The sequence below is a fragment of the Xenopus laevis genome, chromosome 1L (assembly GCF_017654675.1).
Source record: "Xenopus laevis strain J_2021 chromosome 1L, Xenopus_laevis_v10.1, whole genome shotgun sequence".
NCBI classification, from domain to species: domain Eukaryota; kingdom Metazoa; phylum Chordata; class Amphibia; order Anura; family Pipidae; genus Xenopus; species Xenopus laevis.
The window spans coordinates 14,408,154-14,510,011 of NC_054371.1; the positions used below are offsets into that span (position 1 = coordinate 14,408,154).

The following is a 101,858-nucleotide window of genomic DNA, read 5'->3' on the forward strand; positions in this document are numbered from 1 at the left end:
TTTCTGGTTCCTCGGGTTCTATATTATACATGGCAATACTTATTCCCTGCAGGATCAAACCACCAGTCACCACAGCAACCAGGCTTATTCCTTTTACAGTCACATTATTGAGTTCTCATGTTTCCTCTGCTGTAAATTCTTCATAATTCCTAATGCGCTCACAATGCTCTCAAAATCTCCCTTTTTAAATCAAATGATGAAATTTAAAAAAGCGGGGGCTATAACATCACCCTTCTCAAAGTGCCAAGTCCCTTCCTACTTTTAGCCATAAAGTCCTTTGTGGTAGAAAAGGCAAGACTATCTCTATTCTAATCACCCCTCCCTCAATCCTTCCTAAGTCAATTAAACTTGATAAAAGTATTGCATAGTTTTACACACTTACTGGGGTGGCCTATTTTCTATGGATACACCGAATCCATGATTCGGCCAGGATTCAGCCTTTTTCAACAGGATTCGGATTCAGCCAAAGTCTTCTGCCGGCCAAATAGAATCCTAATTCTCATATGCGAATTAGAGGCGGGGAGGGAAATCATGTGACTTAGTGTCACAAAACTGAATGTTTGCCAGCGAGACCCCTATCTGAACCACATTTAGAGCAAGGTCTTGGTTGACCCACATAAAAATGCTGTTCTGTCTTATAAAAAGGAATTTGGCAAGTGCTTGGGTACATGATGATCATGAAGTAATCTGACTTGTGTCTTCCAACCCCCTATCTTAAACCTGCAGGCCAGGCCAGTTAGAGTGGGATATAAGTTACTGTCTGTTTTGTATCCAAACAAAACATTCATAAAAATCTAAGCCTTAAAGTCAAATAGGAGTAAGATTTGGGGGTCCTAGATATAGTAAGTACCATAGCAAGATGGGCTAAAATGAGAATCACTTTGTAGGTGTTCAGAAGGTATTCATTCTGTTCCACTCCCTGTCCAGCCACCCTCTTGAAGACTGGACTCCCATATGGTGACCTGTCTAATGGGAAAGGCATTATGTTGTGTCACTGGTGGGGAATGATATGATTGGCAAGGAGATGGGACAGCCTAGTGGATGCTGAAGATCTAAGATAATGTAAAAGAAAAAGAGAGGATCTGGGAGAGTCTGTATTTAGCACCAAGCATGATGGCAACATAACCATAAACCACAAGCAACAGTAGAAGATGAAAGTGACTGCCCAGGAGAGCCGGGAGGGAGTGTTGCTGTTGAACTTTGCCAAAAAAATTGGGATGCACCGAATCCACTATTTTGGATTCGGCCAAACCCCCGTATCCTCCGCAAAAGATTCGGCTGAATACCGAACCGAATCCAAATACTAATTTGCATATGCAAATTAGGGGTGGGAAGGGGGAAACATTTTTACTTTTTGTATTGTGACAAAAAGTCACGCGATTTCCCTCCCTGCCTCTAATTTGCATATGCAAATTAGCATTCAGATTACGTTTGGCCGAATCCCGAACCGAATCCTGAATTCAGTGCATCCCTAAGAAAAAGAGACTTGGAGCTCCAGTGTCACACACTGAGACTGACCCACTGCCTGGCCGTTAGGTGGAGGCATCAGTTTCCCATTATCTCCCACAAATACTGCAAAGGGTTTCCAAATATGCCTAATCACCAGCATTGCCATGTGTATAATGGAGTGTAACCCTGACTAATAGACAGTGCCAGGAAAGGTTCCATTTTCATAATTCCTAATCATCTTTTGATGTCATTGACAACCCTGAACAAGTGTTTGATCCCAAAAAGAGTCTTGAACCCAAATACATCTGCCTTAGACTATAAAGAATGTGAGTTCTGAGAATGTTCCTTCTCTTTATATTTCCATTCATACCATATTGCAGGTTATATGTTAAAATTATCAACATCAACAGCAAATTGCATCCCTAGCACTCTTACATAGAAGCATTAGTCACGGAATGATATTCATTATGGCTTTTTGTGGTGAGTGACAATTATTTACCTGAATTTCAAGTGATATCAGATTTATTTTTTAATTTAACACACACATTTGTCCTGCTTCAGTCACAAACATGAAATCAGAATGCACGGCCTGATGTGTAATAAATATGGAGAGGAATAAAGGAGAGGAGGCTCTTGGCTGTTCCTGGAGTCAATATGGAGGCCACCTGTTCATTGAATGGAGGAGGAAGGCGCTGGCAGGCAGACTGCAGGTAAACTGATGGCACAGGGAAGAGCATCTGCTTCTCTGCACCTGAGTAACTTGGAAGTATCGGGATCTCACGCTTCCCTACAGAGGATTAACTTCCACTCCAACACATTTGTACAAGTCCTTTCAGGTTGTTGGATTTTTTCAGTTCAAATTACCCTTTCAGGTCGGGGCTCACCACGTTCATAAGAAGGTTACAGATCAAATAATATTTATGGCAGCAGATAAGTTGGTCCCCCAAATTCACTCCCTAAAATGTTCTACTTAATTCACCTACAATCGTAGCTTTAAGGTATATCTAGAATAGCAAAGACATTCACCCCAAATATTTCCTTAACTGACATTTAGGCTGAGCACCTCCCCCCAACTGCTTCAAGGTTCTCCAGGGGGTCAGACTCACATTCTGGGAACTTTGCTGTAGATGCCACACTGCAACAAAAAACATGGATTGTGAGTTTAGACTTTTTAGTGGCACAGCCACATAGACATCAGCATTAAAAATAGTAAACTCCCCCCCCCCCACAAGTTAGAAAAAAAACATTGGCGGCCAGGGTCCCACCTATAAGTTTGTAAAAAAATCATTGGAGGTCATGCTTCCCCTGTACAAGTTAAAAAGAATCATTGGTGGTCAGGGGCACCATAGAATATTGAACATTGTTGGCCTTGGGCTTATGTAGTATTAAAATAATGCATTGAAAAAAAACACATATTGGTGTTCAGTGGAACTTACTGTAGGCTCCTTTTGTGGCTTCAGTGCTTCAATTTCAGCTCCTTTCGTTTAGGCTTTAGATCTTTTCATGGCTTTGGGACTTCGTCTCTTCTTGACATCGGCTTTTCTTGACTTCGGCTCTTAGGGACTTCTGCTATTTGGAGGTTCGGCACATTAATCAGCGATGTCAAGGGGGACCTGGCTAATTCAAAAAGTGCAGCACAGCCCCCTTTAGGCCTGGGCCTGCTACAACTGTACCCCCTGTGCCCCCCTGATGGTGGCCCTGAGTGCAACAATGGCCACCTTTACCATATGAACAAACACAAAGGCTTATTTAAGAAGTTAGTGCAAAATCACCATGATTTGACAATGTCGTTTTTTTCACTCCAGAATTTTCAGTTTAAAGGGATACTGTCATGGGAAAAATTTTTTCAAAATGAATCAGTTAATAGTGCTGCTCCAGCAGAATTCTGCACTGAAATCCATTTCTCGAAAGAGCAAATAGATTTTTTATATTCAATTTTGAAATCTGACATGGGGCTAGACATTTTGTCAATTTCCCAGCTGCCCCTGGTCATGTGACTTGTGCCTGCACTTTAGGAGAGAAATGCTTTCTGGCAGGCTGCTGTTTTTCCTTCTCAATGTAAATGAATGTGTCTCAGTGAGACATGGGTTTTTACTATTGAGTGTTGTTCTTAGATCTACCAGGCAGCTGCTATCTGGTTACCTTCCCATTGTTCTTTTGCTTGGCTGCTGGGGGAGGGAAAGGGAGGGGGTGATATCACTCCAACTTGCAGTACAGCAGTAAAGAGTGATTGAAGTTTATCAGAGCACAAGTCACATGACTGGGGGCACCTGGGAAATTGACAATATGTCTAGCCCCATGTCAGATTTCAAAATTGAATATAAAAAATCTGTTTGCTCTTTCGAGAAATGGATTTCAGTGCAGAATTCTGCTGGAGCAGCACTATTAACTGATTCATTTTGAACATTTTTTTTATTCCCATGACAGTATCCCTTTAAGTTTTACATTACATTTGTGCGCAAATGGAGTCACTTCAGGCACATGGCATCAAGTTTCATGCCACTAATAAGGGAACCTTGGAATTACCGGTAGATCAAGGCTGGTGTTATTTAACAGCTCCTTTGCCTCCATGGTGAGATTCATCTGTATATAATATCTGGCTATTCGGCCTATGAGCTCACAGGGGTAATGACTCCAAAATTGCTTTTGTGCTGCTGAATAACTTTACCCAACTCACCTAGAGACAAAAGCTCATAATGAAGAGGAGTGCTGTCACCTATATGTACCGGAGCTCTTCTGCTGGCAAGAATGACCACAAGTAGACCTAGAGATTCCCGTAAATCTATCTGTGGAGTGATACAACCTGAAGGAATTCTAATAGATGCATTAATGTGTGACAACCTTAATCAATTCACCTTAAAACCCTCATCTGCCAAGGCCGTCTCTTGGGGCCACGTTGGGTTATTGCTACAGAGAATATTTGTTTGAAGAGCTGATGGATTAGGCTGTGGATATTTACTATCAGCTCCTGCAGCCAATAGCTGAGCGGAGAGACAAATGCGCCCCTGCATGCATCAGCCGCCAGTATTGAAATGTCAATATCTGTTCTAATGTTCAGACTCTGGGGATCGTCACCAATAATGCCAAGACAGATGTGAGACCAGAAAGTGACAGTAGCTGCTTTGATATGGCTTATGTTTCAGCACCTTCACTGAAAAAGGCTGATTTATCAGCAATTATGCCCATGTAATAGACTATCGTGTTGTTATTTCTCCATCAAGTATAACTAGAACTAAATTAGTGTTGGCCAGTTAGAAAAGTCCAGACTGGCTGAATGTTCACCTGCAGTATATTGTATGAAATTCAAGGTATCCTCAATCATTTGGCCTGTCAACATGCATTACGTTTTGATAACCAGATGTTCTTTTTATGGTTGTCTGACCAGTTTAGCTCCTCTATGGTGACCTTAAAATGCCTGGGACTATTGCAGAAATAAATAATTTCTGCATTTACCAATTCAGGACTTGGAGGAGAAGGGCCATGCTGAATAAACCTGGAATGTAAGTTAAGCTAAACAGGAGTTCTCTATTAAATAGTTCCAGGGGTACCAAGGGCACAAATAAGCACTCACCCTAAATCTGACCTTCAGGCTGGGCCCCCTTAGCTCATAACAAGGTTACAGATATATAGAAACATTGGGGTAACAGTCACCCTGTTATAGTTCCAGGGGTACCCAGGGTACAAATAAACACTCACCCCAAATCTCCCCCTAACTGACCTTCAGGCTGGGCCCCCTTAGCTCATAACAAGGTTACAGATATATAGAAACATTGGGGTAGCACTCACCCTGCTATAGTTCCAGGGGTACCCAGGGCACAAATAAGCACTCACCCCAAATCTCCCCCTAACTGACCTTCAGACTGGGCCCCCTTAGCTCATAACAAGGTTACAGATATATAAAAACATTGGGGTAACAGTCATCCTGCTATAGTTCCAGGGGTACCCAGGGCACAAATAAGCATTCACCACAAATCTCCCCTCAACTGGCCTTCAGGCTGGGCCCCCCTTAGCTCATAACAAGGTTACAGATATATAGAAACATTGGGGTAACAGTGACCCTGCTATAGTTCCAGGGGTACCCAGGGTACAAATAAACACTCACCCCAAATCTCCCCCTAACTGACTTCAGGCTGGGCCCCCTTAGCTCATAACAAGGTTACAGATATATAGAAACATTGGGGTAACAGTGACCCTGCTATAGTTCCAGGGGTACCCAGGGTACAAATAAACACTCACCCCAAATCTCCCCCTAACTGACTTCAGGCTGGGCCCCCTTACCTCATAACAAGGATACAGATATATAGAAATATTGGGGTAACAGTCACCCTGCTATAGTTCCAGGGGTACCCAGGGCACAAATAAACACTCACCCCAAATCTCCCCCTAACTGACTTCAGGCTGGGCCCCCCTTAGCTCATAACAAGGTTACAGATAGATGGAAACATTGGGGTAACAGTCACCCTGCTATAGTTCCAGGGGTACCCAGGGTATAAATAAACACTCGCTCCAAATCTCCCACTAACTGACCTTCAGGCTGGGCCCCCTTAGCTCATAACAAGGTTACAGATATATAGAAACATTGGGGTAACAGTCACCCTGCTATAGTTCCAGGGGTACCCAGGGTATAAATAAACACTCACCCCAAATCTCCCCCTGACCTTCAGACTGGGCCCCCTTAGCTCATAACAAGGTTACAGATATATAGAAACATTGGGGTAACAGTGACCCTGCTATAGTTCCACGGGTACCCAGGGCACAAATAAGCACTCGCTCCAAATCTCCCACTAACTGACCTTCAGGCTGGGCCAACTTAGTTCATAACAAGGTTACAGATATATAGAAACATTGGGGTAACAGTCACCCTGTTATAGTTCCAGGGGTACCCAGGGTACAAATAAACACTCACCCCAAATCTCCCCCTAACTGACCTTCAGGCTGGGCCCCCTTAGCTCATAACAAGGTTACAGATATATAGAAACATTGGGGTAACAGTCACCCTGCTATAGTTCCAGGGGTACCCAGGGCACAAATAAGCACTCACCCCAAATCTCCCCCTAACTGACCTTCAGACTGGGCCCCCTTAGCTCATAACAAGGTTACAGATATATAAAAACATTGGGGTAACAGTCATCCTGCTATAGTTCCAGGGGTACCCAGGGCACAAATAAGCATTCACCACAAATCTCCCCTCAACTGGCCTTCAGGCTGGGCCCCCCTTAGCTCATAACAAGGTTACAGATATATAGAAACATTGGGGTAACAGTGACCCTGCTATAGTTCCAGGGGTACCCAGGGTACAAATAAACACTCACCCCAAATCTCCCCCTAACTGACCTTCAGACTGGGCCCCCTTAGCTCATAACAAGGTTACAGATATATAGAAACATTGGGTTAACAGTCACCCTGCTATAGTTCCAGGGGTACCCAGGGTACAAATAAACACTCACCCCAAATCTCTCCCTAACTGGCCTTCAGACTGGGCCCCCTTTCCTCATAACAAGGTTACAGATATATAGAAACATTGGGGTAACAGTCACCCTGCTATAGTTCCAGGGGTACCCAGGGCACAAATAAACACTCACTCCAAATCTCCCCCTAACTGACCTTCAGGCTGGGCCCCCTTAGCTCATAACAAGGTTACAGATATATAGAAACATTGGGGTAACAGTCACCCTGCTATGGTTCCAGGGGTACCCAGGGCACAAATAAGCACTCACCCCAAATCTCCCCCTAACTGACCTTCAGACTGGGCCCCCTTAGCTCATAACAAGGTTACAGATATATAGAAACATTGGGGTGTCACCCTGCTATAGTTCCAGGGGTACCCAGGGTACAAATAAACACTCACTCCAAATCTCCCCCTAACTGACCTTCAGGCTGGGCCCCCTTAGCTCATAACAAGGTTACAGATATATAGAAACATTGGGGTAACAGTCACCCTGCTATAGTTCCAGGGGTACCCAGGGCACAAATAAGCACTCACCCCAAATCTCCCCCTAACTGACCTTCAGACTGGGCCCCCTTAGCTCATAACAAGGTTACAGATATATAAAAACATTGGGGTAACAGTCATCCTGCTATAGTTCCAGGGGTACCCAGGGCACAAATAAGCATTCACCACAAATCTCCCCTCAACTGGCCTTCAGGCTGGGCCCCCCTTAGCTCATAACAAGGTTACAGATATATAGAAACATTGGGGTAACAGTGACCCTGCTATAGTTCCAGGGGTACCCAGGGTACAAATAAACACTCACCCCAAATCTCCCCCTAACTGACCTTCAGACTGGGCCCCCTTAGCTCATAACAAGGTTACAGATATATAGAAACATTGGGTTAACAGTCACCCTGCTATAGTTCCAGGGGTACCCAGGGTACAAATAAACACTCACCCCAAATCTCTCCCTAACTGGCCTTCAGACTAGGCCCCCTTTCCTCATAACAAGGTTACAGATATATAGAAACATTGGGGTAACAGTCACCCTGCTATAGTTCCAGGGGTACCCAGGGTACAAATAAGCATTCACCCCAAATCTCCTCTTAACTGGCCTTCAGTCTGGGCCCCCTTAGCTCATAACTTAGCCCTAACTACTCCTGCAACTGTAGGGATATATCATTGAATTGTTATCATATTTGTAACCAAAGGAGCAAAAGAGGACAACAAATTTTGGGCTACAAGGAGGAGCTTTAACCCATGAAGTTAGAAATTACTGGCAGGATTAGACAGGGCAGTGGATTATGGGGGAATCCTGAATTCACCATCTATCTAACAACCATTATTTGAAATCCCTTCAGCAAGCTCCCTGGAGAGAGAGAGGTCACCAATTAAAAGTTTTTCCCTGGATTTCTGACTTTGGAAATCTGTCAGATTTGTAGTGGGACAGCCCGTGTGAAAACCAAGCGCATCCTCCACCTACAGTTGGGTGTCTAACCAGGGTGACCATATGGACAAGGGCTTAAAAATATTCAGATTTGTAGCAATATGCTCGTATGGTCCATGCAGTTTCTTACCATGAAAGATTAAAAAACAACATAAACAAAAAAAAAAAACAAGGATTCTTTTTGAATGAGCACATTTATTTCAGGATAAAACATACAGCTTGGCCAATGCCCCTTCAATCAGGAATTGGTCAAACCTATTTACAATGTTAATAGCCTGTACTGATGTTAGAATTAATGAACAAAAGAATCCCGTATACTTGAAACCATTAAAGAGAAGAGCCACAATGTAAAACCCAACTCACATAAAAAGAGGGTTTCTCTGCAATCCTCATTTCCAATAAAATAATGCAACTTTATTACAAAAAAGCAAAACCATTTGGTGCATTTTCAGTTGATCTTTGAATGATGTTCCTATGGATAATTAGGTACACGTTCGGGCATCCAGAAGACTACTCCAAATAACTTTCCAAAACCGTCCATGCTTAAGAAATTACAAATGAAATTCATGCTAAAATATTCATAACGAGGGAAGAAGAACATCGAAATTGACCATACCCATCAAACAGGATCTGATCTGTAGGACATGTATTGTGAAGGTATTAACTCACTTCCTAAAGTGATGATGTCGGAGATATGGTTGGAGAGCCATTTAGGACCTCCACATTGACATGGTCCATTGCAAATCAAGAACTTCTGCCAAAAGTACCAAGGTTTCCTATGGGCAATGGCTGCCTAGCTTATATCATAACATTTGTGGACATCTTCGAGGGCAGAGGCTTCCAGACTGTAATACATACAGTGAAGAATTGGGGTGTATATGCTTAGTAGTGGTCCAGCATACTCCTCAAGCAACAACAAATCATGCTATAGTATTTTCATGTTATCTGTAGCTCTGTTATGAAGTGGAGTTTTGACCAAATGGCTCCAAACTGGATCCTAGATGTCTGAAAACCTTTGTTCTTGAGTGATATAAGCTAGCATACGTTTGGTCCACAAAAAGAACCATGCTTTAGCACAGGACATAATGGTAGTGGTCGTGATGGCTAAAAGGAATATAATAAATACATTATATCTCTATCAACATATTCAACATTGAGGTTTTTGCTTTGCAGCAAATTTGCATATCACAAATTTGAGTTTCCAGAGCTGAAATTTGCAAGATGTATTAAGCACAAAAACTTTTAAAAAATTAAAAAAATTGGAATCTAAAAGCGGATAAGTTCACATAGAAGTCAAGTTGAGTTTTAGAGACCACTGCCGAATTTGGCGTAATGTTTGAAAATGGCGGGTAGAATGTGGTTGTCTTCCTTTATGAGTTTTTTGAATTAAAGAAAAACCTGAAAATTTGAATTTTGAAAATATGCCTCTAAGTACACAGATCTATTTCAGCTTGACACACTGGTTATGTCACTAAATGAAAAATTAAGATGCACCAATCCACAATTTTAGGATTCAGCTGAAGACAAATTCCACCAGAAAAATTTTGCTCAATCCCAAACTAAATCCAAACCTTATTTTACACTATTATATAGTAGAATCACAGAAGACGTAAAAAAAACTACGTATAATGAAAAAAAAAATTTTCACCTTCTGGTCTAAAGTTAAATTATAATTAAAAAAATTAATGTGATTTTTGGATTCAGTTCAGAATGGATTTGGCAGAATTCTGATTCCAAGATTCAGTGCATCTCTAATGTAAACCATAAAAAAATTGCATTTATATACTTTATATAGAATTACCAAAAATAATTCCCCCCTCTTTTTTTTTCATTTGAAAAGTAAAATAGGCAGTTATCTTGCATATCACAGAAAATGTATTGGACACACTGAAGATATTAAGGAATATTAAAGCTGCTACAAATAGTGATGGGCGAATTTGTCCCATTTTGCTGAAAAATTTGCTTATTTCCTGCGAAATTCGCGATACGTCAAAAATTTGCGAAACGCATTGAAGTCAATGGGCTTTAAAATTATTTTGACGTGCATCAATTTCGACGCCCGCGTCAATTTTTATACGCGCGCCTATTTTGTCCAAATGCATTAAAGTCAATGGGCATCCGAATAAATTTGCCGTGCCAGAATTTATATGCAGGTGACTATTTTTCGCCGCTGAATTTTCACGAATTTATTCGCCGGCGGTGAAACTCTGAAATTCGACGCAAATGTATTCGCCCATCACTAGTGACAACTATAGAGAAGTTGAGGCACAACTGAATGTACAAAAAAAGCCATTTGCATGTGTAGATATGTATAAAATCTCCAGTCCATATCTTCACTGTTGGTTTACAGAAAAAGACTAAAAGCTACAGTTTTCGGCAGAAATGCAAAAAAAATTTAAAAAAAAGAATGGTGAGTGGCTACATTTTCAGTTATAAGTTCATCACTTTTACTGCAAGATATAAAAAGACTCAAGCACAACATATAAACATATTTTACAACTTGAAACAATTGAAAAAAAAATTACACAAATTCTTTTTAAAAAATGAAAGCATCTGCAAAATACAATTGCATCAGAATATTGTTTTTTGTAATACTGTAGTTTTTGGTTTGGTGTATTATAAAAAGATCATACATGGCACAGAGCATTTTAACACAGACTATGGAGACACATATGTTGATGTGTAGACTAAGGAGAACTTTGTCGTGTTTTGGACTACAGATGCCATCATGCGCCTGCCAACAATAAGGCATGGTAGGAGTTGAAGCTTTGTAACTTATGGCATACTAAAGGCTGCCCATCTGAGTCCTAGTCTATCTAATGGTCTTCGTTGGCGGTTATTGACCACGGAAGAAGAACCTTGTAGAAGGTCGGTTTCTTCAACGTTAACTATGGAGAACTTAAGGATTGTTATTACTCAACTGAGGGTTTTGAAACCTCTACGCAAATTCTATGGGATGTTCAGAGAAGCAAGAAAATATCCAAATAACCCTTCACACTTCCCACAACTCAAAGAGAAGCACAAGATGGAGGTTTCTGCCAGGCTTTAGCGCTAACTTTCCTCAATATAAAATATTTTACTTTATATTAAACTAAAGGGTCTTCCTGTTGTTTGGTTTATTTGTTACTACCATGACGCCACTCTCAGAGGTCTTCTACCACAGGTCCCCTTGATAAAAGATAAGGATTTTGTCCCATACAGACATTGACCACAGACAAATTGGTCAACCAAAATCAGGGAAGATTAAAACATTTTCATAAAATGCAGATTTTTCACAGTGTTCAACTGCATCAGCCGCTAGAGAAGATGCTCTTAGCCAGTGATCCCCAACCAGTAGCTCGTGAGCAACATGTTGCTCTCCAACCCCTTGGATGTTGCTCCCAGTGGCCTCAAAGTAGGAGCTTATTTTTGAATTCCAGGCTTAGAGACAAGTTTTGGTTGTATAAAAACCAGGTGTACTGCCAAACAGAGCCTCAACGTAGGTTGACAATCCTCATAGGGGCTACCAAATGGCCAATCACAGCATTTATTTGGCACCCCAGGAACATTTTTCATGCTAGTGTTGCTCCCCAACTCCTTTTACTTCTGAATGTTGCTCACGGGTTCAAAAGGTTGGGGATCCCTGCTCTTAGCCCTTTAGTAAATAACCATGATCAAAATGGGGCAACTAGATGTATAAAAAATATAATGTAATGAGTAATATTCAAACTGATCCTTAATTTTTATTATTTTTTCTTGATAAAAGTGCACAAAACATCATTAGGCTGCCAATCCGTGGCAATTAAATGAGATTCCATGACTCACTAAGAACGGGAAGGATTGCCGCATAGCTTTGCACAAGTCCACCCTCCTTCCGAAGCCCATATGTCCACCTTTGTTTGCCGATGATGAGCCGTTAAGCTGAGCGCTAAGATCATGGATTCCTTGAGACGAGTTGTCAATACAAAACTCTTTGCGGTGCAACAGTTCTCTTGTCAAGAGATGTTTACATCAATTATGACCTGTAGCCACCCTCAAGAAATTGATGCAACAAATGTGAGGTCAGGCTGACCGAGGGCTTGACCTTGGGATCTACGCATCAATACCAATTGACAGTGACTCCAGAATAGTGGGTAGAAGAAGAGAAAGAAAGATGTCTTATGTGTAGGTGGTGTAGAATACTTCTGCTTGAATTTATACTTGGGGTGTTGAATTACTATTATTTTATAAATATCATGACTATAGGGCATGACCCACCAGGAGACAAATAGGACTTTAGGAGCCACTTCCTAATCTCAATTAAGGGAGTTAAAGCCCTAAAGGAAGGGCATTATTCTTCTTTTCTCGTTGGGCAATTTATTGCTTACCAACTTACCCTGATGGAGTCATATAGTGTGATTTGGTCATCAAAGTCAGGGCTATTACTTAAACTGTACAGGTATGGGACATGGGGTTTTACAGATAATGGATCTTTCTGTAATTTGGATCTTCATACCTAAATTCTACTAAAAAATCATTCGAACATTAAATAAACCCAATAGGCTGGTTTTGTTCCAATAAGGATTAATTATATATCTTAGTTGGGATCAAGTACAAGCTACAGTTTTATTATTACACAGAAAAAGGAAATCATTTTTAAAAATTCAGATTTGGAAAATTTTTATTTGAATAAAATGGAGTCTATGGGGCAAATTTACTAAAGGACTAAGTGACTAACGTGGGCGAAAATCCGCCAGCGTGACGTCATTTCGCTACTTCGCCGATTTACTAACGGTTGCCGGCATAACATCGCTAGGGAAGGAGGTAGACTCTATCGGTACTTCACTCCCCAACGCCTGGCGAATTTGCGCTCTGGCGAATGGACGTAACCACACAAATTCACTAAGATGCGGATATTACTGAACGTTACCTCTTGCGTCAGACTTGCCTTCTCCACCTCAGACCAGGCGAAGTGCAATAGAGTAGATAGGACTTCCTCAAAAAATAGTTGAAAATTTTTCTAAGTCCTAAAAAACGCTAGCGTCTTTTCCTTTTTCAGGGTGATAGGCTGAAAAAGAGCGTAAATTGTTGTTGGGGTAACCGGCTCCCCCCTACATTTCCTAACATATGACACATAAACTATACAGTGGGCTCATGTGTAGGGCAATATAACAACTTTATTTTATTTTATTAAGGTTCCCTGGGCTTGTGTAATGTAATGTATTTGCTGCAACATATATACGTCCATTCAACTTTAACTTCCCGCCATATGCAAATTAGTCAACACTAGAGCAACGTCGCTATGTGCAGTAACGCTAGCGCAACTTTGCCAGTGTTCGGCGCCCTGGATGCAACTTCGGATTTTAGTGAATTATTGTTGTCCTGGCAAATCTACGCCCGGCGAAGTGTTGCTCTGTGAGTGAAGCCGTCACTGTCGAATTTTCAGAATTCGTAAATTTGCCCCTATGGGAGATGTCCTGTCTGGATGACGGTTTTCCGGATACCTGAACAAATGTGGGAGCAACTTATGGTTCCACCACAGAGGAAACCAAACCTAACGGTTGACAATATGAAGGACTCTTCATAATGGCGAGTGATGAACTCTTCCTTTAATGGACCCTGGGGATTCAATTTGGGTTCAAAACAGCCCAGACTGCAGAAGATGAGAAGTGTGGATATAGACATCTGACCTTCCTAAGTTGCTAAAAGGCCAGTTATGGTCTAAACATCCCGAGGAGCTAATGTCCTAATGAAGAGCATATGAAAGAGACAAACCACTTGAGGTTCTACAGCATTTTTCAGTCTTTCAGTTCCAACACACAGGGCATTGTTATTTCTAAAATACTATAAAAACCAGCAATGGCTATACAGGACTGGAATTAGTAAAGGGTTGGGGGGTTCCATTTATCTTGGTTGTCCAACCACTGAACTGATTAAAGAAGTTTCTCCATGGATAAGTCCATTATACTGGACAGACACGTCACTGTTGCATAAGACTGAAGATCAGGTCCATCAGGAGGCTCATGGCAGATGGAAATTGAAACAGTGGGTCGACTGGAATGTACAAAGATTCTTATCACTATATAAAACACATAGCAGCAAAGATGGGCTCACGCAGGAACGGAGCAATTCTATATCAAAACACTTTAGCCGACCACTTCCCTACTAGACACACTTTATCAGCTCAGCTCCAGGGGTCAAACCAGCTTAGTGGCTCGTAGCAATAACCGCAAGACTAATATATATTTTTATACAAAAAAAATCTATGCTATATTTTTTTTCTATTTATATATTTATTTACAGGATAAAATCACTTGAAGCAACTCAACGGCGGCAAAAGTGACAGTTATACTGCGCTCATGTGCTCTTGCGGAAATATCGAGAAGGGCCTCAGTCTTACAAATGAAAATGAGGACTTTTGGGAGAAAAAAAAAATTAAAAAAAAAAAAAAAAGGGGAGGGAGATGAATTGAAACAATTAATCCAAACATCAAGCTATTGCATCCAACTTAAAAAAAAATATATTGAGCTACCGGCACTAATCACTTTGCTACATATATAAAATCTCCAGCTAATATAAAGCACATTGTACCAATCCTCTAAAACGGTTAAGATATATACAATGGTCTACATATATTAACAAATAGAATATTACAAAATATTAAAGAAGGCCACGCTCTGGGTCCCCCTCCTCGGAAATTCATTTGAAGTTGGCGTAATCCGAAAATGCGTCGATGTATTCCTGCACCACCCTGTAGCAGAACTCGTACTGCTCCTAAATGTGGAGAAAGCAGAAAGGAATTCCATGACGTTATTCCAAAAATAAGATTTATTTTGTTAAAGGTGCACGTGGCCTTGTCTCTGCTTGATCCTACCACTGGTTTATCTTCTAAAATTATAAAATTATCCCTAAAATAAACAAAAATATCAGATACTCAACAATTTAAAGATTATCAACCAAGAGAGACGTTGGTCTCAAATCCTCTTTGGGCTCAAGTGCAACCATGGGTATAAATACTGAACACAACTTGGAGCCACATTTATTAAAGTTCAAATTTATGTGAGTTTTTTTAAACTCCATAAAATTCGATTTTACTCGAAATTAGAATGGTTGGTTTTTCCATTAAAAAAATTGAATATCTAAAACTTGAATCGATTCCGACCAAACTCAATTCAAGTTTTTTCTCCAAATGTCAGGAAGGCTACTAACATCTTCAAATTGCTCACTGGATTATACATTAATCTGGCAGGTTTTAGGTGGCAAATAGTTGAATTCGAATTCTTAAAGGGCCAGAGCTTGAGAAGTCTTGAAAATCAAATTCTAATTTTTTTAAAAAAAAAATTGAATTGAGTTTGGATAATTCACTAGACGAATTTGACAGTTTTGAACATAAAAAAATTTAAAAATTCGAATTTTCAATTTGACCCTTAATAAATCTGCCCCTTGGTGTTTCGTTACCCTGGAAACTTTTTTTTTTCAGTAACCAATCAGCAGTTTTTACTGGCCTAATGCATTAACAATGGTAAACTTCTGATTGGTTCATATGACTTGCTAGACTTCACCCATGTAAAACTGTGACCAATACCCCAACCAAGTCTATACCCCAACATGAAAACAGAGGCAAATCTGCACCTTATATTACATAACCTCCAAAATGTCTAGACTGTCCCTATTAGTGGAGTGTACCGTGCCACCATGCAACAGTCTATAATAACTAATTGATAATATTTTGGAAATGAAGATATTTGAGGAACTTTGGGTTCTGTGGGAGGAAGCCATATTTGCCTGAGCACTGGAATTCTTGCTTGCAAGTATATAGGAGTAAAGAGGAAATCTATGAGATGATGCACCCCAGGAAGAGCACAGTGGTCTCTGAGCAGGAATGCTGCATTTTGATTGGACAGAATGCTTACCATATCTCTAACATGAAGCAAACAGATTTCTAAAGTTACGGTATTGGGACATGATGGGTGAAGACCATCCTTAGAGGGCCTCTTGCAGCCACCTGGTCATTATATTTAACCCTATGTCAAGTAAAACACTTGTGATTGAAATACAAGAACTGTAATTCATGTTGTTTGGAACACTGCTGGAAACTGGAGGCTTGGGAACCTGAAACAGGATGTTGGTGAGACATTATACATACCAGTGTTTGGACCATATGTGGCCTCTGTAACCTCAAGCTTTTCACTGTTTGAAAGACGTCAAGGATGCCTTCTGCTTTTACCCTCTCCAGTACCGTGCTTAGAGCACAAAAAGTCCCCGTCCTCCCCGCTCCAGCACTAAGGGGGGAAACACAAGTGTTAGGGGCAAGTCTTGGTCACAGAACTCCAGGCCATTCATGAGGCCAGTTGGTTGATGTACAAAGTCTCATCCAATAAGACCTTCTATAAATGAGAACTCAAGCTTTTGTTCTCCAATAATTTCTATGAACTAGACCTGTCCAACCTATGGATACAGCTGTTGATTAACTGCTTAACTACCATCATCCCCACATCCAAAGGCTGTCAGCATGGGAACTGTACTTCAACATGTGATGAATCAAGAACAGGCAACACAGATAAAGAGAGATGAATGCTTCCACAATTTAACTGTGCGCCCATAGTGCGTTTAGAACCAGTCCCAGTGATCAATGAGTAAGAGCACGGACCAAGGCCAAGACTCGGAACCAAATCTGCATGGAGCGGTCTAGTTGGGACACAGTTAAGTTAGGGCAGATGTCAATGATGGGTTCAAGAGAAGGCCAAGGTTCCTGTCATTGGGCTAAAAGGAAAATATCCCAGGGAGGTCTAATAATTGTTGCAGCATAAACCAGATACCTGGGGCAGTCATGGGAGAGGCTGTGCAAGTTTATGGTGCAGGTGACCCAATTGTGCTGTGTTGGCAATGTATTCAGCACCTCTACTTCCAGCCTTCCAGCACTCGTGTGAGTTTTAAGGTGGGACTTGAAAAACTCACATTTTTATTTTCCAGCTCAGCAATAATGGCTGGGCGAAGCTATTACCTGCAGTGCACGGTGATTGGGTGATTCCCAGACTGTTGTTGCTGCTTCTGTACAGCGGCAATAATATTGATCATTCCTTTCCCATCTGTTGGGATCCCGACTTCCGGCCAACCATGAAAATGGAATTGCCTAATCTGACGGGACTTGTTTTCCTGCATGAGAGAGCAGTACATTTACCTTCAAGCAATGTTCTCAATAAGTCCCAAAACAAACCAGCTCCAGTAGGCCTGTCCTCATAATACACAAGGTCGGCAGCAAGGAGAACTCACCCTAGTGTTGGTCACAAACAGATCCCGTACAGTGTAACTTTCACTCTCCTCCTCCTTCTTCAGTTCTATGGTGATGTCCCCAAATGATATGGTACCTTCTGAAGGCCAGTACTGGGAACACTTTTCCTGAATAACAACAAAAATATTGGGATTAAGCAACTTCACCTCGTCATACAGTAGCTCAGAATGTGTTTGAGTTGCATCCCCTGGTGCATTATGGGAAATGCAATTAAGTGATCGAATAAAGCTATAATTGGTCCAATTAACATCTCTGCTGCACAAGGCAAATGTGTAAATGAATAATTGGCAATTACCATAAGCAATCAAGTAAGTCATCACACGAGGGTTCAATTGGCTTCCAAAATATGACAAAGGAAAGAAGCATTGGCTTCAGCACAGGCAGTTGCACTCTTACCTGCCCTCTTTCCTCCAGCTCTGTCAGCATGACGATGGAGCACGACTTCCACTCCCAAATCATCCTCCAGAAATCCTCTAATGAATGCCGTAAGGGGCCCTGGCTGGCGATGTACGAGTCCTTTTGCCGATAACCCTAGAACAACAAATATTAAGAAGACTAGATATAAAAACCCAGGCCCAGGATGAATCAAAGCCGAAGAGCCGAAGAAGAACTAATGCCAGGAAATAAGGTGGTTATAATTAAGGGATGACATCATGGAGCAGTGGGTCCTCATAGAAGTTTGCATCACTGGGTAATCTCCAATTCCCTTGAGTCTCGGGCTCATCAAGCTGGATTAACATGATAAACATCCCCAATGAGATCTTATCGGAGGGACATTGTGATCACTCATTGAGCAAATATCTACCAGACCCCGTGTTGTGTTTCCCTTCACTCACTAAAGGTCAGTTTTCGTGCAATGTATTCATGTGTAGGGAGAGTCAAAGGCCAGCAACACTAACTGAGTGTCCTAAATTTTCTTAGATCATGGATGTCCCTCCTTAAAGTGATCCTGTCATCGGAAAACATGTTTTTTTTTTTCAATACGCATCAGTTAATAGTGCTACTCCAGCAGAATTCTGCACTGAAATCCATTTCTCAAAAGAGCAAACAGATTTTTTTATATTCAATTTTGAAATCTGACATGGGGCTAGACATTTTGTCAATTTCCCAGCTGCCCCCAGTCATGTGACTTGTGCCTGCACTTTATGAAAGAAATGATTTCTGGCAGGCTGCTGTTTTTCCTTCTCAATGTAACTGAATGTGTCTCAGTGAGACATGGGTTTTTACTATTGAGTGTTGTTCTTAGATCTACCAGGCAGCTGTTATCTTGCGTTAGGGAGCAGATATCTGGTTACCTTCCTATTGTTCTTTTGTTTGGCTGCTGGGGGGGGGTGGTACAGCAGTAAAGAGTGATTGAAGTTTATCAGAGCACAAGGCACAAGACTTGGGGCAGCTGGGAAATTGACAATATGTCTAGCCCCATGTCAGATTTCAAAATTGAATATAAAAAAATCTGTTTGCTCTTTTGAGAAATGGATTTCAGTGCAGAATTCTGCTGGAGCAGCACTATTAACTGATTCATTTTGAAAAACATTTTTTTCCCATGACAGTATCCCTTTAAAGTGATTTCTAAATGACACTGCTTACACTGCAAATAATTTACTCTATAATATAAAATTTGATTCCTGAACCAGCAAGTGTATTAAGTTGTAATATTGGTGTGTAGGTGCATCTCAGGTCATTTTGCCTGGTCATGTGCTTTCAGAAAGAGTCAGCACTTTAGGAACTGCTTTCTGGCAGGCTGTTGTTTCTCCTACTCAATGTAACTGAATGAGTCTCAGTGGGACCTGGATTTTACTATTGAGTGTTGTTCTTAGATCTACCAGGCAGCTGTTATCTTGTGTTAGGGAGCTGCTATCTGGTTACCTTCCCATTGTTCTGTTGTTAGGCTGCTGGGGGGGGGGGTGATATCACTCCAACTTGCAGTACAGCAGTAAAGAGTGACTGAAGTTTATCAGAGCACAAGTCAAATGACTGACAATATGTCTAGCCCCATGTCAGATTTCAAAATTAAATATAAAAAAATCTGTTTTCTCTTTTGAGAAATGGATTTCAGTGCAGAATTGTGCTGGAGCAGCACTATTAACTGATGTGTTTTGAAAACTTTTTCCCATGACAGGATCCCTTTAAAGTGACTCCGCTTGTTTCTGTCCTTGCAAAGCCATTTCTGCTTCCATCAATTCGCAACCTCCCCAGCCCTTCCCGTTGGAGACTGCTGCAAATACAGGTCGCTAATTTAGCCTGGTTTCCAGCTAGAAAGCTAAAAGGCCGGTGCCATTAGGAGATAAAACAACCATAAAGTGGCAGTTGTGGGTAATAAGTCGGTAATGGCCACAAGAGGGGGAACTCACCATGGGATCCCCCGGCTCAATGAGGCAAAATGAGAGGCTGAGGTGCAAGAACACATGAAGAATAAAACGTGACCCCCCTGACTCTCACTTACATCAATGAAAGAGGCATTGACATAGTCCGTATTTTCTTCGCCCCTCTTCACTGGAATGATCACCCTGTTAAACTCATCTGCAGAGGGGACAGAAGATAAAATAGACTTAGAAACTGTGATAAATAATTACTGAGCACTGTATTGTGATGCCCCCAGAGACCCTCATTAGAGGTCACACGTATGTCCCCGTGTTGCACAAATATAACTTTTCTATAGACAATTCCATGCTTCCAGAGATCCATAATGTGCTATTGGCAAAACTACAACTCCCTGCTACCCTCCTGCAGGAGTCCTGTTATCCTTCACTGCAGAAGCAGAGCCAGGCACTTCCTATAGTTCATTATGACTTACATGGAATTATCTGGAGGACCCGGTTTTTCTTCATGTTGGCCGGCAAGTTGCCCGTTCTCATCTTATCGTTCTGGATTTTAATGGAGGTCAGTTTCTGCCAAAAGCCAAGAAGAATAAGATCAGGCTCAAAAGGGACATTTATTATAAAAAAAATTGTGATCCAGGGGCCTAGGAATAACCCCAGCCAGGGCCACGGAATTCATATGGATTTTGTGGAAATTGTGAATTATATACAACAGGGGGCGGATGGACGGTACCTTGAACTCCTCCTCGAGGCCGGTGCTTATGGTCCCAAGCATTTTACTGTACAATTTCTGTAGGTGGGTCTCTAGTGAAGTCACCTCCAGCTCCGTGTCCCCATAGAGATAATGTTCCAGCAGCGCTTGGTAAATGAACACGTACTGCATCTAAAGAACACAATGAGGGTTCTAGGGTTCTGTAGGGCCACCTTAAAGGGGTGGTTCACCATTAAGTTAACTTTTAGTATGTTATATAATGGCCAATTCGAAGCAACTTAGTTTTGTTTTTTGTTTTTTTATAGTTTTTGAACTATTTGCCTTCTTCTTCTGACTCTTTCCAGCTTTCAAATGGGGGTCACTGACCCCATCTGAAAAACAAATGCTCTGTAAGGCTACAAATTCATAGTTATTGCTACTTTTTATTACTTATCTTTCTATTCAGGCCTCTCCTATTCATATTCCAGTCTCTTATTCAAATCAATGCATGGTTGAGTAATTTGGACCCTAGCAACCAGGTTGAGGAAATTGCAAACTGAAGAGCTGCTGAATAAAAAGCTAAATAACTCAAAAACCACAAATAGTAAAAAATGAAAACCAATAGCAAATGGTCTCAGAATATCATTCTCTACATCATACTAAGAGTTAAAGGTGAACAACCCCCTTTAAAGCTATGTAGAGCAAGTGTTTGCACTGGGTCTAGTAACTCATACTTACGTCTGTCTGTACCATCTGACATCGCTGCGCCCGGATCCGGCTAACGAAACCAAAAACGTCAACTTTCTTTTCAGAGTTCATCATATCCAACATGGCGTCTATGACGACGAAGGTTCCTGTGCGTCCCACCCCCGCGCTGGAGGCAGATGTACAACATTATGCCCTGGACAATATATATATTATATATATATATATGTATATATATATATATATATATACAGTCATAATGAAAAAGTTTGGGAACCCCTCTTAATTCTTTGGAGTTTTGTTTATCATTGGCTGAGCTTTCAAAGTAGCAACTTCCTTTTAATATATACCATGCCTTATGGAAACAGTATTATTTCAGCAGTGACAAAGTTTATTGGATTAACAGAAAATATACAATATGCATCATAACTAAATTAGACAGGTGCATAAATGTGGGCACCCAACAGAGATATTCCATCAATACTTAGTTGTAACAGCCTCTAGACGCCTCCTATAGCCTTTGATGAGTGTCTGGATTCTAGATGTGGCTATTTATGACCATTCGTCCATACAAAATCTCTTCAGTTCAGTTAAATTTGATGGCTGCCGAGCAGGGACAGTCTGCTTCAAATCAGCCCATAGATTTTCCATGATATTCAAGTCGGGGGACTCCAGAATATTGTACTTGTCCCTCTGCATAAATGTCTTTGTAGATTTCCAAGTGTGTTTAAGGTCATTGTCTTGTTGGAATATCCAACCCCTGCAGCTTAACTTCAACTTTGTGACTGATGCTTGAACATTATCCTGATGAATTTGTTGATATTGGGTTGAATTCATCCGACCCTCGACTTTAACAAGGGCCCCAGTAGTCCCTGAACTGACCACACAGCCCCACAGCATGATGGGACCTCCACCAAATGGGACAGTCGGTAGCAGGTGTTTTTCTTGGAATGCCGTGTTCTTCTTCCGCCATGCAAAGTCCTTTTTGTTATGAGCAAATAACTCAATTTTAGTCTCATCAGTCCAAAGCACTTTATTCCAAAATGACTGTGTCTTGTCTAAATGAGCTTTTCCATACAACAAGTGACTCTGTTTGTGTTTGTGTAAGTGCAGAAAGGGCTTCTTTCTCATCCCCCTGCCATACACATGTTCTTTGTGCAAATTGTGCTGAATTGTAGAACGATGTACAGATACACCATCTGCAGCAAGATGTTCTGCAGGTCTTTGGAGATGATCTTTGGGTTGTCTGTAACCATTCTCACAATCCTCCGCATATGCCGCTCCTGTATTTTTCTTGGCCTGCCAGACCTGGGCTTTACAGCAACTGTGCCTGTGGCCTTCCATTTCCTGATTACATTCCTTACAGTTGAACTGACAGTTTAAACCTCTGAGATAGCTTTTTGTGGCCTTCCCCTAAACCCTGATACTGAACAATCTTTGTTTTCAGATCTTTTGAGAGTTGCTTTGAGGATCCCATGCTGTCACTCTTCAGAGGAGAGTCAAACAGAAGCTTGCAACTTGCAATTGGTCACCTTAAATACCTTTTCTCATGATTGGACACACCTGCCTATGAAGTTCAAGGTTTAATGAGCTAATCCAACCAATTTGGTGTTGCCAATAATCAGTATTGAGCAGTTACGTGCATTCAAATTAGCAAAATTACACCTACATTTTTGCACAGCCAGTTTTTCACATTTTATTTCATTTCATACAACTGAATACTGCTGCACTAAAAATCTTTGTTCAGAAAACACCTCAGTACTCAGATGTTCCTGGGAAATGAAAGCCATACCACTGTTGTCTTTTTTTGTTTAAAGAGGAGTAAATTATTACGCAGGCTGAGAGAGGTTCTCAAACTTTTTCATATGTATATATCTATATATAAAGATTACACAGTTCCCCGCAGGCTCCCGCTGCACACACACACACACACCGCTCACTCACCTGCAGTGTACAACAATGGCGCCCGCATACTGTGGGTTGCAGTTCTTTACTTTCTTCAGGAACTTGAGCATCCCAATGGGAGTAAACGGCACCCCGAAATCAGGCCAGCTAGTGAAGTGGAACTGAGTGATGAGCCGCTGCGGCTTCTTGTTGGTGACGTCCCCAACCTACACAGAAACAACAATCGTGCCTCTTTATATTATCTGTATAATCAGTTATTTTCTATTCTCTTTCCCCTCTTCCTCTCAACCAATACCTTCCTCTTCTACCCACTGTCCCCCCTGCCTTCTACTGTCTCCTTTGGGGAAAAAGGGAATGAGGGCAATTCTGCCAGTGGCCGATTGTTCCCTGAACCTTCCCCAAAATGCCAATATTCGCATCAGAGCTGCTTTTCAAGAAAGCCAAATAGCAGCAAATGCCCACAACAGTTTATGTAGGTTTGGCTGGAGATGACAGTTTGGAATCAGGCCAAACTGGCGGCAGCAACACTTCTATTTCATTTCCAAACGGCACCATGATAGTCTTATGTAGCACCATATATACGTTAGCCTCCAGCGCCCTCTAGTGTTCACCCATGGGAGTTGCTTGTTCTTCATCTGCAGCTCAGTCATAAAGACCCACCTCCTCAGGGTCCTAAAAGCACTTATATCATAAATCAAAACATAAAAGGAAACAATACTGAATAATGAGACTTTTCCAACAATGGGAATGGTTGTGGTACCTGCTGGATGCAGAATTTGCGCACAGTGTAATCTACCAAGACCGTCATATCTTCCACGGACACGCGGATATTCCCGTAGGTCCAGCAGCCCTGGTCCGGCCAGTACTGAGCACATTTGCACTGCGGGCAACAAAGAAGAACAGTCAGTGATGGAGTTGGTCATGTGATTTCTTAAGCTTTAGCACTGGCACCAAAAGCAATATGTCCGAGGGTCCAGTATCCAGCGCCTGGTTCTGCTAAAAAAATAAATAATTATCAAAGCACTCCCACTTGCCTCTTTTCTTTCCTTCAGATTCGTTACCATGACGATGGTGGCTGTGTTTTGCTCCCAGATCATCCTCCAGAAATCATTCACCGTCTCCTCTTTGGGGCCTTTCGATAGCGAGAGAATGCAAAGCATTATGGATCCGGACAGGTCAAGAATCACCATTAAGTATATTCCTTAAAGGGGAGCTTCCCCTTTAATGAACTTTTACTATGTTATAGAATGGATAATTCTAAGCAACTTTTCAATTGGCCTTAAAGGGGGTTGTTTTAGTATGATGTAGAGAATGATATTCTAAGACAATTTGCAATTGGTTTTTGAGTTATTTATCTTTTTATTCAGCAGCTCTCCAGTTTGTAGAATCAGAAATCTGGGTGCTAGGGTCCAAATTACCCTAGCAACCATGCATTAAAAATTTGAAAGAGAGGCTGGAATATAATTAGGTGAGGTTCTGAATAGAAAGATGAGTTATAAAAAGCCATGATAAGAATACATTTGTAGCTTTACAGACCATTTGTTAGATGAAGGCAGATAAACAACTATAAAAAAAAAAATAATGAAGACCAATTGAAAAGTTGATTAGCATTGACCATTCTATAACATACTAAAACTTAACTTAAAGGTGAACCACCTCTTTAATTTTTTTTATAGTTTAGAATTATTTGCCTTCTTCTGACTATTTCCATCTTTCAAATGGGGGGTCACTGACCCCATCTAAAAACAAATGCTCTGTAAGGCTACAAATGTGTTATTATTGTTACTTTTTATTAATCCTCTTTCTATTCAGGCCTCTCCTATTCATATTCAAATCAGTGCATGGTTGCTGGGGTCAATATGAAACTGCAAACTGGAGAGCAGCTGAATAAAAAGCTAAAGAACTCAAAAACCACAAAAAAATATCCTAAAAGGGAATTTAAAGGTGAACACAAATATTTTCATTGTCTCTAAAGTGATTTGTACATTGAACTGATCTTGAAAGTCCTATCTGGCTGGCTGGCATTGCAGCTCTGCACTGCTGGTTCTGACTCTCTGTAACAATGTAGCAGAAGCTAGAACTAGAGAGAATACGACAACGTTCCTGATTAGAGGAAAGTTACCTTGAGCAGCAATGAACTTGTTCTTCTCTTGATATCCCTGCAAAGGAACGAGCAATTAATTGCTAAATCAGATGCACATAGACAGGTATAAGCTGCAGCAACTCCCAGTGCTCCCCAGTAGCCAAGTTCTCTGCTTACAATGAGCTATATACCCTGACGTACTGAAGGGAAACCCTGGAAACAGACATATATAATAACAGTGTAGAAGGCTGGCAGTGCTTACGTTGATAAAGGAGGAATTTATGTAGTCGGAATCGGGGACGCCTTCAATTGGGGACAAGTGAACTCTTGAATGATCATCTAAAAGAGAAGAAGGGTAGAAACAGTTACCAGCTGAACCCCCACCTCCCTGTGAACCCCAAGCTATAGGGGCGCATTTATCAGATATCACTGGACAGCAGGTGGAACTGTACCCCATGTACCCGAGTGCTGATTCCATCATCCCCAGGTAATAACATGGAAGCGCATTTCTCTTTCTATTAAAGGGGTTGTTCATCTTCAAATAACCAATTGCTTTCAGATAGATCACCAGAAATAATGACTTTTCCAATGACTTTCTATTTTCTATGTGTCACCGTTTTTGTAATATTGAAATGTAAAGTGTAATTTTTCACTTTCTAAAGCAGCTCTGGGAAGGGGGTCGCCGACCCTGTAAAACTGTTCTAAATTGATACATTTAGCTGATACATTTCTTATCTTTGTCCCTGCTGAGCAGAACCACTGAGTTTCATTACAGGCAGCTGTTAGAATTGATACAATAGTTGCTGACAAATGTATCAACTAAATGTTGCAAAATTGTGACAGTTTGGGACGTTCAACATAAGATTTTGGAAAAACAGTAAAAAATAAATAGTGGAAAGTAATTGAAAAACGTCTTTATTTCTGGGGAACAATCTGAAAACAACTGAACTGAAAAAAAGTGTTTAGAAGGTGAACATGTCCTTTAATGACTACGGAAAAGGAAAGAAGGAAATTAACCTAGAAAGCAGTCGGGATCGGGATGAAAATCTAATTTTTCTCTCTCGTCTCCCTAAAGGCGGACAATGCAATTAGGTATGTAGGTCATGTATTTTATTAAAGGTGAAGTTAAAGGAGAAGCTGTTTCCTCCATTTGATATGGGACTGTCCCAAAGTAGTAGTATACTGGGTAGGAGTAATCCGCGACATCAATTTATTCCAATCCATTCCAGGAATCAAGTCCCCAGAGACCTGCTTATTGGGTATTATAGAAGAGGTAATGCCCCTACAAAAATCCAGAACACTTCTAAGGTCTATTTTATGCAAAAAAGCCAGTAATAACTAAATAGATGAGCCCCAGCTCTCCTACACGACAGCAATGGATTGAATTAATAAATAGTACATTGTCCTTAATTTAACTGACTTACAATGCCGAGGGAACACCTCGGAAATTTGAGAAAATATGGGAACCCTGGTTAAATGTGAACCCTCATCAGATGCCTGATCTATAGATCTGAACCGATATATATGCGATGTTACTAAATGTGTTACATGCCTAGGTATGCTTTGAAACTGATACAAAAGAAATAATTGTAAATAATAGTCACGTAAGTGTCAAGACTGTTGGTTTTGTTAATTAAAAAAAAAAAAGGTGAAGTTAAACTTCCGAGTGACGGCAAAGATAAAGACGGAGGTAAAACGGGGATGAATAAGTCGGATGCTGCACACTGGACGTCTCTGATTTTGTGAAACCGTTTTGCCGATATCCATTGGATCTGGGATACATTAGCTGAATACAATTGATACATTCTGTATAGTTATAATGAAATTGCTAGAACTCCATTGGGCCCTCTGTTGCTGTAGCTGCTGGGTGACGGTCTCATCCTCCTTTTATTATGCCCTTGACGGGTTCTATATTAGCAGCTATCTAACTGGGGGTTACCCCTCTCTTCTCTATTGGAATAATGAATATTTTAACACCCAGATGAGCACCCAGTGTCCCCCTACAGCCCCACTCAGCTCACACCGAGGTCAGACAAACCGGACAGCAATAGGTGCTCAAGCTAAAGGCAGACGATACACCCATAGAGAGGTCTATTCTCATTAAATACACAGGGTGGGGAAGGTAATAATGAAGAGCAGGAAGGGTAAATAAATACACACAAGGTAGAATATTGATGTATCTGTTCTTCTCCTTATTTTCTTCTTTGGATGCAGCTTCACATGTGGCCTGGATGGGACACGCCGGGAGGGCCTGGAAGATAATAAAGGCAGTACCATGAGATCACAAAGGGGAAACTGCAACAAACTAAACAACCACATTCACTCTCCTCTATAAACAGAGCCCTGTGCATTTCAATGCCACCAGATGGCAGTATAACCCAAGGGAAAAAGGAGCTGGAAGCAATCACGGCATTTGATAGGCCAGGAAATGATTTATTAAAGGATAAGTACACCTTTAAAATAAGTGAACGTAAAATTCATGAGAGTGCTATTCTAAGCAGTTTTGTAATTTACAGTCATTATTTATTTTGCTTTAATTCCAAGATATTAAGGGATACATGTACTGTTAATATGAATGAATTTTGTTACAACAGCCCCACCTGCTGGTCATTTTCCCACCAGTCTGACCACTAAGTAGTCAAGGAAGTTGTCAGGAGAAAGAAAGAGGCTGCTCTGATGTTCTTCTGTTTAGAAATAAAACATCAGAGCAGCCTCTTTCTTTCTCCTGACAACCGCCTTGACTACTTGGTGGTCAGGCTGGTGGGAAAATGGCCAGCAGATGGCGCTGTTGTAACAAAATTCATTCATATTAACAGTACATGTATCCCTTAATATCTTGGTATTAAAGCAAAATAAATGATGACTGTAAATTACAAAACTGCTTAGAATAGCACTCTCATCAATTTTACATTCACTTATTTTCAAGGTTTACTTATCCTTTAACCAACTGGGATATCGGAGAAATCCTTTCTTACACAAAGAGAATGCCCAGCAGCCAAGCAACTGCATCAGAGGGTACAATAAAGCCCCCCTCCCCACATAATGAGGCTTTGTTCATTGGGTGTCGTCATAAAAAAAGCCCCAATATAGCTACGTGGCCCCTAAACATAACTCCTGCCTCTGAATTAATTGGAAATTATTACACATGGCTCCAAATGTACTTGCTTCTGATTGGCTCCCGCTGCAAGGAATAGATAGAACCGATTGGCTGTCAGATACGGATGGGTAAACAGGGGCTTATGAATAACTTGCTGAATTTGAAGTGCATTGTTACCATATAAGGTTTTTGGAAAAAAAAAAACCTGTGAAAGGAATATAATAGGCCTGACCTTGCCCATGAGCTTACAGTCTAATGCTCTACCCTAAACTTTGTATATTGCAAATAATCACACTACTGATCAGTTTCACATTGATCTTGTACAAGAGCTCCCTCTAGTGGACCAGTAGTGAATATACTCACATTGAACTCTTCCCTAAAGAGCTTATTGTCGTCCGCCATCCTCCTGTTTATCTCTTCCTCCAGCTTGTCCACCAGAAGGGGCGGGTACTTCCTGTTGGTGCTGGGCGATCGGGCCAATAAAGGCATGCTCTGCGGCTCTGCAACATAACCAGTAACTGCTCTTAGATTTCATTCTCCGCACAAGGTCTAGTAACCTGTAGCAACCAAGAGGCTGTTCCATTTTAAACAGGTAACTACTGGTTGCTATGGGGGGGGGGATCTGGAAAAGGGGGTCTAGTAACCCATAGCAACCAGTAGTTGCCTGTTTAAAATTGCATTGCACCGAATCCACTATTTTGGATTCAGCAAAAGATTCGACCGCATACCAGACCAAATACCAAACTGAAACAGAATCGTAATTTGTGGTGGAAAAATTTTGTAACAAAAAGTCACGCAATTTCCCTCTCTACCTATAATTTGCATATGCAAATTAGGATTCGGATTCAGTTCGGCCGAGCAGAAGGATTCAGCCGAATCCGAAACCGAAAAAAGGCTGAAACCTGGATTCGGTGCATCCCTAGTTTAAAATGGAGCAGCCTCTTGGTTGCTACGGGTTACTAGACCCCCTTTTCCAGATTCCCATCACCAAAAGCACTGATGGGCCAACATAGACTCCCACCTTGGAAATAGACACCCACCTGTATCGTCTACTCGGCCATTGGCGAGTCGGAAGGAATTGGAGTGACTCCCGGCCTGTTTGTACTTTTTAAACCTATGGAGAAGCACAGATCAGAGTAGAACACGCGCATTAAACATTCGGCCCTACGGCTGTATCCAGAATCTCCCAGCATTCCCACCTCCAGTCTGCATCCTCAAGGGTTGGATCTGGCCCCTACTTGAGCAGATGGCACATATGAGGTGGGCATACGGAGGCCTACATAAAGCTTAGATTTTTGCACCCTTTATGCACCTTCTGAATCTGACAGTTAAGTTTCCCTTTAAATTAAAAAAAAAAATGGTTTTCTAAACAGTGTATAACTTTCCCTTTAAACCCAGAGGAAGAATCTTACCGTAACATGTAGAGCACAATGATGATGAACACAATCACCAGCAGAGAGGACAGGGCCACCATGACTGCAATTATGGGGGTCTCATCTGTAATCATAGAAAACAAGGGGCACCCGATTAGGGAGAGTCGCATTGTTATACTCCCACCACTTGCACAAGGGAGAATAGGGTTTATTTTTCACCGACCCCTTTAATTGTCCTCACACAAAAGAATTTGAATATCAAAGCAAATTAACAACAGATTTTATATCTATTTCTGCTATTGCTTAAAGGGACAGTGTCACCATTCATTGAAAGTACAGAGGCAAAACGACCATCTCTAATAACTGGTTTAGAGAGGAAAAAGACCGCAGTGTAAATGCACGAGATTACCCATCTCAATAGAATAGAAAAGCTATGGTAAAGCTATGGTAAGGCAGAATTGGGTATCATAGCTGGAGGCCAATGCCATCAGCCTGGCAAGTGGTTGGACCAATCAGCAGCTCCAGTGGGCTCAGTGAATGGGGTGCTGGGGTGGGAAGTGCCCTTTACTATTTCTATTATACAAATTCATAGAAAAAATCAAACATGAATGTATACTGGCCCTTTAAATCCTGCTTAGACCCACAGGTATCAGAATAAAGAATAGGAGAGCTGGTATGCATCAAGCAGTATGGCATCTCTTACCTCTTCGCTCTTCAGAACCGTTGTTCCCTGTAGCACAAAACAGAAGGGTTACAATATAAGTATTAATGTGTTTATTGTAGCACGGTCACATAAACGGAGAGTAAAGGGGACCAGGAGTGATCAGCCACCAATAGGCCGTACATATATGGATGGTTGGACAGAATGGTTGAAATCGGACCAAATCCGGGCCTGTATGTATGTATGCAGGGCTGCCATCAGAAATCGCAGGGCCACATATGACAAAATTTCCTGGGCCACCTGGGCTGCGCCCACTACAAGTCCACCCTCTCCACTGCACATGTCCACCCCCCACCACACAGAAAAAAACCCCCGAAAAAAACATTGGTGGTTAGGGTTCCCACATGTTAATAAAAAAAAAAAAAATTCTTGTGGCCAGGGCCCCCCTTAAATGGATTATGAAAAAAAAAACTTGCCCCCCCAGAAGTTAAAAAAAAAATTGTTGCCCAGGTCCCCACCACACAACAGGGACCACAAAGGGTTACCTTTAGGGGGGCCCTGCCATGTTACTCTTACTTCATTAGTGGGGCCCACCTGCCGTCAGTGAGCTGCCAACTACAGAAGGGAGGAAGGGAGCACAGGTGGCTGCATCTTCTTCCAGTGACAGCATTTTCTTCCCTTATTGGTCACAGAATTTCAAGCCCCGGTAAAGCTGCATGGTGATTGGATGAGCTGGAGGGGAAGTTTAAACCTCAGCTATCCAATCCCTGAGCAGCTCAACTGGGACTTAAACTCTGTGACCAATAAGGGAAAGGAATGGACAGAAGATACCTCCCCTTATGCTCCCATCCTGCCTTCCCAAAGTCAGCAGCTCTCAGAAAGCAGGGGGGCCTGGCTAATCAAGTAAGTGCGGCATGGCCAGGCCCCCCTTACCCTCGGGCCCCCTACAACTCTCCCCCCTGTCCCCCCCTGATGGCCACTCTGAATGTATGTAGATATGTATGTGTGTAGGTAGGTATGTATGTATGTATGTGTGTAGGTAGTTATGTATCTACCCTGAGTGAGTGGGAGCAGCAGCAGCAGTAAGCATGGACCCAAGGCAGGGATATCACTTACTGCTGCCATGTGGATTGACTGAAGATTCTTGGCAGTTTCGGGTTTGTTGCTAGGATACCGTGAGACAGCGATGTGCAGAGGACATCAGTTGATTAACATTCAGCGTGTGTTGGAGAGAAGCTAATGTAAGGCTAAAAGTAGTAATAGTATTTTCTCAGGGTAAAAATGGGAAAAAAGGAGAAAGCCCCGGGGATTGGTTGGGAAATTCTTAGACGTTTCTTTTGCCTATTGTGGTTAGAAAACACTAGGTTCTGCTCCTGTGGGATCCAGTTCCCCCCCCCAGTGGGATCCAGTATTCCCCCATCCCCCAGTGGGATCCAGTATTCCCCCATCCCCCAGTGGGATCCAGTATTACCCCATCCCCCAGTGGGATCCAGTATTCCCCCATCCCCCAGTGGGATCCAGTATTCTCCCATCTCCCAGTGGGATCCAGTATTCCCCCATCCCCCAGTGGGATCCAGTATTCTCCCATCTCCCGGTGGGATCCAGTATTCCCCCATCCCTCAGTTGGATCCAGTATTCTCCCGTCTCCCGGTGGGATCCAGTATTCCCCCACCTGGGGGTTTCCCTAAAAGCAGATCCTGAGGCTGCAGCAGACACTCCAGGTGCCACTGACACATTCATACAGGGGGTCAGTTAGACTATGGTCTGATGTTTCACAAAGTTCTCCTCTTTATAAAAAGACTGTTTAGTTGTTTTACTACATTATTTCTGCGGTAGCGATGCACAGTGTCACCTCCTGCCCCACAAACTACTACTGATTATCTGTATAAATATCCCTGCTCCACTCCTCTACACCCTACTACCCCCACCCAACCTCCTCATCCCCCCTGCTCCACTCCTCTACATCCTACTACTCCCACCCAACCTCCTCATCCCCCTGCTCAACTCCTCTACATCCTACTACTCCCACCCAACCTCCTCATCCCCCTGCTCCACTCCTCTACACCCTACTACTCCCACCCAACCTCCTCATCCCCTGCTCAACTCCTCTACATCCTACTACTCCCACCCAACCTCCTCATCCCCCTGCTCAACTCCTCTACATCCTACTACTCTCACCCAACCTCCTCATCCCCCTGCTCCACTCCTCTACACCCTACTACTCCCACCCAACCTCCTCATCCCCTGCTCAACTCCTCTACATCCTACTACTCCCACCCAACCTCCTTATCCCCCTGCTCAACTCCTCTACATCCTACTACTCCCACCCAACCTCCTCATCCCCCTGCTCCACTCCTCTACACCCTACTACTCCCACCCAACCTCCTCATCCCCTGCTCAACTCCTCTACATCCTACTACTCCCACCCAACCTCCTTATCCCCCTGCTCAACTCCTCTACATCCTACTACTCCCACCCAACCTCCTCATCCCCCTGCTCCACTGCTGTATCTCTACACAAGAACAAGTTTCTATCTATGTAAAAAAAGAAAGGCAGATTTTTACCTGGATTTTCTGTTGTTGTATCTACAAAGAGAAAGAGAGAGAGCGTGTTAATAAATGATAAATAAATTCAGGAGGAACAGATGTATAATTTAAACGCTTTAGGTTACATCTGGCTCATTCTATTCACAGGAACTGCAAAATGATTCAGTTATAAAGTTCTACCCTTCCCCTAGTACAGTTCCTGTTGACCAGAGAAAGGTTAAAAAAAAATTAATAAATACTAATTGGAGTGGTCTCAACTTCAGTATTGTACCAGTAGTGTACCAGTAGTGTACCAGTATTGTACCAGTATTGTACCAGTATTGTACCAGTATTTTACAAGTATTGTATCATTGTTGTACCAGTGTTGTACCAGTGTTGTACCAGTGTTGTACCAGTGTTGTACCAGTGTTGTACCAGTGTTGTACCAGTGTTGTACCAGTATTGTACCAGTATTGTACCAGTATTGTACCAGTATTGTACCAGTATTGTACCAGTGTTGTATTTCACTTGCTAATAAGGTATCCAGCCCTTTCTTGGATGTGTCCAGTGTATCCACCAGTACAACTGTTCCTGGTAGATAAATTATTATTATTATTATTATTATTCAGAGTGAGAAGGTCAGACAATACCTGCAGGAAAGAAATCATCAGTGGGGAGGGTGGGCAGTGTTGAGGAAAGCACATTAATGATCCCACGTGTTGTCTCCACGTTTATGTTGGGTGCAATAGGGGTGGACGTCCCACCGACCATTTCAACAGTAGTGGTCGCTGTGGAGCTGTTAGTGGCCTCAGTCTGGTTATTGGCATCTGAATCATTGCCAGCGGGGGGGTACAGGGAGTCCGTAACATTGGGGGCGAGGATCACAGGGGGTTTGGTGGTCGTAACTGGTGCAGTCGTCTGGGATTCTGAATCTATAGAGCTGGCAGATGTCTCATTCGTCGGCTCTGGGGGCGGGTCCTGTTGTGCTGGGCTGGTTGTAAAGTTAAGCGCTGGTGTGGGAGTAACTGGGTGAAAAAAAAATTAGATGATTGAACTATATGCAAAAGTACTCTACACAACCTTGTATCCCGTAGCAACCAAACAGCAGACCTAAACACTACCTACTGACTGGTTGCTATGGGTTGCTAGGCCTAAAGCAAATATGGTTACTGTTATTACAATAAAAATGCTGCTTACCCGTGGTGGCATTTTCTGCTGCAAAGCATGGTAGGATGGTGGCCAGCAGGGCAATCAGGAGCCAAGAATCCATGGCACTAAAATATATAAGCAAATAAGGCGGAGATTTACTAAAAGGATCAGCGGTTTTCCCTAAAGTAACATCGTCATCAGAAATAATGATTTCATGGTATTCATGTGACTATCCTGACTTCCTCTCTCGGGAAAAGCGGCAGTCCTGTCTTGCTTTATGGCAGGGAATCAGAATCAGTGCAATTGATGCAATTGACTTAAAACAAGGATCCATTACCCAGATCCGCACTCTCAGGTCTTAAAAAATTATAAAAGGTTTTATTGTTTAAATGCCAGACTAACGTTTCCGGTTCTCGGAGGAGGCAGGAACGTTAGTCTCCCATTTAAACAATAAAACCTTTTTATGATTTTTTAAGACCTGAGGGTGCGGATCTGTCTTAGTGGATTTGAATTGAAATTATTGATACTGCACCCAGGCAATTTTAATAATTAATGGAGAGTGCTGGCTACCTCGTCGACTATATATATGCGGCCCAGTGAGGTCTGTGACTGAGCTGGGAGAAGGAAAGCTACCAAGGCAGTTTATTACCAATGGATAAGTCACAAGCTAGAACTCCATTTTTATTCTTTACAATGCTTTTCCATAAACGAAGTAAAACGCTCTAGAAGCTCCCTCTGTTTGTTTAGGATAGCAGCTGCCATATTAGCTTGGTGTGACATCACTTCCTGCCCGAGTCTTTCCCTGCTCACTCATAGCTCTGGGCTCAGATTACAGCAGGGAGGGGGAGAGGAGCAAACTGAGCATGCTCAAGCCCTAGCCCTGGAGGTTTAAGCTGAAAACAGGAAGTCTGATACAGAAGCCCATGAGTACACAATAGAAGGAAAGAAATGTGCTGTTTCTTTTGACAGAGGACTCAGAGCAGCATTACTTTGAGGGTTTACTGGTTTTACTGGTGTATTTATATAGACATTTCTGATAAAACTTACTTAGTTTTAACATTTCCTACTTCTTTAAAAGGATAAGAAAGCTTCGCCAAGGCAGAACACCACCAGTAGAAATCTAAACCTGGTTTCAGCTCAAGTAGATAAGCAAATGGGATCCTGATGTACTAATGGGATGATGATTTCCAACAACCCCTACACTAAGCTTCCAACAGCTGGTCACTGAGCATGTGCAGTGCCACAGACTCTCAAAAGACGGCCCGACGATCCAAAATGGGGAGCTCCCCAGAAAGTTTGAATCATTACTGCAGAAACTCTGGGTCAGTATAGTAACACTTTACTTTTTTGTTGGTGTTACTGGTCCTTTAAGAAGATGGCATCCAGCAGCACAAGGACCTGGGCTGCAGCTCTCTCCCAGTCACCCACAAGAACCGACAAGTAACCGCTGTTTATCCAAAAACACAAATAATGGACAGTGTTGTTCAGGGGATAAAGGGGAAGTTACCCAACCACAACACCACAATGTCAAGTGAAACAAGAGACACACACACACACTATAGTTGTATCTTTATGGCATCTGTACACTGCGCTGCTTAGCTGCACACAGGCAACTTCTAGTGCGGTCACCGTGGTTACAAAAGCTCAGTTAGAATGATAAAATTTGGTAAAAAAAAAGTTGTTTGTGTTTAAAGGGGAACTAGAACGAAAATGAAAATTTAATATAAGCTTCATCATACTGAAAAAATAAATACAATCAATTAAATATTCTGCATTGTTTCTGAAATAATCAAGTTTATCTTCACTATCCCTCTCTCAGCATCAGTTTCTCTTCATTCTCACTTCATGCAGCAGTTGGGTGTCAGATATTCACTGACAGTTAGATCCAATATATCTTATAGAGGGGCTCCTTTCCTAGCAGATGAATTAGAGATCACTCAAATAACTGATTCCAATACAAACAAAATCTAACAAAATAACTGCCTTTTGCACAAATTCTGCATGTAGAGAGACATGATGTCTGGTGAGTTTAATAAAGTGAGCTCTAATACATCTTCTAGGCAAAAGGAGTCCCCCTATAAGATATATTGGATCTAACTGTCAATGAATATCTGACACCCAACTGCTGCATGAAGAGAGAATGAAGAGAAGGGAGAGGGACAGTGAACATAAACTTGATTATTTCAGAAACAGTACAGAATATTTAATTGATTGTATTCAGAAAACTCCTTGTTTCTTTCTTATACTAAATGTTCATTTTTGCTATAGTTCCCCTTTAAAAGTGCCACTGTATAATTTATACTAGACAGTGGCACTTTAGAGCACCACTTTAGGGTGCCCAAAATATCCACAGGAGACCCGATTTAGCAATGTATATTGAAATTGCTCATTAATTAAGGCCTCATGGGGCCTCTACAGCCACAGGGTCTGCTTTCTTTGTAGTTACACCCCCTGCCCATACCTTCTTTAGGCCAGGTGGAGTGATATGTATATAAGCTCCAGAGGGCGCTCTTATCACCGTATAGAAAGTGCCTGCCCTTTTAAGAACTAGCAGTATGGAAGTTCTCACGTATAGGTATAGATGCAAATAAGCGGACACTGCATATTCTATGGCTTTTTATTGTTCTTCTACTGTTTGGGGTCTACCCTGGAAAGCAATTGTATCCCCTGGCTACTGCTCCTTTTGTCAGAAGTCAGAGCCAGCAGTGCATGAAATATAAACAGCCAGACACTGCTTTCAGCTGCAGTTACATTTATAACTTTAAATGCTAAATGTGCGATGAATGTATATTGGAAAAAGTTGCTTAGAACGGGTTTTCCTTTCATTGTGCATAAAAGGGGTTTTGGGTGGATTTCCCCTTTAAACTGCAGGGATGTATGTTGCTAGGTGGGTGGTGGAGCGAGGGAGAGAGAGAGAGACAGAGAGATAGAAAAACAGAGAGAGATAGAGAAAGACAGAGAGACAGAGAAAGATAGAGAGACAGAGAGATATAGACAGAGAGATACTCTATAAAGAGAGAGAGATAGAGACAGAGAGAGAGTGAGATAGAGAGACAGAGAGAGATACTGTATTAAAGAGAGACAGGGAGGAATAGAGAGAGACACAGATGGAGAGTGATAGAGAGAGATATAAAGAGAGATAGAGAGAGACAGACAGAGAGGGATAGAGACAGAGTGAAAGTGACAGAGAGATAGAGAGACAGAGAGAGATAGAGATACTGTATTAAAGAGAGACAGAGAGAGAGAGATAGAGAGACAGAGAGAGATAGAGAGACAGAGACTGACACAGAGAGATAGAAAGAGAGGGATAGAGAAAGAGAGAGACAGAGAGAGATGAAAGGCTGCTGCCTGCATTTAATCATCACGGGTACAGGTATGGGACCTGTTATCCAGAATGCTCTGGACCTTCGGTTTTCCGGATAACAGATCTTTCTGTTATTTGGATCTTCCTACCTTAAGTCTACTTAAACATGAAATAAACCCAATAGGCTGGTTTTGCTTCCAATAAGGATTAATTATATCTTAGTTGGGATCAAGTACAAGCGACTGTTTTATTATTACACAGAAAAAGGAAATCATTTTTAAAAACTTGGATTATTTGGATAAAATGGAGTCTATGGGAGACGGCATTTCCGTAATTCTGAGTTTTCTGGATAATGGGTTTCCAGATAGCGGATCCCATACCTGTTTGGGGTTACTCAGATGAATGCCTCCTGTACCCCATTTACAAGCAAAGGGAAACCCCTCCAATCACCAGCCTTTATTTTCATTATTGTATCTAAGTAACACAAAGAACCTTCCTTTCTCCTGCAACTCCAGTTCCACCCCCCACTTCTGCTTTATATTTTGGGGTTAAAAACTGGGGGAAAAGAAAATGCTGAGCCGCAGTCAGTGGTGCAAGAAGTCAATTATTTTATTTGATTACATCTGCATAATTCCATTCCCCCGTCCTCGTTCCGCGCGGCCTCACTCCAAATGGATTTCACAGCTCCGCCTCGCAGAATGTGCCAAAAGGTATTAAACTGTATTAAAGGGCAAGCAAACCCAAAAATCAGGAAATGTCATGCCGAACAACGTTTCAATGGTTCAGAAATGCAAAAAGCAGTATCTGTATCTCTTGTTCTGCACTCCTGGTTGTGACTTATCGAGACAAGTGTTTTATCGAGACCGAGTGTTTCAAAAGTCATAACCAGCAGTGCAGAGAACATAAAAAGACAGATACCACTCTCAGTGTAATTCTATTTACGAATAACCACTGAAGCATATTAAAAGGCGTGTATTAGGGGCTTCTGAGATTGTATTTGGCAAAATTTAATTGTAGGGTTTACTTTACCTTTTACATCAATACACAAAGTAGTACGTTCGCTAAACGGCCGATATCTGTAAATAAGGATAGCGTGGGGGGGGTGTAGAAACAAGTAAATTGTCAGAAATGACAGGCAATTTCAGTAATGATCGTTAATGCAATTAGCTCTCGCAGGCGCCTTTTGTTGTACGTGTCGTGGAAACGGCGTTCAGGAATTCAAAGCGGCGGCTCATTTGCATACGATTATCTCCCGGCGAGATTGCTGCTTATTTCTACGCATAAAGGGCTCCAACCATCTGGAGCAAATTTCCCATGAGCCAACAATCACTTGCATATTCACTGGCCCCAGGTATGGGATCCATTGTCCGGAAACCTGCTATCCAGTAAGCTCTGAATTACAGCAAAGCCATCTCCCATAGACACCATTACGATCCAATAATTCTAAATCTTTTCCTGTAATAATAAACCAGTACCTTATACTTGAACCCACAGCCAGAGGGGTGGTTGATCTAGAAAACAAAGAGACCTGTATCCCACATAATGGAATAGGCACAAGTATCCCTTTTTTTGGTTTTTAGCCATGATGATGTCCTGGTGGAGAATGTACAGTGGATTTTCTTTCATTATTATTACAAGGTGTCTCACTGGAAAAGGAAATACCCTATTGGCTACATTTATAAAATAATTCTTCCCCTTTAAATCGCTCACTAGTTGCCGTGTGCGTGTGTTTGTGCAACATGTCAGGAAACAGAGGGTTGTACCTCAGCAAGTATTTCAGTGAATCTGCCCCGACTTGTCCCCAATGAACTCTAAAGGGCACAATAATATAAACTTGCTATTTACGGTGAGACAGATCAGGCAACAAACACCCTTCTGTGAACTGCAGTAACCCACAACTGTCAGAGCCGTGCCAAATACATCCTTCCACTTGCCCTGTCCTGCCCGCAGAGTGGAGACCACCAAAGTGTCTACTAAGAAATATTTACTAAACTTATTAATGCCTACTCGAGTAGGCTAGATACAGATCCTATCTGATTGTAAGCAGCAGTCCTGTCCTGCTTTATGGCAGCTGAGATTCTAGCTATCTGTATAACAGAACATTCTGTCCCAGTGGCTGCACAGATCCTATCTGATCCCCATTGTAAGCAGCAGTCCTGTCCTGCTTTATGGCAGCTGAGATTCTAGCTATCTGTATAACAGAACATTCTGTCCCAGTGGCTGCACAGATCCTATCTCATCCCCATTGTAAGCAGCAGTTTAAAATCCATGCATTCTCTGGAAATATATATATATATATACATATATATATATATATATATATATATATATATATATATATATATATAGCAACAGGGTACGGGTAAAGGAGAAATAGGGCACTGAGAAATCTTGAGGGAAAATGATGTGGTTTCCCATTGTACTGACGATGAATCCATCCTCCACCCTCCTTATTAATTTTCCCTTTTACTGAGCACCAGTAGGATCCATTAAGGTTGAAAGGCCTTTAGAGTGATGGCATTCGGGAGCCCGTTTGTCAGTATTAAAGAGTTTGGAGAGGAAAGGGTCAGTGCTCAGGGAACAGAAGGAAAGGGTTATCAGCAGGAATCAATAGGCTACACACAAGCTAATAGACATTTCCTGCAATAATGAGCGAGCACTCAGTGAGGATGACTTGTGGTGAGTGGGCTCCACATCTGGGAGAGATCATCTAAGGGATGTCCGTTCCCTGAACTCTATACTCACTGTCCCCTGAGTAAAGGGCACCAGAGCATGTTGGGGTTTGTAGACGCTACAGACCAGCACAGATGTTATAATGTAACCATTACTAAAAATGTGTATATGTCTGTCCCTTGCTATTTACTATAATTAAATGTACTGCTGGTTCTGACAACTGAATCAAAGTAGCAAAACCCAGCACTCCTCCACTCACGCATTCCCATAATGCCCCACATGCTTCTTCATTGTTCTATTAATCAGTTGCCTACTGCTACATTGTTTTAGGAGTCAGAAACAGCAGTGCAGAAAACGCTGCTTTCAATAATAATTGTATTTCCAAACTCAACCATTAAAAATAAATAACAGCCAATCAGCATCTGACAGATCCAGTTAAAGCCATTTAGTGCAAAAGTGGTTATGAATCAGCTCCTTTTCACAGACTTATTGATGAATAGAAGAGGCAGAGGAGCTGCCAGGCACGGAGAGAGTTGACATTGGGAGAATTCATAAATAAATACAGGGTTGTGCCCTCAGCCTTATGAATGAGGTGATTTCACTTCACTGCACAACGAGGGAACTGGAACAAAAGCAGCCATGTATGGGCAAGGAAGAGATGCTCCGTAACAAGGGCAACCGCATCCTAGTTGCTATGGCAACTCTGCCAAGGTACACAGGATGTTTTACATTCTTTGATTTTGTTTTGTTTTTAAAGATGTGCCATTCTACTGATTATACAAGTGTAAGGAGCGTCCGACGGCATGGGCAAGATGGCGGCGCCCACGGGAAGCCACGTGGCCGCCGGACGCCAGCGCGTACCGTCCGCGCCCAGTGATGACGCTGGCGCCGACGCAGCGTATTGACGCTCGGCGTCTGACGCAATCCTGCGCATCTTGGCGCGAAGATGTGACTATTTAAGGGCGCTGCAGGATTCAGCCTATGCCCGTTTATAGGTTCCTTCTTGTCAAGTTCCTGGGTGCTATATTGATATTCTGACTTCTGGTTACGACTCCTGCCTTGATTTTGACTACGCTTGTCTGCCGCCTGAACCGACCTCTGCCTGGATTACGACTTTGCCTGTTTGCTGCCTGAACCGACCTCTGCCTGTCTTCGACCATTCTCCTGCCACTCCCTCCTGTACCACGAACTGTACCTTCCTCCTTGGTCCTCACCTAAACTGCGCCTACGGGCCTGACAACAAGGCAGGGTGAATGACTATGGCTGTGGGATAGCAGGTATAGTAGGGAGAGATGGTGTCTATAGTAACAGTGGATAATAGTCTCTGGGAAGGGAGTGTGACTGTGGGATAGCAGGTATAGTAGGGAGAGATGGTGCCTATAGTAACAGTGGATAATAGTCTCTGGGAAGGGAGTGTGACTGTGGGATAGCAGGTATAGTAGGGAGAGATGGTGCCTATAGTAACAGTGGATAATAGTCTCTGGGAAGTGACTGTGGGATAGCAGGTATAGTAGGGAGAGATGGTGCCTATAGTAACAGTGGATAATAGTCTCTGGGAAGGGAGTGTGACTGTGGGGATAGCAGGTATAGTAGGGAGAGATGGTGCCTATAGTAACAGTGGGATAATAGTCTCTGGGAAGGGAGTGTGACTGTGGGATAGCAGGTTATAGTAGGGAGAGATGGTGTCTATAGTAACAGTGGGATAATAGTCTCTGGGAAGGGAGTGTGACTGTGGATAGCAGGTATAGTAAGGAGAGATGGTGCCTATAGTAACAGTGGGATAATAGTCTCTGGGAAGGGAGTGTGACTGTGGGATAGCAGGTATAGTAGGGAGAGATGGTGCCTATAGTAACAGTGGGATAATAGTCTCTGGGAAGGGAGTGTGACTGTGGGATAGCAGGTATAGTAGGGAGAGATGTGGTGCCTATAGTAACAGTGGATAATAGTCTCTGGGAAGGGAGTGTGACTGTGGGATAGCAGGTATAGTAGGGAGAGATGGTGCCTATAGTAACAGTGGATAATAGTCTCTGGGAAGGGAGTGTGACTGTGGGATAGCAGGTATAGTAGGGAGAGATGGTGCCTATAGTAACAGTGGGATAATAGTATCTGGTAGGTGACTAGCTATAGGATAGCAGGTGCAAGAGGGTGAGTGGGACATATGGAAAACAAATAGGCTTCTCAATTACAAAAAGAAAAAAGAAAGACCCTTGAAGGAAGCCAACTCAGAGTCTTAACTCTTGCCCTGATCGTACTGCTGGGTTTACACACTTACAAAGATATATATGACTTTATGACAAGGCAGTGCATTGAGTAGATTACAGTAATATGTAACAGACAGAGCTAATGATCCATGAGAAGATTCAGCTACAGAAAGAGATGGGCTGTCGTCATAAATAAATGAGGTTTCCTATACAACGTTATTGAGCATCAGTACACTGAATGGGATAATATGGCTAAAGACAGTCACAGGATAACATGTTAAAGTACAGAAGGCATATTGTTACATATACACATGTTTATGTTGTTGTACAGCTACAACTGCCATCTCTGCCTGACAGCTGGAGAGCCTGAATGAATTAAAGCAATAAAAAAAAAGCCGGAAATTTTAACTTAATGATTGATTTCAACTGACTGGGGTTGTGTGAATTCAGCCAGTATGGCAGCAAGGAGTTACTACATACCAACTCCACTGAGGCAAGTTACCCTTTAAAAAATGGCAGATTGGTGGGTATCACTTGTTCCTTGTGGCCCTGGGCTCTTGAGTTAAAAGGTGGATTTGTTTTATATACATATTTAGTATGTAATAGAATAGATAATTCAAAGCAACTTTTCAATTGGCCTTCATTTTTTCAAGTTTTTGAATTATTTTCCTTCTTCTAACTCTTTCCAGCTTTCAAATGGGGGTCACTGACCCCATGTAAAAACAAATGTTCTGTAAGGCTACAAATGTATTCTTATTGGTGCTTTTTTTAACTCATCTTTCTATGCAGGCCTCTCGTATTCATATTCCAGTCTCTTATTCAAATCAATGCACGGTTGCTAGGGTAAATCAGACCCTGGTAACCAGATGGCTGAAATTGCAAACTGGGGAGTTGCTGAATAAAAAGCGAAATAACTCAAAAACCACAAATAATAAAAAATTAAAACAAATTGCAAATTGGCTCAGAATATCACTCTTTATATCATACTAAAAGTTAATTTAAAGGTGAACAACCCCTTAATAATCAATAGATTATTTCCATTTTCGGGGCAGCCTTGCTGGCAGGCACAAAGCTCAGACAGGCAGCTATGTCATTATAGGGAATTAGATGCCATTATGGCTTCCGGTTCTTTAATGTTTTCCATGTAAACAAACCAAAAAAGAGAAATAGCTACTGCCAAGTTGACCCACATAGTTGTGGATCAGTTTCCGACCATTCTGACCACCAAGTAGTCAAGGAAGAGGCCTGGTCTGATGTTCTTCTGCTTAGAAAAACAATTATAAATCTCACATTTTTACTAAGGGTCAGGTCACATAGGCAGATTCGGGGAGATTAGTCGCCCGGCGACAAATCTCTTCTTCGGGGCGACTAATATCCCTGAACTGCCTCCCCTGCCTTCCACCGGCTAGAATAGAAATCGCTGGCGAGTAGGCACCTGGTAGTTCGGGGAGATTAGTCGCCCCGAAGAAGAGGAGGTTTGTTGCCGGGCGACTAATATCCCTGACTTTGCCTGTGTGTCTCTGCCCTAAGCAGAAGAACATCAGAGCAGCCTCTTTCTTTCTCCTGACAACTTCTTTGACTACTTGGTGGTCAGACTGGTAAGAAACTGACCAGCAGGTGGCGCTGTTGTAACAAAATTCATTCATATTAACAGTACATGTATCCCTTAATATCTTGGAATTAAAAATAAATAAATAATGAATTCACATTGCAAAAGTGTTTAGAATAGAACCCTCGTCAATTTTACACACTTATTTTAAAGATTTACTTATCCTTTAAAGTCTGTAACCTAAGTTTTCCCATGTCTCCCCCCCCCCCCAAGACCAAGATATTCCCGAATAGAATCAGCCGGTCCCCCTGGTATAGAGAGAGATGAACGAGGGGCATCACAAAGCTGCCGCTGACATAGTTTCTGCTTATAAATGAGCCCATTATGTGCAACCTTAATGTCTTTCATATGAGGCGGAAAGGCTGGAAAGCAAAGAGAAAAAGCAGCACCCGGGTGATATATTACCTCATTAATCCTTACTGTTTGTATCTGATAGATGAAGGGGTGAAGGCATTTTTTTCCTGGAAATCACAGTTCTCCCTAACTCGGCTATCTCGGGCTTCCATTCCCAACGCCCTTTGTCATGCTCTAATAGGCCTTATTCTTATAAAGGGATTAATTAATCTAGCGTTGACGGTAATTGCGAGAGCTGAGCGTTTAAGAAGCTCTTCGGAGATGTCAGGGAGGAGGGATTGCTACACTGCCCCACAGGATTATCTGCGTATGTAATGTCATCTCCAACTCAGTCACGCCACCAATTAATAGTTCTATTTTGTATCCACTAAAACACTCTACGTCTGCATTATAATAAAGGGACACTAACGATTATGGGAGAACTTGTATTGCAAAAACTGTCCAATCAGAGATGCCTATAGAGGAGCTTCTAAAAGAACATAATTTGTATTTATACACAAGGCACGGAGCTGCCATAATGTTTCTCTTAGACAGTACAGTGTAAAGGTTTAGCTTTTTATTTGCCCAAACATGTGCAATTCAATATAAATACAGAGAGGGGATCAGATAAGATCTGTGCAGCCACAGGGACAGAATGCTCTGTTATACAGATAGCTAGAATCTCAGCTGCCATAAAGCAGGACAGGACTGCTGCTTACAATGGGGATCAGATAGGATCTGTGCAGTCACTGGGACAGAATGTTCTGTTATACAGATAGCTAGAATCTCAGCTGCCATAAAGCAGGGCAGGACTGCTGCTTACAATGGGGATCAGATAGGATCTGTGCAGTCACTGGGACAGAATGTTCTGTTATACAGATAGCTAGAATCTCAGCTGCCATAAAGCAGGGCAGGACTGCTGCTTACAATGGGGATCAGATAGGATCTGTGCAGCCACTGGGACAGAATGCTGTTATACAGATAGCTAGAATCTCAGCTGCCATAAAGCAGGACAGGACTGCTGATCAGAGTGACAGTGTCCCTATAATCCATGGTTTCAGCAGAATATAGTAGATGTTCTCCTGATTGTCCCAGATAATCGCATCCTACACAGAGTTGTTATACACAGGGAAGATAATAGAGATGCCAATACCCTACAGAAGCTGCTCTCTAATTGGACAACTGAATCATCATACTCACATCCTCGCCGGCCCCTCTTATCTCAGTGACATATCGGTGCAATAACAAATATAATAGGGGATCGGCTTTGGCAGAGAAGCTTAACGTCACACGCTGAACCCAAATTAAATTCCCACAATCGGATCAGGCTGAGGGGCTTATCCCAGCAGATGCAAATATGTATTTCATAATAAATCAGCGCACGTATGTATCACATGAATTAACAACTAGGGGTCTATAGAGGCGAGACGACTGTCTGGGAGGATTTAGCTGGGATTCGGGTTTTCCATCAGCGTTGCTACGGGACTAAGGAGATGTTTTGCTCCGAGAGATTTGCCTCGCAAGAGATTTTCATTTTAGTCAACTGAGCCAAATTGCTGTGTAGGACTGGTTGCCATGGAGACCCACAAAGCTGAACAAGGGAAAATAACAATAAAATGAAAGAAAAAAAAAAAAGGGGGGGGGGAGAATCCAGGCCGAAATGACAAAGACTCAAAAAACCTGTTAAATCCTTTTGTTCCACGCGGAAACACGTCCCATAGATACAATGATAATTCCTCTGCTAAAGGGGCAAGTAAAAATAAAAAAATTAACTGAATTAGGCCGAAAACTAATTTGCATATGTAAATTAGGGCTGGGAAAGGAAATCAAGTGACTTTTTGTCACAAAACAAGGAAGTAAAAATATTTTTTCCCCACTTTTTCCTTTCCCGCCCCTTATTTGCATATGAAAATTAGGATTCGGTTCGGTGCAGTATTCTGCCGAATCTTTCACAAAGGTTTTGGGGATTCGGCCGAATCCCAAATAGTGGTTTCGGTACATCCCTAGTATTTTCTATATAGGCCCAAAGTCTAGGGGATTGGCTTCCCAAGAGCAGCTAATGGGTGCCTATATATTAGGGATGCAACGAATTGACAGTTTTGGATTCGGCAGAACCCACAAATCCTTCGCGAAAGATCCGGTCAAATACCAAATCCGAATTTGCATGCTGCTTACAATGGGGATCAGATAGGATCTGTGCAGCCACTGGGACAGAATGTTCTGTTATACAGATAGCTAGAATCTCAGCTGCCATAAAGCAGGACAGGACTGCTGCTTACAATGGGGATCAGATAGGATCTGTGCAGCCACTGGGACAGAATGCTCTGTTATACAGATAGCTAGAATCTCAGCTGCCATAAAGCAGGACAGGACTGCTGCTTACAATGGGGATCAGATAGGATCTGTGCAGCCACTGGGACAGAATGTTCTGTTATACAGATAGCTAGAATCTCAGCTGCCATAAAGCAGGACAGGACTGCTGCTTACAATGGGGATCAGATAGGATCTGTGCAGCCACTGGGACAGAATGCTTTGTTATACAGATAGCTAGAATCTCAGCTGCCATAAAGCAGGGCAGGACTGCTGCTTACAATGGGGATCAGATAGGATCTGTGCAGCCACTGGGACAGAATGCTCTGTTATACAGATAGCTAGAATCTCAGCTGCCATAAAGCAGGGCAGGACTGCTGCTCCTAATTTGTATATGCAAATTAGGGATGGGAAGGGGGGAAACATTTTTTACTTCCTTGTTTTGTGACAAAAACTCACATGATTTCCCTTCCCGCCCCTAATTTGCATATTCAAATTAGGATTTGGATTTGGTTCATCCGGGCAGAAGGATTCCCGAATCCTGCTAAAAAAAGGCAGAATCCTGGCCGAATTCCGAGACGAATCCTGGATTCGGTGCATCCCTACTAAATATTAAAAAGAAAAAAAAGGAAATTTTTATATTTTATAATCCCCAAGCCCACTGCCAGGCAACTGCCCAGTGCAATCCAGTCTGCAGTTCTCTGTTGCTTTAACAGTCATATTATAATCAGCAGTGACAAATCCCATAGAATGTCCCTGAATGTCTTTATTCTGGGTGCAATTCCTGTGCTTATTTATGTGCAACCCAGAGACAGACGAATCTTATAGTGACCCATATAAAATAATAAATAAGGAGGCAAAAATGAGATTCTAATTACAAACGACTGTCAGACTAATTGCTCGAGTCCCACAGGGCAGCGGATGAATGTAGGGCGGTGGGATAAGGCCTAATCCGCTTCCCTTCTACACGAATGAATCACAGGAATTAAAAGTACAACTTTGGGGTAATTAACTCAAAAGAAGTTGCAGGAAATCTTCAATGTAACAGACACAGAGGAAGTAGATCCCGGGCTGCTGTATAATGTGCCAGGGAACAGTAGTTACTGTATATCACTAACATGATTTATTCTGTATTAGACACACATAGTGACCACTTGTTGCTCCATTAATACTGTTGTTCCCAAACAGCAATAGCGCATGTTTACAGATGGGTGAAAGGTGAGGGAACATTTAATATGATGCTCCTGCTGATGGTTCAGACCCACTGCACAAAACAACCACAAGGTGGGGTGGGGGCTGCAGTGTTCCACTAGTTGTTAGCACAGGGTTTGTGGCACTCAAGGTGATAGTAGCTGCTACAGATAGCTAGAAACTCAGCTGCCATAAAGCAAGACAGGACTGCTGCTTACAATGGGGATCAGATAGGATCTGTGCAGCCACTGGGACAGAATGTTCTGTTATACAGATAGCTAGAATCTCAGCTGCCATAAAGCAGGACAGGACTGCTGCTTACAATGGGGATCAGATAGGATCTGTGCAGCCACTGGGACAGAATGTTCTGTTATACATTTTAGAGGTGAACTTCTCCTTGGTACAGCATAAGGTTAATCACAGGAGTATCTATTTTAAGCAGTGATATTCTGTTCCTAATGCAGACAGAAAGGTAGAGGTGAAATTACAGAGTTGGCATCAGAGGAGGGAGAATGTCAGCTCTTAGGCTGCGCTTCTCCAGGACCTGCTTAAATAACAGTGACAGGGAGCGAGTGGAAAGGTGAAGCAGAGCCCAGGGCGGCAGTGAGTGCACAGGCTGACATTTACTTGCTGAAGGAATGAGGGGGGAAATAGATATTTTCTATGTGAAATCATTGTTCCAACAACAGCTCAGAGACTTCTAAAGCAGAGGAAGGTTTTCCAGCTCTTACTTACTACAATACCCAGCATCCTCCGGGAAGCACAGGTTCATGTTTTACAAATCGGCCCATCGAATACTACAAAGTCCATTTGTGAATACAAGCAAGTGACAATACGGCAGCTTCTGCCATCCTAAAGCCAATCAGAGCACAGCAGTATTCATATTATGAACATACAGTAAGTAAATGAATGCGGGAATGCAGCTCTATATGAAATGAAGTTCATACATGAGACGTGTTCCGACAAGCTGTGGGGAAGTATTTGGCTACGCACCCCTTCCTTCCCAGCCAGGAAATCATCAGCAGCTGATGATTGGACCAAGTATAAATTCCTTTGAAGAGCCAACGTAGAGGGGAAAGACATATGGCAGCTCCAGTTGTACTACTAGTGATACAAGTTACGGATACATTAAAAAAATTGCCAAAGGAAGTTACAAAACACAGTGACTCTCCTTCTGACTTGGTAAAGTCTATACATGATTATAATAATCTGATTTTAGCAGAGAGTTGGATTCAACAGTTGAAACTAGTCCATCTCGGCTATGGGAAACTCTTTATAAAAGATAATTGTAGCAGACCTCAGTCTTATTGCCCCAAGTGTGACGAGACTGATGTAAGTTTGTTTCACTATCGATGGTCTTGTCCTAAGGGTCAGGGCACACAGGCAGATTCGGGAAATTCTATTCTTCTTAGGGGCGACTAATCTCACCGAACTGCTTTCCCACATGCTAAAATGTAAATCGCTGGCGGGGTGGCACTCTGAGCAATTCGTTCTCCTAAGTCGACCCGAAGTTTCCTCGTGAGGCAAATTCGCAAAATAAACCGAGTGCAATCTCACCAGCGATTTACATTTTAGTGGGAAAAAGCCAGGGGAGACAGTTCGGGGACATTAGTCGCCCAAAGGAGAGGAGATTTGACGCCAGGTGACTAAGCTCAACGAATCTGCCTGTGTGCCCTGACCCTTAGGGTAGGACTACATGGACGTTATTGGCGCAATCCGACGCGCTGCAACAAAAAGAATACGACAAAAATAAGGTAAGTGAATGCATTGTTGCAGCGTTGATCCGACTGACAAGTCGTGTCGGATCAACGCTGCGACACCATGCGACAGTGCATTCATTTACCTTATTTTTATCGCATGCGTTTTGTCGCAGCAAATTGATAGCGCCGAAAACTTCCATGTAGTCCTACCCTTGAGGTTAGTCTTTCTCGAAGAGAAGTCACTCGTTACTTAAAAATTAGATTAAAAATAAACATAAAATTATTCCCTTGTTTTGTTCTATTGCACTTAGATTGCTATTTTCGACACCTGAACTGAAATCCGTCTCCCAAGAAACTAAAGGCCCCCATACACAGGCCAATAAAAGCTGCCGACAGACCGAGTCAACAGCTTATTGGCCCATGTGTGGGATCATCTGACGGGCTTCCCCGATCGATATCTGGCTGAAAGTCGGATCAAGGTCGCATCTGTTCGTTTATGCGGCCCCACGATCCGACTACCCGTATCGGATGCATTATGATCCAATCGTTGGGCCCTACGGTCCACAATCGGATCAGCCCGATATCGCCAACCTCAATGTGGGCATATCGGGGAGAGATCCAATCATTTGGCGACATCTCTATGTCTATGGCCACCTTAAAGGGGAAGGAAACCTAGTCGGCACAAACCCCCACCCCCCCTCCCGTTTGTTGCCCACCCTCCCTCCTCCCCCCTGGCCTACCCGTCCCGCTGGGTAAATGCCCCAAACTTGTTACTTACCCTTCTGCGCAGGTCCAGTCCAGGGAGTTCACAGACGACATCTTCTTCCACGTGATCTTCTTCCTGCTGTGAACGAAGTTTTGGCGCATGCGCAGTAGGAGCATTTCACCGGTACGGATCTACTGCGCAAGCGCCAAAAGTCACGCGCATGCGCAGTAGATTGTACCGGCGAAATGATCCTACTGCGCATGCGCCGTTCACAGCAGGAAGAAGATCGCGTGGAAGAAGATGTCGTCTGTGAACTCCCTGGACTGGACCTGCGCAGAAGGGTAAGTAACAAGTTAGGGGCATTTGCCCAGCGGGACGGGTAGGCCAGGGGGGAGGAGGGAAGGGTGGGCAACAAACGGGAGGGGGGGGAGGTTTTTGCGCCGACTAGGTTTCCTTCCCCTTTAAGCTATTGATTACTTTGATAATGGCCGCCTCGAAGAAAGCATTATTTAATGCTTGGCTAAAAAAGGAATCTCCTTCAACAACAGTATCACTTCATACATTAACTAACTTAGTTGGCAAGAAGCTCAGAAAGCTAAATCGGAGGAAAATAGATTTAGAGAGTCATTCAAGCTTTAATTGTTTGCGATTCCAGAAATAGGGATCTCTGTATTTAGTACATTAGTCTGGGAATCCAGTTTTTCCAATGGTTTTCTCTGTCTTCCACTAGATTATGTATTTATTTATTTATGTATTTTATTATTTGGCTATATATTCACTTTGTTGCTATTCTGTTTGATAACCAGATGAAAATGTGTTGATTATTCGCACATTTTTCATTTTATTTATTTGTTAATTTTTTGAACGATCACACTTGTGTAATACTTGTAATATGATTTCAAGACTGCAGGATAGTAGCGGTCATGTTGGGATCTACTTGCTGTTCATTTTAAATAGTCCAATAAAATATTTGAACACAAAAAACAGTTACATGGAGCACAACTAGAAAACCTTATGTACATCCAGCAGAATCAAAGCAAGAGGAATAAATACTACTGTATATATATGTACTTCTCCCCCTAAAAAAATGACATTGCAATTTCCCAGGCCAGTACCTGTGAGCACATAATGTGTTACCAATTAGCAGCCCGGCCGCTGGGAATCCCATAATCCCTTTATCTGCAGGAAACCAGGCCTCGTGTTACATGGACCAGAAATAGGGTTTATTATTGTGCTCTTCCATAATGGCAAGTGAAAAAGTCCCTAGAGGTGCCGGGGTCTCTCCTGTCCTGTAACCCCCAGCACTCAGCCGACATCAAATGTATCAACATGAAACACACAAAACCTCATCTCAAGTCTCTGAAGGCTTTTGTACTGTAAATCATAAAGATATTAGAAGTCACTGAGGGGTTCTGTGATCATATAAAGGCACAAGGCTGCAGGCTGAGTTATACAGGGAACTCTGAGTATCACTCATGTAGTATAAGGGATAATGTACCCCCTACTGTAAATGATAAGGATATTAGAAGTCACTGAGGGGTTGTTCTGTGACCATATAAAGGCACAAGGCTGCAGGCTGAGTTATACAGAGAACTCTGAGTATCACTCATGTATTATAAGGGATAATGTACCCCCTACTGTAAATGATAAGGATATTAGAAGTCACTGAGGGGTTGTTCTGTGACCATATAAAGGCACAAGGCTGCAGGCTGAGTTATACAGAGAACTCTGAGTATCACTCATGTATTATAAGGGATAATGTACCCCCTACTGTAAATGATAAGGATATTAGAAGTCACTGAGGGGTTGTTCTGTGACCATATAAAGGCACAAGGCTGCAGGCTGAGTTATACAGGCAACTCTGAGTATCACTCATGTATTATAAGGGATAATGTACCCCCTACTGTAAATGATAAGGATATTAGAAGTCACTGAGGGGTTCTGTGACCATATAAAGGCACAAGGCTGCAGGCTGAGTTATACAGGGAACTCTGAGTATCACTCATGTATTATAAGGGATAGTGTACCCCTACTTTAAATGATAAGGATATTAGAAGTCACTGAGGGGTTGTTCTGTGACCATATAAAGACACAAGGCTACAGGCTGAGTTATACAGGGAACTCTGAGTATCACTCATGTATTATAAGGGATAATGTACCCCCTACTGTAAATGATAAGGATATTAGAAGTCACTGAGGGGTTGTTCTGTGACCATATAAAGACACAAGGCTGCAGGCTGAGTTATACAGGGAACTCTGAGTATCACTCATGTATTATAAGGGATATTGTACCCCCTACTGTAAATGATAAGGATATTAGAAGTCACTGAGGGGTTGTTCTGTGACCATATAAAGGCACAAGGCTACAGGCTGAGTTATACAGGGAACTCTGAGTATCACTCATGTATTATAAGGGATAATGTACCCCCTACTGTAAATGATAAGGATATTAGAAGTCACTGAGGGGTTGTTCTGTGACCATATAAAGGCACAAGGCTGCAGGCTGAGTTATACAGGGAACTCTGAGTAACACTCATGTATTATAAGGGATAATGTACCCCCTACTGTAAATAAGGATATTAGAAGGCACCAATGAATAAGTCTGTGCTCCAGAAATGGGCTGGATAACGTCAACCAATGAATTCCTACCTTAGGTTATCACGGAGCTGTCAGTCCTCAAGATTTTTGGATTCCATCCAGAACCATCTGCCACCCCCAGGTTCTTCTCACCTGCAGGAAACAAGAACCACAGAAATATTAGAAGTGACCCAGTACCAATATATTTTACTATCTTGTTCTTTTCATTTGTGCAGCCCATTTGTACATGTAACCACCTCTTCCTAGAGGCTCTTGCTTTTTAGGACTCCTATCCTTCTATATTTACTGTGCAACTTAAATATAAAAATTAAAATGTAAAAAGAATTGGGGAGAAACACAAGCATGAAAAAGTCCATTGGGGTGCCAGATACAGGCTATGATTGGCCATTTGGTAGCCCCTATGTGGACTGTCAGCCTACAAGAGGCTCTAATTGGCACTATACTTAGTTTTTATGCAATTTTAACTTTTCAAGCTTGAAATTCAAAAATAATGCACGTGCTTTGAGGACCCTGAGATCAACATCCAAGGGGTTGGAGAGCAACATGTTGCTCACGAGCTACTGGTTGGGGATCACTGTCTTAGACCTTAGACCTTCAGGCAGGACTATGTAACCCCAAGTCCCCCAGAGTATATAAAGGGCTGGGTGGGTGTTCAAGGGCTTTCTCCTCAATCCACCTATTTATCCTAGTATGATTTCTTTCACGTCCTTTCAGTGGGCAGGAATAGAAAACTCTGATGGCAGTTTCCATGGGGAGGGGTTATGGATTCAAGCAGTGGGTTGGGACTAAAACACTCTGATGGCAGTTTCCATGGGGAGGGGCAGGGGGGCTAATAAAGGTATATCAAGGTTATTTTAAAGCTTTATTATATTTACTCTATGCTTCTTGATCACCTTTAAAATTACTATTATCAACAAGGAAGGGGGACAAGTTCAAACATCTTCCATGAAGAAAACCGTGCATGAAAGCATTGGATGGTGACAGCAAAGCAGGATAATGGCAATAAAAATGCTGAAATCTCAGCTTCCTCGCCGACCTCTTGTAACTAGGGTAGCCACCTGGCCGGTATTTTAACGGCCTGGCTTGTAAAAATGATGGTTGATCCCAATGTTATTAATAGGGAAAAAAGATAAATATACAGAAAGGCCAGGATTTTTTCCTGGCCTGGCAACACTACTTGCAATCCCTGAACATTCAGCCCAGGATTGAGAAACAGTATAAAACTGGCATTCAAAATAGTTCCTGGCATTTCAAGTACACAGAGGCCCAAACAGCCCATCACCAGCGCTTTAAAAGGATTCTGTCTAGGTTTTTATGATGTCGTGTTTTTTTTTTATTTCTAAATGACACTGTTTACACTGCAAATAATTCACTCTACAATATAAATGTCATTCCTGAACCAACAAGTGTATTTAGTTGTAATATTGGTGTGTAGGTGCATCTCAGCTCATTTTGCCTGGTCATGTGATTTCAGAAGAGCACTTTAGGATGGAACTGCTTTCTGACAGGCTGTTGTTTCTCCTACTCAATGTAACTGAATGTGTCTCAGTGGGACCTGGATTTTACTATTGAGTGTTCTTAGATCTACCAGGCAGTTGTTATCTTGTGTTAGGGAGCTGCTATCCGGTTACCTTCCCATTGTTCTATTGTTAGGCTGCTGGGGGGGGGGAAGGGAGGGGGTGATTTCACTCCAACTTGCAGTACAGCAGTAAAGAGTGACTGAAGTTTATCAGAGCAAAAGTCACATGACCGGGGGCAGCTGGGAAACTGACAATATGTCTAGCCCCATCAGATTTCAATATAAAAAAATCCATTTGCTCTTTTGAGAAACAGATTTCAGAGCAAAATTCTGCTGGAGCAGCACTATTAACTGATGAAAACATTTTTCCCATGACAGCATCCCTTTAAATAGTGACCGTCTATTATGGCATCTTACAGCAGCCCCTCTGGTATATCCAGAATCCACAGACTGTCAGTCAGGGCCTGGTCCTCAGGCAGAGACGGGAGGAATGAGAGGGAGCCGCATAAACATGACCTGATGCCACATTATCTTCACTTGTCACATACTCTCACACGGAACGACACACGCAGAGAAAATTAACATGACGGAAGCTCCAGTTGAGTTGAGTTCTTGATGTTTTCTCGTAAATTAATTCAAAAACATTTTTGGCACAGCATTTTGAATGGACTTCCCGGGACTAAGGGAAAGGAGAGCAGGCTGCTCATGATGTGAGTCCGGGTTATAAATAGACAGATACGTTTGTTAGGAAAAGGGCGGAATTCCTGTTCGGAAAACCATTCTTGCCATGACATGACACAGACATCTCCATACGCATACGTCTGGGGAACACTGCTCAATATATCCCACTCCTCTTTCCAATTAAATTATTAACTGTCCATGTTATTATTCTGTGTATTATTCTCCAGGTTGAATTCCTAATGTTGGCCTTGTTACCAGGCTCAGAGATCTTAGCAACCTGATTGCAGGTTAAATGTGATACAGAGTAAAAGAAAATAAACAATTTTATTGGTGTATTATGTGACTGTAATTCTAATTAATTCCACAGGTTGGGAAGGAGTCCCCTAAACTGGAGATAAGGTCAATTTGGAGGACAAACCAGAGTTCACACCAGGTCTGGTTACCCACAGCAACCAATCAAAAGTGACCAGTAAATGCTACTTGCTGGTTGCTATTGGTTATTGGACCTGCAAACTATACAGGTATGGGACCAATTATCCAGAATGCTTGGGACCTGGGTTTCCAGATAACAGATCCCATACCTGTACAGTATCCCATTTATTCACAAACTAAAGAGAAGCTGAATAGCTCAAAACCTCCAATTATTAACATTTAAAGGGGCAACTGCATCTTGGATTATCATTGCCTACATCATACTAAAAGTTATTTTCAAGGTCAACTGCTCCTGTACCCTGGGCAGAGCTCCTAATATAATTTATTTAAACGTTACACAGAGTAGTGATGGAGTCGAGCAGCATATTGGTGCTAAGGTGCAATGGATGCTGCTCAGTGTGCAATGGATGGTGCATTGTATTCAGTTCTATTAGGAGGGTTAACTGGTGGCCAGGCCACAGCATTGGTCCTTTGACTACCCCCAGGTTCCATTGGCCTTTAAGGAACAGTTCAGTGTGAAAATAAAATCTGCATAAAATAATATTTCAAATATATACAAAAATGTAATGTATAAAGGCTGGAGTGACCGGGTGTGTAACATAATAGCCAGAACACTACTTCCTGCTTTTCAGCTCTCTAACTCTGAGTTAGTCAGTGACTTTAAGGGAGGCCACATGGGACATAACTGTTCAGTGAGTTTGTAATTGATCCTCAGCATTCAGCTCAGATTCAAAAGCAACAATTAGGACCCATGTGCCCCCCCTCAAGACCCCCATTGGTTACTACCTGGTAACCAGGGTAAACCAAGTGTAAGTGTAAACCAAGAGAGCTGAAAAACAGGAAGTAGCGTTCTGGCTATTATGTTACACATCCAGTCACTCCAGCCTTTATACATTACATTTTTGGCTAACTAACTATATTAGATACATTTTTATTTTGCACATACTATCTCTTTACCAGTTTTTCGTTTTACACTGAACAATACCTTTAACTACAAGCACAGCTAGATTGCTGCAGGGATTTCTGGGACACGCCGCAGGGATTTCTGGGACACGCCGCAGTGATTTCTGGGACACACAGCAGTGATTTCTGGGACACGCCGCAGTGATTTCTGGGACACACCACAGGGAATCCGGGATACGCCGCAGGGATTTCCGGAACTCGCCGCAGGGTTTTCTGGGACACGCCGCAGGGATTTCCGGGACACACCACAGGGAAATCCGGGATACACCGCAGGGATTTCCGGGACACGCCGCAGGGTTTTCCGGGACACACCGCAGGGATTTCCGGGACACAGCGCAGGGATTTCCGGGACACGCATCATACGCCATATGTACATCATACATAGGGTCACTATCTTAAAGGCCCAACCAATCAAAACTCTACTGAATGGCAATAGTACGTGTCCCCTAATCACCTACCTGCAAGTCTGATTCCCCAAAACAATCAGGGGGGGTTGAAGAGTCGGTGGTTCTAGGCCTAGTGTCCCCCAATGTGACGGTTCTGCTTCCCGACGTGCTTATCCCAGATCTGTTTGTGAGCAGCAGACGGACATTCTTGATAGAATTCTGCTAATAACATGAGTCACATTTCCATGACAAACAGCAGAGCTGCAAGGCTTGCGGGGCCCTTACGTCACCTAAACTCTACGCCTGCTGCTGTTGCTGCTTCATTTCTGCACAAGGAAACAGACAATGTGCAACATAAAAGCAACTTACAGTAACTTACAGTAACAAATATACTCCAATGCCCACGAGGGGACCGGCCCTTGGCACTGCCCACATCCTACAATATATCAGGATAGAATTCAAGACTGTGTTTCTTTCATCTGCCCGATTGCTCAAGTTCCAAATAAATCCCCATTGTCTGTGGAGTTCATGTTTATTATAATGCCAACCTATGCCATGGCGTCATACCACAGAAGGGCAAATACATCAAACACAGACTGCTGCTGCATTTTAGACCATTCTATTCCTATACTGATCCCTAGAGATACTCTACAACGGCACAGGTACATTAAAGGGCAAGTAAACTGGAATGTTTATTACGCACGGAGCAATGTGCGACACTAAGCATCAGCACTGATACAATTTCAGACAAAATAGGTAGCAGATTTCCCAGAATGCATTCATTACAAACTGTCAGTGTAATTGCTCTAGAATTCATTATTAGTCTGTCCCTTCCTGTTCTCTGGTTCTGACTATTGAAAAAATGTAGCAGAAATCAGTTCACCTCCAGTAAACACCTCCCAACTGCCACATTGTTTCAGGAGCCTGTGTTTGCCCATTAGAAGTCTTACAAGCAGAAGAGACTGGCAATCCAATTCCCGGAATAATAGTTGATGTGTATTACTGTACAGATATCAGGGATAGGATGATGCTCTTTGCCAGAGCCCAGCTAACTTATCTGTAGGAGACCAGCAATTAATCATATTAAGCACAGAGGAAACTGCCACGTTCCGGAAGGTTTTGCTTTCAATCTGCAGTAAAAGGTTACAACAAAGGAAGCCCACGCAGAATACTGTTGGATAGACAGAAACCCGAGAAAAGGTGATCATACATGGTATTGTATCAGAACCATAAGCCCAGAGCCAGAGGCTGAACAGATGGATCCAATGCACATTTTGAATTATTTTCCTTCTTCAGACTCTTTTTTTAGACCCCATCTAAAAAACAAATGCTCTGTAACGCTACAAATGTATTGTTACATTTTATTACTCCTCTTCTATTCATAATCCAGTCTCTTACGCAAATTAATCCATGGTTGCTAGGCTTCAGACCCTGGCAACCAGATTACTGAATAAAACTTGAAAACCTCAAATAATAAAAAACTGAAAACCAATTGCAAATTGTCTCAAAATATCACTCGCAGTTTTTCTTTGGTCTTCAATTTTTACAGTTTTTCAATTATTTGCCTTTTTCTTCTGACTCTTTCCAGCGTTCAAATGGGGAGGGGGTCACTGACCCCATCTAAAAACAAATGCTCTGTAAGGTTACACATCAATAGTTATTGCTACTTTTTATCACTCCTCTTTCTATTTAGGCCTCTCCTATTCATATTCCAGTCTCTTATTAAAATCAGTGTATGGTTGCTAGGGGAATTTGTACCCTAGCAACCAGATTGCTGAAATTACAAACTGGAGAGCTGCTGAATCGGAAGCTAAATAACAAAAAACACAAATAATAAAAAGTAAAAGCCAATTAAAAAGTATATCAAAATATCATACTCTACATCATACTAAAAGTTAACTCAAAGGTAAACAACCCCTTTAAATACTTGTAAATTGGCACAATAATCAATACAATTCTCAGCAGGCTTAGTGATACCTCAGCAACTACTAATTGTTAGGGCAGAGACATAAGCTAAGATTTGGGGAGATTTAGTCGCCCGACGACAAATCGCCTCTTCTTCAGAGGACTTATCTCCACGAAAAGCCTTCCCACTGGCTAGAATCGGAATCGCCGGCGGGATGGCACTTGGAGTAATTTGTTTTCCGTAGTCGCCCAAAATCGGGTGAGTCGCCCGAAGAAGAGGCTATTTAAATTCTAGCCTGCGGGAAGGCTTTTCAGGGAGTTTACACCGAAGAAGAGACTATTTCGATTCTAGCCAGCGGGAAGGCTTTTCGGGGAGATTAGTAGCCTGCCTGAAGAAGAGGCAATTAGTCACCTGAAGAAGAGGCGATTAGTCGACCAAAGAAGAGGCGATTTTGATTCTAGGTTCTAGGTTCGAGGTTAGTCGACTGAAGAAGAGGCAATTTAGATTCTAGCCGGCAGGAAGGCTTTTCGGGGAGATTAGTCGCCTGAAGAAGAGATTAGTCCACCGAAGAAGAGGCGATTCCGATTCTAGCCGGTGGGAAGGCTTTTCATGGAGATTAGTCGTCTGAAGAAGAGGGGACTAATCGACCGAAGAAGAGGCGACTAGTCGACTAAAGAAGAGGCAATTTCGATTCTAGCCAGCGGGAAAGCTTTTCGGGGAGATTAGTCGTCTGAAGAAGAGGCGATTAGTCACCTGAAAAAGAGGCGATTAGTCGACCGAAGAAGAGGCGATTATTCATTGGGTGTCTAAATCTCCCTGAATCTTTGTGTCTGTCTCTGCCCTAATAGTTACCCAGGGTCAGACGTTAGTAAAGCTCAGGGAGCATGCCCAGTAGGGACCCAAAGCTGATAAATGTAGCAAATTGTAACAGAACCCATCTTGCAAAAATATAAAACCTATTATACAATAAATTGTCCAAAAAATGCAACAACTTGACCTTTAGGAATTCTGCCCCATAGAGTGTAACATATTCCAGTCTCTCAGCCCCATATCAGCACTAATAGGATCCGGCATTGTGTAAGTAACTCTATTATAAGGGCACCCCTTGGAAAGGAAGGTACAAGTCGGGGTCATGAGATCAGCGGCTCAGCGGGATTAACCCAGACAGATCTGTCACCTCTTCTCATGTCAGGAAATCCTAAATCCCTTAAAGGGATACCATCAACACCCCAGTCCCTATGCAGCTTGCAATGAATAAACACAACCAAACAGGTAATTGTTTATATACAAATCAAGGTTGGCCAGCAGACATTGCTGAACTACAACAGATCACACTGGGTGCTGGGAGTTTAGGTTTTAGTAACATCTGATGCAAATTGGATAGTACTGACCAACAGTCCATATGTAAATCCTTCAACTCTACTGGTCTCATAGGAAGATCAAGAAGTGGATATAGAACATTGCCACTATAAGATTATGCCAATAAAGCTCAGGAATTTGAAATACATTGTGGTGGCCACACCAAATAGAACACAGCCAGCTGTCATGTAGACCTATGAGCCCCCAAATGAAGCATAGGGGGATAATAAACAATATAAATAGTGTATGCTAACTAGTGCTGGGGTAGAACATGGCTAATATATCAGCCTGGCAGTACCCTCTCCTCCCCAAAAAGTCTGACAACCCAACCTCCTATTCCCCATAACTAAAAGAAATAAAATGGCACCCATAATAATCCTTAAGTTTTACCACCAGGGTGTTTAACAGCTCCAAAGGCAACAATAGCCATGTAATCAATCCCTATGAATTTACTATCCACTGCTACTAAAGGCACCATCTCTCCCTACTATACCTGCTATCCCACAGTCACACTCCCTTCCCAGAGACTATTATCCCACTGTTACTATAGACACCATCTCTCCCTACTATACCTGCTATCCTACAGTCACACTCCCTTCCCAGAGACTATTATCCACTGTTACTATAGGCACCATCTCTCCCTACTATACCTGCTATCCCACAGTCACACTCCCTTCCCAGAGACTATTATCCCACTGTTACTATAGACACCATCTCTCCCTACTATACCTGCTATCCCACAGTCACGCTCCCTTCCCAGAGACTATTATCCACTGTTACTATAGACACCATCTCTCCCTACTATACCTGCTATCCCACAGTCACACTCCCTTCCCAGAGACTATTATCCACTGTTACTATTGACACCATCTCTCCCTACTATACCTGCTATCCCACAGTCACACTGCCTTCCCAGAGACTATTATCCACTGTTACTATAGGCACCGTCTCTCCCTACTATACCTTCTATCCCACAGTCACACTCCCTTCCCAGAGACTATTATCCACTGTTACTATAGGCACCATCTCTCCCTACTATACCTGCTATCCCACAGTCACACTCCCTTCCCAGAGACTATTATCCACTGTTACTATAGACACCATCTCTCCCTACTATACCTGCTATCCCACAGTCACACTCCCTTCCCAGAGACTATTATCCACTGTTACTATAGGCACCGTATCTCCCTACTATACCTTCTATCCCACAGTCACACTCCCTTCCCAGATACTATTATCCCACTGTTACTATAGGCATCATCTCTCCCTACTATACCTGCTATCCCACAGTCACACTCGCTTCCCAGAGACTATTATCCCACTGTTACTATAGGCACCATCTCTCCCTACTATACCTGCTATCCCACAGTCACACTCCCTTCCCAGAGACTATTATCCACTGTTACTATAGACACCATCTCTCCCTACTATACCTGCTATCCCACAGTCACACTCCCTTCCCAGAGACTATTATCCACTGTTACTATAGACACCATTTCTCCCTACTATACCTGCTATCCCACAGTCACACTCCCTTCCCAGAGACTATTATCCACTGTTACTATAGGCACCATCTCTCCCTACTATACCTGCTATCCCACAGTCACACTCACTTCCCAGAGACTATTATCCACTGTTACTATAGACACCATCTCTCCCTACTATACCTGCTATCCCACAGTCACACTCCCTTCCCAGAGACTATTATCCCACTGTTACTATAGACACCATCTCTCCCTACTATACCTGCTATCCCACAGTCACACTCCCTTCCCAGAGACTTTTATCCACTGTTACTATAGGCATCATCTCTCCCTACTATACCTGCTATCCCACAGTCACACTCCCTTCCCAGAGACTATTATCCCACTGTTACTATAGGCACCATCTCTCCCTACTATACCCCACAATAGGCACCATCTCTTCCCTACATACCCCACTATAGCCCACATGGATCTTTATTATGTTCAGATTACTGCTGACAAAAAAAAATGCTGACTTGTTTGTGCTCAAACTCAATAGTCACATTGCACTGTTTATACAAAGTGCAGAAAGCCATTCTCCTATAGCTCAAATGAAAAACTACAAGTAATATTACTTCCCCTTTAAAAGTCAGTACAAATCCTTCCGCCCCGGGGGATTAAGGAAATGTGTGAATTGTATCATGTGACGTTTAGTGAACACAATGTAACCCTCTCGTATGATTTAATCATTAGTGGCTGGTGGTTTCAGTAGTCTCAGGCTCTTAATGTTTCCGTTCCTCAAACCCAGATAGGAGAAATTGCTGGAAAGCACTCGGCCATCGATCACTCAGAACTCAGCATTCCCCAGCATAAAAAGGATATATATATCTATAGGAATTCTTAATGAGCCCATACATGGGACCATTACCCTTGTTTAACCCCAGAAGACCGACCAGTTGAGGCAGATCTAATTATTTTGGCCCCATGGCCAACTATGATCCCAGACAGGGGCCCTATAGAGGGGGGCAGCCATAGCACCATGCATTTCTCACTAAAGAGGAAGCCGCTTGGGGTATAGGAAAACGTTTTTAGGGGCAATAAATCCGAATGAATAATATTGATTTCCAACAAATGGCACAAAAAGAAATGTGGAGGCCGGAACCGTTAAAGCTCAGGGCAGAAGGGCACTCCCTTTGGATCCAGTCCAAAAACATGGCAGCTCCACTCACAATCAACTCATAATCTCAGCTCAGCACATCAGAGCCAGGGAGAAGGAAAGAGATAGGGGTGGGAGGAATCCCCACATCACTGGGAAATAGCTGACACAGGCTCAGCTGGTTTCTGCTCCTGCTGCGAGTACACAAGGACGGACGTCTTGGCTGAGGCCAATTGACTAGGAGCTGCTTTCAACAAGGTAACCATTCCAAAAGCCAGATAACCTAGTCCCATCAGGAATTAAAGGGGTTGTTCACCTTTAAATGAACTGTTAGTATGATGTAAAGAGATATTCTGAGACAAACTGCAATTGGTTTTCATTTTTTATTAATTGTGGTTTTTGAGTTATTTAACTTTTTATTCTGCAGCTCTCAAGTTTGCAGTGTCAGCCATCTGGTTGGTAAGGTCCAAATGACCCTAGCAACCATGCACAGATTTAAATAAGAGACTGGAATATGAATAGGAGAGGCCTGAAGAGTAAGATAAGTAATAAAAAAGTAGCAATAACAATACATTTGCAGCCTTACAGCATTTTTTGACGGGGTCAGTGACCCCCATTTGAAAGATGGAAAGAGTCATAAGAAGCAGACAATTCAAAAACTATAATAAATAAATAATGAAGATCAATTGAAAAGTTGCTGAGATTTGGTCATTCTATAACATAACAATAGTTAACTAAAAGGTGAACCTCCCCTTAAAGGGCACTTATGTTTATTATATCTTATAAGTAGGGATGCACCGAATTCATGATATGGTTCGGGATTCTGCCTTTTTCAGCAGGATTCGACTGAATCCTTCTGCCTGGCCGAACTGAATCAGAATCCTAATTTGCATATGCAAATTAGAGGCGGGGAGGGAAATTGTGTGACTTTTTTGTCACAAAAGAAGGAAGTAAATGTTTTCCCCTTCCCACTCTTAATTTGCATATGCAAATTATGATTCGGTTCTGTATTCGGCCGAATCTTTTGCGAAGGATTCAGGGGTTCGGCCGAATCCAAAATAGTGGATTCAGTGCATCCCTTATGATAAGTTTGATTTATACCCCCCAACTATGATCATATGGGAAATAGGTGGGTGTAACTGTACTTTGACTCTCTCTGTAGTAAAGGGCTTGTTCCCCATTAAATTAACTTTTAGAAAGATGTAGAGAGGGATATTTAGACAGAATTTGCAACTGGACTTCATTTTTTATTCCCAGTTTGGAATTTCAGCAGCTATCTGGTTGCTAAGCTCCAAATTTCCCTGGCAACCATGCATCGATTTGAACAACAGCCTGGAATATGAATAGGACAGGGCCTGAATAGAAAAAAATAAATAAGATTGGCTTTAAAAAAAAAAGCAAATAAACCCAAGTATAACAAATGAAGACCAATTGAAAAGCTGCTAAAAATTGGCCATTCTATAATAAACCAAATGTTTACTATTCCTTTAAGTACATGCATTCATATCTACAGAGTATATGGTCTTTATAAAAGGCACGGCCAAATAAAACAAATCACTTGTGAACTTGCTCATTTTATTTAAAGCATGTCCTCCAAATTTAGAGCAAGGTTACTACTTGCACAAAGGTTATTGTGTCTCAGGGAGCTCAGTGACTGCAATACAAGTCCCAAAACAAAAGAACTGTGACCTCCTACGGTACAAATACCCCAATGCAGATATGTCATCCGTTATCCGGAAACATCACTAGTGCAAATAATTCACTCTACAAAATAAAATTTCATTCCTGAACCAGCAAGTGTATTTAGTTGTAATATTGGTGTGTAGGTGCATCTCAGGTCATTTTGCCTGGTCATGTGCTTTCAGAAAGAGCCAGCACTTTAGGATGGAACTGCTTTCTGGCAGGCTGTTGTTTCTCCTACTCAATGTAACTGAATGTGTCTCAGTGGGACCTGGATTTTACTATTGAGTGCTGTTCTTAGATCTACCAGGCAGTTGTTATCTTGTGTTAGGGAGCTGTTATCTGGTTACCTTCCCATTGTTCTGTTGTTAGGCTGCTGGAGGGGGGGGGGGTTGATATACCTCCAACTTGCAGTACAGCAGTAAAGAGTGACTGAAGTTTATCAGAGCACAAGTCACATGACTGGGGGCAGCTGGGAAACTGACAATATGTCTAGCCCCATTTCAGATTTCAAAATTAAACATAAAAAAAAAAATCGGTTCTCTTTTTTTTTTTAGGGATGCATTGAATCCAGGATTTGGTTCGGGATATGCCCAGTATTCTGCCTTTTTAAGCATGATTCAGATTTAGCAGAATCCTTCTGCCTGGCCGAACCGAATCCAAATCCTAACCCTAATGTGCACGAGAGAAATTGTGTGACTTTTTGTCACAAAACAAGGTAGTAAAAATGTTTTCCCCTTCCCACCCCTAATTTGCATATGCGAATTAGGATTCAGATTCGGCCAAATCTTTAGCAAAGGTTTCAGCCGGATCCAAAATAGGGGATTCGGTGCATCCCTAGTTTTTTTTTTTTTAACTGATGCATTTTGAAGAAAAAAATTTTTCCCAATGACAGTATCCCTTTTCAGGTGTGACGATCCGAATTCAGAAAGATCCATTATCCGGAAAACCCCATGTCCCGAGCATTCTGGGTAACAAGTCCCATAGCTGTATTTCAAGCGTCCCCACCAGCATTTCATGGCACAGTGTCTGCATCAACTCTCCAATACGGGGGCACAGAATGATTTGATCATTTTAAAAACCAAAGCAGATAAAAGAAAATTTGATATCACCAGTACGGCTCCTGCTTGACAATTTAAAAAAAAAAAATGAAGCTATTGAGGATCATTGATATTTCAACTAATGGGCTAATCACAAGTAGAAATAATGGGGTGGAAATAGAGCGAGTCCCACAGAAAGGAATTCATCCAGGAACACTGGCAAACTGTGCAGCAAAAGCATCATCCCTCTCAGCTGCCGTCCTCCTACAGACCACCTGTATGTGACAGACCAGCAGCAACGTCACATAAATGTGGCTAAAAATGCCATATTTTATATAGTGAACTTATTGCACGAGGCTAAAGTTTGAGCTTGTCAATAGCAGCAATGATCCAGGACTTCAAACTTGTCACAGGGGGTCACCATCTTGGAAAGTGTCTGTGACACTCACATGCTCAGTGGGCTCTGATTGGCTGTTGAGAAGCTAAGCTTAGGGCTCGTCACTAATTATCCAGCAGAAAATGAGCTTCCCTGGCTGTAATATAAGCTGATGCTACAGGTTTGCTGATTATTAAATTCTGATGCTAATTGCACTGGTTTCTGTGCTGCCATGTAGTAATTATCTGTATTAATTACTAATCAGCCTTATATTGTGACATTTCTATTCTATGTGTACTGTATATTGTGAGTGGCTCCCTAAGCTCAGTAAGTGACAGCAGCACAGAGCATGTGCAGTGAATCAGCAGAAAAGAAGATGGGGAGCTACTGGGGCATCTTTGGAGACACAGATCTTTACTGCTAAAGGGCTGTGGTTGCCTTGGGCTGGTACAGAAGCCCAAAACATCATGTACAACATTTCTAGCTAATTCTTTAGTTAGGCTTTAGTTCTCCTTTAAAAGAAGCAGTCATCACCTATATTACAGTTGTTAAGTATAGGGAGTAAAACATTCCACGATAACAATGCAAGAAGAGAACAAGTTGCAAGACCTGTATTAGATAAGAGTGTGGGGTGATGAATAAATCATGTCATAGATTCGGCTTCTTTGAGGCACAAGAACTGCATTTAAAGTGAACCTGTCACCCAGACATAAAAAGCTGTATAATAAAAGTCCTTTTCAAATTAAACATGAAATCCAAATTACTTTTGTTATTAAAGCGTTCATAGCTGTTGTAAGCTCATTTCAAAATCACAACTGTCAATCAAAAATTGCCTTCAGCATAGAGGCGGGGCAGGAAATTACTTTCACTTTCCATTCAGCACTTCCTACATGTCACTGCTCTCCCCATATTCCCCTGTTCTCTTAACCATTTAATTGTGTTTTCTTTGGTCCAACACTGGTTCAGGACCTGCCTTTAGGTCATAAAAAAGTTGTTAATATTTGTGTTCTAAACTTGCACCCTGCTATTGTATTAATGGGGTGGTTCACCTTTAAATTAACTGTTAGTATGATGTAGAGAGGGATATTCTGAGATAATTTGCAATTGGTTTTCATTTTTTATTATTTGTGGTTTTTGAGTTATTTAGCTTTTTATTCAGCAGCTCTCCAGTTTGCAATTTCAGCAATCTGGTTGCTAGGGTCTAAATTGGCCTAGCAACCATGCATTGATTTGAATAAGAGACTGGAATATGAATAGGAGAGGCCTACATAGAAAGAGGAGTCATAAAATAAATGTAGCAATAACAAATACAGATGTAGCCTTACAGAGCATTTGTTTTTTCAGATGGGGTCAGTGACCCCCATTTGAAAGCTGGAAAGCGTCAGAAGAAAAATCTGAAAAAACAATTAAGGCCAATTGAAAAGTTGGATATTCTATAACATACTAAAAGTTAACTTAAAGGGGAACCACCCCTTTAAAGAATGATCAAAGCAATATTACCCATAATCTATGGGACTGTGAGAGGCAACAGAGCTAGTCATTAGTTCTTCTGAATTTTTTTAAAAAAGGTTATTAAAGCCAAAAATTTAATTATAGTGCTTCAGCTATGATATGTTATTAATTGATGTGGGAATTAAGATTTCCTTTAGAGGTACTATATATAGTAATGTCCCTATGAGACATGGAAGTGCAGCCAAAGTACTGGCATGGGAGTAGCACGACTCTGGGCCACAGAATGAGAGACACGTGGAGTGGAAGTCGTTTCGATGTCACTATTAGAGCAGAAAAGAATTTGCTGAACTCGGCAAAGGCTATAGAGCCCAGAGAATGGGCCTCTCCATTTAAATCCAACACCGGGGGGGCCCATGAATCCCTGTCATAGTGACCTGGGGCCCAATGATTGGATCAACCTAATATTGGGAAAATAGTGGGGCTGCAAATGCAGCTCTGTCCTAGCGGCTGCTTTAACAGTTAAAGGGATACTGTCATGGGAAAACATGTTTTTTTCAAAACACATCAGTTAATAGTGCTGCTCCAGCAGAATTCTGCAATGAATCCGTTTCTCAAAAAAGCAAACAGATTTTTTATATTTAATTTTGATATCTGACATGGGGCTAGACATATTGTCAATTTCCCAGGTGCCCTCAGTCATGCGACTTGCACTTGATAAACTTCAGTCACTCTTTACTGCTGTACTGCAAGTTGGAGTAATATCATCTATGGGCACTCAACCTATAAGTAAGTGCCTCAGCAGGCACAAAACGCATTAGGTCTTGCTCTGATGTCCTAATAAATTTTTCAATTTTTTTATTAATTGATTGATTATTTCTGGGGATACTCACATTTTCCTTTTTTGAAATGTTGACTTGGACCTACACCCTAGGACTGGGGTGAATTGTGAGTATATTCTCCATGATTAACTTTAATAATATTTGATTTTGAACTATTAATTAGTTTTGTAGTAGTACCTATACATTAACATATTTCTTTGGCACCAACATAAATTATATTATAATATCACTCCCCCCCCCAGCAGCCTAACAACAGAACAATGGGAAGGTAACCAGATAGCAGCTCCCTAACACAAGATAACAGCTGCCTGGTAGATCTAAGAACAGCACTCAATAGTAAAATCCAGGTCCCACTGAGACACATTCAGTTACATTGAGTAGGAGAAATAACAGCCTGCCAGAAAGCAGTTCCATCCTAAAGTGCTGGCTCTTTCTGAAATCACATAACCAGGCAAAATGACCTGAGATGCACCTACACACCAATATTACAACTAAATACACTTGCTGGTTCAGGAATGACATTTTATATTGTATAGTGAATTATTTGCAGTGTAAACAGTGTAATTTAGAAATAAAAACGACATAATCAGGACAGAAAAGTAAAGGGTATTTCAGTGCAATGTCACAGCAGGAGTATTTGGTCTCAGGAGACTCTAAATACCAAAGCTCTTAAGAAAGGTGGGGAACTCAGGCTGCTCCGACCCTCCCAAGATGAGCAGATGTTACGGTTGCTAGGGGTCAGGAGTGGACTCAGCTGTGAGTTGCAGCCGGCCAACATTTCATCAAGGGCTGTACCAACACTTCTGGAGGAACAGGGGAGGTCCCAGCCATTAAAGGGGGGCTCCAATAAACATTCCTTATAGAGGGACTTCATTCAAGTTCCAGCGCTGTAATTTAGTGTATACGAGTGAGTGGGAGATGCCACACTAAAAAGCTGCAGGTAATATTCACATCAAGGTTAGAAACTGGGTGTAATTTCCCCTTTAAGGTTGAAGCTATTTCAGAGAGTAGGTAAGGACTACTAAGCAGCAGTTAACAGGCAGAGGATATATTAAAAAAAAAAAAAAAAGACAGCAGGGCTTTCTGATTTCCGTCTTAGCCAACAACTTTTCAGAATAAATCCACTGCTGATTTTTGTTACAAGCCCCCCCCCCACTCTGCACATGTGGCGTCTCCCATGAGTCACTGTGGATCCTGAGCTGTTTCCAATTAACCCCTTGTATGGTTTCTCTTCGCTGTGCCTCTATCTGTATTTTATCTCTTCTGGGAAAAAGCTGATTTGATCATTTTGGCAAGTTCTTCAGATTCTAGATGCAGGTTACAGCCAACCCCGGTGGCCCTGGGGGAAACTGCCTGTGACCTCCCTATACTGTAACACCAGCTGAGAGAGAGCGTGAGTGTGTGTGTGTGAGTGTGAGAGAGAAAGTGAGTGTGTGTGTGTGAGTGAGAGAAAGTGAGTGTGTGAAAGAGTGTGTGTGTGTGAGCGAGTTAGTGTGAGAAAGAGTGAGAGAGTGAGTGTGTGAGAAAGATTGAGAGAATGAGTGTGAGTGTGTGTGAGTGTGAGAGAGAGAGTGTGTGAGAAAGATTGAGTGTGTGTGAGAGAGTGAGTGTGTGTGAGAGAGTGAGTGTGTGTGAGAGAGAGAGAGAGAGAGAGAGAGAGAGAGAGAGAGAGAGAGAGAGAGAGATTGTGTGTAAGAGACAGAGTGAGAGAGAGTGTGTGTGAGAGAGATTGTGTGTGTGAGAGAGAGAGAGAGAGAGAGAGAGAGAGAGTGAGTGTGCGAGAAAGGGTGCGAGTGTGTAAGAGAGAGTGAGAGAGAGTGGTGTGAGAAAGAGAGACAGAGACAAACGGACAATGCGAGAAGCGTGAGCTCCTGAGACCTCTCCACTGTCATACGAGAACACAGCCCCCACCCTCTCTCTGTGGTACATTCCATGAGTGTATTGTCATGTCAGACTCCAGGCCTGTTGGGCCCAGGTAGGTACTTGTAAATGTAAAAAAACAACAATATATACAGTACATTTTTTTTTTTTTTTTGCTGGAGGAATTACAAATACTGATCTCCCTTCCCCGAGTAATTGATTTCACTGGGACCTTAAAGTAAAGTAGATGGGGCTGTCAGTGGATTCCCAGTAACTGTCCATTCTCCCCTAATATACATGCGTATATATCTATATCTATATCTATATATATCACTGGGTCTATTTTCAAGTGCTTTCTCTTTTAACATTATGGGGCTGATTCACTAAGGGTCGAATATCGAGGGTTAATTAACCCTCGATATTCAACTGGGAATTGAAATCCTTCAACTACGAATATCAAAGTCGAAGGATTTAGCGCAGATAGTACGATCGTACGATCGAAGGATTTAAATCCAACGATCGAAGGAATATCCTTCGATCAAAAAAAGTTAGCCAAGCCTATGGGGAGCTTCCCCATAGGCTAACATTGACTTCGGTAGCTTTTAGATGGCGAACTAGGGGGTCGAAGGTTTTTTTTAAAGAGACAGTACTTCGACTATCGAATGGTCGAATAGTCGAACGATTTTTACTTCGAATCCTTCGATTCAAAGTCGTAGTCGAAGGTCGAAGTAGCCCATTCGATGGTCGAAGTAGCCAAAAAAAACCTTCGAAATTCGAAGTTTTTTTACTTAGAATCCTTCACTCGAAGTTAGTGAATCGGCCCCTATGTGTGTGCATACACCGCTTGTTTTTTAAAAACATCACTATATTCCCTCTCTACATATCTTCATACGTCAAGACAAATGTTTTTTAAAAAGAATTCTACGATATTTAAACTTATTACAAATTGTGAGGTACTGTCTCTTTAAGGACTTTTTGTTCTATTTTTTCTGTATTTTTTTTGATTGGTTGTTTTCTGTATAAATGCTCATATCCTGTGAAGATCATTAGAGCCCATGACTAAGCGCCCTGAATGGGTGCGAAACGCGTAGGGTGGATGGAGATGTAGACATATACTTTTAAACTTTGTATAAATAAAATGATTCTTTTAATCTAATTTTTTTGTTCCTGTGGATCAGTTGAGTGCTGGTCGGCCCTGCTTTTCTCTTTGCTAATGGATGTCACAATGTAAAGCCCACAGTCCCCCAATATACTGAGTGTGCCAATGGGCAAGTGACGTGTGTTTCCTCTCTGTATTGTCACTGGGCTGCGGCCTCTCCAATCTCTCTCTTTATACACAAAAGGATTCATGTATTTCTTCCTGTAACGCTTTTAGCCGTAAGGCGTATCCAAGGCGTTGTGAAGATAAAAGACAATTCTTTGAGACTGGGGGGTGTTGGGATGTGGGACGCTCAGTTTGGCTAAAACACAGAATATGGCAGTGGGTGAACCTTCTAATAATCACTTACAGAACGATGTGATGTTGTATCAGCCTGGAACTGGACATTACTCAAGAGCTAACACTCTGTTCTATTGGCCATATACAGTATGTACAGTGCAGAGGCATAAAGTCAATGCTGGTTACAGAACCAACTATAATGGAAAGATTTCTGCTTACAGTAGCTGCACAGATCCCATCTGATCCCCATTGTAAGCAGCAGTCCTGTCCTGCTTTATGGCAGCTGAGATTCTAGCTATCTGTATAACAGAACATTCTGTCCCAGTGGCTGCACAGATCCTATCTGATCCCCATTGTAAGCAGCAGTCCTGTCCTGCTTTATGGCAGCTGAGATTCTAGCTATCTGTATAACAGAGCATTCTGTCCCAGTGGCTGCACAGATCCTATCTGATCCCCATTGTAAGCAGCAGTCCTGCCCTGCTTTATGGCAGCTGAGATTCTAGCTATCTGTATAACAGAACATTCGGTCCCAGTGGCTGCACAGATCCTATTATAAAAATATCCAAACCATTAAGCAAGAGAGGAATGCTACTTATAATGGGTTTCAGATTTATTTTAAAACTAAAATTGACCATGTCAATATCCTTTTCTCTGCCATTTAAATCACAACCTTGTTGCTATGGTAAAGTAGAATCTTAGCAACCCAGACAGAAGCTTAAACTGCAGAAAAAGAAATGTGATGCGGTCAGTTCAATTTCTCCAATCAAGCATCTAACTGCCAACTAGCTGCAAGGGTTACTGGCATTGTTGCATAGGTGTGTTGAAAAGCAATTCAGTAAGTTATTAACTAAAAGTTTATGGGAAATAGGAGAGTTTCCCCTTTAGTAAGCATTCCACAGGTAAGCTGAATTCTTTAGTGGTGGGTAATGGTAGTGACAGCTGACTGATAGCTCTGCTACTGCTTTACATTGCAAGGATACGCAGCTCTCTACCCCAGGCATCACTACTACTGAGTGACATTATTTCAAAAATTAACCCCTCGCTAATCATTCTGCTTGTGTTCTGTAAAGGCAAACGTGCCCCTTTAGCCATTCCTACCCCCCCCCCAACATGGCTGCCAGGGGCAAAATGACTTTCATAGAGTAGAACCTAAGTCTTTCCCTCCTCACCGGATACAAGAATGCTGATCAATATGTATCAGTTGACCAGTTAAAGGAGAACTAAAGCCTAACTAAAGAAATGTTGTACATGATGTTTTGTGCTTCTGTACCAGCCCAAGGCAACCACAGCCCTTTAGCAGTAAAGATCTGTGTCTCCAAAGATGCCCCAGTAGCTCCCCATCTTCTTTTCTGCTGATTCACTGCACATGCTCTGTGCTGCTGTCACTTACTGAGCTTAGGGAGCCACTCACAATATACAGTACACATAGAATAGAAATGTCACAATATAAGTCTGATTAGTAATTAATACAGATAATTACTACATGGCAGCACAGAAACCAGTGCAATTAGCATCAGAATTTAATAATCAGCAAACCTGTAGCATCAGCTTATATTACAGCCAGGGAAGCTCATTTTCTGCTGGATAATTAGCGACGACCCCTAAGCTTAGCTTCTCAACAGCCAATCAGAGCCCACTGAGCATGTGAGTGTCACAGACACTTTCCAAGATGGTGACCCCCTGTGACAAGTTTGAAGTCCTGGATCATTGCTGCTATTGACAAGCTCAAACTTTAGCCTCGTGCAATAAGTTCAATCAGGGCCGCCATTAGAAATTACGGGGCCCCGCACAACAAAGTTTTTGGGGCCCCCTACAAGTTAAAAAAAATAATTGGCGCCAGGGCCCCCATAAAAAATCTTTTTTAAGAAAAAAAACATTGGACACCCCATAAAGCCCCTTGCACAGCCCATGCAGCCCCCTGGCAGCCCTGCACACCCCATATAGCCCCTGCACATCGCTGTCATGCTTACACAAATCTGCCTGACAACTTTAGGACCCAGAGTGTCTCTCACCAGCAGGAAGAAGCAGCCGTCCCCGGGGACCACTCAGGCAGCGGGACAGCCCCCACATCCTACCAATGTAGGGCTGACACACAAACTAACAGCCTTCGCCAAACCCTGGTGCTGGAATTCAAGCCACGCCAATGCTCCACTTCCAGCTGCCGGAGGCCGTGATCAGTCCCAGGGCCGCATCTTGTTGCTATGGAAACCACTTGTAGCGTTCCGTGATGAAGTTCGCGCGAGAACGTTGCGCGCAGTGTGTAGTTTTGAGGAGTCGCTGCAGGGTGTGTGAAGTGACAGAATTGTCTTTGGGTGCAGACCTCACCCACAGAACAATGCCAGACATAAAGTGGCAGCCTGCGAATAAATCTTGCAAGTTAGTGTTCCCACACTTACTGCTTCCTTCTGATTAGGTTACTCGGAAGGGGGGCCCGGCTCTTTTGAAAAGTGCAGCACTTCCGGGCCCCCTTTCAGGCCCGGGCCCGGTACACTTGTACCCCCTGTGCCCCCCTGATGGCGGCCCTGAGTTCAATATATAAATTATGGCATTTCTAGCCACATTAATTTTTATGGTTTAGTCCTCCTTTAAAGGTAAATGATCCATCAAATATCTGCTAAGCCACAACGTTTGCCCATGCACAGACACTCTGATAAACAACTGCCCAGAACAGAGATTTATTAAAGATAAAACAAAAGCCAAAAATAATATTCAGACTAATGAAAATGTAATGAAATGTAAGTATAACATATACATTCACTTTGGTGTATCAGAACCAGTATCTGTCGGCTCCTTTTTGCACTGCTGGTTCAGACTCTTGCACCAATGTATCAGAAGTCAGCTTTGCAAGCTTCTCAGCGGGTGGTCTGCTGATCAAGCAAGTTATCTGCCATTTCTCTCATATTACGCCACTAGTGGGGGCTGATTCATTGAAGTCTATGGGTGAGATTTTATTTCCCAACAGCACAGACGAATAAAGTGAAGGGTAACACACAAGGCTTGTTGTGTTTAAAGCTGCACTACACCTGATCGTAAGAGTATTTATTTATTTTAAAATTAATTTCAGGAAGTCCTTCCCACTGCCTAAACTGAAGGAAAGTCAGGGATACCGAGGTTATTATGTAACGCCAGGGCGTAAAGTCTGGAATGATCACAATCTGCGTCAGGATAATGCAGCCGCTGTTCCTCCTCGGCATTCAGAGGAAATACCTGAGCACTGCTATACATTTCTGTATCAGCTGCCCCCGAAATACACAGGACCTGTGTTCTGCTCCAGCATCTGCTCTACTGCCTCTCAATATTCCCTACCAGCTCTTAAAGGGATAGTACAACCATCTCTACTGCCATAGTTTTATGGGATCTCTCTGTACAGACTATGAGCAAACTTAGGGACTGTTCCTGCTGAATTGTGCTTAGTACAGGGGAATACCTATGCAGCCATAGTTTTATGGGATCTCTCTGTACAGACTATGAGCAAACTTAGGGGCTGTTCCTGCTGAATTGTGCTTGGTACAGAGGAATACCTATGCTGTCATAGTTTTATGGGATCTCTCTGTACAGACTATGAGCAAACTTAGGGACTGTTCCTGCTGAATTGTGCTTAGTACAGGGAATACCTATGCTGCCATAGTTTTATGGGATCTCTCTGTACAGACTATGAGCAAACTTAGGGACTGTTCCTGCTGAATTGTGCTTAGTACAGAGGATACCTATGCTGCCATAGTTTTATGGGATCTCTCTGTACAGACTATGAGCAAACTTAGGGACTGATCCTGCTGAATTGTGCTTAGTACAGGGAATACCTATGCTGCCATAGTTTTATGGGATCTCTCTGTACAGACTATGAGCAAACTTAGGGGACTGTTCCTGCTGAATTGTGCTTAGTACAGGGAATACCTATGCTGCCATAGTTTTATGGAATCTCTCTGTACAGACTATGAGCAAACTTAGGGGACTGTTCCTGCTGAATTGTGCTTAGTACAAGGGAATATTTGTTATAAAAATCCTCACCCCACCAAGAGATTCTCCAATCAGCACACAGCCACTAATACAACAAAGACAGACATTACATTATATATTTATTATAAAGTGGTTCTGTTGTGCTTTTCCCCGGGCCATTAGTGAATTTCCATCCCATGAGGGTATACAATACCAAATGTGAGTTGTAGTTCAATATCAGGGGGGGCCCACGCAAGTACACAGGTGAAAAATTTGTAAATAGGGTGAGTTTGTACCATGATAAGTGTCTTTAACCTACTTATTCTATAAATAGGCAACATTGCAGGTGCAAAAAAGGGGTGCATGCTGGGCTGTGCCTCTGCACCCTGCAGTTCAGTCTAATGGGTGCAATTTAGGGCACAAGCATGATGACTTGGCGCAGGGAATCTTTGAACATTTATAAAAGTGTCCTGTTTAATCGTGGGTGCTGCCAACTGGTTGAGGATTCTGGGTAATGTAGTTCTGAAGGCCCTGCCAAATGCCACAGTCCAGCCTTAAATACTAGAGCTGCTGAAGAGCAGTGAGAAACCGCCATTGTATTGGTGCAAAACTTTGTATCAGTGCCAAACTTATAACTTCTGATCTGCCAGAACAGCGCAAGGAGATCTTATGTCATTAGTGGCCAACGGCACGGCCCAGGGCTACAGGAGCTGCAGTCTCACGGCACATTTAACTCCTTCATGTACAGCCACATTTATAATAAAAGTCCAGAAAGTACCTGCACTCTATCCCTTCAGGTTTGTGGTGGGTGCTGGGTCAAAGTTATGACATATAATCTTCAAAAATGGATCCGCACTCCAAACAATTCAATCAAAGTGATTTTTATTAAATTATCACTCACGTGTCCCAACGTTTCGGCCCTAACGTGGGATAATTTAATAAAAATCACTTTGATTGAATTGTTTGGAGTGCGGATCCATTTTTGAAGATAATATATATATATATATTATTATATATATATATATATATATATATATTACGGTCTGGAAGCCGGCACAACTCATCAATCGGTCACAGTTGCCTGGGTGCAATAAGCCCAAGAAGAATGAAGAAGCGACTTATATGACATATGCAAATTGGGACTTGGATTCGGTATTCATCAAAATCCTTCATGAAGGATTCAGCCAAATCCCAAGTAATGGATTTGGTGCATATATAATATATATATTTATTATTCTTTAAAGGGATTGTTCCCCTGCCAACACTTTTGGTGTTTCAGATTATTCACCAGAAATAAAGGCTTTTTTCAATTACCTCCCATTTTTTTTCTAATAATGAATTTTAAAGGTTAATTGTTCACCTTCTAAAATAGCAGTGAGGGGGGTCGCTGACCCTGTAAACTGTTCTAAATTGATACATTTAGTTGATACATTTCTTATCTTTGTCCCTGCTGAGCAGAATCTCTGGGTTTCAGGCAGCTGTTAGACTTGATACAATAGTTGCTAATACTCCACATAGAAATGTATTAATTAAAACATATCAAATTATAAGAATTGTTACAATTAAGTGTAACAGTTCAGAATCTACACCTGAATTACTGAGCTGCCAGACTGAAACACCAGAGACAGAAACATTCTATTTTACACTTCAATTTTGTAAAAAATAAATAAAAAGTAATTAAAAGTAATTATTTCGGGTGAATAATCTGAAAACAACTGAACGGAAAAATGTTTTTGAAAGGTAAACAACCCCTTTAATAATAAAATCAATGTCCCCATATAAACCCCTCAATCATTACTTGTAAACTGCAGCTGAAAGCATTACTTATTTCTCTGTTCTCTGGTTCCGACTCCTGAAACAATGTAGCAGTTTGGTGTTATGAGCCCGGCTTTTGCTCTAGTGTTTCCAGAGTCGGAACGGGTAGTGCAGAAAGAAAAAGGCAAATACATTTATGAATAAATGTTAAATCCTCAACTGTGTTTATGGAATTATAAGGGAAAGTTGCTGAAAATGAATGTGGGGGGCGGGGGGGACAAGCGGTTTGGGTCACATTTAGAATAATATAGAGGTGAAACCTAGGTAACCATTGGAGCTCTCTCTCCCCTCCTTCACCAAAAGACAAGAGAGAGAGGAAAGAGTCAGTGTCCAGTGTGAGTCCTGGGCAGGAAGCAGTTAAGGTTCTTGCTGAGTCAATAGGCCAGTTGGTTGGGTGACTCAGTGGGACAGGATCTCATCATTTGCTCATCAGTCATGTACAGCCTCATGATAACTCTCTCCCAGGGACAGGCAGCGACCCCACAGCACGGGAAATATCAGCTGACTCCACACTGACAAACCACAAGCCCTTCTGCTGTTGCTGAATTACAACTCCCAAAATGCAGCTGAGAGGCCAGGTGCTGGGAGTTGTCATCCCATCATCCCCGGAAGACCCTTCACTGATATCTATTTACTGATTATTACACAAAGTACAGGGGCCTGCAGCAGGGAATGTCAGTTGTACTAAAATTAATTCGACTTTATTAAGCCATAGGACTCGGCTCCAGTCTCTCCCAAAAAACACATCTTACAACTTCTGGGTGCCACTGAACTACAACTCTCTTGTGTTAGCTTTTTTTTCTTGCTTGCTCTATTAACCCATATCCTTGCACAGTTATTCAGGGACAATAACTTTCTGCCCCATTGAGCTTACACTCTAAGGGGTATATTTATTAAAAAGTGAAGTTAGAGATCAGAGCTGGGCCAGACCTGACCGGCGCCCTAGGCAACTTTGCCGGCGGGTGAGTGCGCGCACTGGTACTTCTGCGCGCATGCGCGAGTTGACACTGGCGTGCATCAATGTGCGCGAATGCGCAGAAGAGCAAGTCGCCATGCACGCATGCGCAGAGGCGCATTTACACGGGAAAAGATGCGACCGGACAATGGGGTAGGTGACAGAGCAGGTACGTGCCTCGTGCCCCCCCCAGCTTTGCGCCCTAGGCACGTGCCTACTCTGCCTTCCCCTTGGCCCGGCCCTGTTAGAGATCACCACAGTCCTCCCGAGTGAAATTCCGCTACTCCCCATTCATTTCTATGGGATTTTGAAAGGTGTATTTATCAAAGAATGAACTTAAACCCATTGATAAATACTCTTTTAAAAATCCCATAGAAATGAATGGAGAGTGGCGGAATTTCACTCGGGAGGACTGTGGTGATCTTAAACTTCACTCATTGATAAATATAACCCTATGTTTGATGCCATAAACACAGTGAGGTTATAAGGGTTGTTCACCTTTCAGTTAACTTTTAGTATGATGTAGAGAGGGATATTCTGAGCCAAATTAGCCTGGACTGGAATATGAATAGGAGAAGGGCTGAATAGGAAGATTAGTAATAAAGTAGCAATAACAATACATTTGTAGCTTAACGGAACATTTGTAATTTAGATGGGGTCAGTGACCCCCATTTGAAAGCTGGAAAGTCAGAAGAAGAAGGAAAATCATTAAAAAACTATTTAAAAAAATGCAGACCAATTGAAAAGTTGATTACAATTGGCCATTCTATGACATACTAAAATTTAACTTGAAAGTGAACAACCCCTTTAAGCAAATTCCCCAAAACACACCCTGATCCACTTAAAGGAAAACTATACCCCCCAAACAATGTAGGTCTCTATTAAAAGATACTGAGTAAAACAGCTCATGTGTTAAACCCTGCTTCATGTAAATGAACCATTATCATAATAATATACTTTTTTAGTAGTATGTGCCATTGGGTAATCATAAAATAGAAAATTGCCATTTTAAAAAATAAGGGCCACCCCCTGGGATCGTAAGATTCACTGTGCACACATACAAACCACATGTAAGGTCACATGAGCCAATTAACAGACAGAGTTCTGCCTTTTGCTTCCTCACTTCTTCCTGTTACAGTTAGTGTTGTAGTATTTCTGGTCAGGTGATCTCTGAGGCAGCACAGATAGAGTCACGAAATGGTGGTTCAAGGCAAGAGATGTAAAAGGGCAATATTTATGTAAATTTATATTCCAGTTTGGTAAGATTCTTTAATATGTCATTCAATTTGATATAAACTATCTGTTGCTTAAGTATTAATTTTGGAGGTATAGTTTTCCTTTAATACTGACTGACACCTTCCATTTATACTGTGTAGAAGACATTAGGGGGTAGCCGTCACATATAAAAGACATTAGGGGGTAACAGTCACATATAAAAGACATTAGGGGGTAACAGTCATATATAAAATACATTAGGGGGTAACAGTCACGTATAAAAGACATTAGGGGGTAACAGTCACGTATAAAAGACATTAGGGGGTAGCAGTCACATATAAAAGACATTAGGGGGTAACAGTCACATATAAAAGACATTAGGGGGTAACAGTCATATATAAAATACATTAGGGGGTAACAGTCATATATAAAAGACATTAGGGGGTAACAGTCACGTATAAAAGACATTAGGGGGTAACAGTCACGTATAAAAGACATTAGGGGGTAGCAGTCACATATAAAAGACATTAGGGGTAGCAGTCACATACAAAAGACATTAGGGGGTAGCAGTCATATATAAAAGAGCTGTCCAATACACATACAATATCATATAATACATGCAGTGTCCAATTGTAGTGCACCTCTATAAGGGTCAGCTAATCCCCTCGCCCCATAAAGCTATGCACCCCAGCCTGAGGCAGAGGCAACACATGGGCTGGGATTTGGTCACAAACTTGGGGAGACATAAGACAGAGGGGGGCCAGGACGGCGGCTGTCACTTTAATTAAATCAATTCCACCTCCTGTTGCCACTACAGACAGAAAGAGCGCTGACCTTTTATAGTTGCACCAGCGATTCACCTGTCGCTCTGTGCTTGACACGCTCCGCTGCGCAGCCATCTGCTTCTGCACCGCCACAGCTTGTCCTGACTATTCCTTCCCTCGACTCACATGAACTGCCCCATGCACCCGGGCTTTGCATCAGTCCCTGATTTCATTATAAATAAACAATAGATTCTATGGAAGCACAGCTTTATCCAGCAGTTACCTGTTCCCTATACTTGAACACTGGGAGATGCCATGCTGCTTCACCTCCACCTAACAATTCTCAGGCACGTAGGCTACACCTAGCATCATACTACAGGTCATTTCAGGTGTGCCCTTTATAAAGAATTTTACAGTAAGGATTTTAAAGGGGAACTCGCTGCTTAATAAGCATGCGGCTGATTTATAAAAAAAATATTGGGACATCTGTTCACCGATGAGAATATTCCCATGAAGGGTGCGAGGGCGGTAGACGTGGAGCGATTAAGCGTTAAATCTCCAGCCGACTGTGAGCTGCCATGAATGTGCCCGGAATGTAAACAGACATAAAAGGGATGACATCATGCAAGGGCCACGCCCCCAACCCCATTCATAGGAAGGAGCAAAGCCTTAGTCATTGTAGCAGAGCATGCAGGGGAACTGCGGGGTGCTTTAACCCTTTCACCGCCAGTGGGAACCAATATCAGCCTGGTCACAGCGTTTCTTGTCATTGCTCCGAGCGACACAACTGCCAGGGACACTGGGACTATGAATCTTATAAGTGCAGCATCTGCGAAGAAGGCAATTTTCATGTACATATATTAAATGGGTGGTTCACCTTCAGGTTTACTTTTAGTATATTCTAGAATGGTGAATTCTAGGCAACTTTTCAATTGGTCTTCATTATTTCTTTTTAATAGTTTTTGAGCTATTTGCCTTCTTCTTCTGAATGTTTCCAGTTTTCAAATGAGGGTCACCGACCCCATCTAAAAAATAAATTTAAGACCCAAGCAACTTGATTGCTGAAATTGCAAACTGAAGAGCGGCTGGATAAGAAGCTAAAAAAATCAAAAAACACATAATAATAATGAAAACCAATTGCAAATTGTCTGAGAATATTAGTTAACTCAAAGGTGAACAACCCCTTTAAAACCAGAGCCTTCCAACAGTTGCAGGGTCTGCGGTCTCTGCAGTTACACCCCGGCATCATAAGAAAAAGTAGGTAAAATAATATAAAACATCCCAAACCCACCCACGTACACCATAAAAATGTATCTTCAAGATGAACTTCTCCTTTAAACAATAAAACTGAATTACAGGCACATTTCTAGGCTGATCATAACACCATTGACTCATTCCATGTACACAGAGCTCAAAACATAAGAGCAGCTCTGTATTGAGTATGGGATCCATTAACCGGAAACCAGTTATCCAGAAAGCTCCAAATTATGGAAAGGCCGTCTCCCATTGATTCCATAATGATGAAATGATAAACATTTTTAAAAAAAATATTTCCTTTTCCTCTGTAATACAGGATGGGACATTTTATTCTGAATGGTCGGGACCTGGCATTTTCTGGATAAAGGATCTTGCCATAATTTGGATCTTCATACCTTAAGTCTATTAGAAAATCATGTAAACATTAAATAAACCCAATAGGCTGGTTTTGCTTCAATTAAATCGAAACATCCAAATTACGGAAAGATCCATTATCCAGAACTCCAGGTCCCGAGCATTCTAGATAAGTCCCATACCTGTATTTGTCATTAGGAAGGGGGCCTAATCGTGTTTATTGGCAGAGTTTTCCCTTTAACCACCTTATACTCTTTAATTATTCTTTTTAAAGGGGCAGCTCAGTTTTAAGATTACTATTACTAGGTTAACTTTCTCTTCAGTCATCTTGCAGTCTCTCATACACACTACTGCCTGGTTGCTAGGGTAAACTGGACCCTAGCAACTGGATAGCTGCTAAAGTTACACAAGAAACACAAAAGATAAGTAATTCAAAAAGCATAAAAGTGTCATCATGCTAAAAATTTATTTAGGTGGCCCTAAAAAAAAAGGTTTACCTCAGCTGGGGGGCAGCAGCGGGAATAAACAAATCGTATTGGAATAACGATTTAGACCAGGAAACATTTAAAGGGAATTTCCTATATGTGGCCTGTTACATTTGTATGGGACTTGCACCCTGCTGGGGCCCTGCATTAGAGATTGGTTGGACCATAAACTCCCCATAAAAAGACATGGAAGGTGGGGGGGATTCATTTGAACCCATTGCCGTTCCTTTCCTCTCAACCCCCCCCCCCCCAATACAGGCCGTGACTTCACTGTAACAGGGTCGTCTGGAAATGGCTAAAAATTGTTTGCAAATTGTTTGCAGATTGTGGCTATTCCCTAACAGCGCTGTGTATATAAACTCCCTTCCTTCCTGCCCAACTCCCATTCTTCAAAGCGTCAGCCACAGGCCGCAAATCTCACCACTAGAGCATGTGCTCTTTGGGTCACGACTTTCCCACCGCTTGCCTTCCAGATACGGCTAAACTACAACTCCCAGCAGCAATGTTGTCCTAGAGACGCCAATTACTTTTGTGCCCCTAGAAACGCATCATTTGTCCAAAAGCTAAAACTAGAAAATAACCCCTGGATGTCCAAGGGGGTTATTTACTAAACTTTGAAGGCCAAAAACCCCAAAAAATTCAGTTTTTTTTTTTTTTTTTACTATAAAATCTGAATTTTAGAGGAAAAACACACATTTTAATGGATTTATTATACCCCGAGGATGGAAAAAATCTGAATCTGAAATCTCAGACTTGCCGAGGTTGCATATTAGTCAGTGGGAGAAGGGATAGCAGTCCCAAAGATATGCGCTGGGTTTTATGCAATAATCTAAAGATTTAGTGGTTTTCAAAAAAAAAATCATAAAAAAAAAATCAGGGTGGAAAGTATGAAAAATTCTTATGATTAGGTTTTTTTCATGTTTTTTTTCAGGTTTTATCCTGCAAAGTAAATTATTGGGAAAGTGTGTTGATAAATAAGGAGAAGAAACCCGCGTGGATTTGATCGGAGTCGTTTTCAGAAGATATTGAGATAAATTCAGACTACAAACAACATGATCCCCGCTAGTGATTTGCACCCGACCCGAACCCGCTGTCCCACAACACGTGCCCGCCTGTATCCGACTTCCGGGTTCCTTTTATAGACACACGCCCCCCCGCTGTTGATGTCACAAAGGGGCGGGGTAAGCAGGCGTGCCGCTATAAAGCCGTAAGCCGGCATTTGAAGGTGGTGGGCGGGGAGAGCAGGAGAAGAGCTCAATCCCCCACCTGCGAAGAGGAGTGCGAGGTCGGCCCAAACCCGTCTGACCCACAGGTCCCGCGTGTTTCGGGCCAGGCCTCACATCTCTAATCTCCACTACTGATAGATAACATTGAGCAGCATGGGGTTGGCTGCGATGCATCTGGGTCAGGTGCTGGGAATGTTCGGGACAAAGCATTCAGCCTCGTGAGAGAGATCATTATCCAAGCAAATCTGTTGGTTATTCACCATTTAATAGAGTTCCCCAGCCCAATGCAGTAAAAAGTCAAATCCGAAAGACAGATTAGCATAAGGGGCCTATAGATAGGTGTTTATCGGCTACTACTCCCAGAATCCTCGGCTGGAAGCTCCAGTGTTTCAGCAGCAGCCAGTGGTGTAACTAGATATCCTGGGCCAGACAGTAAAATATTTTTCAGACCCCCAAAATATCTAGAGGTTGACCAGTTATGCAGTTGTATATGAATTAGGGCCTGATGGGCCCCTATACCTCCTGGGCCCCCGTGCAGCCGCAGGGTCTGATTTCTCTGTAGATATAGCCCTGGGCCAGACAAGCAGATGTGGAGCTTCCCTGCTGCAAACGTAGCTGTGGGATGTATTTGGCTTGTAAAGAGATACATAATAGCACATGTATCAGCAGCGGGGGAAGCAATTAAACTTGGCCATGTCCACTTCCTGCAGGATGCTGCCATAAAATAGCTCCACCCCCATCACATGGAAATGTAATAGTGATCCCTCAGCTCCGGCTCTTGTGATTATACATATAGTGAGGAATGGAAACAGTTACACGGGCCCAGTAATTGATACAATATGTTCAAGCCGGCCACCAACACACGCAACTAATTCTGACATCTGATCAGGCCCAGGGTCCAACAGTCGGGTCAGGAACAAGCAATAAGGTTGCCCATGGCATGATGAATCAATGGCAAGCTGCTGGGAGTTACAGGGTCTATAAAATAGTCGTGGGTGAGGGAGAGGAGGAAGGAGCCCCCGGGAGTAGCACGGAACTGCCAGACACACACAGGGGGCTCAGTGAGGCATGAAATGTAAATCCATACCCCGAGGCTGTGCGGGCAACTTGCTCCTGCCAGTCTTTATACTACTAAATGGATTAGCCTGTGTCAAAGGGAAACTAGACCAAAGCAACATAAACCCAGGGCTGGACTCGCTGGGGGGTCCCAGAATGTCTGACCTTGCCTTGCACTACACGCACTAGCCCTTTCCCCGAAACACTTTTGTCTTATTATACAGACTATGCCACAATTATAAGCACTTTCCCCACATACCTATATATATATAGTCCCGCAGTACCAGCACTCCGATCTTTATACAGGTTCGTGGTGCACGATCAAATACAAGATATATAGAACAAGAAGGATCAGCACTCACTGTATTGATGTGAAGAAAAATTTGCTTTTATTTATTTACATCATAATCCGACGTTTTGGTCCCACCTGGGGACCTTTCTCAAGGATACTGTGTAACTGTGATGTGATCTTTAAATACCCACGCCCCATTAGTGAAAAATGGCGCCAAAGATGACGTCATGAGTCCAAGGTGAAGTGTCAGAACAAAAAGAAGTCAGCGGAAAAAGAAAAAAACTTTGTTCTGACACTTCACCTTGACTTTGGCGCCATTTTTCACTAATGGGGGGTGGGTATTTAAAGATCACATCACAGTTACACAGTATCCTTGAGAAAGGTCCCCAGGTGGGACCGAAACGTCGGATTATGATGTAAATAAATAAAAGCAGATTTTTCTTCACATCAATACAGTGAGTGCTGATCCTTCTTGTTATATATATATATATATATATATATATATATATATATATATATATATATATATATATATATATATATATATATATATATATATCTATCATCTTGATAAAGGCTCCATGCGAGGGCCGAAACGTTGATATGATAAAAGCTTTATCTTTTTGAAGAAAATCCTGGTGTGCTTCAGCTTTTTCTGCCTTTGGATATTTGATTTCTGAACTGCACCCAGGTATGTAACTTTTGAAGTGTGTGCTAAAGCCTTTCACAGTGTGTGTGTGTATATATATATATATACACACTCATATCCACACAGGTATGGGACCTGTTATATAGAATGCTCTGGACCTGGGGTTTTCCCCTTAACGGATCTAGTCTACTAGAAAATCAAGTAAACATGAAATAAACCCAATAGGCTGCTTTTGCTTCCAATAAGGATTAATTATATCTTAGTTGGGATCAAGTACAAACTACTGTTTTATTATTACATAGAAAAAGGAAATCATTTTTAAAAATTTGAATTATTTGGAGTCTATGGGAGACGGCCTTCCTGTATAACGTATCCCATACCTGTATCTGTAAATTTCTCCCCTCTATAGTGATTTGCCCTTTAATAATATTTGTACAGTAGCTGTGTGACCTGAAATAGATATATTCACAGCTCGCAACCAGGGAAGGGGGTTAATTCTCTGCTTGGGAAGACCCATACCTACCAGGCTAGTGGTTTCATTTACCATAGGGATTCCCTCGCCCCCCCTTTTTTGGTGGACACAGTTTAAGAGTTTAGGTACAGGTATGGGATCCGTTATCCAGAAACCTGTTATCCAGAAAGCTCCGAATTATGTAAAGGCCGTCTGCCATAGACTCCATTTTATCTAAATTTTTAAAAAGGATTTCCTTTTTCTGTGTAATAATAAAACAGTAGTTGTACTTGATCCCAACTAAGATATAATTAATCCTTATTGGAAACAAAACCAGCCTATTGGGTTTATTTCATGTTTACATGTAGATTTAAGGTATGAAGATCCAAATTACAGAAAGATCTGTTATCCAGAAGACCCCAGGTCCCGGGCATTCTGGATAACAGGTCCCATACATTTACCATTGTTCCCTATGGGCATGTCTAACATAATTTATGATGCCATTAATACTGTATTTGTCTCAGCATACTGCCATTCATTTTTCATACTGCTCGGTTGCTAGGTTCAGTAATCCCTAGCAAATAAAGAGCAATTTAAATTCCAGGTCGGACAAGCTGCAGAACAAAAACCACAGGAAAAAAAAAATAAAAAAAAGTTATTTTTGTCTGGGCTTGCTGGGACTGCTGCTGCAATGTTATGCTGACACTAGCGTGAGTGCAGGTGATTTCACACCTACTGAAGCCACAAGCGTGAGCTCTTGAGTTTACAGCTGCTTGGGCTACAGTCGTTCGGCTCCACTCTTAAAGAGACAGGGTATTCAAAATGTAATTTAGTGAAACCTGCCCCTAGAAAAAGAGGGAACAGTGCCCGTATTATTCTGCTGTGGCAACTGACCTGGGAGCAGGGTCCACTGAGGGTCTCTTGGGCACACCGAGAAGAGTAATTTGTGCTTTTTTAACCTCCTTCCCTTCAAGCAATTATGTTGAGTTCAAAGGAATACACAGAAGGACTACAGGTACTGTGCTTTTGGGGTCACTTGATGATGGTGATTAGCACAGTTTAAAAAAGACTTACAACAAGCTCTCCTTATGCAGCCTCAGGCCATACCAAATGAAGATAATGGGGGATGACAGAACTGCCTTAAATATGTCAACCTTCAACAACCTCTCTTCCTGACACAGAGCAGAATCTGGAGCGATCAGAACTGTGGCAGAGGAGCTTACGTTAAATGAGTGCAGGAGGTCACCAAATATGTTTTAAAGCCCCTCCCACACCATTGAAGGAATCCTCAGAAAGGCACAGTAGGTTCTCCTCAGCTTGATGTCAGGCCATGGCAGCAGGACTCACTAGAGCTCCAGTTGCGTAGGTTTTTGAAGGCTCTGACAAGCATTGAGACTTCACCAAAACCACAATCCCTTGGCTGGTGCAGATGTATCAACAGGGTAATCAAGCCATGATGGAAAGTTTTGACCACTATTCTATGTCTCAACCCAACAACAGGACCATCTTTAGTTCGCTGGGTGGTTTTAGTGTTGAGGTGGGTGTTGCAAGTAGTATCTGGACAACCAGCTCAGGCTTCTTAGGTTAGACATAAGGTCCAAGCTTTCATATGATTTTGACATATGTCCAAGGAATGATCAGAACAGACATCCTCATACCTCCAATGGTCTCCAAGAGACTGGTTGCTCTTCATATTGATATTGTTCTCTCTACCCAACGATCAGGCTTGACACCCTTTAGATATCGAGAGACCTGGCTGGAAAAGTGTTGTTGGGAAGAACCTTAATGGGCCATGGATATTATCTTCTCCCAATGGGAGAAGAGCTATTGAGATAATGGTTGGGAAACAGGCAATATCAGCCTTAGCATGACCATATTTTGTCTTTAAAGGGGAACAATCGCGAAAATGAAAATTTAATATAAGCTTCAGCATAATGAAATAAGAAAATTTCTAAAAACAATCAATTAAAAATTCTGTACAGTTTCTGAAATAATCAAGTTTATATTCACCATTTCTCTCTCAGCATCTGTTTCTCCTCATTCTGTCTTCATGCAGCATTTGGGGGTCAGATGCATGATCCAATATATCTTATAGGGGGGCTACTTTTGCCTAGAAGATGCATTAGAGATCACTTTATTAAACTCACCAGACATCATGACTCTCTACATGCAGGATTTGTGCAAAAGGCAGTTATTTTGTTAGATTTTGTTTGTACTGAAATCAGTTATCTGAGAGAGCTCTAATACATCCGCTAGGAAAGGAGCCCCCCTATAAGATATATTGGATCTAACTGTCAATGAATACCTGACACCCAACTCCTGAATGAAGACAGAATGAGGTCATTGGGTGCCCTCCGTTGTTCCATTGCACGTTCCCTTTATCGAGTGAATGTACCACAAGTATGTCAGAGCAATGATAAAGGGTTCAGAGCATCCTATATACACTCACATATCTTACGGTGGCCATAGATGTAGAGATCGGCTCGTTTGGCGATGTCGCCATTGAAGTGGGCGATATCGGACTGAGCCGATTGTGGGCCCTAGAGACCAACGACCGGATCATAATGGATCCGATACGGGTGGTCAGATCTCATAATCACACAGATGCAGCAGACGGGATTTTTTAACCTGCCCAATCGAGATTTGGCTGACTTTTGGCCAGATATCAATCGCCATCGGGTGGCCCCACACATGGGCCAATAAACTGCCGACTTGGTCTGTCTGCATCTTTTATCGGCCCGTGTATGGGGGCATTAAGTAGCACGTAGGGATGGGTGAATTTGACCCGTTTCGTAAAAAATTAGCCACCGGCGAAATGTCGCCATCACCCATTAAAGGGGAGGTTCACCTTTCAGTTAACTTTTAGTATGTTATAGAATGGCCAATTCTAAGAAATTTTTCAATAGGTCTTCATTATTTTCTTGAAATAGTTTTTGAATTATTTGCCCCTTTCTCCTGATTCTTTCCAGCTTTCAAATGGGGGTCACTGACCCCATCTAAAAACAAATTATCTGTAAGGCTACATATTTATGGTTATTGCTACTTTTGAATACTCATCTTTCTATTCAGGTTCTCTTCTATTCATATTCCAGTCTCTTATTCAAATCAGTGCATGGTTTGCTAGGGGAATTTGGACCCTAGCAACTAGATTGCTGAAATTGCAAACTGGAGAGCTGCTGAATAAAAAGCTAAATAACTCAAAAACCACAGATAGAAAACCAATTGCAAATTTTCTCAGAATATCCCTCTCTACGTCATACTAATAGTTAATTTAAAGGCAAACAACCCCTTTAAAGCCTATGGGTGTCAAAAAAAAATTGTCGCACAGTGAAATGTTTTTTTGACGCACAGCTTTTTTTTTTTTTTGTCGCACAACGCAATGGGCGTCATTTCCGCGGCGAAACAAGCCAAAAAAATTCGCCCATGCCTAGTAGCACCTCATTGCAGTTCCCTTGGGAACAGCGTTTTAGGAATAGTATGGTTGGGAGCACATACATAAATAGCTGCAACAGTGGTACCTCGCAACACAGGGTAATGCCGCAGCTTTATGCCTGCAACATATATGTTTATCGACAAGAACTCCACTTGTGTTTTCAATCTCCAGTTGCAAGGGGGGGTAACAAACGCATAAAGTCTGATGAAATAATGGCAGAAGAATAAACACCAGGGCTTGGCTGGAACAACAGACTCACAGTTCAGTGAGCCCTAGAGCTAAAATAAACGCCCCTTCCCCTCTATCACTTTCTGCCAGGTCCCTTTGGATAGGAAGCGTTAACGCCCCCGTCCATTTCTGGAATTTTTGGGGAAAACAAAACATTAAAGTTTGGTTTGACCCGCTGGGTATTGGGCACCGAATGACACTTGTCAGGCTCAGTATGTGACACCCTGTTATTAGACATCAGCACCGCTAGACTGGGAAACGACTCCCCAAATATGTCTCAATTATACCTGTTTACCCAACTCTGCTGCTGCTGAGGGACAGCCCCAGTATTAGAGCTGCACAAAGCAGGGAGGAGGGTTAAAGTTCAGCTCCAGTTGTGCAGCACCCAGTTATGATGGGAAGTCTCCAGGGACAGGGGTGACATTTCACTGGATATTGGAGATCCTGAGCTGATTCTCATGGCTGGATTATGAACTATAGGATGGGGGGATTATGTGACATAAAGACTCCCCCTGTCTCCCCAAATATAGAGGGATGAATGGAGGGAGGGGAGACTAATGTGTGTGAATGTGAAACAACAGGGAGGAGGAGGAGGGCAAATAGAATCTTACCAGGAGCCTGTGGGTGGGGGATCCAGTGATCTGCAGCTTCCTGAGAGAGGGGGATCCAGTGGCCCCAAGATCCACAGCTGTAGAAATAAATCCAGGGAAGGATCAGCGGAAGGACCAGGGAATCTGTAGCTTCCAGGGAGGGATGTGTGGCCCCAAGACAAGGGTCCGGCGGGAAGGGGTTTCCAAGGGAGGGAGAGAGGACTGAGAGGGACAGGGGACTATTTTCCTGGGTAAATCGGAGCCTCCCGAGCAGACAAGTTGCAGCAGCAGAGAGAGAGAGTCAGTCCCAGTCTAATAGAGACTCACTGTGGCCTCCCCTCTGTCCCGCAGTCTAAACACTCGGCTGTGAGTGACACAAGGGAGAGAAGTGTTAGTGAGCGGGTGAGAGATCCGCCATGTTGCAGCAATCACATCACTCCCGGCAGCTCAGGCAGCCGCACAGCTCCAGCTCGTGGTGAGTAAAAGCGCATTCCTGCCTTCTACCATCCCCGGGGGAGGGGCGGGGCACGTGCCAATCATCCCGCACGTCCCGCCCACTCGGACAAAATGTAAATAAGACAGAACATTAGTCCCCGCCCCGCTCAGATGGAAAATGCGAGTAGAATACAGATTTATGGCTGTCCCCGCCCACCACTGCCGCTTCCCAAGCAGGAGATCCAGAGGTAAGCCCCGCCCACCTTCCGTCCTGGCGATTCAATGTAACAGTGTTAGACCCCGCCCCGCGATCCGGCCAGGATTTACAATGTAACAACTTACTTCCTGTTAGAGGGACCCAGGGCCCTGGCACCCACATTAACTAACCCACTGTAACTAACCCACACTCACTAAGCCACTGTCTGTAACTAACCCACACTCACTAACCCCTCAGTGACTTCTAATATCCTTATCATTTACAGTAGGGGGTACATTATCCCTTATAATACATGAGTGATACTCAGAGTTCCCTGTATAACTCAGCCTGCAGCCTTGTGCCTTTATATGGTCACAGAACAACCTCTCAGTGACTTCTAATATCCTTATCATTTACAGTAGGGGGTACATTATCCCTTATAATACATGAGTGATACTCAGAGTTCCCTGTATAACTCAGCCTGCAGCCTTGTGCCTTTATATGGTCACAGAACAACCCCTCAGTGACTTCTAATATCCTTATCATTTACAGTAGGGGGTACATTATCCCTTATAATACATGAGTGATACTCAGAGTTCCCTGTATAACTCAGCCTACAGCCTTGTGCCTTTATATGGTCACAGAACAACCCCTCAGTGACTTCTAATATCCTTATCATTTACAGTAGGGGGTACATTATCCCTTATAATACATGAGTGATACTCAGAGCTCCCTGTATAACTCAACCTGCAGCCTTGTGCCTTTATATGGTCACAGAACAACCCCTCAGTGACTTCTAATATCCTTATCATTTACAGTAGGGGGTACATTATCCCTTATAATACATGAGTGATACTCAGAGTTCCCTGTATAACCCTTCCTTGTAGCTCAGGAATAAGTGGTTGTGTTGCACACAGTGTTGTTGTGGCATCATGACTGAAAAAGAGTGAAACAAACAACAAATAAAATCCATCCTCTGTTTATAAAACACAGGGCAGTAAGATCATAACAAAATGTAACTGATTTCTTGGAATCCACTTTGCCCGTGTGTTTATAGGCCAGGGACACAGACTGCACACGTCTTTGTGACAAAGCCTCTGAGAAATCCATAGGAGGGGACGGTTTTATACCCAGGGCCCCGGCACTATATGGGCTCAATTTGGGGCAAAATACCTAAATGAGAGATGTTAGACCTGCTGCCATCCAGCTGTTACTCTTGACAGCCTATAGCCATGCACATTTACAGTAAGGTAATTGCAGTAACAATGAAGTGCTAAATAGACATTTTACATGTCAGTGTTATTAGTGCCCATTCTTAAAGGAGAAGTAAAGCTACCAAAGCAGTTTATTGACAATAGATTAGCCACAATAGTGCAAGCTATAACACTATATTTATTCTGTAGAATGCTTTACCATACCTGAGTAAACAGCTCTAGAAGCTCTCTCTGTTTGTTTAGGATAGCAGCTGCCATATTAGCTTGGTGTGACATCACTTTCTTTAAAATCATTAGGCGGGGGTGCAATGAGGGTGTGACCACAAAATACATATAGACAAATACAAGATTCCTCTGCACTCAACCCATTATCAATATATTTAAGACAGAGACATTTTGTGCATACTGCTACTGAAAAATGCCTTACCCTTTAAACAAAACAGGGATTGTTTGTCCATATATTGCAATATATTTAAGCTGGCCAACTACCGTACGTCAAAGTCATCCCATATCTGGCCAGTCCTATGCTCAATTTTATCTGATTCATTAAGAATTCTTTTATAAAATGTATAATTAAACCATAGAATTCTTAATGAATCAGATAAAATTGAGCATCCCAGATATGGGATGACCTTGACGTACGGTAGTTGGCCAGCTTAAATATATTGCAATATATGGACAAACAATCCCTGTTTTGTTTAAAGGGTAAGGCATTTTTCAGTAGCAGTATGCACAAAATGTCTCTGTCTTAAATATATTGATAATGGGTTGAGTGCAGAGGAATCTTGTATTTGTGACATCACTTTCTGCCTGAGTCTCTCCCTGCTCACTCATAGCTCTGGGCTCAGATTACAGCAGGGAGGGGGGGGGAGAGGAACAAACTGAGCATGCTCAAGCCCTAGCCCTGGAGGTTTAAGCTGAAAACAGGAAGTCTGATACAGAAGCCCATGAGTACACAATAGAAGGAAAGAAATGTGCTGTTTCTTTTGACAGAGGACTCAGAGCAGCATTACTTTGAGGGTTTACTGGTGTATTTATATAGACCTTTCTATATAAAGAACTTTTTTAAATAAATTATTTTTTAATAAATTTCAGTTGGTCTTTTTTTTATTCGAATTTTGAAGTTATGGGAATTTAAAAAAAAAACTCCCATTACTTTGAAATTCAACCCTTGATAAATTTGCCCCTGGTCGAGTTGTTTGCAGTCTCCCTGACATTCAAGTTTTTTTCGGAGAAAAAACTCTAATCAGATTCAATTCAAATTCGATTCGAGTTTTGGATCAATTACACTAATCCGACTTTATAAAATTCGAATTTTTTAATACATTTCAAAGTTTGAATTTATGGAAGTTTAGGGGAGTTTTTAAAAACTCACATGAATTCAAAATTCGACCTTAGATAAATGTGCCTCTAGCGGTATGTTTTATCAAGGGTCGAATTGAAAATTAGAGTTTTAAAGTTTTTAGGGGCAGATTTTTCAAGGGTCGAAAAACTTTGAAATTCGAATTCAAAAAGACCAACCAAAATGAAATAAATGGTTTTTTTTTTTTGGGCAAATAGGTCCATTTTCGATCAAATTCGAATCGTATGAATCTAAGTACCAGTGCATTTGATCAAATTCGATTCAATATAAATCAAAATGTGTTTGCACGAAAAAAAATCAGATTTTCATGATTTTTTTTAAATTTTTCACCTGAAAACTCAAATTGTTTTCGGATTTTTCACCCGAAAACTCAGATTTCTTGTGTTTTTTTCCCGGGGTATTGCATGAAACCCAGCGCACATCAAAAAACCATTGAGACTTCTCCCGTTGACTTATATGCAACTTGACAGGTCTGAGATGCCGGATTTTCAGATTCGGACTTTAAGAAATTCCGGACAATTCATGATTTTTTAAAAGTTAGATTTTATTAAAAAAAATGCAAATTTTTTTGTGATTTTTGCATTTGGAGTTTAGTAAATAACCCCCCTAATCTCACATTTTGATAAATCTGCCCCTAAGTTTTATTTTTTTTTTGGAGGATTGGTTTCAAATTCGATTCCAGTTTTCGGGTCGATGTCTTTCATCTGAGTTTAAAAAATTAGATTTTTTTTTTTTAATAATTTTCGACTGGCCGAATATGGAATTTATGGGAGTTTAGGGGAGTTTTTAAAACTCACATGAATTCGAAATTCGACCTTTGATAAATGTGCCTCCCCGTGAGCCCTTATGGAATGATAGGCAACCCTCAAAGCTGCTATTTGGCGGTAAAGACTCGTGGCTGGAGATGAAAGTAACGGGGATGGGGGTAACGCATGAAATAGTGTGAGGAAGTGAAGATGATGTCGGTGAGGCGCTTGAGTCTTATTCTACGTTGTGCCCATGTGACCTTGTTTATTCAGTATCATACAAACTGCACATTACACTGGCAATAGACACAACAATACAGGAACAGGAATGTATAAGAGGAGCGGGGGGGTCTGCACACAGTGTGGGAGGGATGATTAGTATGGTATTGGCTAACAATACTCTCTGATTCCTACACAGCACAGCAGGGATTAGAGGGACAGCGAGGAGAGGACTGGCAATTGTAAGTTAGATGTAGGAAGGTAAAGGGTTACTGAGCCAGGATCTGCATGAAGATTTCAGCATGGCAGGGGTTAACCCCGAGGTGATATTTACTGTTGGCACCACATACAGGCAATCAGCAGGGCACAATATGAAAGCATTTACTAATGCAGGGGATGATCGTCAGGGTGCTTTAACCCTTTCCCTGCCAGCCGTTTTGTCCTAGATGCGAACATCTACTGCCAAGCAGTTTTTAGATATTTTGCACTCTTTCACTTTTAGGCCCCTTCCTGGGGCGGTCTTTTAGTTTACCCAGGAAAACAATATATTGTTTTTTTCAGGACAACCTGAACTTTCAAAATATGCAAGAATTTTGGTGTAATTCTACTTCTGTAAAAAAATATAGGCTTCTAAGTGTCCAATAAAATGAAAAAAATCATGTTTCACAAAGAACAATCACATATATCAGAAACATTATTTACTTTATGTATGAGAAAACAGCTGATTTGGAAAGGTCTGTGTCTCCTGAACGCGGCAATACCAAATATATATAGTTTTATGGAGATTTCTCACTTGTATAGATCAAAATCTAAAAGCAGTACACTAGCAAATGTCCAAAGCACCGCTCCCCAAACGGCATACTTCTGATTTCAAGGCCAAACATTCCACTAACAGTAGGTTTACCCTAGAAAACTACCCATTATTAGAAAGAACAGATTCTGGTGAATCAAAAATGGGTAAACATATCGTTGTACTCCAAACTCCCAAGTTGCAATTGTTTCCTAAAGTTATAATGTTTTATAGAAATTGGTGAATTTTTTGAAAAATGACCTCAAAGCTTCCAATCTACAGAATCGTATCTCCCACACATCATTAGGTATCAATGTAAAACACCCCAAATATGAAAGCCTGGGATCCACTGAACAGTTTGATGCCCAATATGTATAGGTGTACCCAAGCACGTGACATATAGGGGCCCTAAACTGTAGACACCTCATTTGAGCTATCAGTTCTGTAATTCCAGATACTGCAAAATCAGCACATTTGCATCGTTTTGGGGTGGGGTAAAAGTAAAAAAAATAAGTTCATCCCAGAAAACCATATATTTTCGGAAAGTACACATTCCCACGAATCTAAATTGGGTATGCATGTCTTTGTACTACAAAGTACCAAGCCGCAAACGATTCCTAAATTTGGTGATTTTGGCGACATTTCCAAAAATCACCTCAAAATTTCTACCCTGCAGCATCGTATTACCCACATACTTTTAGGTATCAAGAGAAATCACCCCAAATATGAAAGCCTAGGGTCCTCTGAACAGTTTGATGCCCAATATGTATAGGTGTACCCAAGCACGTGGCAGACAGGGGCCCCAAAAGGAAGACCCCCATATGGTCTGTCATTTCAGGTACTGCAAAATCAACACATTTACATCGTTTTGGGGGGGTCAAAAGTAGAAAAAAGTGGGTTCACCCCAGAAAACCATATATTTTCGGAAAGTACACATTCCCATGAATCTAAATTGGGTATGCATGTGTTTGTACTCCAAAGTACCAAGCCGCAAATCATTCCTAAATTTGGTGATTTTGGTGATACTTCCAAAAATCACCTCAAAATTTCTACCCTGCAGCATCGTATTACCCACATAATTTTAGGTATCAAGCAAAATCACCCCAAATATGAAAGCCTAGGGTCCTCTGAACAGTTTGATGCCCAATATGTATAGGTGTACCCAAGCATGTGGCATACAGGGGCCCCAAAAGGAAGACCCCCATATGGTCTGTCATTTCAGGTACAGCAAAAGCAACACATTTACATCGTTTTGGGGGGGTCAAAAGTAGAAAAAAGCAAGTTCACCCCAGCAAACCATATATTTTTGGAAAGTACACATTCCCACGAATCTAAATTGGGTATGCATGTCTTTTTACGCCAAAGTACAAAGCTGCAAACCATTCCTAAATTTGGTGATTTTGGTGATATTTCCAAAAATCACCTCAAAATTTCTACCCTGCAGCATCGTATTACCCACATACTTTTAGGTATCAAGAGATATCACCCCAAATATGAAAGCCTAGGGTCCTCTGAACAGTTTGATGCCCAATATGTATAGGTGTACCCAAGCACGTGGCATACAGGGGCCCCAAAAGGAAGGCCCCCATATGGTCTGTCATTTCAGGTACTGCAAAATCAACACATTTACATCGTTTTGGGGGGGTCAAAAGTAGGAAAAAGTGGGTTCACCCCAGATAACCATATATTTTCGGAAAGTACACATTCCCATGAATCTAAATTGGGTATGCATGTGTTTGTACTCCAAAGTACCAAGCCACAAATCATTCCTAAATTTGGTGATTTTGGTGATACTTCCAAAAATCACCTCAAAATTTCTACCCTGCAGCATCGTATTACCCACATACTTTTAGGTATCAAGAGATATCACCCCAAATATGAAAGCCTAGGGTCCTCTGAACAGTTTGATGCCCAATATGTATAGGTGTACCCAAGCACGTGGCATACAGGGGCCCCAAAAGGAAGGCCCCCATATGGTCTGTCATTTCAGGTACTGCAAAATCAACACATTTACATCGTTTTGGGGGGGTCAAAAGTAGAAAAAAGCAAGTTCACCCCAGAAAACCATATATTTTTGGAAAGTACACATTCCCACGAATCTAAATTGGGTATGCATGTCTTTCTACGCCAAAGTACAAAGCTGCAAACCATTCCTAAATTTGGTGATTTTGGTGATATTTCCAAAAATCACCTCAAAATTTCTACCCTGCAGCATCGTATTACCCACATACTTTTAGGTATGAAGAGATATCACCCCAAATATGAAAGCCTAGGGTCCTCTGAACAGTTTGATGCCCAATATGTATAGGTGTACCCAAGCACGTGGCATACAGGGGCCCCAAAAGGAAGGCCCCCATATGGTCTGTCATTTCAGGTACTGCAAAATCAACACATTTACATCGTTTTGGGGGGGTCAAAAGTAGGAAAAAGTGGGTTCACCCCAGATAACCATATATTTTCGGAAAGTACACATTCCCATGAATCTAAATTGGGTATGCATGTGTTTGTACTCCAAAGTACCAAGCCACAAATCATTCCTAAATTTGGAGATTTTGGTGATACTTCCAAAAATCACCTCAAAATTTCTACCCTGCAGCATCGTATTACCCACATACTTTTAGGTATCAAGAGATATCACCCCAAATATGAAAGCCTAGGGTCCTCTGAACAGTTTGATGCCCAATATGTATAGGTGTACCCAAGCACGTGGCAGACAGGGGCCCCAAAATGAAGACCCCCATTTGGTCTGTCATTTCAGATACTGCAAAATCAACACATTTACATTGTTTGGGGGGGGGACAAAGGTAGAAAAAAGTAAGTTCACCCCAGAAAACCATATATTTTCGTAAAGTACACATTCCCCTGAATCCAATTTGGGTATGCATGTCTTTCTACTCCAAAGTACCAAGCCACAAACCATTCCTAAATGTGGTGATTTTGGTGACATTTCAAAAATCACCTCAAAATTTCCACCCTGCAGCATCGTATTACCCACATACTTTTAGGTATCAAGACAAATCACCCCAAATATGAAAGCCTAGGGTCCTCTGAACAGTTTTATGCCAAACATGTATAGGTGTACCCAAACACGTGACATATAGGGGCCCTAAAATGAAGACCCCCCCCCATATGGTCTGTCATTTCAGGTACTGCAAAATCAACACATTTACCTTGTTTTGGGGGGGGGCAAAAGTAGAAAAAAGTAAGTTCACCCAAGAAAACCATATATTTTCGGAAAGTACACATTCCCACGAATCTAAATTGGGTATGCATGTCTTTGTACTCCAAAGTACAATGCCGCAAATCATTCCTAAATTTGGGGATTTTGGTGACATTTCCAAAAATCACCTCAAAATTTCCAACCTGCAGCATCATATTTCCCACATACTTTTAGGTATCAAGATAAATCACCCCAAATATGAAAGCCTAGGGTCCTCTGAACAGTTTGATGCCCAATATGTATAGGTGTACCCAAGCACGTGGCATATAGGGGCCCCAAAAGGAAGACCCCCATATGGTCTGTCAATTCAGATACTGCAAAATCAACACATTTACATCGTTTTGGGGGGGGCAAAGGCAGAAAAAAGTAATTTCAACCCAGAAAACCATATATTTTCGGAAAGTACACATTCCGACGAATCTAAATTGGGTATGGATGTCTTTGTACTCCAAAGTACCAAGCCGCAAACCATTCCTAAATTTGATGATTTTGGCGACATTTCCAAAAATCACCTCAAAATTTCTACCCTGCAGCATCGTATAAGCCACATACTTTTAGGTATCAAGAGATATCACCCCAAATATGAAAGCCTAGGGTCCTCTGAACAGTTTGATGCCCAATATGTATAGGTGTACCCAAGCACGTGGCATATAGGGCCCCAAAAGGAAGACCCCCATATGGTCTGTCATTTCAGGTACTGCAAAATCAACACATTTACATAGTTTTGGGGGGGGGGGCAAAGGTAGAAAAAAGTATGTTCGCCCCAGAAAACCATATATTTTTGGAAAATTACACATTCCCGCGAATCCAAATTGGGTATGCATGTCTTTGTACTCCAAAGTACCAAGTCGCAAGCCTTTCCTAAATTTGGCGATAAAAGCAACGGTTTTTACATTTCTGAAAATCGCCTAAAAATATTGCAATTGGCCGCATTTATCTCACCCAACTTCTTACATACAATTGTAAAACACCATAAATACTGATGCCAAGGGTCTACTGAACAGTTTTATGCCCAATATGCATTGATATACCAAGGCAGCTGGCATGTGCGGACCCCAAATGTAAATAGTGAATATGAGTTTTCTCTGCTGCCGATTCGCCTTCTGTAAACATAGACCATTGACTTCATATTATGTGCCTCAAGACCCTCCTAACAGCAAAGACCCCCCAAAACCATATGTTTTTGGAAAGTACACATTCTGACGAAAACAACCAAGATAAAGACATCTTTCTACAGCAAAGTACCAAACTGCAAAACTTTTATAAACATAGAGATTTTTACATTTCTGAAAATCGCCTAAAAATGTTGAAGTATGCCACATTTATCTCACACAATGTTTTACGTACAAAGAAAAATCACCCCAAATATGGACATCAGAGGTCTACTGAATAGTTTGATGCCCAATATGTATAGATTTACCAAAGTATATGGTGTGTACGGCCGCAAATGAAAAATGTGCATATGAATTTTCACACTGGCCAACTAAGCTGCTGAAAAGAGAACCCCAACTGTGCGTTATGTGCCGTAAGACCCCCAAACTGTAAAAAGACCCCAGAAAACCATATATTTTTGGAAAGCATATATTCTGACGGATCAATCTAAGTAAAATAATATACCAAAGCACCAAACAGCAAAACTATACTAAAGATACATAAGGAACAATAATCCAGGGATAAAATTGCAATAAAACCACAAAAATTGTGCAAATCAATGAAATAACAAAATAACTGCACCGACAGCGTAATTAGTGGCCGAAATCGATTATCCAATAGTCACGCTGCTGAAATAAACAGTTTTTATGGGTAAAAAAAACACAAATTGGTGAAATGAAAAAGTAAAAAAAATAAAATGTGTATACATGTGTGTACACTTCCAAGAATTGTGTGACAGTGTATAAGTGTGTATAAGTGTGTATATAAGTCCATATAAGTGTATATAAATGCATATAAGTGCATATAAGTGGAAAATGAAAAATTAAAAAAAACGTTTTTTTTTTTTTTTTTTTTTTACTACTAAAATATGTGTGTATGTGTGTATAAGGTAGGTAGGTGTATGCAAGTGTGTAAAATAAAGGGCACTTACCGTTTTTGGCTGATCTAAGAGCTGGAGAAGAGAGATCTGCAGAGTTACAGCAAGCAGGAAGTGTGTGGGCGTCGCTGGAACACGAGGTGAGCAGGAGGAAGCAGAGCAGCAAGGCAGACACGCGATTTGCTGTGTCTGCCTCTTTTAGGTCGGCCCTGCGACAATCCAGTCGCAGGACCGACATGACAGCCCCCCAGCCTCGTTGCCCAGGGGGCTGTCAATGCTGCTAAACCTCTGCAGAGGCGGCTAAAGCCGCTGATGCAGAGTACAGCATGTAAAACTGCAAGCACGTACAATGTACGTGCTTGGCAGTTAAAGCCCTTGCCTGCCAGAACGTACGGTGTACGTGCTTGGCAGGCAAAGGGTTAAAGGAATTGTTCAGTATAAAAATAAAACTAGGTAAATAGATAGGCTGTGCCAAATAAAAAATGTATTTAATATGGTTAGTTAGGCAAAAATGTAATGTATAAAGACTGGAGTGACTGGATGTGTAACATAATAACCAGAACACTACTTGGTTTCCACTGATTGAGTACCAGGCAGTAACCAATCAGAGACTTGAGGGGGGTCACATGGGTCATAATTGTTGCTTTTGAATCTGAGCTGAATGCTGAGGATCAATTACAAACTCACTGAACAGTTATGTCCCATGTGGCCCCCCTTATAGTCACTGACTAACTCAGAATTAGAGATTATTGAAGGGGGGCATATCAGGGAGAGATCTGCTCGTTTGGCGACATCGGCAAATGAGCGCAACTCTCTCTATGTATGGCCACCTTAAGGGCTCTTACTGAGGAGCGTTTGTAGCTGCGCTCTCCTGCGTTCCGTTTTTCTGTGTTCACCCGCAGGGGAGCGCAGGAATAGACGCATTTAGCTTTTTCCAATGGGGCTTTACTCACACAGGCGCGTCTATTCCTACGCTCCCCTGCGGCTGAACACAGAAAAACGGAACGCAGGAGAGCGCAGCTACAAACGCTCCTCAGTAAGAGCCCTAACTTTGCCTCTTACATGTGCTTTTGTTGCAGTGCCTTTATAAGCCTATTTATATGTGTGTATATATATGTGTGTGTGTATGAGTGTTTATATGTGTGTGTGTGTATGAGTGTATATATATGTGTGTGTATGAGTGTATATATATGTGTGTGTGTATGAGTGTATATATATATGTGTGTGTGTATGAGTGTTTATATGTGTGTGTGTATGAGTGTATATATGTGTGTGTGTATGAGTGTATATATATATGTGTGTGTGTATGAGTGTTTATATGTGTGTGTGTATGAGTGTATATATATGTGTGTGTATGAGTGTATATATATGTGTGTGTGTGTATGAGTGTATATATATGTGTGTGTGTATGAGTGTATATATATGTGTGTGTGTATGAGTGTATATATATGTGTGTGTGTGTATGAGTGTATATATATGTGTGTGTGTATGAGTGTTTATATGTGTGTGTGTATGAGTGTATATATATGTGTGTGTATGAGTGTATATATATGTGTGTGTGTGTATGAGTGTATATATATGTGTGTGTGTATGAGTGTATATATATGTGTGTGTATGAGTGTATATATATGTGTGTGTGTGTATGAGTGTATATATATGTGTGTGTGTATGAGTGTATATA

At 42.0% G+C, this 101,858-nt stretch overlaps 1 protein-coding gene across 2 annotated transcripts; it reads right to left on the bottom strand.

The window, feature by feature from the left end:
• Positions 1-14,558: 14,558 nt before the first annotated feature.
• On the bottom strand, positions 14,559-90,519 carry ptpre.L (protein tyrosine phosphatase, receptor type E L homeolog). 2 transcript variants are annotated; one of them, XM_041587220.1, is made up of 24 exons: positions 89,987-90,519; positions 52,761-52,841; positions 34,133-34,209; positions 33,586-33,960; positions 32,975-32,995; positions 30,453-30,479; positions 29,789-29,873; positions 29,417-29,490; positions 28,740-28,876; positions 27,440-27,530; positions 25,542-25,618; positions 25,319-25,355; positions 24,231-24,328; positions 23,957-24,076; positions 23,236-23,402; positions 21,325-21,460; positions 20,629-20,778; positions 20,372-20,465; positions 20,021-20,097; positions 17,974-18,108; positions 17,559-17,684; positions 17,290-17,441; positions 16,432-16,567; positions 14,559-15,059 (listed from the first exon to the last, which is right to left on the bottom strand). In XM_041587220.1, exons 3-24 carry the CDS (start codon positions 34,203-34,205, stop codon positions 14,985-14,987), a joined length of 2,463 nt encoding a protein of 820 aa, XP_041443154.1. In that variant the 5' UTR covers positions 34,206-34,209; positions 52,761-52,841; positions 89,987-90,519; the 3' UTR covers positions 14,559-14,984. The 2 variants fall into 2 exon arrangements, with proteins under 2 accessions (XP_041443154.1, XP_041443156.1); XM_041587222.1 differs by lacking the exon at positions 89,987-90,519 and adding an exon at positions 56,763-56,869.
• Between the last annotated feature and the right edge of the window lie 11,339 nt (positions 90,520-101,858).

Excerpts from the sequence above, each read along its gene's own strand:
- ptpre.L (XM_041587220.1), bottom strand. The coding sequence starts at position 34,205 with ATGGATTCTTGGCTCCTGATTGCCCTGCTGGCCACCATCCTACCATGC. Across the intron at positions 29,491-29,788 it reads ATTGTGCTCTACATGTTACG|GTTTAAAAAGTACAAACAGG; the intron begins GTAAGATTCTTC and ends GCTTCTCCATAG. Across the intron at positions 24,077-24,230 it reads ATCTGAAGGAAAGAAAAGAG|TGCAAATGTGCTCAGTACTG; the intron begins GCAAGTGGGAGT and ends TGTTGCCCGCAG.